Source organism: Oncorhynchus tshawytscha, linkage group LG25 (assembly GCF_018296145.1).
Source record: "Oncorhynchus tshawytscha isolate Ot180627B linkage group LG25, Otsh_v2.0, whole genome shotgun sequence".
NCBI lineage: Eukaryota > Metazoa > Chordata > Actinopteri > Salmoniformes > Salmonidae > Oncorhynchus > Oncorhynchus tshawytscha.
The window spans coordinates 17,206,897-17,330,171 of NC_056453.1; the positions used below are offsets into that span (position 1 = coordinate 17,206,897).

At 44.6% G+C, this 123,275-nt stretch overlaps 4 protein-coding genes and 1 non-coding gene across 10 annotated transcripts; 1 reads left to right on the forward strand and 4 right to left on the reverse strand.

Annotated features, from left to right (window-relative positions):
* Positions 1-10,484: 10,484 nt before the first annotated feature.
* On the reverse strand, positions 10,485-40,781 carry LOC112224772 (transmembrane protein 94). 5 transcript variants are annotated; one of them, XM_042306030.1, is made up of 30 exons: positions 40,560-40,781; positions 39,093-39,470; positions 33,352-33,474; positions 32,861-32,988; positions 30,503-30,639; positions 30,123-30,337; positions 29,188-29,339; positions 28,591-28,693; positions 28,407-28,493; positions 27,555-27,671; positions 27,404-27,460; positions 25,939-26,043; positions 21,067-21,243; positions 20,421-20,630; positions 19,991-20,300; positions 19,711-19,884; positions 19,417-19,519; positions 18,393-18,601; positions 18,038-18,219; positions 17,669-17,884; positions 17,459-17,558; positions 16,036-16,144; positions 15,647-15,836; positions 15,499-15,576; positions 15,234-15,319; positions 15,060-15,141; positions 13,011-13,269; positions 12,286-12,379; positions 11,956-12,126; positions 10,485-11,717 (listed from the first exon to the last, which is right to left on the reverse strand). In XM_042306030.1, exons 2-30 carry the CDS (start codon positions 39,114-39,116, stop codon positions 11,645-11,647), a joined length of 4,071 nt encoding a protein of 1,356 aa, XP_042161964.1. In that variant the 5' UTR covers positions 39,117-39,470; positions 40,560-40,781; the 3' UTR covers positions 10,485-11,644. The 5 variants fall into 5 exon arrangements, with proteins under 5 accessions (XP_042161964.1, XP_042161966.1, XP_042161965.1 ...); XM_042306032.1 differs by having other exon boundaries at positions 40,556-40,781; XM_042306031.1 differs by having other exon boundaries at positions 40,444-40,781.
* Positions 40,782-44,230: 3,449 nt separating this feature from the next.
* Positions 44,231-76,035, reverse strand: LOC112224773 (unconventional myosin-XV). The gene is made up of 57 exons (XM_042306302.1): positions 73,774-76,035; positions 73,388-73,564; positions 72,758-72,822; positions 72,172-72,235; positions 71,942-72,051; positions 71,668-71,742; positions 71,344-71,541; positions 71,161-71,224; positions 70,949-71,062; positions 70,613-70,792; positions 70,305-70,418; positions 68,933-68,991; positions 68,688-68,811; positions 68,387-68,482; positions 67,992-68,242; positions 67,562-67,795; positions 67,417-67,462; positions 67,198-67,322; positions 66,873-66,987; positions 64,664-64,839; positions 64,470-64,560; positions 58,732-58,803; positions 58,537-58,594; positions 58,097-58,317; positions 57,783-58,018; positions 57,399-57,568; positions 56,980-57,226; positions 56,653-56,833; positions 56,372-56,435; positions 56,235-56,267; positions 55,893-56,074; positions 55,093-55,353; positions 54,768-54,846; positions 54,400-54,688; positions 51,941-52,028; positions 51,481-51,754; positions 51,205-51,308; positions 51,035-51,094; positions 50,876-50,951; positions 50,625-50,743; positions 50,426-50,544; positions 50,120-50,261; positions 49,883-49,994; positions 49,396-49,726; positions 49,062-49,198; positions 48,716-48,792; positions 48,507-48,583; positions 48,286-48,416; positions 47,980-48,074; positions 47,814-47,891; positions 47,628-47,724; positions 47,291-47,439; positions 47,032-47,156; positions 46,694-46,827; positions 46,407-46,540; positions 46,067-46,204; positions 44,231-44,886 (listed from the first exon to the last, which is right to left on the reverse strand). The coding sequence occupies exons 1-57, from the start codon at positions 76,033-76,035 to the stop codon at positions 44,797-44,799; spliced, it is 9,720 nt and encodes a 3,239-aa protein (XP_042162236.1). The 3' UTR covers positions 44,231-44,796.
* A 3,665-nt stretch (positions 76,036-79,700) lies between these two features.
* Positions 79,701-104,712, reverse strand: LOC112224328 (LLGL scribble cell polarity complex component 2-like). 2 transcript variants are annotated; one of them, XM_024387823.2, is made up of 27 exons: positions 104,415-104,712; positions 95,059-95,168; positions 94,805-94,902; positions 94,070-94,151; positions 93,213-93,328; positions 92,775-92,933; positions 92,447-92,609; positions 92,231-92,363; positions 92,036-92,090; positions 91,742-91,896; positions 91,450-91,661; positions 89,508-89,575; positions 89,204-89,357; positions 88,887-88,991; positions 88,392-88,487; positions 88,051-88,247; positions 87,776-87,923; positions 87,479-87,626; positions 83,283-83,399; positions 83,001-83,167; positions 82,598-82,862; positions 82,338-82,488; positions 82,207-82,229; positions 81,897-81,944; positions 81,528-81,570; positions 81,385-81,443; positions 79,701-81,249 (listed from the first exon to the last, which is right to left on the reverse strand). In XM_024387823.2, the coding sequence occupies exons 2-26, from the start codon at positions 95,131-95,133 to the stop codon at positions 81,386-81,388; spliced, it is 3,036 nt and encodes a 1,011-aa protein (XP_024243591.2). In that variant the 5' UTR covers positions 95,134-95,168; positions 104,415-104,712; the 3' UTR covers positions 79,701-81,249; position 81,385. The 2 variants fall into 2 exon arrangements, with proteins under 2 accessions (XP_024243591.2, XP_042161970.1); XM_042306036.1 differs by lacking the exon at positions 81,897-81,944.
* A 99-nt stretch (positions 104,713-104,811) lies between these two features.
* Positions 104,812-108,233, reverse strand: LOC112224329 (BTB/POZ domain-containing protein KCTD21-like). The gene is made up of 2 exons (XM_024387824.2): positions 107,268-108,233; positions 104,812-107,129 (listed from the first exon to the last, which is right to left on the reverse strand). The coding sequence occupies exons 1-2, from the start codon at positions 107,673-107,675 to the stop codon at positions 106,653-106,655; spliced, it is 885 nt and encodes a 294-aa protein (XP_024243592.1). The 5' UTR covers positions 107,676-108,233; the 3' UTR covers positions 104,812-106,652.
* Positions 108,234-110,432: 2,199 nt separating this feature from the next.
* trnaa-agc lies at positions 110,433-110,505 on the forward strand. The gene has a single exon. It is a non-coding gene; the product is annotated as a tRNA-Ala (tRNA).
* Positions 110,506-123,275: the final 12,770 nt, after the last annotated feature.

Sequence of the window (123,275 nt, forward strand, 5' to 3'; positions counted from 1 at the left end):
CTCGTTAATTTTTGTGGTTCGTTTGACCTGCTGGCTGCAATGAGTCCTACAGTATGATACATGCTCCAGAGACATAGCCTGGATGACGCGACCCATGCGACTACAAAGCGAAGAGCTGGTGTGCATGGCCAAAGAGCTCTATTTTCATGTAATTTGATCATAGCACCGGGTCCAAAACAAGTGCCAACGCCTTTTAGCAAACTCCATGCGTTTACATTTGTTGGATAACAGGAAAATAAAGCTCTTTGGCCATGCAAACCAGTGGTGGGTTTTCCATCAAAAGAAAGAATTATATGCAGAAGATTCCCATACCTACTGCAAAATATGTTGGTGGATCTTTGATGTTAGGGAGCTATTTTGCTTCTGGTTGCCTCTTGCTTGACGGCTAAAACTGAATTATTCCGCTGCCTTGTAGTTGCTACATACTTAAGTCGGAGACTGCCATCGCTGAAGTCATTTGTGTTGATGTAGAAATGAGTGGTTTTGTATCAAAACAAAGTCATCAGCGATTGGATATCTCTAACCAATAAGAGTATCAAAGCCAGACACATTTTCTAAACGCTGCATACCCACGTGTGTTCTGGCTCAACCCATTGGTTTTTGGGACCAATCAGAACGGTTAGAATGTTTGCGTTCTAGAAATCATAGGAGAGGTACTCAGATAGAGACTCATTGCGGAAAAGAGACTAACGTCCGTGGGTGTAGAGTTTGGTCGGAGAAAGGAGTCTGGGTAGCCAGGCAAGGTTGCCTCTGCTAGGAGGCTAAAACTTGGCCGGAAGTGGATCTTCCAGCAGGACAATAACCCCAAGCACCCATCAAAATCCACAATTTAAGTTAATTGACCACAAAATCTACATTTTGCAATGGCCATCTCAGTCGCCAGACTTGAACCACATTGAAAACCTGTGGTTTGAATTGAAGAGGGCAGTCCTTAAGCGCAAGCTAAGGATATCATAGATCTGGAAAGATTCTATATGGAGGAATGGTCTAAGATCCCTCCCAAAAGGCTCAGTGCCATTACCCTCACAAGGTGAGGTATTGAAAACAGGTGCCAATAATTTTGACCCCTATCTTTGAGAAATACATTTTTCTGAGCAATTGTATTAGTATAATAATATCTTTTTGCATACAATATAGCTCCCTATTTGTAATTTCTTTGTCGTTTTTGCTCACCTTTATCGTGCCAACAATTTTGGACCGGACTGTAGATAATTGGACAGTGATGTTCCATCCAAGACCTTTAAAACCCATTAGGTTACTCTGTCTAATGTGTGTCCTGTATCATGGGAGAAGAGGCAAATCTGACTGTACTCTGGTGCTGTTCAGGCCACAGGTCTGATGTATAGGGTCAGTGTAGAACTTATACATTTATCTAGTTTTGTTGTGTTGAATAAAAATAGTTGCACTCCCATGTATTGTTATTCAAAGACATTTTGAATAAGTGCATTCTATCCAATCTCTAAATGTCCTTCTCTTAAGCCTCAAGCAGCCGCCTTTATCTGAACACCACAATATCCCTTTGTATCGCTACGGGCATTGTACGCTTGTAATTCATGTGGTATACAAAGCTAGGTGGAATCAATACATTCATATAGGCCTACTGTTTTATTTTAAAATACCATATTTATTGACAATTCGATTCACAAATCAACTTTTGCAACAAAAAAAACTGAAATCATTTTACATTTAGACCTTTAAAAAAAATATATACAAAATATAAATTTGTGAAGTACAACAAATAATCAATCACAGCAAGTCAATCGACACAGGGTTCAGCTTCAAGCATTTGTATGAACACAGACAGAGTTCCAGAGCCTTGGTTGCTTCACCCAAATTGGTGTATTCCCATCCCAATCAACCCATAGCCTGTACCTTCAACACCTCACGAAGTGTCTTCAGAAAATATTCACACCCCTAGACTCGTTCCACATTTTGTGTTAGACTGAATTTAATTGATTAAATTGAGATGTTTTTCATCACTGTCCTACACGCAACTTATAATGTCATAGTGAATTATGTTTTTAATTTCTTTCCCACACAAATTAATAAAATATGCCTTGGAGGTAACTATTCAACCCCTTTATGGCAAGCCAAAATAAGTTCAGGAGTAAACATTAGGTTAAGTCACATAAGTTGCATGGACTCACTCTGTGTGCAATAAGTGTTTAACATGATTTTTGAATGACTACCTCATCTCTGCACCCCACACATACCGATAATTGTAAAGGTCCCTCAGTGGAGCAGTGAATTTTAAAAAACACAGATTCAACCACAAAGACCAGGGAGATATTCCAATGCCTCGCAAAGGGCACAGATTGGTAGATGCAGAAAAAAAAAGACATTGAATATCCCTTTGAGGATGGGGAAGTTTTTAAATACACTTTGGATGGTGTAGCAATACACCCAGTCACTACAAACATACAGGCGTCCTTTCTAACTCTGTTACGGGACAGGAAGGAAACCACCTAGGTATTTTACCATGAGGCCAATGGTGACTTTAAAATTGAGTTTAAACGGCTGTAATAGGAAAAAAAAAAACTGACCATGGATCAACAACATTGTAGTTACTCCACAGTACTAACCTTATTGGCAGAGTGAAAAGGAAGTTTTTACAGAATAAAAATATTTCAAAACATGCATTATTTGCAACAAGGCACTAAAGTCATCTAAAAGAAATTGTGGCAAAGCAATTCACTTTTTGTCCTGAATACAAAGAGCTCGTTATGTGTGGGGCAAATCCAACACGTCACATTACTGAGAACCACTCTCCATATTTTCAAGCATAGTGGTGGCTGCGTCATCTTATTAGGTAGTCTTGTGATTGTTAAGGACTGGGTCGTTTTTCAGGATAAAAGAAACAGAGCTAAGTTTAGGCAAAATCCAAGAGGAAAACCTGATTCAGTCTGCTTTTCCACCAGATACTGGGAGATGAATTCACCTTTCAGCAGGACAATAACCTAAAACACAAGGCCAAATCTACATGAATTGCTTATTGAAATTTTACTAGGCAAATCGGATAAGAACAAATTCTTATCTACAATGACAGCCTACTCCGGCCAAACACAAACGACGCTGGGCCAATTGTGCGCCGCCCTATGGGACTACCAATCACGGCCGGATGTGATACAGCCTGGATTCGAACCAGGTACTATAGTGACGCCTCTTGCACTGAGATGCAGTGCCTTGGACCGCTGCACCACTCGGGAGTCCCAAGGAGACAGTGAATGTTCCTGAGTGGCAGAGTTACAGTTTTGGCTCAAATCTGCATATGGCATGACCTGAAAATGGTTTTCTAGCAATGATCAACAACCAATTTGACAGAGCTTGAAGAATTTTGAAAATAATAACATGGGCTAACGATGCACAATACAGGTGTGGAAAGCTCTTAGAGACTTACCCAGAAAGACTCACAGTCAGGGGGTTGAATCTAATCAAGATTTAATAGGGTTTCTTTTTCTTTTTTTTTAAATAATAATTTTTCTTCCACTTTGACAGAGTATTTTGTGCAGATCTGTGACAAAAAAAAACCCAACAACATTTAAATCACACTTTGGAAAAAAAGGTTGTGAACTTTCTAAAAGATTGGATAGGTGTGAGCAACATGGATTTTTATCGCCGTGTTGCTTATGCCGATCCAATCCTTTCAGATCTACACGTGCCTAGGGGTAGATCTGGAGCTGGGCCGTAGAAGAGGGTTAAGTAAGTAGGTGTCTAGGTCGGTCAGTGTGGTGAAAAAAACGCTAGCGACACCTGCAGTCCCATGCTCCACTGAGTTCACATTACATACTCAAACTGAAACAATATTATCATGACCAAGACCGGGCATCTATAAGGTCTTATTCATGCATATATTTAAAGCAATGAATATCAAATGGAAAATGAAAACAATGCATTGAAATGCATTCTACTGTAGTGTATAAAAATCAACATATTCAGTTGCTGACTTCAGACATCCGTTTTCCCTCGTAAACTAGGCTCATTCAACAACAGTAGGATAGACTGGGGGCAGTTGTAACGGGGGTCAATTGTAACACCTTGCATATCTCCAAACTTGCTGTGATGAAACTCACAGTGCATGGTCTCTCTCCCTGCTTGAAAGGTTACAGCGAAATATCTCACTCTTTGCACATTTTATGGGCAAATATTCTTTCTTTTTTTAGGGGTGAATGTAGTTCCCCCCCCACCCCAATCGGTTGTATTTTTCCTTTACGGTCCAATAATTCAAACTAGCATAATTTTCATCACTATATACTGGCTGAATATTGACAGGCACATGAGGTTTTGTCATGGTTGCTAGGGTGGTTGGCAATTGTAAAGTCGTGTTAAAAATGACCCTGAGCCAAGCAGCCAAATTATGAAAACAAGTGATTTTTACAAGCATGATACAAATACTAACTAAATAGCCTTGGGGTCCAGTAGCATACCAAAGAAGTTGTAAACAGTCGTCTGGGAACCATCAGACTATTCAGATGTTTCGAGAGGAACTGAATGGCCACCATGCTCAAACATACTGTAATCATTGGTTACGTACATAAAAATACTCATTTGTTGCAAAATCATTACATGCGTCTATGATAATTCATAAACATTCATGTTTTTTTTTTTTTAAGTTTAGTGAATTTGGTTTATTTTTTAGGTGTTACATTTGACCCCAGCTACTGTTAAAAAAACATATTTCAAAACCTCTCTCTGGCCCTGGTACTTGGAGACAAACTTTGACTTCTTACAGCTGAGATAGGCTGAGGGTTGGTAGCCTGAGTCTATAGATGGGCTAGCTGACAACGTCACGAAAATGCACACGCTTCAAATGGGGCTGAAGTCTGTGAGAGGTTGTGATTCTGGATGGCCAGATAGCTACAAACAATGACAAGAAACTGCCACGTGGGGAATCGTGACTCGTTTCAGCTAGTTTCATCTTGTTCTTGATACCATGTCTTGTTTTGAGGTGTTTTAACTGATTTCATGTCAATGCTAATATGGCTAAAATTAGCTTGGTAACTAACCAACAACTGTAACGAGTGCTCATTGTGCAACATTTATTTAGGTTTTCAATAAACAGTCGACAAAATATAGTTTACATGTTGTCAACAACCTAAGTCAATCCTGTCTGTTTGTACCCATAGTTGCGCACGCGTCGATTTTGTTGCTAAACAACCAACCCATCTATTGTCCTGCTGCAGAAGGCCACTTCACACCTATGTGCTAGGGACCAGGTTTCCAGGGAACAGAGTCAGCTGGCCTGGTCAGCCAATCAGTGGCTTAGCCTGGAAGCATCAGAACCCCACTCTGCCTCTCAACTCTTCAGTTCTTTCCAGGAGGGCAGGTTGAGAAGGGCTCTAAACTGATGTCCTCCACCTCAACTCATATCTGGACCCTTTCCACATGGACAACACTGCCTCCCAACTGGTGTTAGTGAGTCTTTGACAATGAACCACTATACATTATCACTTCCATTAGTTTTCTCCCCTTCTTGTTTGCCATGTATGTGAGCTTGTCCACGGAGCTCCCGGTTAGAAGCTTTATGCCTTCTAACCGGGGTGCTGGGAAAGTTGTACCATAATCTAAACCGGTACCTCTTTCAGAGACCACCAAATGGTGCGCTTCTTTTTCACGGTCCTTCGAGCCGGATAGGTGCAATTGTCCTGGACTATGACCAGTAGTGAAGGGATGCAGTTCATGCTGCATACCATACCCAGGACGAGGCACACACACCGGCAAGAAGAGGAGGACCGGGAACTCCGGAGACTCCAGTGTATAAGGAAGAGGCTCCAGCGTATTACAGATGCTGTCATCAAGAAACTGCGGGAGGTAGATGCGAGGGGTGGCATGGTAACATCAGGACAAACCCAAGGCACTATGTGGGCATAGAGAACCCGCAGCGCCGGTCCTGAGTCCTGCCCGTCCAGCAGCCACTAGCTCCACAACCTCCGCCTGGCTACTGGCAGCACCCAAAAGCCTGCACTCCCCAGTAGGCCGTCATTGTGAATAAGATTTTGGTCTTAACTGACTTGCCTAGTTAAATAAAGGTTACATTTTATTTTTTTAAAGCCCCTGAGCACCGATGGATCGACCAACTGCATCCTGAGCCCAGGACAGGGCAGCAGCCTCAAATGGCTTGGGTGCCATGGCCACCGGTCGGGCCACCCCCTTACTCATGTAGAGTGGCCACCGGCACGCCAGCCAGTTCTGCCACCACCTGGACTCCAACATGTCCGGTGGTCACTAGTGCACCAGGAAGTGCTCCAGCCAGTGCCCTCGCCAGTTCCTCAGCCAAGACTACCACCAGGACTCTAGCGGTCTCCAGTGTCACAAGTGCTCCAGCCAGTGCTCCCAAGCTAGTTACTCGGACAGTCAAACGGTCACCATCGGAACCTGAGCACATCCAGCAGCCAGCTCCGCACCCAACCTGCACCCCAGGAGGCGCCACCACAAGCAGCACCTGAGCCAGTGAAGCCATTGCCAGGGCTGCAGCCAGTCCAGCAAGCATCAGAGCTCCAACCTGCAGACAACCAGCCAGACCTGCAGCTACCGGTGCCTGAGCCAGCACCCTAGCCAACACTAAAGTTACTGTCACTCCTGGGACAGCCATAACCGGACTCAACTCCAGTGCTGGTCCCTACACTACCTGCTGCCCTTGCAGAACTGCTCGGCCTGGACCTGACGCCCACGACGACTCTCCAGCAAGAGTCCCAGTTGGTGTCCCATCCAGCACCAGAGCCTCCAGCGCCATGTACTCTGGACCTGCAGTCGGCTGACCCCGATCCTGTTCTGGTTCCAGCATCAACTGCAGTCCTCAAGAACTAGCCCTGACCTCGGCACAGCGTCTGGCCCTGTCCTGGACATACCGGCCGACTACGCTGCAGTCCCAGGCCCAACGCCATCGGCTGATCCAACGGCAGCCCTGGATTCCCCTTCTGGACCTGATAGGCTACAATTAGCGGCTAGCATGCTACACCATATATACAAGAGTTAACAGTTAACTGCCCTGGTATGAATGATTAAGAGTCAGATGTAAGTTTACTATTTATAAAAAATGACTGGCTTAGTTCAAGTGGTCTCTGAGCAAAAAAACAAGACAAAATCATTTACCAGACTACCCTATCTAGGATACATATTAGATCAGTGTTTTTACATTATATCTTCCTCACACACATCTCTTATCAGATTATGTAACTACTAACTACCCTATGAAATAATGTACTTAAAAAGTAAGTACCTACACTCCAGTGGAGGCTGCTGAGGCGAGGACGGCTCATAATAATGGCCAGAATGGTGTAAATGGAATCAAACACATGAAAACCATATTTGATACCATTCCACCAATTCTGCACAATCCATTACCATGAGCCCGTCCTCCCCAATTAAGGTGCCACCAACCTCCTGTGGTACACTCCAATCAAAGGGAGCCTATGAAGGGCACAAGTGTGCGAGCGCCCTGAGTCGAGGTGTTAATCCTAGGCACCATGTTTTTGTGCTCTCTTAGGCCCAGAACAGACTCCTAGTCAACTTAGCATTTGACCTTCATGTAGCCAACAATCAAAATAGAGAGAGCGGGTGTGGCGCACACATGATAAAATAAATCCATTTATATATACAGTATGACTTGGGATGCAAGGTTTTCCTGACCACGTGAGCCAACCAGGGAACAACTCTGGGTCTCACGATCAGATGACATGGTCAGAAAAAATTCCTGGCCCTGAAGAGGTAATTCACCAGAAGCAGAAAGCACGATGGAAAAGGCCGGTTTGTGCAGCATGACAGTTTGTCTGACAGCACATGATACATACATCAGCTATAACAAAAGCATCAATAAATAAATATGTATAAATACACAGGATAGAAAGAAATAAAAACTGAAAAGCTGCATGGGCAATGGCAACTCATGACAATCTGCTTCCCAAATGGCACCCTATTCTCTATAGTGCCCTACTTTTGACCAGAACATTATGGGGCCAAGGTCGAAAGTAGTACAAAGGGTGCCATTTCGGACACAGCGAAAGTCGTATATCAGGGATAAAAAAGTTCAAATGGATCTACTGATTTGATCACCCAACACAGACAGGTAGCCCGGTGGGTGAGTCTTTCTGCTTTTAGGCCGGGATTCAACACGAAACGGTGCGTGAGCGCGCTTGACTTTGGTCATTTCCAATTGAGCCGTCATCCGCAGCGTTTACCTTAAATGCGATCTCCACGAACCCAGTAAAATTGCCTTTGAAAGCAGCATTGTCTACAAGCGTGATCTGATTGAATCCCGGACGTAGTCAGCTTGTGCGTTGTTGATGTCGAACGCAGAAACATGCACCCAGGCTAGTAAAAAGGCAACTGAATGATATGAAGAACCTTCAGAATACCCTTGAACGCTCTAGAAGGTATTGTAACCGAGAACACCACAGACGAAACCTTGTTAGCTACAGTTGAAGACAGTCCCCTCTTTACTACAGTACTCTGGTGGGAAGAATAGGATGGAAGAATGTACACAGGGATCAAACCAGTCTATGATTATTATAAAATAACAAAGCCTTCCTACAGTACATGAGTTTCAAAGTGGCATGCTAGCACATTCAAATACAACTGACCTAAACAAGACTAATACAGTTGTACTTTTTCAAAGTACATTATATTAATATATATTCTTTATTGCATTACAGCAGGAGGATTGCCCTTGGCTTAGCTCGGGAGTCGGAGCATGTGTGTGAAACAAAGAAAATATTTGTTAGAAAGGAAATGGGGAAAAAGAAAGAAAAAACTAAATATATTCTCTTACATTCTGGTTTAGAAAATGCCATGTTCATTATCTGGCTAAAAGGCTGGGTTATAGAGTAGCCTTGAGATTGCTTGCTGAGAAATGCTTAGTGTGTTTCCCTAGGTTCCCCATATTGACTTGAATCCAATTTCCTCCAGACATCACCTGATGGTAGGTGTTTTTCTCGTCTGGTATTGGGATACTCTCCTCGGGCAGTGTTTCCCCTATATGCATTTTCTTTTTATTAACACTACCGTTCAAAAGTTGTGTCACTTAGAAATGTCCTTGTTTTAAAAGAAAAGCACATGTTTTTGTCCATTAAAATATCAAATTGATCAAAAAAACAGTGCAGACATTGTTAATGTTGTAAATGACTATTGTAGCTGGAAACAGTTGATTTTGTTAATGGAATATCTACATAGGCGTACAGAGGCCCATTATCAGCAACCATCACTCCTGTGTTCCAATGGCCCGTTGTGTTAGCTAATCCAAGTTCATAATTTGAAAAGGCTAATTGATCATTAGAAAACTATTTTACAATTATGTTAGCACAGCTGAAAACTGTTGTCTGATTAAAGAAGCAATAAAACGGGCCTTCTTTAGACTAGTTGAGTACCTGGAGCATCAGCATTTGTGGGTTCGATGACAGGCTCAAAATGGCCAGAAACTAACTTTCTTCTGAAACTCGTCAGTCTATTCTTGTAATGAGAAATTAAGGCTATTCCATGTGCGAAATTGCCAAGAAACTGAAGATCTGGTAGAACTCTGTGTACTACTCCCTTCACAGAACCGCGTAAACTGGTTCTAACCAGAATAGAAAGAGTGGGAGGCCCCGGTGCACAATTTAGCAAGAGGACAAGTACATTAGTGTCTAGTTTGAGAAACAGATGCCTCACAAGTCCTTAACTGGCAGCTTCATTAAATAGTACCCGCAAAACACCAGTCTCAATGTCAACAGTGAAGAGGCGATTCTGGGATGCTGGCCTTCTAGGCAGAGTTCCTTTGTCCAGTGTCTGTGTTCTTTTGCCCATCTTAATCTTTTCTTCTTATTGGCCAGTCTGAGATATGGATTTTTCTTTGCAACTCTGCCTAGAAGGCCAGCATCCCAGAGTCACCTCTTCACGTTAAGACTGGTGTTTTGCGGGTACTATTTAATGAAGCTGCCAGTTGAGGACTTGTGAGACTGTCTGTTTCTCAAACTAGACACTAATGTACTTGTCATCTTGCTCAGTTGTGCACCAGGGACTCCCACTCTTTCTATTCCGGTTAGGGCCAGTTTGCGCTGTTCTGTGAAGGGAGTAGTACACAGAGTTCTACCAGATCTTCAGTTTCTTGGCAATTTCGCGCATGGAATAGCCTTAATTTCTCATTACAAGAATAGACTGACGAGTTTCAGAAGAAAGTTAGTTTCTGGCCATTTTGAGCCTGTCATCGAACCCACAAATGCCGATGCTCCAGGTACTCAACTAGTCTAAAGAAGGCCCGTTTTATTGCTTCTTTAATCAGACAACAGTTTTCAGCTGTGCTAACATAATTGTAAAAGGGTTTTCTAATGATCAATTCGCTTTTTAAAATGATAAACTTGGATTAGCTAACACAACATCCCATTGGAACACAGGAGTGATGGTTGCTGATAATGGGCCTCTGTACGCCTATGTAGATATTCCATTTTAAAAAATGGCAGTTTCCAGCTACACTAGTCATTTACAACATTAACAATGTCTACACTGTATTTCTGATCAATTTGATGTTTTTTTTAAGTGGACAATGTTTTTTTGCTTTTCTTTCAAAAACAAGGACATTTCTAAGTGACCCCAAACTTTTGAACGGTAGTGCATCATCATTTTTGGGATGATAAAATATTTTCAGTGTAAACTTAAACGATTAAAACCATATATAATGTATGTAGAAAAGATAATGGAGCAATATTTTTTTTTACTTAGATCATCTTTGAGGATTAACAATCACCAAAATAAAACTAGAATATAAAATTCCCAAAATGTCATGGCTTTGATTTTGTTATAGTTATCGGAGTCACTCAGATAGCGTAAGAACATGGCATGAGCCATAGGAAATTATCTTTAAAACTGTAAAATGTTCTCTCCGCCCCATGGCAAAATTGCAGGAAATTTGCTTTAAAACCGCTAAATGTTGCCTCTGCGGCCAAGAGGATGGCCTCTAAATCCACACCATTGGCCACGCCAACTAGCCCCCCACGTTTACTTAGCCACCGCTGCTGAAAAAAATCCTGGGGGGGAACCCTGTCTGGTATTGGGGCAAAAGAAAGGAGGAACATGCTGAAGTGTGATAACCCCTATGTGATAGTGAGAGACAATATCATAGAACAGTGACCGTGGGAGAGCGTACCCCCCATCCCTAAGCAGGAACTACAGTAAATCATTCCCCAGGCCTTCAATAACGTTCCACAATATTATAAATACTTCTCAGTTTTTGTTTGCCTTTCTTTTAAAAGTAAAAAAAAAAAATGCTTTGGGATCTTTCTTTTATAAAAATAAAAAAAATTATACCATAATACAATTTAAACAAGGATCCCCCCCCACCCCAAGAAAAGATTGGATTATCGCAGTGATAAACCACCCAGCATGTGTAGCAGTTTGGTTGAGGTTAGCGCTACCTGCTAGGAGCCAGTGCTTTCGGGCTGAGGTGGGTTGAGTGCTCCTGGGTTTAGGTCAATGGGCACTGAGGAGGAGTGCGATTATGAGCTTGAGGTAGAAGTTCCCCTCAACCACAGATCTAGGATCATATTACCCTTTCTCCAATCCTAACAAACAAGAGGGATGAGAAACGATCTGACCCAGTGTCAGCAGTTAGAACCAACTTCAAGGGCTGATTGGTTCCCAGCATGTATTGCCACGCCCCTCTGTTCATTGTCTGAGCCAATCAGAAGGGAGAGTTCATCCCTAGTTTGGTCTCAAATTGTAGCTTCTGTCTCTTCTGGTAGCGAACCCTCACCCTGCAGACAGAAGGAATGGACCGATCAACACATAAGAACAGTTTTTCGCCCCACATGACTATTCCTTCTCTAATCCTCTTCTCTCAACCATTCGGTCATCCGCAATCTTCTGCCTTTCTCTCCCTCTCATCATACCACTCCTACTCTACTTGCATAGTTAAATAAAGGCTAAATAAAAAAATAGACTCATCCTTTCCCCTTCCTACTTCTCTCCTCCCCTCCCCCTCCTCCATCTTACCGTATCTCGTGTAGTTTGACAGCCTCATTGAGCAGCACCACCACCAGGGAGGACAGGGAGACAAGTAGCCAGGCCAGCATGGGGATGTCCTTCAGGTCAAAGGTCAAATTTGCCAACCGGTCCTGCCACAGCTGGTAGTCCACCGTGGCCTGCACCAACTGACCCAGCAGACTGGAGGTGGGGAGGAAGGGCGGAGAACACCGAAAGACTGAGTAAAGAGTATCAGTTGATGCCAAAAAAAGCTGAAACTTCTCTATTGCAGCTGCCTTTTAATACTTGTCAGAAACAGTTAGGCTACACACACAAACAGAAACACACACACACACTTACACAACGGGGACAGTGAGGCACCACCAGGTGTTGCTGAAGGGGTTCTTCTTCCACAGCGGCTGAGAGCGATGGACATAGCTCAGAGAGATGACCACTGGGAAAGGAGGGCGAGAGAAATGGAAAGAAAAGAAAACGTAAAGATAAAGGCATGAATCTTGGCCCTCTATATAGGGCCCTGGTCAAAAGTAGTTCACTATATAGGAAATAAGGTGCTATTTGGGATACAACCGGACTTGATAGATGCAGGGGTGAGAGTGACACAGAAAGCTCCTCCTGCCTCCCGGGTGGCGCAGTGGTCTAAGGCTGTGCCACCAGAGACTCTGTGTTCGAGCCCAGGCTCTGTCGCAGCCGGCCGTGACCGGGAGGTCCATGGGGCGATGCACAATTGGCCCAGCATCGTCCGGGTTAGGGAGGGTTTGGCCGGTTGGGATTTCCTTGTCTCATCGCGCACTAGCGACTCCTGTGGCGGGCCGGGCGCAGTACACGCTAACCAGGTCGCCAGGTGCACGGTGTTTCCTGCGACACATTGGTGCGGTTGGCTTCCGGGTTGGATGCACGCTGTGTTAAGAAGCAGTGCGGCTTGGTTGGGTTGTGTTTCGGAGGACGCATGGCTTTCGACCTTAGTCTCTCCCGAGCCCGTACGGGAGTTGTCGTGATGAGACAAGATAGTAACTACTAACAATTGAATACCCCCCCACCAGCCCAAAAAAGAAAGCTCCTCCTACCTGTGTGCAGGGCCAGGAACCCAGCCATGACTTTCTGAGTGAGCAGCAGGCCGTTGGACAGCTCCCTGAACCAATGGGGAGCGTCCTGAGCCGAACTGACCCTGAGGATATCACTACAGCTGATGGTGGTGTTCTCTGCCATGGTCAGGTTGTTGGCCCTCAGGCAGACCTCGTGCAGCGTGAAGCCAAAGCCCAGGAGGTAGGCACACACAGTCAGGCCAAACCTCAAAAGGAAACAACCCAGGAAGTAGTTCTGCGTCTGCAGGAAGTAGATATACACAAATCTAAACGTTAAAAGGAATGCCATGGTACACATGTCATGATTAAGATAGATAACACACATCTGATTCAGAACGAGAAGAGGTGAAGGGAGCATATTTGGAGTTGGCCAATCATGAAAATGAATATAAACTTAGCATAGTCTAAAGCAGGGCTCTCCGACCCTGTTCCTGGAGAGCTCCCCTCCAATCCTGTTCCTGGAGAGCTCCTCTCCTGTAGGTTTTCACTCCAACCCCAGTTGTAACTAACCTGATTCAGTTTATCAACCAGCTAATTATTAGAATCAGGTGTGCTAGATTAGGGTCGGATTGAAAACCTACAGGACAGTAACTCTCCAGGAACAGGGTCAGAGTGAAAACAGGGTCAGAGTGAAAACCTACAGGACGGTAACTCTCCAGGAACAGGGTTAGAGTGAAAACAGGGTCAGAGTGAAAACCTACAGGACGGTAACTCTCCAGGAACAGGGTCGGAGTGAAAACCTACAGGACAGTAACTCTCCAGGAACAGGGTCAGAGTGAAAACCTACAGGACAGTAGCTCTCCAGGAACAGGGTCAGAGTGAAAACCTACAGGACAGTAACTCTCCAGGAACAGGGTCAGAGTGAAAACCTACAGGACAGTAGCTCTCCAGGAACAGGGTCAGAGTGAAAACCTACAGGACAGTAGCTCTCCAGGAACAGGGTCGGAGTGAAAACCTACAGGACAGTAGCTCTCCAGGAACAGGGTCGGAGTGAAAACCTACAGGACAGTAGCTCTCCAGGAACAGGGTCAGAGTGAAAACCTACAGGACAGTAGCTCTCCAGGAACAGGGTCAGAGTGAAAACCTACAGGACAGTAGCTCTCCAGGAACAGGGTCGGAGTGAAAACCTACAGGACAGTAGCTCTCCAGGAACAGGGTCGGAGTGAAAACCTACAGGACAGTAGCTCTCCAGGAACAGGGTCGGAGTGAAAACCTACAGGACGGTAACTCTCCAGGAACAGGGTCGGAGTGAAAACCTACAGGACAGTAACTCTCCAGGAACAGGGTCGGAGTGAAAACCTACAGGACAGTAACTCTCCAGGAACAGGGTCGGAGTGAAAACCTACAGGACAGTAGCTCTCCAGGAACAGGGTCGGAGTGAAAACCTACAGGACGGTAGCTCTCCAGGAACAGGGTCGGAGTGAAAACCTACAGGACAGTAGCTCTCCAGGAACAGGGTCGGAGTGAAAACCTACAGGACGGTAACTCTCCAGGAACAGGGTCGGAGTGAAAACCTACAGGACAGTAACTCTCCAGGAACAGGGTCGGAGTGAAAACCTACAGGACAGTAACTCTCCAGGAACAGGGTCGGAGTGAAAACCTACAGGACAGTAACTCTCCAGGAACAGGGTCGGAGTGAAAACCTACAGGACAGTAACTCTCCAGGAACAGGGTCGGAGTGAAAACCTACAGGACAGTAACTCTCCAGGAACAGGGTCGGAGTGAAAACCTACAGGACAGTAACTCTCCAGGAACAGGGTCGGAGTGAAAACCTACAGGACGGTAACTCTCCAGGAACAGGGTCAGAGTGAAAACCTACAGGACAGTAGCTCTCCAGGAACAGGGTCGGAGTGAAAACCTACAGGACAGTAGCTCTCCAGGAACAGGGTCGGAGTGAAAACCTACAGGACGGTAGCTCTCCAGGAACAGGGTCAGAGTGAAAACCTACAGGACAGTAGCTCTCCAGGAACTGGTCTAGTGTACAGTAATACGTCTAAAACCGGGCCGGTGTGGGTAAACTACAACACGTACCTTTCTGGGGATGGCATCTTGGTTCTTCCCCGTGGCCACGTTCATCACAGAACTTTCTGGTGGCTTTCCTAAGAACGACACACTGCCAACACAACACACATAGTTATCATGTGTAATGCTGTTCGACTATATAACATTTGAGTTTGAAACCCATATGGTTAGTAGCAGTGATACCTGAGCAGTGGACAGCTGAAGCAGGACAGCCAGAGGAGATCAGTGATGTTCATGGGAGGTGGGAGCTGGGCGAGGCAGGCCAGAAACTACACAACGGCAGGGAAACAAACAATGCTTGCAGAAAATATTCAGCTCAAACTGTTGCATCCTCAGCTCTTTTATGATAGAAAAAATAAAATAGGCTGTTATGAGAAACTGGGGTGATAAAAAGAGCATTAGTATTTCAAGAATTCGAGGCTAAGGACAGTCATGTTCTCTCTCTCACCTGGATGAGGACCAGGGTCAGCTGACACTGCAATAGGAACAGGAAGCTCTTGCGGATGCCGTACGTAGTGTGACGCGCCTTGAAGGGAATCATACACGTAAAATAAATATATTGTATCTCTGTGTGCGTGCAAGTGTACGCGTCTCACCTGTTCTATGAGTTTGACCATGCTGACCGACTCCCCCTGGTGGAAGGTGACAGAACAGGCCAGGGTGTTGAGTTGACCAGAGAGACTGAGGGGAGACAGACCCTCCACCTCCCCGTTCAGGCCTGCTCCTGTCGCGTAGCCGAACGTCTCCCACGAACACCGCGACGGGTACAGGGGGTCCAGGGCGATGCTGGGGGAAGGACAGGAGGTTTTGTTGTTATTCATCTTTGTTTATGAGGAACGGTATTGTGACTTCATAATTTCATTAAGGCCTGAAGCAGTTGTGTTATAAGGTTGTAAGTGAATGTATGGACGCACATCTTAGACTATTTATAAATTAACTAGGCAATCGCTGCCGTGTTTGTGACATGCGTTTGTTCCACGTGTACCTGAGGTCGCTCTGTAGGAAGAGGCAGCTGTTGCGGAAGTTGGCAGAGCTCCCCAGGCAGCACGTCACCTCTCTGTTCTCCTGCATGATCTTTATCATCTCACACATAGCTACACACACACACAAAAAAAGATTCAGAACAATCTCACACACGTACAATGAGCAAAAATATGAATCTAACAATTTAAGATTTTACTGAGTTACAGTTCAAATACGGGAATCAGTCAACTGAAATAAATTCATTAGGCCCTGATCTATGGATTTCACATTACTGGGAATACAGAAGGTAGGGTCGTGGATCAGAAAACCAGTCAGAATTTCATTTGACCGCCATTTGCCTCATCCTTCGCATTGAGTTGATCAGGCTGTTGATTGTGGCCTGTTGAATTTACCCCACTCCTCTTCAAGGGCTGTGCCAAGTTGCTAGATATTGGCGGGAACTGGAACGCGGTCGTACACGTCAATCCAGAGTATCCCAAACATGCTCAATGGGTGACATGTCTGGTGAGCATGCAGGCTATGGAAGAATTGGGACATTTTAAGCTTCCTGGAGTTGTGTTCAGATCCTTGTGACATGGTTGTATATTATCATGCTGAAACATGAGGTGATGGTGGTGGATGAATGGCTCGACAATGGGCCTCAGGATCTCATCACGGTATCTCTGTGCATTCAAATTGCCATCAGTAAAATGCAATTGTGTTCGCCTGCCCATAACATAATCCCACCATGGGGCACTCTGTTCACAACGTTGACGTCAGCAATCTGCTCGCCCACAAGTTGTCATAAACGTGGTCTGCGGTTGTGAGGCCGGTTGGACGTATTGCCAAAGTCTCTAAAACAATGTTGAGGCGGCTTATGGTAGATAAATTAACATAAAATTCTCAGGCAACAGCTCTGGTGGACATTACTGCAGTCAGCATGCCAATAGCACACTCCCTCAAAACTTGAGACATCTGTGGCATTGTGTGACAAAGCTGCATATTTTAGAGTGACCTTTTATTGTCCCCAGCACAAGGTGCACCCGTGTAATGATCATGCCGTTTAATCAGGTTCTTGATATGCCACACCTGGCAGGTGGATGGATTACCTTGGCAAAGGAGACATGCTCACTCAGAGACGTAAACAAATGTGTGCAAAAAAATCAGAGAAATAGGCTTTTTGTGCTTACGGAAAATTTCGGGGATCTTTTATTTCAGCTCATGGAACATGGGATCAACACTTTAAATGCATATTTTTGTTCAGTGTAGCTGTAACAAGCATAGCTACATTGCAAATCTTGAGATAAAATAAACTTAAATACCATGATCAATTGATTTGTATATTAAAAACATAGTAATGTCTTTGTACCAAATACTAAGCATAGTCTAAAGCAGAAAAGGTTGATTCATGTACGTGAAGTGAACTGTAATACGTTCTGACTCACTCTCTGGGGTACAGTCGGTGAAGAGAGGCACCAACAGAGGCACGTTGTCAATGTTCTTCAGGTGAGGACGAACCTGGTGGATACCACGAGGTAGCTTCGCCTAGAGAGAGCGAGAGCGAGAAGGGTTAGCAAGAAACAGGTGTAAGTCACAGTTGAGAAGAGAAAACGAGAAGAAAAGAGAAGGAAAGACAAACAGTATTTGTCCTGTACTCTGTTGCAGTCCTCCAGGAAGCTGGGAACATCAGCAGTCTCCTCCTCTGGTAACAACGGCCCCTCTGCCTCATCTCGGGAGTCTTGGTGCAGGTCATCATGTAGGGAGTCCTGGCCTGGGCTGTTGGGGGCACCGTCACAGGGACTGTCCCTGTTTGGGGTCAAAGAGATGTGACAGTTCCACCCTGTCTCCAGGCCCATCTTCTCTGCAAACACCTTACACATACACAGGAGAAACAGACAGACAGGCAGATTGTCACCATTGTCGTCAGCTTTACCGTCACAAACATCTCAGAAAACACACCGTACTGCACCACATCGTCACCACCACATCGTCACCACCACAAACATCTCAGCAAACACACCGACCTTGCTGCGTAGTTCGTCCTCCATGGAGAAGTAGACAAAGCGTATGCAGGCGGTGACCAGAGCGTCTATGAGCCTGACGGTGTCCAGACGAGCCTGGAACTGGGAGGACACCATTCCCATGAAGATCTGACCACTCAGAGCCTGAACACAGTCATCCTTCTCCACACCTTCTCCTATACCCTCTATGGAGATGTCAGGGGAGAGAGAGAAAAAGGAGGGGGACAAAATATGAAAATAAATATAAGCAAAAGTCACACTAAGGTACAACACAAAACACATTGTAAGTGTAGCTGCATCATCCTCTCTTCCCACCCTCTCCTCTCCCCTCATCCCACCCTCTGGACTCCTCCCTTACCATCAGAGCTCCAGGAATTCCTGCGGGAGTCGTATTTGATAGGGGTGGTGGAGGGCAGTTCTACCCCAGAGAAGAGGTTGGGTCCGGGGGCTAGCTCCACACATTTCCCATTGAGCTGGTTGGACAGGGACACCTGCATGGGCTTGTAGGCAAAGGCAGAGCAGTAGCCCGACAGACAGGCACGCTGGTAGAAGTCCAAAACTTTCTTCCTGTAGGGGGGTAGCCATATAAAGAGTGAATAATGCATGAAGGCCTTTATGTTTATTGTGGTATAAGCAGAATTCTATATAATTCCAATGCAAGAACCCCCCAAAATTGTGCCCCCTCACTGATTTCAACAGCCCCCTTATCCTGGTGCCGGGTCTGCTCATTAGGTTATTATAAGGCTGCGATAAGGCTGCGATAAGACTACACAAGGCTGCGATAAGACTACACAAGGCTGCGATAAGACTACACAAGGCTGCGATAAGACTACACAAGGCTGCGATAAGACTACACAAGGCTGCGATAAGACTACACAAGGCTGCGATAAGACTACACAAGGCTGCGATAAGACTAAACAAGGCTGCGATAAGACTAAACAAGGCTGCGATAAGACTACACAAGGCTGCGATAAGACTACACAAGGCTGCGATAAGACTACACAAGGCTGCGATAAGACTACACAAGGCTGCAATAAGACTACACAAGGCTGCAATAAGACTACATAAGGCTGCAATAAGACTACATAAGGCTGCAATAAGACTACATAAGGCTGCAATAAGGCTGTGATAAGACTACATAAGGCTGCAATAAGGCTGTGATAAGACTACATAAGGCTGCAATAAGGCTGTGATAAGACTACATAAGGCTGCAATAAGGCTGTGATAAGACTACATAAGGCTGCAATAAGGTTGTCATCAGGCTGCTATAAGGTTGTCATCAGGCTGCTATAAGGTTGTCATCAGGCTGCTATAAGGTTGTCATCAGGCTGCTATAAGGTTGTCATCAGGCTGCTATATGGTTGTCATCAGGCTGCTCTGACCTGTCGGAGCCAGAGAGGGGATAGATGTCAGATCCGTCCCAGACGTCAGTGCAGGCCTCCAGGATGAGGTCAGCTGAGCCGTGAGACAACATCTGGACGTTATCTAGGGGTGAGAGGTCAGGGGTCACAGAGGTGCAACAAAACAATTCCAAGAAAGAGGTCAAGGCTAAAAAAAGAGGGTAAGAGACGGAGAGAGCGAGTGTGAAACCAGAGAGATGGAGTGAAAGTGAGCGAGAGGGAAGAAAGACAAAGAATAAAAGAGCTATAGAGGAAGAAAACGCTAGCTATTCTCACTGGAAGAGGAGTCTCTGATGAAGAGGGAGATGAGGTGGCTGATGGGAGGTTGTCTCTTGGTGAAGTTGTGTAGGCGTCGAGGGACAGACTCCTTGGCCTTCTCCCCACAGGGCAGCTGGTACAGAGCTAGGTGGTTCTCCTGTTTGAACAGCTCCCTCGCACCGGGAGTGAACCCTGAGAAACACACGAGAAGAAAAAGAGTGGAATAGAAGGGGTCAGTGTGTGTGTATGCATGCGTGTGTAGGTGTGCATCTCTTCCCTTCCTTCTCCTCATCCTCACCTATAAGCCTGGACAGCTCACACAGTCCCCAGGGCACGTGGACGGGCAGCACGGCCCCATGGCTTTCCTGCAGCGCCAGGTTACTGAGGTGGTCGGAGAAGCGGCAGAGCTGCTGGGTGACGCTGGCGTTGCACAGGTTGAGCAGGATGTTGAGGCCCAGGGGCTTGAGGCTGGGCAGGTGGCACTGCCAGCCCTGCTCGTCGAACTGGATACTCACCGGGTTCTGCTGGTCCTGAGACAGACTCAGCATCTCCAGGTGGTAGTCACACACGTAGTCCTCCGCGTCGTTGTCACAGCAACCCACCATGTCCTGAGAGAGGGGTGGCGAGAGAGAGACATGGGAAAAAGGAGGGGAATGAATGCTGTGCTGTAAGATGGTGATGACAAGAGATTGATATATTGTGTGTGTTTGTGTGAACGCGCGCCTTACCTGTTCAGGGCCCTGGTCCCCTCCCTCGGTGTTGTGGCTGAAGCTGACATTAGATCCTGAGGGGTGTTTGGTGCGTGTCTCCTGCGCCTGCCGCCGAGGCTGAACTGTGTCTTCGGAACGGCCGGTGTCATGTGAAGTCTCACTGGGCTCATGCCCGCCCCCCATCCCATCCATCACTGGCATACACAGCAGAGCCTCCCCCTCCTGGGTCTGACAGATAGGATGACCAGCCAAATCAGACTTTCAATCACTGAAAAGATTCTATCAACTGTCAAAACGTGTCTCAGTCACTACCTCAGATGCTTTAAAGGAACTAGATCATGGTCTCACGTCAGATAACGCGACGGTCGTGTCGCGTTAGAACGACTCCATCTGACGGAAGACAATGGAAACTAGATACTAAAAAAGAGAGCAATTCTATCATCATTGACGTTCTATATTCTAGTACTACAGGTTTAAAATGTCACTTACAGGAACTCGTAGACAATAAGAGCCCTTATAGGTAACCGAACGATACATCTGATTTTAGTGGGCAAGAACAGGAGAAGATTAAGAGCAATTGATGAAAAAGTAGCAATCTACAGACGTATACCCCCAACTACCCCAAATATACACCTTCTTGTCTACTCAAAACACAAAAACGCACCTCGTCACGGTCATCGTCAGTCTCCATGCGGCAGAAGGAGTTGACAGACAGGTCGTCTCGCAGGTCTTGCTGACTGTCGTTGTGAGGCGGCTCCACGCGACCACTGAAGAACAACACGGTCTCTGGACTGGGGTTAGGCCAGGATAATACACCCTGTTTGTCCACACAACACAACACCTGGTGAGAGAGAGAGAGAGTTATACCCGTGTTCATTTCGACAACGAAAATATTCATCAAACACCTTCATTGCAGTGGCAATTGACAGGACGATAACAGTCCTCAACTGGCAGCTTCATTAAATAGTACCCGCAAAACACCTGTCTCAATGTCAACAGTGAAGCGGCGACTCCGGGATGCTGGCCTTCTAGTCAGGGTTCCTCTGTCCAGTGTCTGTGCTCTTTTGCACATATTAATCTTTTCTTCTTATTGGCCAGTCTGAGATATGGCTTTTTCTTTGCAACTCTGCCTAGAAGGCCAGCATCCCAGAGTCGCCTCTTCACTGTTGACGTTGAGACTGGTGTTTTGCGGGTACTATTTAATGAAGCTGCCAGGTGAGAACTTTTGAGACTGTCTGTTTCTCAAACTAGACACTAATGTACTTGGCATCTTGCTCAGTTGTGCACCAGGGCCTCCCACTCTTTCTATTCTGGTTAGGGCCAGTTTGCGCTGTTCTGTGAAGGGAGTAGTACACAGCGTTGTACCAGATGTTCAGTTTCTTGGCAATTTCTCGCATGGTATAGCCTTCATTTCTCAGAACAAGAACAGGCTGACGAGTTTTGTTATTACTATTGCTGCCAAGGGAATGCCTGACAGCTTGAAAGACATTTTGGACACTACAGTGAAAATGGTTAACTTTGTTAAAGCAAGGCCTGTGAACTCATGTATTTTCTACAGTATGCAATGATATGTGCAGCGACCATGTAACACTTTTACAACATACAGAAAGAAGTGCGCTGGTTATCAAGGGGCAAAGTATCGACTTCTTTTTTTTTACATTGAGAGACGAGCTTCAAGTTCTTATTGACCATCATTTTCACTTGTCTGACCGCTTGCATGATGATGAGTTTCTCACACGACTGGCCTATCTGGGTGATGTTTCTTCTCACCTGAATGATCTGAATCTAGGATTACAGGGACTCTCCACCACTATATTCAATGTGCGGGACAAAATTGAGGCTATGATTAAGAAGTTGGAGCTCTTCTCTGTCTGCATTAACAAGGACAACACACAGGTCTTTCCATCATTGTATGTTTTTTTTTGTGTGCAAATGAACTCAAGCTTACGGACAATGTCAAATGTGATAGGTGCTTCGCTGAGTGAGTTATCCCTTTCATGCCCTGCCTCCAGTCCACTTACCGATATCTGAACAAGAGAGCCTCATCGAAATTGCAACAAGCCGTTCTGTAAAAATGTAATTTAATCAGAAGCCACTGCCAGATTTCTGGATTGGGCTGCGCTCAGAGTATCCTGCCTTGGCATATCGTAAAATGCTAATTAATTACTTAAAAATCTTACAATGTGATTTTCTGGATTTTTAGATTCCGCCTCTCACAGTTTGAAGTGTACCTATGATAAAAATTACAGACCTCTACATGCTTTGTAAGTGGGAAAACCTGCAAAATCGGCAGTGTATCAAATACTTCTTCTCCGAGCCGATGACCTCATTTCAAGATGGCTGCTACCTACATTCCAGTTAATGTTGAGAAGCATAAACAAAATACGTTGATGCACACCAAAAGCCGGTACTCCACAGATCATGAGGATATCTTAAATTGTCTGCCTGTGACCAACCATTAGTGATCACCAGCCCCTAGAGTCAAAATGTTTATTTTACAAAACGTTTAGGCTACTAATTTGGAGAAGCTTAGTTGCCGTGACTAGACAGTCACAAGGAATTTGACTACTTACGACAAAACTTTGATTATAATATAGCTACAGCATGTCAAGGGGCAGGGCTCCAGACTATGACCCTTTAGTAGCATTTTGTGACCTTTTGACTTGGCTGTACGAGTAAAACTATTTATTTAGTCTCATCAGTGCGATCTGAACATTCATTATAAAATGGTCACCTCACTCAAATGTTTCAAAACTTGATTTGGTCAAACAGAAAAGTGCATCATCTTCATGACTCCTGTAATGAAAGTGTCTGCCCAGCCCATGGGCCTGTTCCGCTGGGACCTGCTGCTGCGATGAGCGAGCCACTCTTCCAGAGATAAAAAAAGGCTTGTGATTATATAACATTTCAAAATCCATTTGTGACAAATACATAGCTCTGGAAGCAACAGTTGTTCTCAGCTTTCTGTGGGTATAATTTTAAATTTGTCATATCTTAATCTTGAGCTCAATAGCAACTATTTTACAACTAATATATTTGATATGGCTTTAAGATCATAGCGTCAAGATCATTGCCTTTGATATTAGTGCACATAAAGATCAGGGTTTCCTTAGCCCGAAATAGCCGGCTTTTGGCCAATATTTATTTTGTTGAGAAGACAATACATAAAATCGCAGCCAGCCAATTGTCGGGGAGAAGGAAAAATCCCATCGCAAAATAATGCTTTTTTAGCCTATTCATTGATGGAAATACCGGTCTTTGTAAATACATTTGACTGGTCAAACTTATCGGTCTATAAGTTAATTTGCATAATTTAGTAGAAGTAAATTGGCACGTGTACAGTATATTCGTTATCTTATTTGTGCGCATACAGCATTCAGATGGGGCTTCCGAGTGGTGCAACAGTCTAAGGCACTGAATCTCTGTGCTAGAGGCATCACTACAGACCCTGGTTCGATTCAAGGCTGTATCACAACCTGCCGTGATTGGGAGTCCCATAGGGCGGCGCACAATTGGCCCAGTGTCGTCCGGGTTAGGATTAGGCCGTCATTGTAAATAAGAATTTGTTCTTAACGGACTTGCCTAGTTAAATAAAGGTTCAATATATAGATATATAGATATATTTTTTCAGATAAGAGCATTTGAATGGAAAATCTGTCAAACAAGGCGAGAGCTGTCTGAAACCTGAACGTTTTAATACACATTATGAGGCATGTCTTACCATGCTTCAAAGTTGCCTATCAGATCTCCTCTTTCTACATTTCTAACAGATATCTCTGTCACATGAAAACGCTGTCATGTGCCTTCTGACAATGTTGTTTCCCACTAATTCTATTAAGGAATGAACATTCACGAGTAGCCTAATGCCTTGTGCGCATTGCTGTGCATAGAATGCCAAGAGATAATACTTCCAACACTTTAAGCTAAATGTTCTGATCTGTTGCACTTACCTTTTTTAAAATGTAGCTTAGGCCTACTGGTTGAATTTGGGATCTGTCCTCCCACAACTGTCCCAGAGTCTGTTTGGAATAGGCTATTTCTTTCTCGACATGCTGACCAATAGAATAGGTCAACTTTTCTACTATGGGTGAACAGTAGATTGACAGGCTAGGTATTTTGCTGTTTGTTACTTGTCTTGTTGGCTGAGGGAAAGTAAATGTGGACAGTTAATATAACATCTTCAAAGTGCACATCAGAATTCGGTAATGTTCTGTCATTCTGAGCACCATGGGTAGAGGGCTATGGGTAGAGGTTACACACCCAATGTCTATCGGCCCGGGTAAGTTCAAATGTTCCTGGTCAAATGTCCCGCGCCACATTTTCCTAATGCAAACCCTGATAAAGCTGGAAGCAAATTAATCTCCATTGAACAAAATTCATAAAATTCTGGAACCCTATTTTAAAATTCTAATATAACAATACCTTTTCAACCAACAATTCATGACAATCACTGGATTAGGTTGTACATCAAAACATACTGGGTTATGCTGTTTGGACATGTCAGATGAAAATATATTTTTTGAAAAGCATACCATCTCAGTAGTCTATTACATAGTCAAAAGCACTATGAATGACTTTATTGAGGTGATTAAAAAATATATATATAGTGTGACACCACAGAAAATAATTGGTGGGACCAAATCATGGGCTGGTGACAACCAACTGAAAAAGTCAGTGGCAACAGTGTCACCAAGAGAACATGTTAGTTTGGAGCCCTGTCACAGGGTGTGATTTTTTATCAGCTGCAGAGTAATGTGTTCTTCTGCCAATTTGGCTGTTGTGAAGAGAATCCGATACGATATTTCTCTCCCCAATTTCGTCACATTCAATTGGTTGTCTTGTCCCATTGATGCAACTCCCGTACGGACTAGGGAGAGGCGAAGGTCCTGCATCCTCTGAAACACAACCCCGCCAAGCAACACTGCTTCTTGACACACTGCACGCTTAACCCGGAAGCCAGGTGCACCAATGTGTCGGAGGAAACACTGTACACCTGGTGACCGTTGTCAGCGTGCATGCACCCGGCGTGCCACAGGAGTTGCTAGAGCGCGATGGGACAAGGGCATCCCGGCCGGACCAAACACTCCCCTAACCCGGACGACTCTGGGCCAATTGTGCTTCGCCTCATGGGTCTCCCAGACGCGACCTGCTGCGACACAGCCCTGTATCGAACCAGGATCTGTAGTAACGCAGATAGCACTGCGATGCAGTGCCTTAGATCGCTGAAGCACTCGCAATAGGATGTTACGGAGAAAAATATGTCGGCAGGGTGGGAAACATTTATTTGATTGTTTTCGTACCTATAACCCCCTCTGAATTTTTTTTTTTACTAAACTAAATAGACAAAATAATTATAAAAAGAGTGCCAAAATGAACACTGTTATACACACACACTGAAGAACAACACTGTCTCCGGACTGTGGTTAGGCAGGATAATATACCATGAATTGTCAATACAACACCGTGTGAGTGTGTGAGTGAGTGTGTGTGTGTGTGTGTGTGTGAGTGAGTGAGTCACACACAAACTAGTACTTACAGTGACAGAGCCGAGTGTGTGTAGCAGGCTGGAGGTGTAGCAGAGAGTCTGGGATTCTCCCCTCAGCACGCCCACCAGGTGTCTCCACACACACCGCAGCATCTCCTGCACACACACAGTTACGCCTCATCACATTTACACCCACTACTGGAAAAAAAAAGATAAACAAGTCATAGTTGACCAAATTTTACGTTTGTCAGACATTATAAGAACGCAAAACTGGTCTGATGTTGAAAGGAGTGCCCAACCCTCAACAGTGCTTGTGTAGATCGCAATCCGAAATGAATGGTGAAGATTAAACGCAGGAAGACTGTCATTACACTCCTCAATCAAAAAACCTGCTGAAATTCCAAAGACTGAACACTATTGACATATTGAAATCCATAATGTCTTCGAAAAGTCAAGACTTGCTGCTAAGGCGATTGAGTCGAGCTGCTACCATAGTATGGGAGGACAGACTGCAGAATTACAGGCTGCAAGGTTACAGACTGCAGAATTACAGGCTGCAGGGTTACAGGCTGCAGAATTACAGGCTGCAGGGTTACAGGCTGCAGAATTACAGGCTGCAGGCAGAATTACAGGCTGCAGGGTTAGATGAAGCACATGAAATAGCCTTTATGCTCGGTTGCAGTCAGTAGCATCTATTCTACAGCATATATTCTACTAGCTATATACTAGTGGCAAAGTGGGAAAATAAATCATCTCAAGAACACCTCAAACATTGAGGTTTTGGAACCTCAATGCGAGTAAAACACAGCATTGGTAGACGTCCTTTAGATGTCTTGAGTCTGACCTTACACTCTCAGATGCTTCCTTTCCTTAACTCCTTTCCTTATGAAATCATATTGCGCCCACCAATTAGGTCCTTTTCAGATTAGTGTTCATCAAGTAAGGCACTTGAGGAAAGGAGGGTGTTTTGAGAGTAAAAGGAGACAGCTAGTGGGGCTGATTTTCCCATCATGCATTACAAGCAGGCGGGCAAAGTCGGCAGTGACAGGCTCAGGGTAGGGGCCAATCCAGAACCAAGCTCAAGCCCTTCCCCTTCTAGGAGGGAGGGGGCTGGGGGTTAGTCCATGACTGGGCCAATATGTCAGTAGTGCAGCAGGGGTTGGTGGGGACTGGGGTTGGTGGGTGTCGAAGCGTTACGTGATCAGGTGAAGAAATGGTATGAGGACAAATTACCAAAACAAGATTAGTCAAATTTGCCCTCCAATCGGGGAAGATCTGATTGGCTGACAAATAGAACTGATAAAAAGATATCGTCATGCCAGATGAAGAAAATCAACAAAATAAGAGAAACAATGCAAAACTAAATATGTGATTGTAGTACTAAACTCGAACAACTAAAGAAAATACGTGAGGGCGTGAGCTGCGTACAGGGTTTCATGGTGGGCGGTGCAGTGGCGAGAGCGGGCAGCGTGAGGACAGGGGGAGGGCGAGGGAGCTGAGAGTTGAGAGTTTATACCTGGGAGGACACCACTTCAGTGTAGCTGCTTAGAGTGTCCTCAGAGAACTTAGCAAGCTGGGGTGAGAGAAGAGGCTAGTTAAACCACACAGGAGCCTCTCTGTCTCTCACATGGCACGCGAGTGTGTGTGTGTGTGTGTGTGTGTCTCACCAGGCCAGTAGGAGAAGCTCTGCTGGACTCAGCCAGGACACTAGCCTCTCCATAGGCATTGACCAGCACCCACATGACAGGAAACAGCAGGGGAAGGATGGGCAGCACTCCCATCAGCTGGAACACACACAACACTTACTACAATAAGGAGAATCTGCTATATCTTATTGCACATTGTAGTGGAAATTTCCTGTATTACCAAATCACAAGAGAGCAAACCACACACAAGACAGAGTTATCATAAAGTCCATCTTTAATTATATGAGCTCCATCACAACCCTGTGACTCTCAGATCAACTCAGTGTCTATAAATGAATTCTCTGAGAGTCCTTACACATCGCAACTGAGATCCTTTATAGCAAAGACACACATATAGCCAGACAGCATTATCGTTCAGCTTTGGTCTCCTAAACTATATTCTTATCTCACTCTTGGTACCACTCAGAAACAAAAACACTTCCTCTTCCAATGGCATATATCAAATACACCCCCTCCTGGACAAGATCACAGAGAGACAGTGACTGGCACACAGACATCGTGGAGCCAAGAGATAATTGCTTCCCCCTCAATCATCCCTTCACATGGTTTGAAAGATACGTTTACACATGACACATTCACGGATAAGACTAACCAGACCTCTCCCCTCTCTGGGCCCACGTAACTTTGCCCACCTAAGCATGCTATAAAATGAATAAAACATCTTATTTATAAATGTTACCTAAAGAATTCTGATTCTGCCAGGACAACATCATCTCTGGATGAGATTCTGTCCCCACAGGTTAAGCCTACCCTGACTTATCATGTATGAAAAATAAGGAGAAGAGGAACGACCAAGAAAATGAGTCTCCATACCTGCAGCTGGACGAAGTTGAAGCGCCCAGGAGTGAGGCTGGGGGCGTCGCAGAAATACCGCACCGTATTCACGACCAAGAACGCCACCTATAGGAGGAGAGGCGTGACATATGAGGGAGCGCATCAAGTAGATATAAAGAATTAACTGTGCATCCGTGCGCGTGTGTGTACGCTTGTGTCTCACCAGTACTATAGGGCAGGCGAACTTGGCCATGATCGACTGCACGGTGAACCTCTCATTATCCAGGGCTGTGATTGGTCGAGACAGAGCCAGGTCAAGACTGTTCCTGTACAGTACAGAGTGGAATTCAGCCAGGGGTGTCAGTCATTTTAGATAACTTTATGGGACAGTTTACTGGACCCATGCAGATCAAGCCTAATCCTGGAGAGAAAAGCATGTTTAGTTCAAGCGTAGGCTTAATCTGGGTATGGGAGACACCTTAAAAAGTGACAATTGCAGGCTTCCCTCGACTCTAGTTCCATGATTTGCGCAAACGTTATACTTGAGTTCAATTTTTGGACCTTCTCCAATAAGAATAAACTTCATTTGTATAGCACTTCTCAATATAAATAACAAAATGCTTCACATCATAAAATAACCAAATAAAAGCACTAACAAAGAAACAAAGACGGGAGAAAGGAGAAAGGAAGAAAGATGGCTCCTCCTCCTCCGCAAAACTAGCTAGTGGTGAACTGTTACCTCAAACTCGTTCACCTCACCAGTCAAAGTGTGTTAGACGATCCAGCCTCACAGGTGGACTTGAGTGGAAGCATTACCAACCTGACGCTGTCGAGGATGGGGGTGCGGACCACCCTGAAGAGGCGGTGCTGCTGGGGGCTCTGGGGAACCCTCTTCTGGTCCCCCCGGGGGGAGGGAGGAGGGGAGAGAGGTGGGAAAAGGTCACCTGGCTCCAGAACTATATGCTCATCCTCCTAGAGAAGGGAGATGTTGAGGACACAGGGAGAGAATACAGGTGAGAGACATACAAAATCAAGGATGAGATGTGTATTTATTATGGATCCCCATTTCCTGGGATCCAGCTAAATTAAGGCAGTGCTACAATTTTTTTAAACATTACAATACATTTCACAACACATTAAGTGTGTGCCCTCAGGCCACTACTCTACTACCACATATCTACAATACAAAATCCATGTGTACGTGTGTGTATAGTGCGTATGTTATCATGTGTAGGCAGTCATTGTAAATAAGAATTTGATCTGATCTCACTTGCCTAGTTAAATAAAGGTTATATTAAAATTAAAATGTGTGTGTATGCACGTGTCTGTGCGTCAGAGTCCCCACAGGTGTATTTTGATTAGTTTTTTAACAATCAAATTTTACTGCTTGCATGAGTTACCTGACGTGGGATAGAGTTCCATGTAGTCATGGCTCTATGTAGTACTGTGCTGGACTTAGGGACTGTGAAGAGACCTCTGGTGGCATGTCTTGTGTGGTATGCATGGGAGTCCGAGCTGTGTGTTAGTTTAAAACAGACAGCTCGGTGCATTCAGCTTGTCAATACCTCTCACAAGTGATGTAGTGATGAAGTCAATCTCTCTTCCACTCCCAAGCCAGGAGAAGAAAACAAATGACTGATGTCCGAGGAAAGCAAAGCCCTCCTGTCCCGGTCTAAGTGCTATGATGTCTCTCTCTACCCATCCTCTTCTCCCTCCATCCCTCTTTTTCCACCCTCTTCACCCCTCTCGTCGTACCTTGATGCCTCTGAGGGAAGCGAAGGCCTCCTTTCCTGGCCGTAGTGCTATGACGTCTCCCTCCACCAGTAGGGACACAGGCAGGTTGACCAGTTTGGAGTCGCGGTAGGCCCAGTGGAGCGACCAGGAGGGGGAGGAGGGGGTGTACAGGTCAGGGTAGAGGGAGGGAGACCACCTCACACCATTACCCAAATCTGCCCATCCCGACAGGTAGTCTGGAGGAGGGAGAGAGTGCGGAGGGTAAAAGATCGGATCACAAAACAAAAACGGTGGAAACTTGCCAACCTCAAGTAAAGTAGTGTTTATTTCACGATGTTTTCCCTCTAACTGTCCTAATGTCAACTAATCTCCTCCATCCCAATCTCTGCTCTTCCGTTCACCGTTGAGCTGATTGATGATGCTGTTGAGCCGGTGCACCATCTCAGTCCTCCTCAGCCTCTGCTGTCGACCAATCAGCATGAAGCTCAGCGTGAAGAGCAGGAGGAGGGCTGCAGCGTTCACCAACTCGATCCCAGAACTAGAGAGAGGAGAGGAGGAGCGAGGTGTCAAAATGTACATATTTCACTGACTGTTTTGTCTTCCTGGGTTTCACAACCTTAGTTCACCTTGAAGTATCTCTGACAGAAATATTTGGGTAGCAGTGACAGAGGAGCCGTCTAACTAATAAACACTAAGGCCGGCAGAATTGCCCTATAATCGTGTAACCGGCGGTTATGGATGAAGTACAATCCTGAAAATAAAATAACCGTTAAAAAATAAATAAAATAAAAATGAAACGAACAGCTGACTGAAGACCAGACCGCCAGGAACTCGTGAGGTTGAGGTCTGTTTCTGCAGTAACCTGGACTCTTAACGCGATGAAACTTTGTTGCTCCTTGCTGAACTTTGTTTTACTCCGTGTTGTAGCCTTGTAGTCTTCGGTTGCCTAGGCCAGCGTTTCCCCCAACTCTGGTCCTCGGGGACCCCAAATAGTACATTTTTATGTTGTGGACAAGCACACCGGATTCTACTTGTCAACTAATCATCAAACCCTTGACAAGTTGAATCGGGTGTTTTTGTCCGGGGCTTACAGTGTGTGTGTACTTACGGGTACTCGAGGAACGGAGTTGGGAAACACTGTCCTAGGCAATGCCCCTCTCCCTTTAGCAGCAGCACACATAGAAAAGAATGAATAAAACAGGCATGGAAGCTCTAACCCTGGCAATTTGACTGGTAAACTCACAATGGCTGCCTGGTATTATGATGCAATAACTTCCATGGTAATGTAGAATGTTCATTCAAGTGATAACCGAAGTAATGTAATGGAATGTACTTTTTGCATATACAGTTGAATCAACAAATCACAGCACATATTAAGGTGCATCGCATTAGCACACATCTTGCTTTTACTTCCTGCTTCGCTCTCATGGGCACACTCGGCAATGGCCACCAGTCCACCCATTATGCCTCAACGGACTTGAATGGGGACGCAGGTTCTATTCCTATGGCAACACAAGCAATCAGGGGCGGAGGAGGAGAAAATGTGTCTTAAAAAAACACCTTCCTTGACACCCAGCGTCATAATGGTCATTCAGCTGACATAACCTGTAATATGGTCATAACACTTGTGGCATATATTGTGTTATTTTATGGCTGGTTATGACACCTACATAAGAGTGTCAAAACCCACAAAGCAAGGCAAAACACTCCATTACACCATAAACATACTGTTGACAGGTATGCCATGTTAAATATATACATTTACCATATTACATTTTCATTGTAATTGCACACACATTGATGTCAGACATGCACCTACCCCAATGCTCTGTTGCAGATGACTGGGATGAATGCAGGAGCAGATATCAGGAGCGGGACAAAGACACCCTCTTTTTGACTGACGGCTGACATAAGGGCATGTACGTGATAGTAATCTAAGCCAGATTGGCCTATGACGGTTATAATGCTTCTTAACAGGGTCATAAAGTGTATTTTCTACAAGTTATTTCAAAATATGATTTTTTTTTAAAACATGACTAAAGAATTCATTTACAACAAAGGATGTAAGAAAAAAAAAAACATTCAAATGAAAGGAAACTGCTTGGCAGGGAAAAATCTCATTTGAATAAATGCGGGTTTTTGACAATTGTGTGTGTGTCATAACCAGACATAAAATAACACAATATGCCGCAACAGATGTAAATACAGTGCCTTCGAAAAGTATTCAGACCCCTTCACCTTTTCCACATTTTGTTACGTTACAGCCTTATTCTAAAATGGATTAAATCAATAATTTCCCTCAATATATAAAATCAAATCAAATTTATTTGTCACATACACATGGTTAGCAGATGTTAATGCGAGTGTAGCGAAATGCAAAGTGTATATGACAAAGTGAAATCAGGTTTCAAATGTTTTTTTCAAATGTATTAAAAATAAACAGAAATATCTTGACCAGGCACCGCTAATCACCTGACCAATACCATCACTACGGTGAAGCATGGTGGTGGCAGCATCATGCTGTGGGGATATTTTTCAGTGGCAGGGACAGGGAGACTAGTCAGGATCGAGGGAAAGATGAACGGAGCAAAGTACAGAGAGATCATTGATGAAAAGCTGTTATGACATTACGACATGGTCATGACCGTGTTACGACACTGGGTGTCATGTAAAGTGTTATTACGGTGACCGCAGCCATTTGGATGGCCAATAACTATCATCCACAATAATATAACTCACACAAGCACACAGTTACACACCTGCCGTGTGGCTGGTCGCCGTAACAACAGAGAAGTCCCAACACCACCAGCAGTGTAAGGGCAGCTCCTGGCCAATGGAGACAGGAGTGTCGGTTGCCATGGTGAAGGAAGCTCTTCACCCACTGCTCCTATAACAACATCAACAAACAAAACACGTGTTTGACACATCTCAATACCCGTGTGTCTGTTTTTGGTTATACTATCCTTGTGGGGACCAGAAGTCCTCACGAGGATAATAAAACAAGGAAAATTCAGACAAGTGGGGACATTTCGCCGGTCCCCACAAGGAAAAAGGCTACTTCAGTTTCAGGGTTTAGGTTTACAATTAGGGTTAGGTTTAGGGGTTTGTGGTTAAGGAAAATATGATATTGAATGGGAATCAATTGTTTGATCCCCTCAAGGACAGAAAAACAAACGTGTGTGTGTGTGTGTGTGTGTGTGGTGCGCATGCATCTGTCCGTGTGTCCGTGTGTGTGTGAGGTGGTACCTACCTGTGCAGTCGGTTGTTTCCCACGGCCTGTGGTCTGGTGCTGGTCAAGCAGGGTGGTGAGCTGGTCCCTCAGTGTCCCCAGAGCCTGACCAGTGGACAAGCCAAGGGTCCCCACCCCCTCCTCCTGAAAACCCACAGGAACAGACGCGCACACACAGACAACAACAAAAAATACCTACTTTGAAATCACATTACAGTCAACAAAGACTGAAACATTTCAAAAGGCCACAGATTCATGGACACTGGAGACACAAAGCACCTTCTCCATATAGCCAGGCGGCCCATGACAGCTGACACAGCAGTACCCTGCTAGCTGCATTGCCTTGGTCTTACGCACAGGCGCACAGACACGCACAACCACAACAATCAATATAAACAGATAGGATAATGGTTGATTATGCACAAGTTCACATTTGTTGCCCCGAGGTTCTGCGCTTCTGTTATATGGTTCTAATAAGCAAAACTCATTCTTGTTTGTTAAACCTGAATTCGACTATCACCAAGGAGCTAAACTCACTGCTGCCAATAGGATTGTATGGCTTTATGATTTTAATCAGCGTAATACAGCAGAGACGATGTGATGTACGGTTCATGATTCATCTTTGCACAACGGAAGTGACGCAAACTGCAGAGAAACAACCATATCCAAAATGTCAGTGGGAACTCAATCTTTTCCCACACTTCACACACACACACACACAACTTCATCTCAGCGCTGGTTTTAAGCTCTACATCCCACACAGCTATAAATAACTCACAATTTTCCAGAGTAAAGGAAGCCTGCAGAAAATCCTCCAGACATGGATAAACACACAAACGCACCCTGCGCATAACCCTGTATTAAGCAGAACACCGACAACAACACGCCCGCCAGCAAATTGACCTGGATTAACCAAACACAGACACTTTTCCCCTCATTTCTCTTCCCCACCCATCAGCTCTACAGACCTTTCACCCCCATTCGGACTTCTTACTTACTGTCCCCCTCTTCCGGAACCAAGTTCTCAGCTCCAGGTCCAGGACCATGATACAGTTGTTCCTTTTCTTTCTCACTTTCTCTTACTGTTGTCTGCTCTGTGAACCTGTCATCAATCGACTAAAAAGAGTAATATGTATCCAGGTGTGGAGAGAGTGTGTGAGAGGAGAGGACAGAAAAGACCTGCAGGGAAGGAGAGCGTCTGATGACCGGAGAGAAAGGGCACCCTGGGGACTAGTCAGTCTGACGTTAGAGCCTGGGTGACACTGCTTCAGCATCCTAATGCCTCCCTAGCCTGTCTCATCTGGCTCTCTTCTCTGTCTTGCCCAACCCTAGCCCATCCCAACACAGAGTGCCGGCTGGACTGTTCTGGCTGAATGTCCCTCTTTCTGTGCAGTGGCTGGCTCCATGATACTGCTGATACAGGAGAGTGACCAAGCCGGGTCTGCCAACAGAGAGAATAAGAGAGAGAGAGAGAATAAGAGAGAGAGAGAATAAGAGAGAGAGAGAATAAGAGAGAGAGAGAGAGAGAGAATAAGAGAGAGAGAGAGAGAGAATGAGAGAGAATAAGAGAGAATGAGAGAGAATAAGAGAGAGAGAGAGAGAAGGGGAGGGCGAGAGAAACTGGCCTCACTAAACCCTGGCCCCAGGTCCAGAGGAAAAGACAGATGAATAGAGAGAGAGAGGGGAGGCAGATGAAAGCTGAAAGAACAGAAGACATAAAGAGTGCACGGGCGGCAAGAGGAAAAAGGAGATGCAAAAGAGAGAGAGGAGAGAGAGAAACTGGCCCATCCAGGGTTGTGCTTTGTTCCCTTCCAGCCAACACAGCACATAATTCAACACTGCAGCAGTGGAGGGATGGAGGGAGAGAAACGAGACAGACAGAGAGACGTCAGTGAACCTTGGTTCTGGTCCAGAGAGGTGAAGAGAGTAGAACACTGAATACACCCACAGAAACACTAGAGTCAAACACAGTCAGAGTACATAGAACATACAGTTGTGGCCAAATATATTGGCACCCTTGCACTTTTGACGAACGTATAGAAATTGTGAGAACAATAATAGGACCAAAGCATAGTATACATTGTTTAAGGAATATATCAGTGAATACCACCTCTTCCAGGGTTATATAGGAGACACTATATCTCTCTCTGTACTCAGCCAGGGGGCAGAAGAACCATGCCTAAACCAATTTAGGATGGGATGAAACGCTAGTGCCAAGAAATACAATTTAAAGTTTAGTACGGCTAGTCCTACATCTTTTCCGCTTTGCAAGTTTGTTCATTTTATATAGCTCGATTACCTTGCCATATGTACTGAACAAAAATATAAAAAGCAAACCCGCTACAGTTTGAACGTTTTTACTTAGTTACAGTTCATATGGGGAAATCAGTCAATTCATTAGGCCCTAATCTATTGATTTCACACGACTGGGAATACAGATATGCATCTGTTGGTCACAGATATCTTTTAAAAAAATGGGCCACTGGATCTCGTCACAGTATTTCGGTGCATTCAAATTGCCATCGATAAAATGCAATTGTGTTCGTTGCTTATGCCTTCCCATACCATAACCCCACCATGTGGCACTCGGTTCACAATGTTGACATCAGCAAACCACTCGCCCACATGACGCCATTTCATGGTCTGCTGTTGGGAGGCCAGTTGGAAGTACTGACAAATTCTCTAAAACGACATTGGAGGCGGTTTTTATAAGTTAGAGAAATTAACAAATTCTCTGACAACAGCTCTGGTAGACATTCCTGCAGTCAGCATGCAAATGGCACGCTCCCTCAAAACTTGAGACATCTGTGGCATTTGTGTGTCACAAAACTGCACATTTTAGAGTGGCCCTTAATTGCACCTGTGTAATGATCATGCTGTTTATTCAGCTTCTTGATATGCCACACCTGTCAGGTGGATGGATTATATTGTCAAAGGAGAAATGCTCACAAACAGGGATGTAAACAAATTTGTGCACAAAAATGAGAGAAATAAGCAGTTTGTGCGTATGCAACATTTCAGGGATCTTTTATATCAGCTCGTGAAAACATGTGACCAGCACTTTACATGTTGCGTTTATATTTTTGTTCAGTGTACATTTTGAAATCGCACTATTTTATTCCAATAGCCAGAAGGTGAAAACAAAAAAAAAAATTATTTGCCGTGGCAATAAAGACCCGGAGAATAAACCCTCCTCCTCACAGCTGCCAGTGTCCCTTAATGTTGATTATGTGGTGGCTACTGACAACGAGCACATGGCTGAGCTCTTTAAAATCACCACTTCATTAAGTCAGGATTCCTATTTGACTCAGCCATGCCTCCTTGCCCGTCCAACATTTCCTCATCTCCCAGCCCTTCTAATGCAACTAGCCCTGATGCTCCTACCTCTTTTTACCACTTCCCTGCTACAAAGTTACCCCCTGCAGGTAGTCACCGAGTCAGAGGTGATAAAGGAGCTCCTTAAACTTTACCCCAAAAAACATCTGGGTCAGATGGTTTAGACCCTTATTTAAGGTTGCTGCCCCTATCATCGCCAAGCCTATCTCTGACCTTTTTAACCTGTCTCTCCTCTCTTGGGAGGTTTCCATTGCTTGGAAGGCAGCCACTGTGCATCCTTTATTGAAAGGGGAGATCAAGCTGATCCAAACTGTTGTAGGCCAATTTCTATTTTGCCATGTTAATCAAAAGTGTTGGAAAAACATGTCAAGAATCAACTGACTGGCTTTCTTGATATCTATAGTATTCTCTCTGGTATGTAATCTGGTTCCCGCTCAGGTTATGGATGTGTAACTGTAACCTTAAAAGGTCCTAAATGATGCCACCATGGCCCTTGGTTCTAAGCAATGTTGTGCAGCTATTTTTATTGACTTGGCCAAAGCTTTTGATACGGTAGACCATTCCATTCTTGTGGGCCGGCTAAGGAGTATTGGTGTCTCTCAGGGGTCTTTGGTCTGGTTTTCTAATTACCTCTCTCAAAGAGTGCAGTGTATAAAGTCAGAACATCTGCTGTCTCAGCCACTGCCTGTCACCAAGGGAGTACCCCAAGGCCCGATCCTAGGTCCCATGCAATTCTCAATTTACATCAACAACATAGCTCAAGCAGTAGGAAGCTCTCTGGTCCATTTATATGCAGATGATACAGGCTTATACTCAGCTGTTGTATATGGCGCATGTGACAAATAAGTATGATTTGATAGGCTCATATGTCACATTAGATCATAAGAAACTGATTTGGGAGAATGTTTTGTGCCTATTTGAATGTAAAGTGTACTCTTTTGCTTTAGGTTATAAGCTAGGCATTAATGAGGTTGTAATCAGAAAGTATAATGTTGGAGAGCTTTGATTGTCTGTGTATAGTACTTGGCCTTATTAGATTTGTCCAGAATGACATTTATTTATTTCCCAATAACCAGATGGAATTCAGTTAATTCTAACAATATGCTGTTCAGACAATCAAAAAACATAGGAGCATATGAATTTGGAGAGTACACATTAACAAAGGCAATTTTCTTTCCATTCAAGATACATTTAAGGAAAGTGATTCTCCCTTCTTGGTCTTCGCCTTTACCAAGAATGGTGATTTAGTTACTTCTCTATCATTATGATTACACCTTTAGTTTTGTTAGGGGCTGTTAAAAGCAGCCAGTTTGTAAAAATGGTTCACTATTCTGTGTGTGTCCTTTTGGTTTCTTACTAGAATATCAAGCCAGCTGGAACACTTGATAGGAATATTAAGCCCTTTCAAATTCCATGAGAGAAGAACTAGTGTAGCAACTGTTTTTCTCAAATGTAACAGTTATATTTATTGCTGATAAGCCCATGGATGTAAAATAAGAGTATGAACCACAGGAAAACCCACCCATTGGTCACTCCCCGCTCAGAAGATCCTTTTCATACACACCACCACCCCATTTCAAACTACAATACATGACATCACCAATGTCCCATTCATTTCAGCATACTGTCAAAAGGCATAGGCCTAAAGGAAAACAGTAAGAGATTCTAATCTAACTACGACAGTCTCTAGAACATCCATGGGTGTCTCCTCTCCTTGAGCAGTCAAGAAAAGTAGGCTTTGTTTCTGGCTGGACTGTTAAGAGCTAATAATTACATAATCCACAGCACATACTGTATGTGGGCCAGAGAGATAAAAGTGGAGAGGTGTTCTTCTTTGAACCTGTTGAATCAGAGCACTGGCTGTCAGTTTTCCAATCCCTACCCTATCCTACGCCTGGCTGCTGTTGACCCAGTCGCTCACTGTGAAATGCCTCTCCTCCTAGACTTGTATGTTTAACGAGCATTACTGACCCTGACAATAACTGATAGCACACGCCGGAAATAGAGAGGGAGGAGGGTGAGAATGGAAAAAGGTGAAAATAAGTGGATGGTGTGGTTTCTGACCATTGTCAACTTATAAACATTCAGCTCAGGTCTTTTAAAGTACCAGCTCATGACAATGACTTGACAGTAGTTTTTTGTAACACCTGACCAAAAACATCAGTTTCAATGTGTGTCTTGAATAGCACACATTTATTGACCAACATCAAAAACCTAAGAGGAGCCCTCGGAGCAGCTAGAAGGCAATTTGCAGGGATCAGTCAGCACACACACACACACACACACAGAGAGACACACACACAGAGAGACACACACACAGAGAGACACACACACAGAGAGACACACACACACACGTCCCAAGGAGCCTCTCCGTTTAGCACCACTCCAGGGAGCCAGCTGACGTCATTTGGCGCTAGGCAACTCACCTGCTTCTTATCCTGTAGCTCCATGGCAACCAGCGCAGACTCTCACCATGCTCCGAGCCACACACACACCTGACGAGGCTAGGCAGAGACTTCACCCTCTCGATCTCTCCTCGATACTCTCGATGTCGTCTTGATACCCCTCTTTGTCTTCTCGACACTCTTTCTCGATGCCCCTTCCAACCACAACTTAGGCTGGAGGAAAACTTCACCCACTGGCCCCCTGCCGGTGCCGCTATGCCAGCCTGCTCTGCCAGTCTGAGGGGAGGACCACGCACGCCCACTGGGACTCACAGCAGGGCACACTGGGAGCTGTAGCTAGATGCTCAGTCAAAGTTGTGTTGAGGAAATTGTCCTCATTACAAGAATGGCTGGGTAGATCTTGGTAGGAAAGAGATAAATAAAAGGGAAGGGTAAATAATTATGCCGTTGGCATGACATATGGCATTCAGTCTGCAGTGATATTATACATTGGCTGTTGGTCAGTAGGTTAGTGGGCTACATGCGGTGAATACAATAGTGCTGTTGAAAACATTGTTAGTCCGAAGCCCTAAAGCTACTGACAACGCGCCACCACTATAAGCATATTTCTTCCTCTTTTATACAAAAACAACTGAGTCAGCAGGCTCTATTGGCTCACACTACACAACATCGTGCCTAAAGTTACCAGCAGAGAGAGAAAAAGAGAGCCAGCCAGCCAGACACCCAGAGACAGAGAGCTAGAGAGGACAGACAGGGAAATAGACAGAGACATGCATATAGAGGGAGAGAGACATACAAGAGTGAAACTTTCACTCTTAACAGGTAGTACAGGAACCACACCCCAGAAAGCAACTGGGGCAAGCTAAAGTACATATACGGTAACATTTCATTGGAACTAATATAGCCCAGTCACAACATCCTATGTCAGAAACAGAACTAAACTTGTCCGACGCCCGTCTATCGCTAAATCCACCTGGCTGGACGACGTACAACATATTTAATGTCATCACTTTCTGCGTATGCTTATCCTTGGATTAATTTACCGATTTTACCTGTACTATTAGACTGTCTGATCTACAGGAGAGATGCGAGGAGCCAAATCCCACACGGTGTTATTATAGTGACTTTCTTGTGTGCATATCGCGAGTCTCGTTTCACATGCTAGCAAGTTAGCTTACTAGCTAACTGGAAATCTATCGTGGCGAGCTCATATTTTCTGCAATGGAAAAGCATGCAATGCACTAAACTAAACTTCGCACAATCAACATTGTGACAAAACAAGTGTCAATGTCGCCTTACCTAAGCACTGTTTCTCACTCATTGCTAGCTCGCGAATAGTACGCGCTAACTTAGCTAGCTGACGTTTCCATACCTGCAACCCAACGTCTAGGTTCGTCTTCTTCGCGATGTCAAGAACAGCCTGCGATAACATGCACACTAAGCACTATTAATGTACCATATATCCGCATATCTATCATACTCACGTACAGGTTGCAACACGGTCTGTATCTCGTCACCCCGTTTAAAGCTAAATCGTCTCTCAAATATCAAGTGTACAGAGAGGAAGCAAGAGAATCAACTCGGCAGAAAATCTTTCTCCCTCCAGCTGGTGGCGTTTTTTCGTTGTTTCGCCCACCAAGCAAGGTCAACGAGAGTGTCACATTTGGTCAACAAAATTGTGTATGGCTTATTTGCTACATGAGGTTTATTTGATTGGATAGCAGTTACACAATGCTTAAGTTGTTATGAGCGCACTGACATAAGTAGAACACGTGAACTTTGAGAAAAAAACCTTTATATTGGAGTTATTTCAAGATGCTTATACATATTCATGTCATGAGGCGAGTAACATAGCATATCCACTGAAAACAGGCGGTTCAAGTCAACAACCCTAAGCGAATATTCAAAGCAGATGAGGGAGTGGCGTTTTTGGTTGGAGGCGATGAAGCACGGTTGTGATAGGTTGGGATTCCTGGAGGGCTTACCATAGGTGGAGCTCTGCTCTTTTGATTTGCGTGTGTGGGGCGATGGCCCAAGTCAACCGTTCTATTTTGAAATAGGATAGCTACTTCTTCTTCGTTGAGGCCTTATGGCGGACCACATCCTTTAGTGGCGAGTTGCCGCCACCAACTGGACGAGGGTAAACATTTCTCCAAAGAGTAATTCCATTACGGGGAGGGAAAAATAACATGAATCTACACAAACGAACAAAAAATAAATTGCCCATTCCTTCAGTCATTCGAGAACCCAACTACCCTGCTCAGGCTTTAGGGCTTGAGAGGGTGGGACCGCATGACACAGTACTCCATGTAGCTCTTCAGATGTGAAATCTTTTAATCCCAGAAATATTTCAGCCGCAGAAACAATGATGTCATGTCTATCTTTCTTGACTTATTTTCCGCGTGCGCAGTGCCATTTACCACCATCGCTATAAAAGACAGAGTCCACTTTCTTCACATGAACAATTGCTGGGTCCACTGGTGATTCACCGGACTTTCAAAGATACTCCTTCTTTCTATCCTGTTGACAGCCTCTGCATTGGAGACTCACCACTGCCCTGATTTTAGCAACCTCATTCTCTTATACCCTACTCGGGCATTCCAAGAATGTCATCTCATGTTCTTCACCACAGTTACAACCCTTTGCTTCTTGGCCATTATTTTGTGCTACACAGTCGGGATCTCCTTCAAAGTGATCTTTCCTACACGTCCCACATCCACATCGTGGCTTCTTTCTTCTGCAGACACATACTACATGTCAGCGCTGACACTGCAAAAGACTGGATACAAAAGCTCAGACAAGGTAGTACACATATCCCATCTGCACTCGGGTCAGGAGGGACACCATATCAAACAGCAAAAGGTACAGACAAACTGTTCTCTTTCCTGTCGTCAACAAAACCATTCATCCTACAAGCATCAGCCACTCCAGGAGTATTCTTCAGTATATCAATGTCAAGTTCTTCTGAGACTCCAGAAACGACTCCCTTGACAGGTGACCTTCTCCGTAACCCAAAGCACGGCACGGCATAATCTTCAAATCGAGTGAGACCCACCGTACTCTTTTTCTGAGCAGCAGAAACATAAAGCAATTCAAATAAGTCCACTCCTCGTGATCTTCATCAACTTCACTCTATCTAAACCTTTCCCCACCGTCTTGAATATTTCCAACGGATTCAACAAGTCGGGCCCCAACGTTCCCAGAAAATGTACTCCTACCAGATATGAAGGGCTATTATCAACACAAGACATTTCCTTTCCCATCTTTCGGACAAAAAGTCCATTCATCTTCATTTCCACCACCATCCGATTCAAGTTCCTCTTCTGCTTCCAGCTTCCTCTACCTTGATTGCGTCGCCGTGCTCATAGCTCTTCATTTGATCAATACGACACCTACCCTCCACTATCTCTCTGTATGTAATCTTTTTTTTTTACAGGTGAGTAATACTGGGTAGTGGGTTGACAGATGAAAAGCCTTAAAACAATAAATCCAGATGTATGTACAGAGCCTTCAGAAAGTATTCATACCCCTTGACTTATTCCACATTCTATTACAGCCAGAAGTCATAAAGGATTATGATTTTTACACAATACCCTATAACGACAAAGTGAGGACATGTTTTTTTTTAGAAATTTCAGCAAATTTATTGAAAATGCAATACAGAAATGTCTAATTTACATAAGTATTCTACACCCGAGTCAATACTTTGTAGGCACACCTTTGGCAGCAATAACAGCTGTGATTCGTTCTGGGTAAGTCTCTAAGAGCTTTCCACACCTGGATTGTGCAACATTTGCCCATTATTCATTTCAAAATTCTTCAAGCTCTGTCATATTGGTTGTTGATCATTGCTCGACAAACATTTTCAGATCTTGCCATAAATGTTCAGGTAGACTGAAGTAAAAAATGACTTGGCCATTCAGGAACACGTGGTTGAATCTGTGTTTGAAATTCTCTGCTTGACTGAGAGACCTTACAGATAATTATTTGTGTGGAGTACTGAGATAAGTCGTTCCAAAATCATGTAAAACACTGTTATTGCACACCGAGTGAGTCCATGCGATGTATTTGACTAAAACACATTTTTACTCCTGAACTTATTTAGGCTTGACATAAAAGGACTCAAGACGTTTCAGTTTCTCATTTCTATAAATTTGTACACTATAAAAAATATAAATATATATAATTCCACTTTGACATTATGGGGTATTGGGTGTAGGCCAGTGACACAAAATGTGCATTTAATCCATTTTTAATTCTGTGTGTAACACAACAAAATGTGGAAAAGTCAAGCCTAACTATTGTGTACAAAGTAAAACTTCCTAACGTGAAAGAAACGTCTGCTAGAAAAACACTAATGAGCTTCTTTTTTTTTAAAGAGTGAGGACGGAAAACAACGGCACATCTAACAAATATGTATGCCCTCGTCATCCAGGGCCTCAATCAACTCATCCAGGGCCTCAATCAACTCATCCAGGGCCTCAATCAACTCATCCAGGCTGATGGCTGAATAGAATACAGTAGAATTAAATTATCAAAATTACGTTTACAGCCTTGTATTGGCGACACACTCACAAGACTAAACATCACAAGTCTCAGAACAAAGTTCAAGTCAGGGCTGGATGATCACAGTACAAGGCAGAGTAACTGCAACACTAGGTAACCAACTGACAAGGAAACTATAGGTTTCGTAACTTTAAATTAGGGCAATGCATGTTTTGTAATGGTTTCTCTGCAGTCCTCACAATTCTTACAAATATCCTGTTGGACTCCTCAGCTGTATCAGTCAAGTCAGAACGAGAAAGGACAGTCCGTGGTTTTCTAAAGTTAAGTAAGTAGCCTTGCAAAGTTAAGTAAGTAGCCCTGCTCCTATGAGCTTGATGTACAAGTACACCCCCTGGACAGGAAGCTAGTCTATTGTAGAGCCTTAACTCCAATCTATTTCATTAATTCTGAGTGCCAAGCAGAAGTGCACCGGGTCCGTTTTTTACAGTGTTTGGTATGACAGCTGGCGAACAAACTCCTAACTTTCCAATCTCAAGGCATACAATCAAACCACAAGGCAACTGAGTGGTTTTGTAGGCCTATCAGATTAAACACAGCTGGAAACCAGTACCTCTTTATGACAGTTTTTCCATTAGCAATAAACCAACCACATATAATTGAAACTGCCTTATTCAGCAATACTTTTTAATAGTTATACACAAAGTAAACAAGAACAGTTTCATCCATCTACAAAATAATTTGATTTAAATTACAAAAATATTTACTACAAAGAAACACATTGATAAATCGGTTATATAAAGATATATTGCACGGAAACCTAACACGTACAAAGCAATGTTCAAATTTGGACATTCATTGGTATTCAAAGGCTGTGATGTTTTTTTTAAATAATGAAATGTTTTAGATAAAAATCTGAAGGCATTGATTTGTTTTGATATTTATCAGTGCAGGTCCACTTATCAATAGGCTCCCTCTCTGAGTGCGTGTTTGTTGGGAAATTCAGAAAATGAAACCTGTAGTGGATAGAATTCATTTCTCAACCATTTTCATCAATCAATCACCAACTGGAGTATCACTGACACAGGAGAAGGAATGGTAGATGTGGAAAGTGATTCGCTTTCATTGCGTATATGAATCAATGATTGACAGTTGTAGAACTTGTTTCCTATCCAACTGCAGGTGTGTGTGTGTGCGTGCGTGTGTGTGTGTGTGTGTGTGTCTAGGGGTTGCGGCTGGAGACAGAGCTATTGATGGGTGGTCTCACCAGCTCCTCCATGATGACAGCAATGATGTGGCACAGCTTCTTGGCCTGTAGGGCAGAGCACACACACATTAATGGAATCCACACTTTATCAAGGAAGGTACTGTACTAAATGATCTGTACTGTACTAAATGATCTGTACTGTACTAAATGATCTGTGCTGTACTAAATGATCTGTGCTGTACTAAATGATCTGTACTGTACTAAATGATCTGTACTGTACTAAATGAAGGTATTGTACTAAATGATCTGTACTGTACTAAATGATCTGTACTGTACTAAATGAATGTACTGTACTGTAGTGTTGTCCTTTGAACAATTCACTTCATTTGAATACAATTTGAATAGAATATTTCCATTTCCATCAGTTGACTATTGAGGAAGTTGCTTTGGCTAAAGGTATCAAGCGTAGCCAGGGGCATCATGCACCTCAGAATCTGAGGGGGCACAAAGTGTGTGAGGGTGGCTAGGGGGTGGTCCGGGGGGGGCTAGGCCCCCTGTCTGTAAATTGGATAAATTAGCATTTTTCAAACACCTGAATCTAGAGCCATAATCATTATGCTTAAGTCTACGTGAAAAATCAGTTTATTTTTCTGCTTATCTAAGCATTCCTATTGAGCTGTCTGTATCCACCTGACTGGTGGTTATCCTTTTTCAGAAACTGAATATGCTTCTCTGCATCTCTGCTAAAATCTGCGTAAAATATTGAAAGGATTGTCTTATTCAGTACATCTAGTAATTGCTTGCTAAGATAATTAGACAAAGCTACATACTCTCATTTGATTGATAGCCTAAAATGGCTTTTTGGTAGCTAGTTAATGAGGTTGGGAACCTATTTAGGCTAGCTAAAGCCAACTCAATAAAACCGTTACTAGTATTACAGAGAAACAATATATTTTGTATTTTATTTTTTGAAACAGGACAAATCTGAGGGAGCATGTGCTCCCTTATGGGCATGATGCCACAGAGTAGCCAAGCACGGTTTAAGTGTCTCCGTAAAATCTTATCTACCAGGTAGCATGTGTGTGTAATGTGTATTGCCCTTAGTGACCATGTCCCTTTCAAGGTGTAACCATACACTTTACGGACACTAAAGAACAAACCCTTCCACCAGTGGTCACCAACCTTTGTTCCTGGAAAGCTACGGTGTGTTCAGCAAATTGTTCTAGTTCTACACAAAACCGAGGGTTGGTGGCCCCGTCGTTCACTGCTGTGTATTGTACTTCACCTGTTTGAGGTGGATGGTGATGGTTTTTAGTCCTGGGTTGCCGTACTTGATCTCCACTCCAGGCACCTTCTTGTCTTTCTTGGGTTTAACTGAGCGCAGTGACTGCACTTCCACCAATGGGATCATGAATGCCCGCTCCTGAACAACACAGGAAAATTATAATAAAGAATTAACAATAGCAGACTATTGTTAATTGTTACTATCTATAAAAGCCATAGATCCATATAGTCAGTCAAGATCGATCATTTCACCAATATTTTGGGAAACACGGTGCCTGCATTTCCTATGTTTGGGGTGTCCCTCCCTACATAAATGGTGTTGTTGGGTGTAAATGCGGTACCTGCATATTGGGATGGCAGAACAGCACTCCTTCTTGGTTGACAGCCACCAGGCAGGGCGAGGGGCAGCTGCGATGGCTGACCTTCTGAGCCAGGAAGATATTAGAACCGAACAGAGGCAGGGAGCTCAGGCTCTCTGAGGGTAGAGAGAGCAAATCAATCAATACAATTCTATTCATACAGCAGTATAGATACGGTATCTATAATGCATTATCTAGCTACAAACACATTTATCACAAAATTCTTCCCAGCAAGCAAGGCAAAAAATGTAATTGTGTGCGTGCCTCACCGAGGAAGCGTGCCTTGGCGTCGCGGGGGCTGAGGGAGCGCATGGAGGTTATCTCTCTGAGGGAGATGGTGTGGATCTGCTCCAGGTTGGTGCTGCCCCCTTCCTGTTGGGGGAGGTACCCCTTCAGTTCTAGCCTGACGGCGACAAAAGAGAGAGACAACTATCAGAAACTATATCACACTTAACATAGGACAGAGAGAATAATCGCTTTTGTCCGGTCTGAAAACAACAGTGTGGCTCACAGTGAGAGCTGCTGAGTGAGACACTGGGGCAGGTGCTGCAGAGTGCGGGGGCTAAAGGCTAGGGGTTAGGGTATAGGGGTTAAGGGTAGTACTCACACAGAAGGCTCTTGAGTGAGGCCCTGTGCCAGGTGCTGCAGGACAGCCAGCTCTGCCGTCTGCTGGACGACAGCGGCACCACTGCCTGGCAGGATCAGTTTGCCATCCAGGTAGTCACCCAGGACCTGCACGCAACAGACAGAGAGGGCCAGATGAGATTCATTCATTACAGGGACAGAAGGGCTGTCACCAGGGCCTGACGTAATGCAAAGTGGTTTCAGTGGTTATAACAGAACTCTAGGGGTCATTACTATGGTACCTGTTGGAAGTGGAACTCCAGGTAGAGGTCGTTGTCGAAGTGAAGTGGGTGTGTCCATATGACGCGGTGGAAGGACAAGACGATGGAGCCGTCGTCCAATAGGAAGTCAAACAGGTACTCATCTGAGTGGAGAGGCCGCACCATCCCATCTGATGTAGGAGAGGAAGAAGAGAGGTTGTGATAAGGAAGGGATGAAAAGAGATGAGAGCCATAGAAAACTAGGATTTCCTTAGTTTTGCTGTCACACAATTAATATAAACTTTTTGTGCATTGTAGGTAAAGTGTTTTGGGGAGTCATTTGGGTTAATAGATAGAGCATGTCTGTATGTCCACCTACCCTTGTCCCGAATGGCATGGATAGAAAACTCCTTGACTTCTGACGGGTCCTGGATGCCCATCTCTGTACACAGCTCTTCCACCACCTCTAGAGCCACCTGGGCACACAGAGTCAATCTTTATCATAATGGTAATTAAAGGGAGGAGGGGAAGAGGAGAGAAGTAAAGGGAAGGAGACTTGACTTACGCTGAAGCTGCGTATCTTACAGATGAACTCCACTCCGCCTGGCAGCTTGATGGGGAACCGACGAGATTGTCTGCCGGCCTGCAGAGAACAGACACACAGCGACAGCTGTACCGCTTATCTTACATAATAACACAATTTCCACACTTATGTGGAATCCCTGCCTTACCAGTATGGCTTCCATCTCTGCGTGAGAGGGGACGTGTCTGCGACCACCGTGGATCAGAGTCCCGAACATGCTCTCCTTACAGTTTTGAGACAGCTCTGAGATAGAGGATAGACACATACATCATTGCATTAGATACAGAAAAGCTCTGGGGTAACAGACACAGACACATGTTTGAAGGGATCTCCTCTGGGGCATCGCCAATGTGTGAGGGGTGCAGGGCTGTACCTTAGTAGGGGTGTGTTGGTCTTGGCTGATGTCTCGTAGGTGGCGTGTGACAGTAGGTGTTCAGAGTGCGCGTGTGCGTACCTTGGTAGAGGTGTGTGGGGTCTTGGCTGATGTTTTGTAGATGACATGTGATGTAGGGGTTCAGAGTGCCAGAGCAGGGGAAGAACCCTGCTACCAGGTTCAACAGAAGCCAACCCCGGGTACATCTCTCTCTGTATAACGCATGCGCACACAAGTTAGGAATTGACCCTCTGTACACTACTCGCAGGTAAAGGTTCGTACACAATCTGCCAGCTACTCACTTGTGCGTGTTGTTTGTGATCTGTTTGATCACCTGGCAGTAAATCTCATCTCTCAGAAACTCTTTCTCCTTCCCTAACTGAACACACAAACACAATGGGACAGACATGACTCCATGTTTCCATTCAAGCAGCTGGTATCCTCATTGAGAGTGTAAGGTGAGCGACGGTGTTTGCGTGTGAGCTGTGGGTGTGCAACGGGAGAGGCTCACCATCAAGATATGGCTGACACAGTCTCCCTCAGACGTGTGCCTCCCAAGAGGCTGGTCTCCCATGAACTGCATCACACCTTCAGAGAGCGAAAGAGAAGTGGGAAAGGGGAATAATGAGATGAAAGAGGTGCAATGCACACTTCAATAGTGTGCGTCACAGGAGGTTGATGGCACCTTAATCGGGGAGGATAAGTGGAATGGGATCAAGTACATAAAACAGATAGTTTCCATGTGTTTGATACCGTTCCATTCACTCCGTTCCAGCCATTATTATGAGCCGTCCTCCCCTCAGCAGCCTCCACTGGTGTGCGTGTGTGTGTGTGTGTGTGTGTGTGTTTGGACTCACTCAGGAAGGCCTGGACAGCCAGGCCATTGAGCTCAGGATCATTGTACAGGATGAGGGATTCCTGAATAGGAACCTCTGTGTACTGAAGCACCTCTGAGAAGTTTATACCTCCATTAAGCAGACCTTTACCCTCCATTCTGTGATAGAGAGACAAAGGGAGAAAGACGAAGGAGGGGGGATTATGAAAGAGGGCGCGAGATGGAGCAAGGAAGAGAGAGTCCGAGAGAAAGTACATAAGGAGAAAGAGAGGTAAGTATATGTCGTTATGGAAGAGTTATTACACTCAAGAAAATATAGGATTGCATACATCATATAACCTTGTTACCCCTCTCACCTGGTGGCAGTGTCTCTGAAGTATTTCATGGCAAACGCTGTCATCCGGAATGTCTGGGCGTCACTCATCTCACTGCCCTGGACAGATACTTGGATGGAACGAGCTGACCCCAGCATGGAGCTCCCTTGGCTGGGCTGTGCTGAGCCAGTGTGGGGAGTGGACCTGGGAGCTGGGGGTCTAGTGGCAGCGGGCGGCTTGGGGGCTCTCATGCTCTTCCTCCTCTCGTCGAGGCGGTCAAGGTGGACGTGGTGGTAGTCAGGAGGGGCAGACGGCTGAGTGACGTCGATGGGGAAGAGGCCGGAGCGCCCCCCGATGGAACCGAAACACCAACCTGAGAAATAAGGAGAGAGCAGGATTAGGACTGTCACACACACACACACACACAAACACACACACACACACACACAGCGAGAGAGAGAGAGAGAGCGGGGAAAGAGAGACAGAGACAAAGAGAAGGAGAGGTCTAAGGTCAGTGTGATGACCTCACCTGGCTGGAGGCCGTCAATGGGCAGCAGTTTGATGACGTCACCCTTGCGGAAGCTGAGCAGGCTCTTGTCGTCGGTCACAAAGCTCTTCAGGGCAATCACATGATCTGAGCCCTGAGAAGGTTTGACAGGATGTTACACACAACAAAGATACTATCTACACAGTAAGATTTAGTGTACCAAAAATCACGTGTACAATCATTTGTACGATATAAGATGAGGAAGAGGCGGGTGGTTACATTGATGAGTTCTTGGTGGAACAGGCTGACCATGGCAGTGATCTGTGGAGCCCTGTTGCTCTGCAGCTGTAGCTGCTCTCCCTTTAGACTGAATTCCACGATGTCGGCAGACCGCAGTTCCACCGACAGCAGCTCTGCATAGCTACACAGAGAAAGACACAGCACACACCGGGAGAACATATACGGACACGCACGCACGCACACACACACACGCACACACACACACTATATGTGTATTCCCACTCAATAATTCAAAAAGGCTAAAGGTCCTCTAATTCCGGTGTTGTGGATGAAGAATAGGCACACCTGTAGCTCCGTAGCAGGCGCAGGTGTTTGGGGTTTATGCCTGATGCTCTGGCCACCTTCATCAGTCGAATCCCACGATGAGACACGCCCAACAGCTGGGTGTCTCCGCTGGTACCACCCTACCTCACACACAGGGGAGATGAGTGTGTGTCTGTCAGCCTTGCTGTCTGTCAGAGAGAGAGAGAGAAAGCTAACTCACTTTGACAGGGAAGAGTCGTGTGAAGTAGTTTTCCCAGTTGTCCCTGGCAGCCATCACTATCCTCTTCTTCATAGTGTCGTCCTGAAGCGAGCTGATACTGGTGCCCACGTGGAAACTGGCTGGAGAAAGAGGGGGGAGAGAGGGGAAGAACATGAGGAAAGAGCGGGATGGAGGACGGGAACACTCATTTTTTAACCTGGACTCGCCAACTGACTCACCTGGTTAAAAAAAAAAAAGACAAATAAACTCACCTAGTAGGTCTTTCATTTTTCTCCGGTCCTCTCTGGTGATCCTCACACAGGTGTCAGAGTACGTGTCTCTCATGATCTGAAAGGATTTAGAGTAATAGACTGTGTGACATGTGTAAGCCAGTGAAGAAAAATGGCCACGGGGAAATAACCAGAACTGACCTGCTCACAAAGGAGGTTGAGGATGTAGGGGTGGTTGAACCCCTCTCTGGGGTAAAACACCTGAACACAGAGGGAATTATAAGGACTGACTTATAATGCTGAACACACAACACGTGTAGAACAATACAAGACGATTCCAACGTTCTCTTCGACCTGCCGCTCCAGCTCACCTCCTTGCGTAGGAACAGTTTGCCAGGCATGGCAGAGTTGGAGAAGTAGACGCTGGCAGAGAACCTGTGGAGCTGGGAGCGAACACTCTCCTCCCCAGACAGATCTATGGAGGACAAACAAACAACAATGAGTTACTTTACTTCTCTGTGGAGGTATTACTGTAGTGTATGAGTTATGATCGTGTATCTGAGGCTACGGCTGGACAGGCAGTGTGTACACAGACATGTGTACCTTTACTGTATATTTCCACCTGCATTTCAGGTAGTTGGACTTACTGAGTGTGGGGGCAGCCTTGGCGGGAGGGTCTGGCAAGCTTTCAAAGATGGCTGGGGGATAAGGAGGGGTGGACTTGGGTGGAGCAGGCGGAAGGTTCTTGGAACGACCCTGCGTGCCAAAGAGGTCGGCCAGGGAGCGCTGTTTCTGCTTCATGCTGTTGGAGATTGAGCGAGGCCCTCTGGTGGAGGGAGGAGAGGATTGCCACGCTGGATTGCCAGGCTGTCTCTGACGGGGGGGCTCCCTCTGGATGGGGGGAGGAGGGGCCCACTTTCTCTGGAGGGGATGAGAGGAGAGAGGAAGCGAGAGAAGTGTAGGACTAGAGCCTTTAGTTATGAATGAACCCATCAGTAAGTGATTGCCAAGACTATTCTTCTGCGTACAATATTCCTAGTCTGTCCGCCAAATCAATATTTCTAGTTTGCGTTCCTGGCCCTTTGTTAACCCCAGCCAAACTCTAACCTGCTGTTGTACAGGTCCTTTATTCATGAGGATCGCCAAGGCCTCCTCTTTAGGATCATTCTTCTTTACAAACGACCGGGCTGGAACCCTGGAGAGGAGCAAGACAGAGGAAGTTGATGGTATATGGTACATAGAGGAAGTTGATGGTATATGGCACCTAGAGGAAGTTGATGGTATGTGGTACCTAGAGGAAGTTAATGGTACAGTGCCTTGCGAAAGTATTCGGCCCCCTTGAACTTTGCGACCTTTTGCCACATTTCAGGCTTCAAACATAAAGATATAAAACTGTATTTTTTGTGAAGAATCAACAACAAGTGGGACACAATCATGAAGTGGAACGACATTTATTGGATATTTCAAACTTTTTTAACAAATCAAAAACTGAAAAATTGGGCGTGCAAAATTATTCAGCCCCCTTAAGTTAATACTTTGTAGCGCCACCTTTTGCTGTGATTACAGCTGTAAGTCGCTTGGGTATGTCTCTATCAGTTTTGCACATCGAGAGACTGACATTTTTTCCCATTCCTCCTTGCAAAACAGCTCGAGCTCAGTGAGGTTGGATGGAGAGCATTTGTGAACAGCAGTTTTCAGTTCTTTCCACAGATTCTCGATTGGATTCAGGTCTGGACTTTGACTTGGCCATTCTAACACCTGGATATGTTTATTTTTGAACCATTCCATTGTAGATTTTGCTTTATGTTTTGGATCATTGTCTTGTTGGAAGACAAATCTCCGTCCCAGTCTCAGGTCTTTTGCAGACTCCATCAGGTTTTCTTCCAGAATGGTCCTGTATTTGGCTCCATCCATCTTCCCATCAATTTTAACCATCTTCCCTGTCCCTGCTGAAGAAAAGCAGGCCCAAACCATGATGCTGCCACCACCATGTTTGACAGTGGGGATGGTGTGTTCAGGGTGATGGCTGTGTTGCTTTTACGCCAAACATAACGTTTTGCATTGTTGCCAAAAAGTTCAATTTTGGTTTCATCTGACCAGAGCACCTTCTTCCACATGTTTGGTGTGTCTCCCAGGTGGCTTGTGGCAAACTTTAAACAGCACTTTTTATGGATATCTTTAAGAAATGGCTTTCTTCTTGCCACTCTTCCATAAAGGCCAGATTTGTGCAATATACGACTGATTGTTGTCCTATGGACAGAGTCTCCCACCTCAGCTGTAGATCTCTGCAGTTCATCCTGAGTGATCATGGGCCTCTTGGCTGCATCTCTGATCAGTCTTCTCCTTGTATGAGCTGAAAGTTTAGAGGGACGGCCAGGTCTTGGTAGATTTGCAGTGGTCTGATACTCCTTCCATTTCATTATTATCGCTTGCACAGTGCTCCTTGGGATGTTTAAAGCTTGGGAAATCTTTTTGTATCCAAATCCGGCTTTAAACTTCTTCACAACAGTATCTCGGACCTGCCTGGTGTGTTCCTTGTTCTTCATGATGCTCTCTGCGCTTTTCAACCTCTGAGACTTCACAGTGCAGGTGCATTTATACAGAGACTTGATTACACACAGGTGGATTGTATTTATCATCATTAGTCATTTAGGTCAACATTGGATCATTCAGAGATCCTCACTGAACTTCTGGAGAGAGTTTGCTGCACTGAAAGTAAAGAGGCTGAATAATTTTGCACGCCCAATTTTTCAGTTTTTGATTTGTTCAAAAAGTTTGAAATATCCAATAAATGTCGTTCCACTTCATGATTGTGTCCCACTTGTTGTTGATTCTTCACAAAAAAATACAGTTTTATATCTTTATGTTTGAAGCCTGAAATGTGGCAAAAGGTCGCAAAGTTCAAGGGGGCCGAATACTTTCGCAAGGCACTGTATGTGGTACATAGAGGAAGTTGATGGTATATGGCACCTAGAGGAAGTTGATGGCATGTGGCACATAGAGGAAGTTGATGGTATATGGTATCTAGAGGAAGTTGATGGTATGTGGTACATAGAGGAAGTTGATGGTATATGGCACCTAGAGGAAGTTGATGGTATGTAGTACATAGAGGAAGTTGATGGTATGTGGTACATAGAGGAAGTTGATGGTATATGGCACCTAGAGGAAGTTGATGGTATGTGGTACATAGAGGAAGCTGATGGTATGTGGTACATAGAGGAAGTTGATGGTATATGGCACCTAGAGGAAGTTGATGGTATGTGGTACATAGAGGAAGTTGATGGTATATGGTACATAGAGGAAGTTGATGGTATGTGGTACATAGAGGAAGTTGATGGTATGTGGTACATATAGGGAGTTGATGGTGTGTGGTACATAAAGGAAGTTGATGGTATGTGGTACATAGAGGAAGTTGATGGTATGTGGTACATAGAGGAAGTTGATGGTATGTGGTACATAGAGGAAGTTGATGGTATGTGGTACATAGAGGAAGTTGATGGTATATGGTACATAGATGGTACAAGACCCAATAGAGAGAAATTAGATGGATCCACTGTCCCACTGACCTGACGGGCTCGAAGGGTCTGGGGTCACTGGCGGGGCGGTTCTGGTATTGTTTGATGATGTCACGGATGCTGGTGGTGGGCGGGGGCGGGGAGGCAGGGGGCTGGGGGTATGGGTCTCTGGCAGGAGGAGAGGGGGAGGTTGCAAAGTCCTGGGGGCTGGGGGTGGAGAGGGGGTGCGGGGCCGGGTCTGTTTGGGGGGGCTGCTGGGAGCAGGGCGAGGCTTTAACGGTTTGGCTGCTGGCTTGGGCTGAGAACCTGACAGAGTGAATGACAGCACAGGCAGATGGGTCTTAAACAAGACAATACTCTCAACATCAGCTTCTCAGATGCTGATTAGGTATCTGGAAGGTTTATTCAGCTCTACTCACCAATCTTCTGGAAAAACTCTCTCTTCACCTTGAAAGACTCACGCTGGTCTGGACTGGCAAAGTCCACATCCCTCTCCGGCTGGAAAATCAGATGTACACATAAAACATGATACAGGTAAGTTAGCGTTTCACTGTTAGTCTACACCTGTTGTTTACGAAGCATGTGACAAATACACATTTGAGTCTGTTTGCAAGTTAATGTTGTTTAATGGGTTTCTTTTGTAATTAAGTGACACATTTTTGGCTAAGTACATAAAGGACATTAATCAAGCAGAGCAGCAAATAAACAATTCTGTCACACCCCTCCCTCCCTCACACCTCAGGTATATGGTGCTGTGGCTGTGTTTTCATCTGGCTGGGTGTGCATAGCGGTGGTGGGGTGGGGGGATTTGTGTGGAGTGGGGGTGGGGGGGGGTGATGGGGCGCGGGGGGGTGTGGCGGTTCGGTTAGCCTGGCGTCTCTGCTCCTGTCTCTGCTGCTGCTGCTCCTGTCTCTGCTGCTGCTGTCTTTGCTGCTGCTGTCTCTGCTGCTGCTCCTGAGCCTGCTGCTGGGACATGGTCATGGCTTGCATTGTCATCTGCTGGGCCTAGAAGGGGAGAGTGAGAGGAGAGAGAGAGAGAGAGAGAGAGAGAGAGAGAAGAGAGAGAAGAGAGAGAAGAGAGAGAGAGAGAGAGAGAGAGAGAGAGAGAGAGAGAGAGAGAGAGAGAGAGAGAGAGAGAAGAGAGAGAGAGAGAGAGAGAGAGAGAGAGAGAAGAGAGAGAGAGAGAGAGAGAGAGAGAGAGAAGAGAGAGAAGAGAGAGAGAGAGAGAGAGAGAGAGAGAGAGAGAGAGAGAGAGAGAGAGAGAGAGAAGAGAGAGAAGAGAGAGAGAGAGAGAGAGAGAGAGAGAGAGAGAGAGAGAGAGAGAGAGAGAGAGAGAGAGAAGAGAGAAGAGAGAGAGAGAGAAAGAGTGAAAGAGAGAGAGAGAAAGAGGGATGGAGAGAGAGGATGGGCAGTCACTAGGTGGTCATGTTAGAACAGAAGCGGCAATATCATAAGAACTGTTGAACAAGGAAAGGGTTACGGTGGGTTTGTTTTCCCTGGCATGTGGGTTCCCAGTTTTCCCCCCAGTGTCTCCCAGTCCTTACCATGAGCAGGGCCTGTTGGTTGATGAAAGCCTGCTGCTGTGCTGCCATCTGCTGGGAGTCCACGGCAGGTGCAGCTGGCTGGGGCATCATCATGGTTGGCATCATAGGCATGGGGGCAGATGGCATCATACTTGGCATCATCTGAGCCCCGTAGCCTTGCATGGCAGGGTTCATCGGCATTCCTGAGAGACCAAAAAAATATGGGACATTTTGGAATTGTAGGAAGAAAAGTGGGAAAATAGTGCACGATAGAGAAAAATAAATGACTTGATCATAGTTGAGGAAAAATATTTAAAAGCATGATTAGAATGTTTGTGTTATTACATTGTTCCCCTCACTCACCCATAGAATAACCTGGCATTGTCATTGGGACACCTGCAACACAGGTATTGTATTTAACATTAAAATGAAAACCCATTGCCCCAATAACGAGAGAAACGGAGAGATGAGGGAGACAGAGCAAGCGAGAGATACAGTACCTGCTCCATACATCCCTCCTCCTCCTCTCATCCTCCTGTTCAAAATGGCCATACGCTCCCTGTCCTAAACACACACACACAACAGCAGAACGTTTTGTTACGCAATCTACACGTCACATACAGTAATACGATCCACAAAACTGTAGTTACCTAATCCCCAGCCTTGCCTTGTAACCAAGACAAAGGAACAGAAGACACAATCCAACCAGTAACAGATAATCACAGGTAAATATACAGTTACAGAGCACATCCTATTAGATATAACATTGAATGGTGCTGACCCCTGGTCCCTGGTCCAGCACTGGGTCAAAGAGGTCATCCAGATAAGCATCCATCTGACGACCACGAGAACCCTCTGACGGCTGGTAGTCTCCGCCGTCCCAGTGGGCCTCCTGCTGGGGGAGACCAGGGGCCTGCATGGAGGGGGCCGGGGGGATGAACCCATCTAGATCTGTTATCATCCTAATGGCGAGAGAGAGGGAGGGTGAAGTTGGGGTCCTGTGTGTGTGTGTACAGTGTGTACAGTGTGTGTGGGTACAGTGTGTGTGTGTACAGTGTGTGTGTGCAATGTGTACGTGCATCTCTGTGTGTGTGCCCGCCGGCCTCACCGGTTTCCCTCGTTGTTGAACAGGTAGTCAGTGGGTGTGTGTGCGGTCCCCAGTGTAGTATCAGTCTCTCCTCCAGCCAACAGGTCCATGACAAAGTCACATCCAGGCAGGTCAGACCAGCCCTCATCAGCCAGCAGAGACACAGACCAGCCCCGAGGAGCCTCACCTAACCCTCTGAAGTGGAGCAGCCACGAGGCCAGCTGCTCTCCTGTGGTCCAGGACTCTACCTCAGCTGTAATCTTCTCCTCTGGAAGAGAGAGAAAGCGAGGGAATAAAACGGACATCCCTGGTGCTGCAAACAGCAACCACTCCGGCCAGGTGAAATATCATGATAACACCGAGCAAATGGAACCACAACGTCAGAAAGGCAACGTGACAAGCATGACACAGAGATGACTTTATACACCCCTTTCTCTCACCGTTGAAGGTGTGTACGTCCAGAACCATCTTTCCTCTCCTCTGATTGGCTGTCCACTCAAGCTGGGAGGGCGGGTGGAGGCGGGAGGTGGGGGAGGGTAGGTGGTGGGAGGTGAGGAGTTTGTGCTGGCACAGAGAACGATATTCACCTGGACCCTTGTCAGACACATACCTGTCCACAAGTGAGACAGAGAAACACAGACTTACATACCTGCACATGTCAGACAAAACCAACTAACCAAATATGGTCGACAAAGAGAGGACATATTTTTATGGTAGCTAAAACTAAAAAGTTTAATAAATATAATAATTTCAATTCCTACACAATTTGCTAATGTGATTGCTGGGTGGTACACAAAACTGATTTTGCCCACTAAGCTACGTACTTGAGCAAGGATTTGTCAAGGGCTGGGGAAGGGGTGAAGGCACTGAGGCAGCAGGCTAGTAACAACCAGCCCCGTAGGGACCCCTCCTCTGACTCCCTGCCCCAGGTGGTGTAAGCTATCTGGGCTAGGATCTCATCCCTCAGGGGGGGTCTGGTAAGGCCCTGCTCCACAATGTAGTTCCCCAACATCTGCTCCTGCCAGCCACTCAGATCACTGTCCCCTGCAAAGCGCAGGATCTGGAGAGAGAGACACAAGGGTTAAAGAGATGAGATATTGTGTGTGTGTGTGTTTGTGTGTGTGTGTGTGGAACTGACCAGTTTGTAGATCTCCAGAGCGATGCAAGCGTCTTCAGGCTCCAGATAGGTCAGAGGTCGCAGGAGGGAGTAGCCCTGCGGCTGACACCAGCCATCCTTCAGCGTAGTGTTGGCGTATCGTGAGAAGGGGTAGCTGTCTATATCGAGGGGCAGGGTGAGGGCGTGTCCTGCTTTCACCTGTGGAGGCGCCACCTCTGTTACCCCAGAGCCATGCTGCCGCCCTGGTGCAAGGACACATAACTACAGTCACACACAGAGAAAAGACCCCAGAGAACAATGGCAGTCCTGGGTCCAATCCAGCAACAGCCCACCCTTTACCTGCAACTGCTGTGTTTACACATCAAAATATGAGCATTATTATCGACATCATTTTTGTTGTTGTTGCCAATACCAGATGCCCTCAACCCATCTCCACCAATCCCAGCGCTGCTCACACTCACCTGCTGCGCTGCGTAGTCTGGCCGACAGCTCAGCTGGGATCTCCAACATTCCCACATCCTGGAAAAGGCAGGGAATTATCAGGAAGAAATACTTTATTGGACCAGAGGCTCCTTTTAAACATATGGCTTTGATTTCTATATCTACTAATACCTTTTAATTGGAATAGATTTCGTACAGGTGTAGTGACCTCTTACCATTCCTGTGGAGGTGTGATCTTCAGTCTCAGTGTTGGGTTTCACCGTGCTCCTCTCGTTCCTCTCTTGTTCCTGAGAGCAAACACACAGGTTCGACTGAGTTCAGCCCTGAGCTATCTGCATCTCATCTTATCTGAACTCGTTTTCATACAATCAGGACATGCAGAGCACTGACGTGGAGTGAGGACCCCTCCTTTCAATAACACAAGAAACAAAGAGACTACACATGATCACAGACCTGTTAAACCTTTACACAAAGGAATCTGAAGTTCATTTAATCCCATTCAATTAAATCTTTAAGCCTTTCTCAAGTATTGAATAGACCTTCCACTGTTTCTCTAAAAGTGTTTCTCCTGTACCTGTGCTCAGGTGTTGTCGTCCTACCTGCTCAGGCCAGGTATGTCAAGGTCTGTCAGGTTAACAGCCCGAGAGAGAGAAAGTCCAGTCCTATTCTTAGAAACACAGCCTGTTATATATCCCAGCTGCCTTCGCTCCGCCCATAACACAGGCCACATGGATACCAGAGTCCAGAATGCACACCGTAATCTAATGGTTTACAGCCTGAGCTTCATACAGCTAAAGGTGCTTCCTCATGTCACTGCACTGTAAGTGTATCATAGTGTATTCTTGCAATATGAATGTATGTATGTGCAGTTGAAGTCGGAAGTTTACATACACCGTAGCCAAATACATTTAAACTCAGTTTTTCACAATTCCTGACATTAAATCCTAGAAAAAAAATCTCCGTCTAGGCCCGTTAGGATCACCACTTTATTTTAAGAATGTGAAATGTCAGAATAATAGCAGAGACTGATTTATTTCAGCTTCTATTTCTTTCATCACATTCCCAGTGGGTCAGAAGTTTACAGACTCTCAATTAGTATTTGGTAGCGTTGCCTTTAAAATTGTTTAACTTGGGTCAAACATTTCAGGTAGCCTTCCACAAGCTTCCCTCAATATAAATTTTGGCCCATTTCTCCTGACAGAGCTGGTGTAACTGAGTCAGGTTTGTAGGCCTCCTTGCTGGCACACGCTTTTTCATTTCTGCTCACAAATTTCTATAGTATTGAGTTCAGGGCTTAGTGATGGCCACTCCAAAACCTTGACTTGTATGTCCTACTTTGGAAGTATGCTTGAGGTCATTGTCCATTTGGAAGACCCATTTACGACCAAGCTTTAACTTCCTGACTGATGTCTTGAGATGTTGCTTCAATATATCCACATAATTTACCTCCTCATTATGCCATTTATTTTGTGAAGTCCCTCCTGCAGCAAAGCACCCCCACAGCATGATGCTGCCACCCCCATGCTTCACGGTTGGGATGGTCTTCTTAGGCTTGTAAGCCTCCCCCTTTTTCCTCCAAACATAACGATGGTCATTATGGCCAAACGGTTCTATTTTTGTTTTATCAGACCAGAGGATATTTCTCCAAAAAGTACAATCTTTGTCCCCATGTGCAGTTGCAAACCGTAGTCTGGCCTTTTTATGGCAGTTTTGAAGCAGTGGCTTCTTCCTTGCTGAGCGGCCTATCAGGTTATGTTGATATAGGACTCGTTTTACTGTGGATATAGATACTTTTGTACCTGTTTCCTCCAGCATCTTCACAAGGTCCTTTGCTGTTTATTCGCACCAAAGTATGTTCATCTCTAGACAGAACTCATCTCCTTCCTGAGCGGTATGACGGCTGTGTGTCCCATGGTGTTTATACTTGCGTAATATTGTTTGTACAGATGAACGTGGTAACTTCAGGAGTTTGGAAATTGCTCCCAAGGATGAACCAGACTTGTGGAGGTCTACAATTTTTTTCTGATGTCTTGGCTGATTTCTTTTGATTTCCCCATGATGTCAAGCAAAGAGGCACTGAGTTTGAAGGTAGGCCTTGAAATACATCCACAGGTACACCTCCAATTGATTCAAATGCTGTCAATTAGCCTATCAGAAGCTTCTAAAGGCATGACCTTTCCTGGAATTTTCCAAGCTGTTCAAAGGCCCAGTCAACTTAGTTTATGTAAAGTTCTGACCCACTGGAATTGTGGTACACTGAATTATGAGTGAAATAATCTGTCTGTAAACAATTGTTTGAAAAATGACTTGTGTCATGCACAAAGTAGATGACCGACTAACCGACTTGCCAAAACTATAGTTTGTTAACAAGAAATTTGTGGAGTGGTTGAAAAATGAGTTTTAATGACTCCAACCTAAGTGTATGTAGACTTCCGACTTCAACTGTAGATTTACTGAAGTGTATTGATGGGTGTGGGTGGGTTAGACAGCATACACCCACACAGAATGTAATTGCCTGGTTAAGAGATTTGCTAATGTGATTGCTGGGTGGTAGATTACGAAACATGTCAGCTATGTCTGTGTTGATGACTGATTTAAAGCGATAGTGTACTACAATAGCTGTATCTTAATCCTTGATTACTTTGCTGCAATCCACTATTTTTGGTAATACTAGAAATGTCTATTCATCCATTCGACAAAGTTCAAACGGCACATAGTTTATGAGCTGATACACAAAACAACACCGGATTCAAAACTTAAAAGTTTTCAGAAATGGCTGAAGAATTGAAAGATTTACCTAGAGCCAACTCTGCAAATAGCACTGCTGGGTGATTTGAAAAGTCATCATCAATCAATAATATAATAATACTTTTAGCAGAAATATTTATCTTTAATTTACAATCTGGAGAAACTATGAGAATAGAAAGGTTCAGAACTTTTGGTGAAACATCACAGCACAGTTGAAAAATACAGTGCCTTGCGAAAGTATTCGGCCCCCTTGAACTTAGCGACCTTTTGCCACATTTCAGGCTTCAAACATAAAGATATAAAACTGTATTTTTTTGTGAAGAATCAACAACAAGTGGGACACAATCATGAAGTGGAACGACATTTATTGGATATTTCAAACTTTTTGAACAAATCAAAAACTGAAAAATTGGGCGTGCAAAATTATTCAATTAGAACGCATTTCCACTGCTCCAATGGTGGCGAGCTTTACACCACTCCAGCTGACGCTTGGCATTGGGCATGGTGTCTTAGGCTTGTGTGCGGCCGCTCGGCCATGGAAACTCATTTATGAAGCTCCTGACAAACAGTTCTTGTGCTGACGTTGCTTCTAGAGGTAGTTTGGAACTCAGTAGTGAGTGTTGCAACCGAGGACAGACGATTTTTACGCGCTACACGCTTCAGCACTCGGCGTGCTGCTACTTCGCGGCTGTGCTGTTGTTACTCCTGGATGTTTCCACTTCACAATAACAGCACTTATAGTTGACCGGGGCAGCTCTAGCAGGGCAGAAATGTGACTGACTTGTTGGAAAGGTGGCATTCTACGACAGTGCCACATTGAAAGTCACTGAGCTCTTCAAAAAAACAAACAAAAAAAAGGCCTTTCTACTGCCAATGTTTGTCTATGGAGACTGCATGGCGGTGTGCTCAATTTTTTTTTTTACAACTGTCAGCAACGGGTGTGGCTGAAATAGCTAAATTCACTCATTTGAAGGGGTGTCCACATACTTTTGTATATGTAGTGTACAAAGAGAGGAAGAATAGAAATTCCCAATAAAGCATCCATGGTAACATAGCAAAACCTATAAACCTATTATCAACAGTATACCCTTCCATCTCGCCTTCACCCTCTCTCTCTCTCCTTTTCCCTAACAAATCCCCCCTTCTCATTCAGTCTTCATTCGACAAAATAATAAATAAAGCCTAGGGCTGAAGAAAACTAATATTAAAGTATTAAAAAAACGACATGATAATGAATTATAAATAGTAGAGCCTACCTGTCAACAATCCTGAGGTGTAAGAGTTACTCCAGAGTGAGACAGACCGACAGGCAGAAGGAGAGATGCTACAGCCTGTTATTGCAGTAATAGGGGTTGAAGTCCGAAAACAATAGGAGTATATGGCTAGAGGTGTGTGTGTGTCTATGTGTAACAGGAAACAGAGAGAGAATGGGCGTGGTAAGGGTAGGTCAATTGGAGGAGGAGGAGAGGGCTGAAATATTTACATGGGTGACCACACCCTACTTCCATCCCATTACCTGGCAGTGACGCATTGAGGGCACAGCAGGCTACCTGGTGACACATTCACTTCAATTCACTTACGCCTTTCATCCCAAAGATCAGTTCTAGGATCAAAAGTACACAATTCCTGTAACTACATGGGCAAAGTCACCCGTTTTTGCCATGTAAGTTACTGGGTGGACAACTTAGTCAAGTAATGTTCTTTTAAAACAGAAGGGATCCACACCCATATATTTATTAACAAGTAGATATAAAATCAGTCCCAACTTCTTAACATCCTAGTTTAGTCGCCGTGGAAACTAGAACACTCCTTGTAGAATTTATAAGGGTCTCTCCTCACAGGAAGTGACTGTTTCGTAACCTACGGATCGGAACTATGGACGCCTCGGCTCTCCCCAAACACAAAGATATGGATTTCCAAACAGTTACTATGTCAACACAATGAGAAACACTTGAACTTATTCCAAAACTAACGTTCTCACACAGTCAACTCCTCAGAGTCCAAAGTCTACTGAATCTGAAAAGGAACCAGGGCTATTTCTTTAACCATGGAATATAAACATGAGTAACAAACACCAACAGATAGTACCAAAGCAACAGTCATACTGTTTGCAAAACTTTACCAAGGCAACAATATAGCACAGTTAAACGTAAAAACACCCACGCTGGTCCAAGGCCATAGGATTAAACTACAGTAGTAGACTACGTAAGGTTTTATATTTTGGTACAACAACAGTATCAAGATGCATTCAATGAGGATTCAGGCAAAACATGGAAGGTAATGACTTCAGGGTGGGAGAGAGAGAAGGGGGAAATGACTTCAGGGCGGGAGAGAGGGAAGGGGGAAATGACTTCAGGGCGGGAGAGAGGGAAGGGGGAAATGACTTCAGGGTGGGAGAGAGAGAAGGGGGAAACGGGAGAGAGGGGGGGAAGGGCGGGAAAGGGAAGGGGGAAACGACTTCAGGGCGGGAGAGAGAAGGGGGAAACGACTTCAGGGGGGAGAGGGGAAGGGGGACGACTTCAGGGCGGGAGAGAGGGAAGGGGGAAACGACTTCAGGGCGGGAGAGAGGGAAGGGGAAAACAACTTCAGGGTGGGAGAGAGGGGGAAGGGGGGGAAAGGGAAGGGGGAAACGACTTCAGGGCGGGAGAGAGGGAAGGGGGAAAAGGGGGAAACTTCAGGGCGGGAGAGAGGGAAGGGGGAAATGACTTCAGGGCGGGAGGAGGGGGGAGACTTCAGGGGCGGGAGAAGGGGGGAAACGACTTCAGGGCGGGAGAGGGAAGGGGGAAGGGGGAAAGGGAAGGGGGAAACGACTTCAGGGCGGGAGAGAGGGGGGAAGGGGGTGGGAAAGGGAAGGGGGAAACGACTTCAGGGCGGGAGAGAGAAGGGGACTTCAAAGAGGGGAAGGGGAAACGACTTCAGGGCGGGAGAGAGGGAAGGGGGAAACGACTTCAGGGTGGGAGAGAGAGAAGGGGGAAAAACATTCCTCCTTTACACCTGTGATAGGGTTCTTTTACCATTGGTGTTGTGCAACAAAATGGACTGAGGCAGGAATTTATAGCACTATCTATAAAGGCTGTAAACATAATATGGTTGCCAAGTAACATGTTAATTGTCTCAGTTATAGATAGGCTGATTATTTTCTCTGTGTGTGTGTGTGTGTGTGTGTGTGTGTGCGTGCGTGCGTGTGTGTGCACATGTATCTTACCCTCCACTGTCGTCTCTTGATTGTGTTCCTGGTGATCATCATTGCAGCCCAGAACTGAGTGAAGGACAGTCTCAGACGCTTGTAATACTGCCTGTACACAGACGGGGAACCAGTACTGCAATCTCAATCTCAAGACTTTTCGTTTTTCTTCTGTCTCCTTCCTTGTTACACATCTCTCTCTCATCTCCCCATACCTGGCCTGATGTCCTCGTATGTGGCTCTGGATGACAATGGCCTTCTGTTTGAAGAACCTAAAGTTGCGCCTGCAGATGAACCCTCTGATGTTCCTCTGGATGGTAACCGCAGCCCAGGTCTGAGTGCTGTTCCACTTGTCCTCCACACGCTGATACAGCACCTCCTTCAGAAACACCTGCACGCACACCACACATTAAATACTTTATTTGAATCCAATCCAATTTACATTCAAAAAGGATCCAAACTTTTCAAACGGCACTCAAGTGTACAGAAAGCACCTCCTTCTCCAAATAGCTAGGCTGCCCACGACAGCTGAAACAGAGCAGTATCTAGCCAATTGCTTTGCCCTAGTTTTTGGCAGGCCCACAATCTGGATGCCACGCACTGCAGCAAAGGCCTGCTCCATGTAGTCGTCAAATGAGCAGCCAACTTCCAAAATGAGCGCCTCCCCTCACAACAACATCTGCCGTATTTGGCACACAGAACACATCAGCATTAAACCAGGTTCCTCTTACACAATCAATCAATCTATCAAATGTATTTATAAAGTCCCAAAAATTTTTTTTTTACATCAGATGATGTCACAAAGCGCTGTACAGAAACCAAGCCTAAAACCCCAAACAGCAAGCAATGCAGAAGCACAGTGGCCAGGAAAAACTCCCTAGAAAGGCCAGAACCTAGGAAGAAACTTAAAGAGGAACCAGGCTCTGAGGGGTGGCCAGTCCTCTTCTGGCTGTGCCAAGTGGAGATTATAACAGAACATGGCCAAGATGTTCAAATGTTCATAGATGACCAGCAGGGTCAACAATGTTTATGGATATGTGCTATTGGTGAGACAACCTGTCACACCACGCTGGCTATCAGGTCGAGAAATCGGTCACGACTATCAACGAACAGCAACCATACACAACATTGGCAACAGACTTCATTACATTTGATTCAAAAGGCACTCGCACATCTGAGCAAACTTTGCATGGCAACAGTTGAACAAGATGAAGGAAAAAGGAAACCACACACTGCTCTTGGTCTCATGGCCTTCATCAGAGCTTTTGTGAATTTTATGTATGTAGAATACCATAGAGTACCAGAGCACTAGATTATATTTTGTTGGTAGAACGCGCAGCTTTAACAGTAAAAGTATTGTGCTATACATGGAATGGGAGACCGAGTGGTCAGCACAGTCCAGATTGGGTCCAGATTGGGGACGCAGGCCGGTCCAGTGCTGTCGTAGCTGCATCCATCTGAAACCAAGGAGTGTTGTCCTCGATGTAGGATGAGATGTTCCATCAGGGAGACAGAAGCTTCCGCAACAACACAGGGGTCCTACACAACAACACAGTCACTGGCTCCGTGTCCATCTGAGCTCCACTCCAGTCCTGTTACACAGGTCGTTGAGATCCGGCCAGTCTGACCAGACTCCAAAGCCCACAGCACAAGTGTCCAATTTTCCATTGGCCTTCCTCCAATGGAAAATTAAGTTGTCCTCAGTGTCCGTGGCTTCCTCCGTAGGTGTAGTAATTTTCCAGCTGTGGAGTCGTCAGTGTTGAGCACAGGCGAGTCAGTCTGGCAGCAGTGTAAATCCACTCAAAATCCGGGACACCCAAACCCCCCTCTCTTTGGCTCAGGAAGGTTTTATATATTTTATTTGACCTTTATTTAACTAGGCAAGTCAGTTAAGAACAAATTCTTATTTTCAATGACGGCCTAGGAACAGTGGGTTAACTGCCTTGTTCCGGGGGCAGAATCGACAGATTTGTACCTTGGCAGCCTGGGGATTCGAACCTGCATCATTTCGTTTACCAGCCCAACACTCTAACCACTAGGCTACCCTGCCGCCCCATAACGTCACGTGTGTGTTTAAGCATATCCACTTTCTCACCACTTGAACAGTTGTGTTATTAATTTCCTTCAGAACCTGTGAGATATGCACATTTGCAAGCAGATGTTGAATCTTTGCTAGACACACACACACACACACACACACACACACACACACACACACACACACACACACACACACACACACACACACACACACACACACACACACACACACACACACACACACACACACACACACACACACACACACACGATCAAGTTTACTCTTTAGACCCCAGTCTAAGATACTAGATTTGGCTTGCTTGGATAGAGCTTCTTTTTCTTCTATGAAACAACTGTACAACGTTACAGTGCCTTCTTAGGTACCTTAGTGAGTCCTAGCTGGTACTGTCCCTCATCAGCCCCTACAAAGTTCAGCAACGCCACGGTCTGCTCCTTATCAGACATGGTGGCTGGTCGCTCCACCAGGAGGATTCCATACCTGGTTAAGAGGGAGATGGGACGGGAGGGATGATAATAATTTGAGGAGAAGCTCAACGAGATCTATGAAGCAGCAAGTGGTGGTTGGCTCCGAGTTTGACTTTCTCCCAGTGAGATGCTGGTATACTGTACGGTTGGTACTGTATGTGTGTGGATGGTGGTTAAACCGTCTGAATGAATATTAGTTTGCATTGGTTGGTTTGGCCAGTACCTCTCCATAAAGAAGGAGAAGGGGATGCGGATGGGGAATCCCTCCTTCCTGATGGTGATGGTCTCAAGTATCCCAGCATGCCTCAGCTGGGTTGACACATAGTCCACATCAAAGATACCGGGAAGCTGAGGGCAGACGGACAGGATATGAGATCATGTAGGTTTGTAACTTTTGGCCTAGAAAGGGCGCAGTTGGCTACATTTAATGTTGCATACCCACCTTGACATAATTTGGCTTGAAACATCGAATAAAGGTGGTTTTACACCTGGATGGAAGGGGAAAAAAACAGATCATCCACCACTGCCTTGCTTCTCTCAGCAAACAAAATTAAAATATATTTTGCCTTTTTGTAAAAAAACCTGACCTCTCTAGTCGTGTGGTGAGCTCAGTCAGGGACTGTTGGAAGTGTGCTGCCACCGTGGAGGGCTGTTGCCTGTGACCTTTACCCCTCCAGCCCAACTCTCTCTGCTGCAGGTAATTATCCTGCACCTTACGGAACAGCCCTGACACCATCTGAGATACAGAGACCGATTGATTGATTGAATGGGTGATTGAGTGAGTGATGGGTTGATTCCCCTTAAGACTACAGGAATGACAAGTTCACCTTCAGTCTACTCCTAGCAAACAGCTCAACCACCTCTGTACGGAACTGATCATGGTTCTTATTCAGAAAGTTATGGACCTACGGAGAGAGAGGAACATAAAGAGAAAAGAAAAATCACTCTGTCCATCCATATCAACATGTCCTAACTCAGTGGTTCCTAAACACTTAAGAAGCTAGAACCACCTGGTACGTGACAGCTCCGGCGTAGTGATACACAGTGAAGACAGGCAGAGGGATCTTGGGCTTAGTGTAGTGTGGGCTGTTCCCATGGTGATAGTGGCACTTTTGGAGGAAGGTGTGGTCGGTGGCCTGGGGTAGGCAGGTCTGGTCATCCAGTATACGGAGGATACCATGTGGTCTGGAGGAGATGAGGTCCAGACAGGAGTGGAAGTCCTGCAGTGGGACGGGGTACCACTGGATCTGCTCTGTACTGTACTCTTCCTGGAGAACACACACACGAATGCACTCACAAAGTGCCACCGTTTTTAATCAGTATTCATGAATGTCAACCCCATTAACTATTAGAGACGCACAATGACTTTACTGATTGTTTGACTTGTGAACTCTGACCCCGGGCCCACTGACCTGTTCCTGGGTCACCACAGCCTTGTTGACAAAGTGCTGCAGCTGCTCATTGGCAAAGTTAATACACAGCTGTTCAAAGCTGTTCACTCCCAGGTCCTACAACACACAGGTAAATATATGTTTAATAAATGCATATAATATGCAATAGAACAGGGTGGCCCAACCCTGTTTCTAGATAGCTGCAGTCCTGTAGGTTTTCGCTCCAACCCTAATCTAGCTCACAATCTAGCATATTATCAATCGATTAAATCGCACATTCTCCATTAAAATTCCATTTACTGTGGTCCTCATTGCCCCTCACCTCGAAGCCGTAGATGTCCACTATTCCCACGGTGCTGTCCATTTCTGTAGGGCTCAGCCAATCATTGATCTGCTCCAACAGCCAATCGAACAACACAGAGTACAGGGCCTTGGCTATGGCATCTCTAGGAGAAAGGGAAAGATAATAGATCATTATTTTTCTATGCTGCTCTAGATAGTATTGATTAACTCCAAATATAAGGTGGAGGAGCTCACTCACACGGCAGTGCATGACTCGGTCAGTACCTGGATTCTATGGCACTTTCCACAGACAGGGGGCAGTAGATCCTGTCATAGGTTGTCTCCTGAGGAGGGACAGGAACAGTGCCTTCAGAAAAAAATGTGTGCCCCTTGACCTTTTCCACATTTTGTTGTGTTACAGCCTGAATTTAAATTGGATTCAATTGAGATGGTTTTTTTTTCCCCACTGGCCTACACACAATACCCCATAATGTCAAAGTAGAATTATGTTTTTCCCATTTTTTTTTATTTTTTACAAATCAATTCAAAATGAAAAGCTGAAATGTCTCGAGTCAATAATTTCAGACACAGATTCAACAACAAAGACCAAGGAGGTTTTCCAATGCCTCACAAAGGGGTACCTATTGGTAGTTGGGTCAAAATTAAAACAAATGGTGACTTTAAAACAGTCACAGAGTTTAATGGCTGTGATAGGAGAAAACTTAGCATGGATCAACGACATTGTAGTTACTCCACAATACTAACCTAATTGACAGAGAGAAAGGGAAGCCAAAAGCTAAAAATCTTCCAAAACATGATTCATGTTTGCAACAAGGCACTAAAGTAACACTGCAAAAAATGTGGCAATGCAATTAACTTTTTTGTCCTGTATACAAAGAGTTTTGTTTGGGGCAAATCCAATACAACACTTTACTGAGTACCAGCCTCCATATTTTCAAGCATAGTGGTGGCTGCATCATGTTATGGTTATGCTTGTAATCGTTAAGGACTGGGGTGTTTTTCAAGGATAAAAATAATTAACTGAATGGAGCTAAGCACAAAATCCTAGAGGAAAACCTGGTTAAGTCTGCTTTTCACCAGATACTGGGAGATTAAATCACCTTTCAGCAGGACAATAACCTAAAACACAAGGCCAAATCTACACCGGAGTTGCTTACGAGTGGCCAAGTTACAATTTTGACTTGAATCTACGGGACGACCTAAAAATTGTTGCCAAGCAATGATGAACAACCAATTTGACAGAGCTTGAAAAAAATGTAGAACATAATGGGCAAATGTTGCACAATCCAGGTGTGGAAAGCGCAGAGACTGACCCAGAAACACTCAGAGCTGTAATCACTGCCAAAGGTGCTTCTACAAATGATTGTCTCGGGGGTGTGAATACTTCTGGAAATTAGATAGATATTTCTATATTTCCTTTTACGATAAATGGAAATGTTTTCACTTTGTCCTTATGGGGTATTGTGTGTAGATAGGTGAGAAGAAAACCCATTAAATCCATTTTGAATTCAGACTAACTAAATGTGTAATGAGTCAAAGGGTATGAATACTTTCTGAAGGCACTGTAGATCAGCTAATGTATGAATAGTTCAAGAGAGAATGAAGGGTGAGGGCACAGCGAAGGGTTTGTTCTGACCGTGACTTTGTGTGTGATGACAGTCTGTAGGGCCTCTGAAGACACCTGCAAGAGAGAACCTACTCTCCTGGCCTCTGCCTCACTGAAGATACGGGCCACCTCAAACGACTCACTCTAGATACACACACGCGTACAGTATTAGATATTTCTCTACGGTCTGTTTCTCACATACACTGTGTATCAGACATACAAATGAATGAAAAACATCCAAACATGCATACTACTCTGAACAACTCACATCCTCTTTGAGCACAGACAGACACCTCCTCACCTAAGAATACACCCACCATACACTCACCCTCCCTTACCCACTCTCTCACACACACCTCGTAGGAACTGAAGCAGATATTCCCCAGCTGTAGTATGGAGGAGAGGATGGCCCAGACTGTGGAGATCTGGTCGGCATGTAGACCAATCGTCTCAAAGCACTGGGCCAACAACAGGAAGTCCTGTTTGTCCAGCTTCCCCTTCAGCTCACAGGACCCGCCCTGACACAGAGAGAGGGAGGCCGAAGTCATCTATTCAGCTCGACTGATTGTTCCCTCAATCCTGGTCCAGGGAACACCTGGGATGTGCAGGGTTTTTTGATTCTACTAACGGATTCTATTCATTTGATCCTACTGATCCTACTAATTGGGGCTTACTTGGTTGAGGTAGTAGTATGTCTCTGCTCCCTGCAGATAGAGCTCCTGTTTGTCCCAGTCGTTCATCCCCGCCAGCAGCTCATAGAACACATGGTAGTTCCTCTCCTCATTGGCCTGACGCAGAGACAGTACAAGTTTGGTAACCCATGAGTAACGTGTCAGACTGAGGCTATGAGGAATATGCACCCAGTTGTCTCACACAAAGACCTCACCTGGAAGACAACGCGTGACTTCTCAAGAAGGTACTTTGACAGCGAAGTCCCCACCACCACACCCCTGTCGACCATTTAAAAAGATTGAAATACATTTTTCACCCCCTCCGGTTCCATGCCAATTGAACACAACTTTGTTTCTGTACAGAGTGAAAGAGATGAGGTTCCTAGAGGAGGACATACTGGAGAACGTGGACGTGAAGGTATTTGCCAAAGCGACTAGAGTTGTTGTTGAGGATGGTCTTGGCATTACCAAAACTCTCTAGAATCGGCAGCACCTCCATGGGCTGTCTGAGGTTGTTGTTCCTGCCTTGGTACATGGAGCTGAGGTAGTGGACTATAAGCTTGGTGGCCTCGGTCTTACCTGATCCACTCTGACCACTGTAGAAAGAGAGAATACACTTCAAAATAGCTGGAGACAAGATGACAGGTCAATACAGGCCTCCAAAGAGAGAAGGAGAATAGGAAAGAGAGAAAGAAAGAAAGAGACTGGTGCCTCTGACATACCTTATGACGATGCACTGCTCTTGTGGTGAGCTCTGAGATTGGCTGAAGGCTGCATCGGCGAAGGCATAGACATGGCTGCACAAGTAGAGACACAGACCCACAGACTTACATTAGCAACAGGCGGATTTCCCTTGGCGTTACACTGTGCATGTTACTCTGCTGTCACTCAGATTGGCAGCATAGTTATAATTGTGTTATTCTGGCATTACAGTGGGTTTGGTTCATTCTAGGGTTCACTCTCGATTTACTCCTGGGTTACTCTGCTGTTACTCACGGAGGGTTGCGTTTCTGCTCCTTGCCCTGGTACTGCTGTCGGAGGTCCTCTGTGTAGAGGTCAAGGGGCTTGAAGGGGTTAAGTGACAGCAGCATGTTACCTATGTACGTCTGGGACACACAGGGGAAAGATGGTGGTTATCTGATATGGCTGAGAGGTAGAGCTGAGATACACATGTTGATATGGAGAGAGAGAGAGATTTCCTCATGTTCAGTTGTAAGGTTACATACGTAGATGGAGTCCCGGTGAAACCTCTTCTTCAGATTCAGCAGCACAGAGCTCTCACACACCTCCCTGGAGACATACACCAGTTAAAAGAGAGGTGTTTGTCGGTTACATTCTCAATGTAATCCGTCACAGTTACAAGTTGCCTGTCCATAACTGTAATCAGTAACGTCATTTTTTGATTACCCCCAAATCGGTAACGTGATTACTTTTTTTTGGATTACTTTTCCCTTAAGAAGCATTAGAAGAAGACAAAGGATCCATCAAACACATTTGGTGTGTCTCTGACTGGTTGTCAGATTCGCTCAGGTGGAACAAACTTAAACTTGCACCTTTCAATGCTGAATTGAATGTCTCTAAGAAAACAGAAAGGTGCCCTAATATATTTTCTTTTGTCCCGCAAACATCCTCTCTGAATTAGAAGTTATCCTAGGAGTACTCACCTAGTTTTTCAAAAGTATCTAGTCTGATTACAATATTTTTTGCAGGTAAAGTCCACAGTTCAAAAAATAAAATGCAAATCAGATTACATGTCATCAGTTACTCCCACACCCTGACTGTGTGCACGCCCTCTCTCTCTCTCGCACTCACTCAAGCTGGGATAGATCCTCCACCTCGTCCACCTCCACAGCCTGGTCAGACCCTGGCATCGCGACCTGAAGGTGAACCCAGAGCAGGCACGTGTCAGCCACGCGTCGCCCTCCAGAACTATGTACAATGGATCCTTCTCCTGACCCACATACTGTGCCTTCTTTCCGTAGCTATATTTCTTGTCAAGCAGTAACTGTTTTTTTTCTCCTTCACTTTTCATTGTACTCTAACCATATCCCTCAGTGCCATAACCCCGCCCAGAGCCCCTCTACCACAGGTAACCAATACATCTGTATTCATGGGAAAGGCTGAGTCACTGTGATAGTTGATACACTGTATGCTTGTGCTATGCTCTATTGTATTGGTACTGACTAGAAAATAAATAAACTAGTAGAGGTCTGCTTTACAGGCTTTAGTCAATACACACACAGACTGACTGCGGTGAATAAGCAGTGTGATGCTTAGTGAACAAGGATAAGTAGTTATATTGCCTGTTTTGCTCTCATAGATGCTTACCCTGAAGCTACAGCATTGTCCAAATGACGTTATCCATGCTGTGAAGTTGTTGGTCCAGCGCATCGCGGGTACATACCGTAAGTTCAACAAATAAAGCCAGAACAATCGCAGTACCGTTGTGTTATTGAGGCGACTCTCCAGCATGTCCTGAGCAGGGTCCTCAGACTCCCAGGGTCCTCTCCCGTTGTGGGTCGGTACAGTCCTGGTCTGGTTCCCATCCTCGTACACCGTCCACTTGGTCAGCTTCTCCACTGTCTGGTGGGGCAGGAGGGTATCCGCTCGCAGCCAGTCCTGTTGAGGGAGGGGATGATAGTGGAGTTTTGTGTAACAATTGTAATTGTGATGCTATCGCGACATCTGTCCTATTGTGACACCCGAGAGGCTTACGTAAATTGGTTAACTGAAACGCTATCCTCCTATCCACATATTTAAAATGTTTTCTGTTAGATATTATTATAATACAAAGAAAACAATTCATTACCAAAAGGTCATCCACATACCTGGGGGTCTCCGCTCATACGAGTCGTCCCAGCCCAGTGCACCTCCAGAGGGCCGACAGGGTACAGCCCCCCCCCTCCCATCAGCTGGGCCACCTCTCGATCAGCCTCTTCTTCATAGTACGACCCCACCCTAGACCCAACTCTGGATGGTTCTCCAGTCAGTCTGACAGGTTCTCCAGACTCAGGACCATCAGTGGGGGGTCCGGCAAACCCAGCCCCTGTCTCCCTGTCTGGGACTATAGCTCCACGGCTGGGTCCTACTTCTATTGCAGTAGTAGTAAGAGGCTTGGATAGCTTGGTCAATTTGAATTGATCGTTGCCCAGTTTGCCCCTGGCTGCCTGGAGGATGCTGAAACCCTCATTGCCTTTAAGTGCCGCCTCCCTTTTCCTGTCCTCGTTGCTGCTGTCCGGTGTGGGTCTCTGTGCTCCTGTGCTCCCATTTGTACTTTCAGTCCTCTTTGGCTCTGGTGCTGCTCCAGGAACAGGCTTCTTTATGGACTTGAGGAGGGTGAGGTCCGGTTTGACTGGGAGTACCAGTCTGGCTCCTGGTTTGGGGGGCTTGGGTGCTTCGAGGGTGGCTCCCACAGCAGTGCTGGAGCCTGGGGTGGTGGAGGAGGCTGGCTGAGCAGTCTGGGATGGTAGAATTCCTATGGCCTTTCCCATGCCCAGCTTGTTCATCCTGGGAAGCACGATGGCTGCTGGAGGGGAGGTGGAGTGGGGGTCGTCACCAGACTCCCCAGCTTGCCTCTTCTGGGTGACAGTAGACTTATCTTCGGCTCCGTTTCCAGAGGTTCGGTTCTTCTTGCTGGCCAGGCTGGTCTTACTAGCCACACGCATGGCCATCCGATGTTTAAGCAGGCTGTGTTTGGAGCTAGTGGCTCCCTCCCTCTGTTTGATGGCTTGGAGAGGGAGCCAACGGGAGAAGCCAATGGCCTGGGTCACTACTTTCAGTTTACTCCTCAGGTTGAACCCTTTGGGCATCTTCCCCCTGATCCAACCCGAGACGTGGCGTAGAGTCGTCACACCTTTCCTACGAGTGACGAGACTGTCCGTGGGTTTGGCTGAGACTGGATCTGTCGACCCGGCTGTAGTTGCTTCCTCTCCAGGCCTGACCAGCATTTTATTGCTCCTTTGTCGAACAGATGCCATCTTGACTCTGCCCAGGACCAGGCCAATGTTTTTCCTGCTCCCCTGTTTGGCTTCTCCTTCACCATCTTGTTGCTCCTCTTTCACTTGTTCATGTTCTCCTTCACCCAGACAGGCTTGGCGGTCATTTCCTTTTGATTTCAATAGCATCACCCGTGATAGGCCTTTAGAGGCTTTGGATGAAGTTGAGGCAGCCTCATCCTCCTGCAACTCCAATGGGGAAGACGAAGCATTCTTGTCTTTGATGGAGGTTTTTGTTTGTTTGGCTAGCTTCAGGATCTGGGCCTTGTGTTTTGCAGCGTCAGCCTTGCTGAGGGAGACGTCTTTCAGAGGCTGGGCTTCTTCCTCTGCTGGAGTGGCTTTCTGTTTCCCTTTCCCTTTCTTTTTCTCAGCTTTTTCTGCTTTCTTTTTCTCAGCTTTCTTTGCTTTCTCAGCTTTCTTCTTCTCTGCTTTCGTGGGTTTCTGGGCCTTCTTAGGTTTGTCAACCTTCTCTTCAGCCTGGCCCTTTTTCTTCATGAACATCTTGGATTTCAGACACCCTGCCGGTGCAGTGACGCTGGTCGTCAAACTGAGTGGTGGTACAGCGGTGGCTTTCTTGGGCGACCCTCTTTTTCTTGAAGTTACCTTCTCAGATTCACCCCCATCGCTGGTCACTGCCACTGATTCTTCCTCTTCCTCCTCTTCCTCACTGGTACTGACTGGCTCCTCTTCAAGTTCCCCTCGTTTCCTGATTTGCACTGGAAGTTCTTTTTCTGATTCCTCCTCTACTGGAGGTTCCTTTTCTGATTCTTCCTTAACCTGCCCCTCTGTGCTTCTCTCCGTGTCTGACACCTCAACCTCCTCTTCGCTGCTATCCTGTGTCGCCTCTGTCTCGAGCCCTTCTGTCTCAGTTGTCTCCTCAATACAAACTTGCTCCTCCTCTTCGCTCTCCTCCACTGAACTCTCTCCTTCGCTCTCAGATTCCTCAGTCTCCTCTGTTTCACTCCCTATGACACCTCTTTTCTTTACAGGCTTTGTTATAGGTGTAGGTGTGTCTGCCCTCCCTCCTTTGGTTGGGGGTATTTTTGATACAGGTTTAGATTTGATAGCTTTATTCGTACCGCCATCAACTGTCATGCTTTTCTCCTTCTGAGGGGATGATCTACCATTCGGACTTTTCCCATTCACTGTTTTCTTACCTTTCTCCTCTTTCGGCTGTTGTTTAGTCTGCTCTTTACCTCTCTTTCCATTCTCCTCTTGCTTTTTTTAGTCTTCCCTTTGCCATTGACCTCTTCTTTCTGGTCTACAGTTTCTTTTCCATTTGTCACTGCAGGTGGTGGTTTGGAACAATTATTTTCTACTTTTTCCTTCGGTTTCTTTCCTCTGTTGGTTCTCTCATTTTCTCTACGGGTCCTACCTTTGGTTTTTACAAGTGACATGTCTGAAGGATGTCCTCTATCAGCTTGTATTCATCTTTGGTTTGAATAAAATGGTTACCTGCAGAATAGGAACATACCTACTAAGAATATGGTAGATAAGTTCAAGTTACACAGTACAGGAATGAATAACAACGTATGAGACATACATTTCTTTTAATAAGAAATAGCCTGAAATGACTGTTTGGATTTCAATGACATTTAAATATTTCTTATCATGTCTCTTACTTTCAGTTAAACCTTCAACTTGCCTGTTAGCACCATAATTACTCTGGTGCTAACACATGAAGGTTTAGATCGATCAATGAATAAATAAATGCAAGGGCACCAGGTCAAGTAATGAGTCTGTCAAGCATAGTCAGTCAGCATTAGGACAGGGTTTCAGGCGTTTTACACCTGGATGGCCACTTGACACACAAGTCTTAGGTTAGAGAGCCAGATTAGCTGCTAACCCCATTAGCTACAGTATCACAACAGTAGTATCATACTTGCAGTATAGTGGATAGTATATTATAATACACAACATAGTACTTGCTATGGCTAACTACCACAACACAATTTAAGGTTATTGTTAAGCATTATCATATAGAAAAACAAAACCCAAATGAAACATCCTAAGTGGCTATAAATGTTTGATCTCAGATGGGATAAAGTTACACTGCAGAGATCTAAACCATGTTTTATCTGTAGGTCAATCTAAATGGTTTTACCCTGCCGGGGTAGCGCAGTGAGAGAATGTATCAGGGTGATATAGCTTACCTGGCCTCTCGGGTGATCCTCAGGCATGGCTGGGGGTCCAGAGTGTTTCTGCTTGTCCTCAAGTACTGGTGTCACCTACACACACATTGACCCACCAATAACGACAACAAACGCACACACACACATAACCCCAAACAAAGACAACATACACACACACAGTATTTGAATAATTGAACTGTCTTTGGCAGTCCGTTCAGATATACAGCTATTCATATGGGCAGCTGGTGAATGAGGGAGAGGAAATGTGAGAGCAGGTGTGTGGAGACACTCACAATAGGTGGTGACAGACAAGGGAGAGCGAGAGATGGAGAGAAAGAAAGAGCAGTGGCTTCTCAGAAGAGAGAGATTCCATCAGTGCTCTGGAATTAAAGGGCTATGCTCTCCTTCCATTTTTCCCCTCTTCTCTATTTCACCTCAAATTCATCATCTTTCCAGTTGAATAGCATTACATAACTTATCTATAATAACCTATGCAAGCAATTTTTTATTACAATTATGGACAAGGTATGTATCAACAATGTGAAGGCTCTATATTGGCTACAAGAAGGTGTACAATATTACAATAAACTCTGAACAGAGCATTCTGGCATAGATCATCATAGTCCCTATTGGCTAAGGGGCTTTCTGGCTCATTAGAACAGACTAATTAAATACAGTTGGGGGAAAAAGTATTTAGTCAGCCACCAATTGTGCAAGTTCTCCCACTTAAAAAGATGAGAGGCCTGTAATTTTAATCATAGGTACACTTCAACTATGACAGACAAAATGAGAAGAAAGAAATCCAGAAAATCACATTGTAGGATTTTTATGAATTTATTTGCAAATTATGGTGGAAAATAAGTATTTGATCAATAACAAAAGTTTATCTCAATACTTATATACCCTTTGTTGGCAATGACAGATGTCAAACATTTTCTGTAAGTCTTCACAAGGTTTTCACACACTGTTGCTGGTATTTTGGCCCATTCCTCCACGCAGATCTCCTCTAGAGCAGTGATGTTTTGGGCTGTTGCTGGGCAACGCGGACTTTCAACTCCCTCCAAAGATTTTCTATGGGGTTGAGATCTGGAGACTGGCTAGGCCACTCCAGGACCTTAAATTCTTCTTACGAAGCCACTCCTTCGTTGCGCGGGCAATGTGTTTGGGATCATTGTCATGCGGAAAGAGCCAGCCACGTTTCATCTTCAATGCCCTTGCTGATGGAAGGAGGTTTTCACTCAAAATCTCACGATACATGGCCCCATTCATTCTTTCCTTTACACGGATCAGTCGCCCTGGTCACTTTGCAGAAAAACAGCCCCAAAGCATAATGTTTCCACCCCCATGCTTCACAGTAGGTATGGTGTTCTTTGGATGCAACTCAGCATTCTTTGTCCTCCAAACACAACAAGTTGAGTTTTTACCAAAAAGTTATATTTTGGTTTCATCTGACCATATGACATTCTCCCAATCTTCTTCTGCATCATCCAACTGCTCTCTAGCAAACTTCAGACGGGCATGGACATGTACTGGCTTAAGCAGGGGGACACGTCTGGCACTGCAGGATTTGAGTCCCTGGCAGCGTAGTGTGTTACTGATGGTAGGCTTTGGTACTTTGGTCCCAGCTCTCTGCAGGTCATTCACTAGGTCCCCCCGTGTGGTTCTGAGATTTTTGACCACCGTTCTTGTGATCATTTTGACCCCACGGGGTGAGATCTTGCTGGAGCCCCAGATTGAGGGAGATTATCAGTGGTCTTGTATGTCTTCCATTTCCTAATAATTGCTCCCACAGTTGATTTCTTCAAACCAAGCTGCTTACCTATTGCAGATTCTTCCCAGCCTGGTGCAGGTCTACAATTTTGTTTCTGGTGTCCTTTGACAGCTATTTGGTCTTGGCCATAGTGGAGTTTGGAGTGTGACAGGTTGTGGACAGGTGTCTTTTATACTGATAACAAGTTCAAACAGGTGCCATTAATACAGGTAACGAGGACAGAGGTCTTAAAGAAGAAGTTACAGGTCTGTGAGAGCCAGAAATCTTGCTTGTTTGTAGGTGACCAAATACTTATTTTCCACCATAATTTGCAAATAAAATCATAAAATATCCTACAATGTGATTTTCTGGGAAAAAAAAAAATCTCATTTTGTCTGTCATAGTTGAAGTGTACCTATGATGAAAATTACAGACCTCATCTTTTTAAGTGAGAGAACTTGCACAATTGGTGGCTGACAATACTTTTTTGCCCGACTGTACATTTCCCTTTTTCCACCAACATAGATTGTGTCGAGCTGCCTGGTGTTGGAGGGCGGTCCAATAGGAGAGTAAAAGTTCCAGCAAAGCGATTGTGACCCAGGCAATAAGTGAACTAAGTAAGCCCTGCTCCATAATGGTGATTAAAACTCTTGGCTGTGCTTGTATGACAACTGATCCCTAATTTATCCACTTGACCTGCCAGCACCAAACTCACAAGGCTCAGGATATAACCAAAGCTCATAGCCATCAGATGTACTTTATTTTGCCTGTTGCGGTTGAGTGGGGAACAGTCAGAGCGAGGCTTGAAGCAGCAACCCTGTAGTTCAATCAAGCAGTGCATGAAGTCAAACTTCATAGAAAGACACAGACACGTGAACTCTTGTGAAAAACATATATTCATTTTCCAGCAGGACATTATGTAGTGTGAAAGTTATCAATCAAAAAAGTCGGGTTCTCATACTCCATTCACTACAAAAATATATTCTAGAGACCACAGAAATGCTAAAATACCCAGCATTTCAAGAAACAGTACCAAAATATTTTGTTGCAAGATCCGACTATAGCAGCCAACCCCCATTAAAAACACACCCAACCGTTAACAGGCAGAGAATCATATAGTACATATATATTAAACATTTGACTACAATATCTTAAAATTACATTCCTAAATAACATGACTCATTGCTGTGTTCAAAAAAGGGTTTACATTATAACATTTAAAAAACCAAGCCACCATAGAAAGTTGTAGCGTCATGTGCTACACAGGACAAATACCTACGTCAGGTTATAACTGGTTATTACACATTAATGCGCGGACGGTAGGAGAGGTAAGGAGGGAGGTCAGTTGGCAACAAAAGCTTGGGGAGACATTTTACGGCACAGTGGTCTTATACTGCTAGTCTGGTAGTCAGATGTGTTTCTGAGTTGGCTAAAGCAACAATAGGTCTGGCTACCAGGCTGGTGGTCTACCACCTTGTGTGGTTCAAAATTAACAGTACTGATTACACAGATACTCCATGTTGCTCTCGCACTCAAAACAATGCCTTGTTTGGAGTGCCAGAATAAATTTGATGATTTGTCAGCATAAAAAATAAAAAAATTATTGGCTCCCTTGTACAGTTTTTCCCATCCATCTAGGTTTTACGTCTCCAATAATTACACAGAATCAAAACAAAAGGTTATAAAATCACAGGTAAAATTACATTACAAATAAAAGAATCATAGGAATAAAAAAATAAAAAAAGTCCATCCCCCCTCCTCTCTATATCTTCCCCCTCCCCCATATGCGTCTCTCTCTAGGAGACTAAGGCAAGCGAGGATGTGCAGAGCAAGGCTGTTACTGGACAAATCAGAGTTTCACAGGTCAGCTTGAGTTCAAGGGTGAAAGGCTGAATGCCCTGACTGGTGTCGGGATGAGGAGGGAACGTGAGGAAGGGTTGGGTGAGTGACTAGGGTGTGTTTAATGCAAGTATGGCTTGTGTGTGAGAACTGTAAGTGGCTTTGGATAAGCGCGTCAGCGGAATGACCATACAATCATTACTAATGTGTGGCAGGTGTATTACAGTACAGTGGTTGGTCCCTAGGCACAGACGGTGGTCCCTCCATCTCTCTATAGCAGTGGGCCTCAAATGACACCCTGTTCCTCATATACTACACCAACCCCCCTTTATGGGCTTTGGTTAAAAGCAGTGCCCTACTTGGGGAATAGAGTGCCATTTGTGACAAAGCCAGTGAGTCAGTCTTTGGGGTTAGGGGCCAGGGTTCAGCCTCTCATGCTAGGGGTCAGGGGTGAGTCTCTCCGGGGGCTAGGGGCCCAAGTGGTCAGTAGTGGTAGTAATAGTAGTGTTTGTGTAGACTGCGAGGCAGGAGTCAGGAGGCACTAGGCAGACTCCACGATGTCTCAGGCACAGGGATGACCAGCTCAGGCTGAAGAACAGGGAAAGAGAGAAAGACAAAACAAGAGATGACCGAACCAACAATGAGCAACCTGAATTCCATCACCATAGTGATATGTATCATATTCCAGAAGATTAATGTTGATGATACTGATCATAAACTCACCTCAATTGCTCAGCACATTCCCTCCAGCGAGAGCACTCGTCCCATTCTCCAGGAACGTCCTGTAGCAAACACACACAAATGAGTCCCTGCATAACACACTGAAAAACAGAGCTTGTAGTTGCGTTTCAGAGGGGAATACTCACGTCTGATCTACCTCTAGAGACTTCTGGATCTCCTGAAGCACAGCTGTAAGAAAACACACGTCAGACCACAGATGCACAATGATGATTGACATGAGTTGGGATGGTCATCATGAAAAACATGCAATGGGGTGGTTGTGGTTCACTGTGTAGCAGACAATCACTCAAGACTGCTGCTTGGGTTTACACGTCCGGATGCCAAACAGGACAGTCAAAGCAGACACATATCGATATGGCTCAGTTGGTAAGAGCACGGCGCTAGCAACGTCAAGGTTGTGGGTTCAATCCCCGCAGGGATCACTCGCACAAATGTTGGGAGTTGGTTAAGGTTAAGTTCTGTTAAGGTTGTCTGGTGGTTCCTGAGGTACTCACTCTCGTCATTCAGCAAAGCATGCTCCATCACACGTCTAGCAGAGCTCTCTGTAAACGAACAGCATCGCAGCACGCAATCAGGGCACAGAAGCACATGGCATGACAACACAGTGAGTGTAGATCGTGTGTTCGCAGGCCGATCAGCACAAGCAAAAAAATTAAAAAAGGCCTGACAGCCTAACAGAGCATTTCATACTGTGTGCTTGCTGAAGAACACTGTTAGGCATAGACGCGTGCATGTTTTAGTATTATTTGCATAGCTATAGATAACTATATTAGCTCTTTAAAGCAGTAACAAACAGCATCTTACCCGCGCCATCCCTCGTGGAATTTCTGGAATGACAGACACAGCTGTTCAGTAAAACATGAAAAGGTAATTGTGCCAAAAAGCAGTACTTCCAAAGTCGATGGTGAATACAGCTATAAAAACAGTGTGTCTACCTGCGTTCCACAGAGGCCCCGTCCGGCAGCGCCCGTGGCAGAGTGGTGCTGGGTGTCTCGGAGGACACCTCCACAAGAGACCGGGGCTCCACCACACAGCGAGCAGACAGAGAGAAACGCTCAAACTCTGACGGAGAGATCAGGTAGAAACCTGAGGGAGAAAGAGCGCAAGTAAGAAAAATTGATGGCATGAAAGAGCTGAATATATGAAATGCCAAATGCTTGTGAGATGTAAACTGTGTGTGTCTCTCTCGTCCTACCCTGTCCATGCTTGGTGAAGACGCAGGATGCAATGCCGCTGACGTCCTCCCTACGTATACAGGGGTACTGGACCTGCAATTTCACCCCCGGCAACGACACCACGTGGAGGTCTCCCTGATTGGTCAGGACGGTGAGGCCGCTCTCGCCGTAGTCGTCCGTGCGGGTGCTGCCGAACCAGGCCACGCCCACCCGGCGCACGCGTGAGCCGTCAATGGCAGTCAGCTTCAACTTCATTTTGGCGCTCACCTTAGGCAGGGTGAACACCTGGAGAAAAAGAAATGATAGTCTTGGAGGATAAACACATTTTGTGTTTCTTTATGAACCCTTGGGGGGGGGGTGTCCCATCATCAGATGAGTGTGGGTAAGATGTGTGTGCGTGCGTGCGTGCGTGTGTCTTCTCACCTTGAACTGTTCCTCTGATATGACCAGTAGGCTGTGTGAACCCTGCATGTCAGGTGAGCGGGCCAGGTCGTGTGCCACCTCCAGGGGCTCAGGCAGAGGGGAACCATGGCCGTCCAACACCAAGATGCCCACTACTGGAGCACGGTGCATCAACTGGATCTCCTTAGCTGGAGAGAATATTGGAGAATGCATTTGTACTTCATTGTCTGTTAAAACAGAGTTGTGGAAGTGTGGACGAGGGAGGCAAGAGAGAGCGATGTGTAAGAACATGCATGTTCTCACCAGGGTGTGCTGTGACAGGGTCCTCTCCTCTGCGTTCCACAGGCGGTAGGCGGAGCTGGTAGGCGAATACTGATCCCCCATTGGTCCCTGCCCACAGAGAGGGTGTGTTGTGGGAGCCTGTATGAGGGGAATGAGCAGTATGAGATGTCATAAAATGTCTGTTGTGACAGCTCCGAATTTAAGTCTGAACCACATCAGTGAGTCTCCTCCCGATGCTGCGCTTCCCCTTTAACTCCCAATTAAATAGCCAGCATCAGCTGTGGAAAAGGAGCGATGCGAGAGAGGAAGGTTTCAAACCCTCAGCTCTGAAGCTTGTTCATACAGTGCTTTCAGAAAGTATTCACACCCATTCACTTTTTCAACATGTGAAAGTGGGATTAAAATGGATGTAATTATAAATCTACACAAAATATTCTGTCATAGTGGAATAATATATATTTTTTAAACTAACGTTGGCTTTTCTGAAAGATAAAAGCTATCTTAATGAGGTAAGTATTCAACCCTGAGTCAATCACCCTGAGGCAATTACAGCGGTGAGTCTTTCTAGGTAAGTCTCTAAGAGCTTTCCACACCTGGATTGTTAAACATTTGCCCATTATTCTTTTCAAAATTCTTCAAGATCTGTCAAATTGGTTGGTGATCATTGCTAGACAATTTCCAGGTCTTGCCATAGATTTTCAAGCAGTCAAAGCTAACTTGGCCTCTCAGGAACATTCACTGTCCTCTTGGTAAGCAACTCCAGTGTAGATCTTGCCTTGGTTTTAGGTTAATGTCCTGCAGAAAGGTGAATTCATCCCCCAGTATCTAGTGGAAAGCAGACAACCAGGTATTCCTCTAGGATTTTGCATGTGCTTAGCTCTATTCAGTTTATTTTTGATCATGAAAAACTCCTCAGTTCTAAACGATTACAAGAATACCCATAACATGAAGCAGCCACAACTATGCTTTAAAATATGGTGAGTGGTATGCAGCAATAGGGATTCATATTTTATAAGTTTCAATACAGGAAATAATTCATATTTATCCAGAGTCCCAGGAAATACAGAGGAAATTGGAAGTGCCCACTTAAGCGTTTAAACCCAAGATATGGTTACTGTGCCAGGGTTCTCCCAAAATAAGATTGGTGTTGCACCAAAACGTTGGCTTGGCTGCGACCCTTTGTAAAGATTTCACAGTAAATTAAACTGATACTTCGTAATGAATAACTTTGATAGCCTATGACATTCTTGTGAATTGAGAAACAGGCTGATAATAAATTCAGAGCGTTATGTTCCTCAATGAATTCAGAGCATTTTTCAATTTAGTCATTTAGCAGACGGTCTTATCCAGAGCGAATTTGCTGAAGGATTTCTCATCTAGCCAGCTTGGGATTTCGAGCCAGCGACCTTTCAGTTACTGGCCCAATGCTCTTAACCACTAGGCTACCTGCCGCCACAGAGCGCCACAGAGCACACCCAGAGTAGGCGATAGCGTTCATACAAACTTTGTAACGGCAGTCTAACAGTACAAATGACCAAAGTTGCCTAGCTTGTTAGATAACCTCCAAAGAATGACAATATCTCCTACTTGGCTTAAATCAAGTTGATGATTATACATATATCAGATCAACTCATGAATAATGGGGAGAAGAGAGGAAATTGCTGAAATATCAAGGTAACAGTTTAAAAATAAAAAATCCATATCTACTCTTATACCGTTTGTTGATCACACATTCTCTACAGAAGCTCTCACATGGGCAGCAATACGAGACAGCGCAGAAGTGGGGGAAAAGTTATAGCATTATTTTGACATGCATAGGTGAGATGTGCTTTGATAATGCAACCTATGGAATACAGAATAAAGTTAGGTATTTTAATGCAAAACTAGAGTCAGGATTTTAGGTTTCTGTGGGATTGGGACTATAGGTAAATAGCTAAATAACACTTGATTTAGGCTACAGTATCACATGCTAAATGTTTATGATCGGTGATAGATGAGCTACCACTTCTACTTGTCTGCCGGAGATCAATTAACTAAATACACTAAATGACCAAAAGTATGTGGACCCCAGCTCCAATATTTTCACCATTCAGTTGATCATAACTAAGGTGAGTTTTTCTCCCTCCTTACTCCGCTGCCACCCGCCTACACCACGTTGTTCTCAACACCAGTTTCAGTCAATATAGTCTACTGTTTTATAGAAATCTACTAGGCCTAGTGGTTAGAGCGTTGGACTAGTAACCGGAAGGTTGCAAGTTCAAACCCCCGAGCTGACAAGGTCGTTCTGTCGTTCTGCCCCTGAACAGGCAGTTAACCCACTGTTCCTAGGCAGTCATTGAAAATAAGAATTTGTTCTTAACTGACTTGCCTGGTTAAATAAAGGTAAAAAAAAAAAAAATCTGCCCTTCCCATTACTAAGTCATTTATTGTATTGGTTTCGCCCCAAACATAACACTTTGTATTAAGGACAAACATGTAATTGCTTTGCCACATATTTTTGCAGTAGTACTTCAGTGCCTTGTTGCAAACAGGATGAATGAGGTTAGTATTGTAGAGTAACTACAATGTTATTGATCCATCCTCTGTTTTCTTCTTTCAACCATTCAACCTTTGGCCTCATGGTAAAAGATCCCTGAGCAGTTTCCTTCCTGTCCCGGAACGGAGTTAGGAAGGACGCCTGTATGTTTGTAGTGACTGGGTGTTATTATTTTTACTCATATACCAATAGGTGCCCTTCTTTGCAAGGCATTGGAAATCCTCCCTGGTCTATGTGGTTGAAATTCAGTGCTCGAATGAGGGACCTTACAGATAGATAGTACAGAGATGAGATAGTGATTTAGAAATAATGTTAACCACTGAGTCCATGCAAGGGGTTGAATACTTGACTCAAGACATTCCAGCTTTTAATTTTTTATTAATTTGGAAACATTTCTAAAAACATAACTCCACTGACATTATGGGGTAGTGTGTGTAAATTCAGGCTGTAAGACAATGTGGAAAAATACCAGGGGTGTAAATACTTAAAAGCACTGTACCTTTGTTTTGAACTCAAAAGTGCACTACAGCCGTGTCTGAACAAAAGCTAAAACGCCACCAACATTCCTAAACAGATTGGAATGACAGGAAAATCTCAGTTGGATCTGTTGCTCTCCACTTGAGTTCTACTGTTGGATCAGATTGACTCAGACTCAACTGTCAACTTAAGTGAAATAGTGTATGTTGTTTGGTTACTAAGAGTTGTTGGGGAATAATATATTGTGAATCCTAATCATTTGTAATGTTGTGGGGAACAAGTGTTTATGGGTTTTCTGAATGAGACTGGTTTTACGCATAGCTTGTTGATGAACATTGAGAGAGGTCAAATAGGTTCACTTGAAATATTTTTAAGCCAGAGGTACAGAACGTTTCCTGAGGAACCTAAGTTATAATTATTTTGTGACTGATAGTTTGTGTGATCATTTATTTTGGGATAATACAAAAATGCAAAATAACCTTTTGTTTTGGAGTTATTTCTTTCACCGTTTATGGGTTTATGAAAAGTTTATATTCCACGACTGACTTTTTCATGAGTCCTTTGTATTGGTCTATACTTGACAGAGATGAGACTGAATCACAAACAGAAAGGAGAAATCAAACATTTCTCTGCTGGAACGATCTACCTGGCACCCCCTAAATAAAACCAGTGGTGTAAAGTAAGTAAAAATACTTTGAGGTACTACTTAAGTAGTTTTGGGGGGTCTGTGTACTTTACTATTTAAATTTGACAACTTTTACTCCACTACATTCCAAAAGAAAATACATTTTTACTCCATAGATTTTCCTTGACACCCAAAAGTACTCATTACATTTTGAATGCTTAGCAGGACAAGAAAACAGTCCAATTCAAGCACTTACCAAGTCAACATCCTTGGCCATCTACTGCCTCCGATCTGGCGTTTGTAAATAATGTCTGAGTGTTTGAATATCCCTGGCTACCCGTAAAATAAAATAAATAAAATGATGCTGTCTGGTTTGCTAAATAAAGAATTTAAACTTATTTTGATACTTAGGTATATTTTAGCAATTACATTTACTTTGGATACTTAAGTAGATTTAAAACCAAAAAAAGTCTGACTTTTCCTCAAGTAGCATTTTACTGGGTGACTTTCAAGTGAAAGAGGGTACCACTGACTAAAACTAACCTCAGAAGTCAAGTCAAAACCGTTAGTGTGACTTACTGTCTGAAATGAAGGTATCAGCGAAGTATAGCGTGCGCACGAGGCCGGTGAAGGAGTCATCAGGGGATCGAGGCTCTATCTTTCTCTGGACGGGCGCCAACTCCATCTCAGCTAGCTCCGCCTCTAGACGAGCATTGGCCTGCTGCAACTAGAGAGAGAAGCCCGTTTTAGATACACTGGGTTGGATATGAATGCAAAAGCAGACCGCACAAAAAAATGGTGATCTTTAGGAACTTTCTATTAAGAATTATGCAGTCAATTTGTGTGGCCCAAGAAGACACTTTTGTAGTCATTTACCTTAGCTGCGTTGTTGACATGGTGTTTGCGTAGGGACACTCGGCTGCGCCTGATCCTTCTGAAGGACTGGCGGAGAGACTTCTTAATGCTCTTCACTCTGGACAGAGGACCTTCCATAGCCAGCTGGTCACTGGGGTTCAGAGTACACCTACAGGAGTGACAAGAAAGGGTTAACACACACACACACACGTCTATATACGATCTCCATTACCGTCCTTTATTTTGAAGTCATACAGACAGAAACACTCAACACGCCCCCCCACACACACACTTACCTGACGAGAACGTTGTTTTTCTGCTGGTAGTCGTAGAGTCCGAAGCCGTGGCTGGTCCCGAATGTTACTAGTTTCCACTCAGAGTGCAGGGTGAGGGCAGTGACCACGGCCGGAGGCTGGCACTGGACCAGGGCAAAGGGCTGGAACCCTGGGGGGAACGTCACCGGCTCCTCCCTCACCTCCAGACGCGTGTGGCCCTGACATGGAGAGACGGTAACAGAAAAGTATTGATCACCCTTTTAATGCTAACCGAAACCCAATTCAATCAAAATTGCACTGCAGTTTTTAAACACACACTCCTAAAGTCATTTTCTTGTTTGTTGTCATTTGTCGTCGTTTACCTTCCAGCGGAAACCCTCCTGTCCCTGTAGCAGGTCTGCTACGGTGGCCTCCACAGTCTGTTCTGCTGCCTCATCATTCAGCTCTAACACCAGGATCTATGGAGGGGAGAGGTGAGAGACAGACAGACCGTAACATCACATGTATTGTTTTGGACCAACAGGCAGTCTTATTGTACACTTATATGAACCACTCAGACATTCACATCTCTTAGTGCGTGTGTGGTGGTTACCTCTGTAGCTCAGTTGGTAGAGCATGGTGCTTGCAATGCCAGAATAGTGGGTTTGATTCTTGTGTGTGATATATATATATGCCAGCCAACTAAATCAGATCACCCTCATTAATAATTAATGACAGATGATAATATAAACGTAAAATTAAGACAATAACAGACTGGATTTATACCAGTAATGTCCAAACATGTCAGACACGGCAGTTAGGCTAACTGGCCACCAGATTGGGGGGGGTAGTGGTTGGTTTTCCCCTGGTAAACTCACCTGTCCAGCAGTGCCAGCTACAGTCAGGTAGCCGCTGTATTTACACAGGTGGATCTTCTGAATGCCGAGACGAGGGTCGTCACTGTACGGGTCAAAACAACCCACCTGGAGGGAAGAAGATGATGTGGACAGGTTTCATACACTGTCTCAGTGTGTGAATCGGCTATCTATTCTGATTCACGAGACACATTCTCTCCCACAAAACACACCTTGTCTAAAAGGACTCCACTTTACATTTGTGCTCCCTGTATGTGATTATACACACAACCGAATAGTGGAAAACTCTTTACACGTTACTTATACAGACACACACACACCTTTCTGAAAGGTGGCCACTCTCCCTCTGTGCCCTGGTTCAGGTTGTCATTGGGGTCTGAGTCAGTGAGGAACACCCCTGCCGTGCTCAGCTTGTACATGGGGTACAGACACACCCCCGACGCGTCCCAGAAACGCACCGTACCGTCCTCGTGCCTGTGAGAGGAGATTACATTTGTGAGGATCAACAAATCAGAGGAACAAAAACATGACTGACTCTTTGAAACCCTGTTTGCAGTCTACATACAGCAACATTAAAATGTAGATCATAACTTGTATTGAAATGAGGACTGAATGTCTGCCGACCCTGTGAGCAGTAAGTCTCTCTGAGGGGGGTCTGGGGCCAGGTTCTGTCCTCCTGTCATAGGCCACGGCTGGACGGAGGGAGAGAGAATGGAGGGGGTGCAAAAAAATATAATTAGGATGAAAGCAAGAGAAAGAATTTAGGTCAATTCAATGTGCTCCATCAATTCAAGTTTCCAATTAACAGAATGTATTTTCACATGCAGTGAAATGTTTTTCTTACAAGCACTTTCCCAACAATGCAGTAATCAATATCAGTAGTACTAGAAAAGGTTTAAAATATATATATATATAAAAAAAGGAAGCTAGCTATATGCAGGGTCAGTGCCAATACCATATTTACCATGTGCAGAGATACTGGAGTGGTTTTATACAGTATCAGTCAAAAGGTTTGGAAACCTACTCATTCCATAATAGTGAAGTCATCAAAACTATGAAATAACACATATGGAATCATGTAATAACCAGCTTCATGAGGTAGTCATCTGGAAAACATTTAAAATTAACAGGTGTGCTGTGTTAAAAGTTAAGGAAAGAAATTCCAAAAATTAACTCTACGGGATCAGTGTTTGGGTTGAGTTGGACCGCAGAGTGAAGGAAAAGCAGCCAACAAATGCTCAGCATGTGGGAACTCCTTCAAGACCACTGGAAAAGCATTTCAGGTGGAACTGGTTGCGAGAATGCCAATGGCTAATTTGAAGAATGTAAAATGCTTTTTTGATTCTAAATGATTCGATGTGTTCTTTCATTGTGTTGATGTCTTCACTATTATTCTACAATGTAGAAAACAGTAGGACCACACAGCAAAATGAGTAGGTGTGTCTAAACTTTTAAATGGTACTGTATGTATAGGGGTTAGGTGACTAGGCATCAGGATATACAATATCATTAACAGTGTGGTGGCAGCGTATGATGATGATTGTATGCATGCGAGTGTGTGTAGAGTCAGTATGAATGTGTGTGTGTGTGTATAGAGTCAGGGCAAAAACTCTAATAAAATAGAAGGGACAATACAGACTGTCCATGCAGCCATTTTGTTAGTTATTTAGCAGTCTTATGGCTTGGGGCCTGTTGGTGTCAGATTTCTTGCTCTGGTACAGCTGGCTGTGCAGAAACAGACAGAACAGTCTATGGATTGAGTGGCTGGAATCTTGAACAATTTTCCGGTCCTTCCCGCCACTTGATAGAGGTATTGGACGGCAGGGAACTTGGTCCCAGTGATGTACTGGTCTGTTTTGCCGCTGTGGGGGGATTTGCATTGTAAGACTGTAAAAACACCAGGAAATCAGCTCCAGGTGACTTCAATTTAAGAAATCTGTTCCCAAGTATTCCCACGCATAATAGAGAGACGTGATCATATACAAATGTAAGAACAGTTTTAAATTATTATGATTCAGGGAAACATCTCTGTTTGGGCTTCTTGTGGTTAATTTGCAGTCCACAAATAATTTGTGATCGCGTTCCGGCCCCACCCGACCAAACGCTCAAGAAGAAATTGGCCCGCGGATGATAATATAGATCCCCGCTGTAGGCTGTCTCGTCGCCGTCGGTGATCAGGCCTACCACCGCCGTGTCGTCAGCAAACGTATTTGTATTGGCGTCTTGCGTGGCCACAGTCGTGGGTGAACAGGGATTACAGAAGGGGAATAAGCACACACCCCTGACTTGCCCCCGTGTTGAGGGTCAGCGTGGCAGAGGTGATGTTGCCTAACCTCACCACCTGGGGGCGGCCCATCAGGAAGTCCAGGATACAGTTGCAGAGGAAGGTGTTCAGTCCCAGAGTTCTAAGCTTGGTGACGAGCTTGGAGGGAACAATGGTGTTGAACGCTGAGCTGCAGTCAATGAACAGCATTCTTACATAGGTATTCCTGGGTGAAGGCAGTGTGGAGTGAAATGTTTATTGTATGTGGTGCAGGACCATGCTTGGGCAGTGTGTGTCACCTACCTTCTTAGAGTAGTGTGTGTTCTGCAATGCTCCGGCAGACAGGACCCTCTCCCACAGCTTCAGGGGTATAGCAGAGACATGGTGGGAGCAGGTGATGGCCGAGCAGTGGAGAGGCACCAGGTACGGAGTCTGGATGACCGGCCACCCTTCAGTCTGGAGATCAATCACTACCAACTCCTCTTCTACTAAGACCACTAATGCACTGGGTTCGCCTGGACAGAGGGAGAGGGGTTAGCCTGTGTGTATGTGTTTCTGAATCTGTGTGTGCACGCGTATCCCCCTGCCTTTCTACCTGTATGGTATGGTCCGTCTCTGATGACGAAGAAGTCAATGATTCTGGAGGTGAAGTCCAGAGCCACGTGTGTTTTACTGTGGATCACACTGATACAGTGTCTGTCGCCGTAGCTGGCCCGGGGCATGCCGCCACTGAGGAACAGGAACGGAGGCCTGGATATAGACATACAGGAGAACCAGGTTAGAAAACATTTAGATAGATTCATGTGTAAGAATGGAGGATGTGAAAAAGGAATTGACAGAGCAGGCAGAACGAGAGTGAGGGAGGAGAAAAAAAGAGAGACTCACTCACCCCTGTTCTGTCGGCAGCTGGATGATTTTAGAGATGGCCTTACAGGGGAAGTGACCTACAGAGGAGAGAGACAAATCAATTTATCAAATCATCAATTAACCTATTCACCATTCAATCAATAACATTATCCCCTTTGCTGTGTTTTGTCAGCTTCCACAGAGAGAAACATGGTGTTGACTTTTTGGGGGTCCTCACCGTACGGTACTTCGGACTTCTCCTGCTCGCTCTGTGGGTCATCCCCAGCCACCTTCCAGCGGCAGTAGCTGCCGTCGCTATGGGAACTGAGAACATGGCCACCGTCCTCCGTCCACCACACGCTCTCCAGTTGCTACAGAAGCAAAACCAAACAGGGAGTCAAGATCACAGCTCTCGACATCCAGACACCAACACACAGACACAAACATTGTATACCTGTGTAGCGGGGATGTGTGTGACGGCTGATTGGCTGTCCAGGTCCCAGATGACCATGAGGCCTCGTCCGTATCCAATCAGAACCTGACGTGGGTTGACGGGATTCTCCTGTAAGGACTCGACATGCTCCAGGCTCCTACGACCTCCGTAATCCTCTGGTACACTACGGAATGAGGGGGTTCCATTTTAGCACAATTATCGATCAAATACATTTGTGGCAGTGTGTGAGAGAAGCATTTAAACATCAATCAAGTTTAACGTCTGTTTAGGATACCAATATTTCCAATTTAGACTCAATGAAAAGAAAGTGCGTGTGGTGTGTTAGTACCCGTTGGTGACTTTCTCCAGGCTGATGTTCCTCTCCTCTAGTTCTCTGAAGCCTGGTACCTTCACTATGAACACGTGTCCTCCCTCTGTTCCTAGCAACAGCAGGTCCCCAGAAGAGTGGGCTAGCACCGCTGTTACACGAGTTACACTGGGGGGAGCACTGATGGAGGGAATGAGAAAGAGGGAAAGAGAGAAAGATGGGATGAAGTTAAACAGGTTGAATGTGGCAGACATCCAATAAAAAAATCATATTCAAGGTGCATATGTGTTCGCCACTGAAGTGTGCATGTCACCATAGAAATAGAACCTCATTCTAGTTCTGTGCATGTCTCACAGTGGGTCCTCTTACCGGGGCAATCCAATGAGTGCGAGTGTGTGAGGAAAATAAAAAAGCTTGAGAAGGGATAGGAGAGATGTTGTGGGGTGGTGTGTCTCTCACCCCGGGGGTCCAGTGAGTGTGAAGCGTCCTATCTCCAGCAGCTCAGAGACACCATGGTGAGCTCTGAGGGTCCACATGTGGAGACTGTTGTCATCCAACAGAGTCACCAGCTCCACCTGTTCAACACAGAGCAACTAGAGATGTTAAAAAAGACCGTAGGACATTATGAGGATGTTAGGAACACGTTATGACTGTCAGGACGTTTTGGGGCTGTTAAACACAGCTTTACTACTAACGTTTCCAGCAATGATTAGATCCACATATTGGATTCTAGGGCTGGGCGGTATACTGTATTTTACGATGTCGCGGTATTGACGCACAGACCGGTTTGGGTTTTTAATGTTACTTTCTATGACATTATTTGAATGTTCGGTTTGTTAAATGTGATACACCGTGTGTAACGTCCATTTCATCGTTTAAGTTGCTACTTGAGTCATCGCTCTCCACGCCACTTTCCACACAGAACTAGGCCCGTCCCGTCACTCAAGGAGCACATTTGGTTTTTTTTTGACTGCAAGACACTTGTATTCAGCCTGCATGGTTAATACAGAACACGGAACAACGTTGATAACAATGCTGTGTTCCCTTTGCTTTTTAATATGAATCCACTAACATTCCAGAATTACACCATTAGCTTGTGTTTCTTAAATCACCTTACAGCACCTCCACACAAACTATTTTTCTGGGTGTGTGCCAGCTCATCTTTGTTAATTATTCAAAAACATAAAATAGCAATTATTTGTATTTTTTTTGTAATATGATAGTTTGGCCATATCGCCAAAGAAGATAATTTCAGTAGCAAGTGTGAATGGAGAATGTGATAAGGTGCTGCCAACGTGTGTTGAGCAGCCACTCACCTGGTGTGGCAGGAAGTGGACCTGTGTGACGGCAGCGTTCTCATCGTGTAGACCCATGAACTCTACACCTGGGCCACCGTAACTGACCACAGGTTAAAGAACACATGCACACAGCATGTCACACCAACACACAGTGTACACACATGCGCAGCAAACACAGACACACACAAAGCATGATGTGTACACACACAGCCCCTCCCCCCATTCATAGACACTGGTTCTTATTTTTCTACTGTACTGAAACGGTCCACATGCATCTATAGAAAGAAGAGATTTTCTGTTGTCTTTCTTTGTGTCTTATCTGGCTGCCCTGCCCTTGGCTAATAATACTTTCATTCATAGAATTAATTGTGTTATCAAAAGAACAATTTCCCCTATTGTGTGAATTAATTATAATGACAGAGAGAGACAAGGGTTATCATAGTGACTGGGAGTGAATGGTGGGAGTGTACTGACTGGTTCCACACTGGCAATGAGTACGATTGTGTAAGATGAATCAACCACACACACACACACTACGACAGAGATAGACACACAACAACTGTGCCTGTCTGGTAGTCAGAGTTGAGCAACAACCTGGGAATATAAAAATGACTCCACATGTACCCACACACTAACCACAGACAGCTAAAGCAGAGGGGAGACTGCGACAAACTGGTTCAAACGTGTGAACACTTAAATCTTGCACTCCTACACAACCAGACAGACCTCTCCCGTGTCTATTGAAGAGGATACAGTTTGATGGCTCCGGAGCGTGTGCCGATGGCCAGGAGCTGTAGACTGGGGCTGAAGCCCAGGGCACTGGGCTGGTGAGGAAAACCATGCTCCACTGTCTGGGTGGGTGAGTGAGAGTGTGAGAGAGAGAGAGAGAATTATAGAAACTGGCAAGACAAATTCCCTGATAATTGTCTGGAATTGGGATCATAGCCTTCCTGTTGAGACTAGAGATCAAAGCCTTGTCAGATCAGACTGACTGTCACTGGTCTTACCTTGTTGAACCCATAGAGCTCCTGTTTGATCCGCTCTCTTTGGGACTCCTGGCCATGTCTCCTAAACCTCTTCATCCTCTCAGGAGCACACAGGCCCAACTGCTTCACCTCTACAGAGAGACAGTGGGAGAGAGGAGATTCATTTAATAGGACGACAGGCATTCACAAGTCTCCACTCTCTTCCTCTCAGTCACTCGACTATCTGAAGAAAGTGGGCGTGGAGAGATGGAGAAAACTTTCTGGAGCAAAACAAAAAGGAGGAAAAGCGAGTGAAGAGACACAGCAAACTAAACCAGGGCTCCAGGAAAAACCCAGCTCAGATGGTGTGTGTTGGCCACTGACAGAGACAGGCAGATGAGAGAAAGGAATTCCATGGGAGGAGCATGGCCTACTCTTCGCTTTCTTGTCCGTGGTCAACACACACACTGCCCGAGGGGGTGGGGCTCGTCTCAGACAAGAGCTAGGGGCCGGAGGTCACTGGAGGCTCAAGTAAAGAGACCATTGTTCTACCACTACACACTGATGGAAACACCTGTCACACCTGCTGTTTCCAAATAGGCCCTTCAGAGAGAAAGAGGAAAAGTGAGAGAAAGAATGAGTCTGCTTTTCATTCTTTCCTTTATCAATAACGTTTGCGCGACGCTTAGGGCATAACGAACCATGACCCGATCACAACCTTTTAAAAACAACTCTCCTCTCTTTTCCAGACAATTTAAAACCCCTGGACTCTGACTTTCATTTCACTAAGAGGAAGGAAGAGTACTGGACAGCTTTCTCTTCATCTCTACACATACTAACACATTCCCTAAGCCCATCCCATGAAGGAGAGGTTAAAGCCACACGTTGGTTAGACCAAAAAATGTCAGTGGTCTAACATGCTGACCAGACCGTTCACGCGCGTTGGTTTTTGTCCACCCACACCAGACGCGATCAGGACACGCAGGTTGAAATATCAAAACTAACTCTGAAACAACTATGTTAATTTGGAGATATGTCGAAAAGCTTTAAACATTTATGGCAATTTAGCTAGCTAGCTTGCTCTTGCTAGCTAATTTGTCCTGGGATATAGACATTGGGTTGTTATTTAATCTTAAATGCACAAGGTCCTCTACTCCGACAATTATTCCACAGATAAAAGTTGTAAACAGAGTTAGTTTCTAGCTCTCCTCCTCCAGGCTTCTTCTTCAGACTTAATATGGCGGATGGCAACCAACTTTAAGGTGCATTACCACCACCAACTGGAGTGTGGACAGCAGTTTATCTTTGGGTACATGCTCCTAAAAACCAATGAGGAGATGGGAGAGGAGGGACTTGCAGTGCATCAAGCGTCACAAATAGAACCGTGTTCTATTTTAGAGCCTGACTACACAGCCACGCGCGAGCAGTGTCGGTGCAATGACTGAATTATATGTAAATGTATTTTGCGACGCAGGCGTTGAGGTCAGCATATAAACCTGTCTACTCTGACTGAACTCAACCTCAAAGCTGTGTCTCCCTAGGTGATGACAAAAATTAAATGTTCCCCCTCAAAAGCCCTACAAAAAAAAACAGGCCAGTGTTTCAGGCCTCGCCGATTTTAAAGTAAAACAAAAAATGTCAACAATGATTTCATAAAAACTACAAATGATAATACTGCAAGCCGGGATAAGCTGTGAGACCGTATTTTCGGTCTAGGCCTACTCAGTCTTCGAGACAAGAGTGAGACATACTTTTGTTATTATTACCCTGATATCAGCGGCAAGATGCCGTTAGTCATTAGGCGTGTGAGGGATTATGGGATAGTGGAGGACTGACTCACACCCTCACCAAGTAAACTTCCTCGTTTGGATCCTGGAGACTAAGGGAGTGGGATGAAGTTGCATGCTTAAGGAATTGGGGAGGGTAGGCTTACCCTAGATCTGTGATAAATAAATGTAATATACTTAGTTTTTTTAATAGAAGAGAGTTCCATGTTAAATGTGTGTCATACACATTTGTCTAGTACCCATTCGGTTCCTCTGAGTCCACCAATGTAGACCCAAGGGGCCAGCAGAGCAGAAAGAAGCAGCTCAGTGCTCTAAGCCTGCTAACAAAGGCTGGGTGGGAGGTCCTCTTTAGGGCTTCACACAAAGAATGGCTTCCTAGGCAAGGACAAGAATCTGCTCTGCTGATGAAAACTGAGGGTAGCTGTAGGAGGAACACACATGCAGGCACACCGCAGTATGGAAAAACCTGGCAGTCTTAAGGCAGTGTTCAATGTAAACACAGACCCAAGGAAGCTAGTCTACATTACTGAAACAGACAACATGGTGATTAATTGTAGGATTTCAACCAGTGTGACAGTTAGGCAAGGCCTACCCAGTGATTATGCATCCCATACGCTTCCATTAGAACATCACTAGCAGAACAGTAGTGTTTAGAACTGTCAATTCAAACAGCAAGTTCCACCTCTTCCCGTGGCTTCCTTGTGACTCTTCTCTTCAGAGTACAAAAGGCTTGGAAAATGGAGCAAACTGAAAATGAGTGACTTATTCAAGGCTACAGTACAGTTAGACAGGTTTGGAGCCGGGGAATCATGTGCAGTATGTCACATGACATAGACTACATTTCCATTCATAACACCCTGTGGACAGTATTCTGGCAATAAGGCTTAGGGGAAGTCCCCAAAGGGAAGGGATTTGTTCATTACTTGGAAAAACAATGCTATGCTGAAGCCAGTGACACAGAAACTAAGTGGCAAACATCCACAGTGTCAGTGAGTGGACAGTACAGCCATTCTATTCCACTGAGAGAAATCCGCCATGGATTTTCCCAGGAATTCCATTTGGACAGAGCAGGGCAATGACCTTGTGTTGAGAAATAGGTACACAGACAGACACCCACCTCACACAGCAATTATCCGAACCAGCAAGGGCCGTTAACAGTGTTTAGAAACTTGGTCAAAGATTTACAAGACAATGAAGCTGACCTGGCCTTGCTCTTATACAACACGGATGTCATTCTTGATGACACAGATCAAACAAGCTGAATGAGAGCAGCGTTGTTTTAAGTGGGGGCGATATGGCTGCATGGCTTCAACAAAATTCATATTCAATTCTTTGGAAATGCTTGGATAGGGAGGAAATCACACTCCCGGTTCGTTAACAACGCTCACCTGGGACATCAAACTCCCAGCATTCTACCAACTCAAACCATCAGAGATGAGAGGGGATGTACAGAGAGAAGAAAACACACACAAACGTGCCTGGACAGGGCATCAGATGTAAACTAGACTTAGTAACTTACTGCTACAGTGAAAATCTCACTTTTAAAAGTTCATATTCTGTTAGGCTTACCCATCCTGAAATAAAGTTGCTGACTCATTCTACACCCATATTTGTGGTCAAACCATAAATTGTAGGGCTGGGAATTGCCAGAGAGCTCACAAGACAATATTATCATGATACTTAGGCTAGCTGCCGATATGAGCTGTATTATGATTCTCACGATTCTATATGTATTGCGATTCGATGTTCCGAACATATCGCTCACCATATATCTGCTGCAGAGGGACAAGAGAGCCACGAGAAAACAAGTTTTGATCAATCACGGAAATAAAAAGGGCTGAAAATAATTTGGCTCCATATTTAAAAGGAGAACAAGCTATGATGAAAAAAAATACTGGAGTTCTGGTGCAGGTACAGCCAACAAGCACAAAAATATTACCATAGTCGATACACCGTAAAAAAATTTTTTTTTTAAAGAAAATCCAGATATGTAACTATCAATCCACCCCCCCCCCCGCCAAAAAAAAAATCAAATAAATTGGAGAGAAAACACTTCAAAAACTCAACCTCAACCTCAAAACGTTAAAAAAAGATTCCTCATTGGGGGATGACCAATCAGCAGTCTACTCTCATTTATATTTGTCTATGACCGGTATACATGTACACCATTCTGTTGTTGGCGTATACTCACAAAAGTCCAACACAGAAAAGCTGCTTTAACAGATTTAATTACCTTTTTTTTTGAAAAACATTGTAATTAATTATAGGTCATATTTCATAGAATTCTGGAAACACTGGACAGTTACATTAAGCCCTGTCTTTAAACAACATAGCTGACATTGTAATTCAGACCGAATGGCCAGGAAAAATGCCTGGCATCTGAAATATTCTACTTATGTTCTTATGCAATCACCAGCTATGTCAGAGCTTGTAGAAAAAAAGCAACTAATAAGTCACTCCCATGAAACCGGACGATAAGCAAAAACAAGTAGTTAATTAACCGAGAATGGGGAGTTCATGTTTGGTGTTAAAAGTGTGTCTATAAAACTAAACACACAAAACAATAAGAAAACCTGTCTGACGAGTGCAGGAGACAATACAGCCAAGGAGAATTAGCTGTGTTGGCAAACGTGGTGTGATCATGAAAACATTAAGATGAGACTACACCTCTCTCCAGTACTCCTCCCACTCTCTTCCCTCGCTCATGGCATACAGAGGCTCAGCTACCTCCTCTCCTGCACTCTCTCACTATGGAAGAGTGGGACATTTGAGTTTCACTGACCCCAAATTATTTAGTCACGCTTCTCGGTGAATTTGCAAACAGACTCTTAACCTTTGTCCTAAGACGCAAGAGCATAGGACTGAACGTCTAGAAATCCTTCATACGGAGTCAGCCTGCATGACAATGCAGCACACAAACTCAATTTAGGCCTCAACGTCTAAAAAGGAGAATAAGCGAGAAAAGGGAAGGGTGGCTGTGTAGGCTGTCACGCTGGTACAGGCTGATCCGTAACCACTCATTGCAGGGCTAGGCCTATTCTTAGTGATGAGTTCTCTCACTCAGCATCAACGGATGGGACCAGACTCCTCAAATACTTTAGAAATAGATCTCATCCCTGATCTGCCAGTAAGGTTGGATTTGTGAAACCAATAACATCATAACCTTGATATTCACGTCTTCAATCAGTGACAAGGATAATTGATTACAGGGATTCAAGGAAGAATATATTCACGGGAATCAGAGCAGAGATGTTTTTCACGTAACTGTCTGGACAGAAATAAAATATTTTCGGGGGTCTGGTGGACAGGATGTCATACCCCTCTCTCCTGTAATCACACAGACAGGACAACAGTTAACAATGGCCTCACGGCTGTTTAGTTACAATGCTACTGGTTGTATTATTGCTCATAACCTACTGTGTGGCGTAGAGTGCACTTTCTGTTGTTATCATCCCCTTGAGGATTTTTGTTTTTTCTTGTGGTTTCATGTATCAAGCAGCTCCTGAAGCTGTGCAACCTTTAGAACAAAAGCTATACAATGTGCACCGACTTGAATAGAAAAATAAAGTCTATGCAACAACACATTGTTGTCACATTCTTTCCTAGTTGTTCAATATTGACTGTTGGGATACATTTTGATGCATTACTTAGGACTAGGAATTGCCAGGGGCCTCAAGGTCCGATATTGTCACAACGCTTAGGTGACGATATGATATGTATTGCGATTCTCACGATTCTGTCGTGATTCAATACTGTAATTCTATTGCGATTTGACGCGCCAAACATACTGCTCACTATATCTCTGCTGCAGAGAGACAGAGAGCCTGAGAAAACGAGTTTCAGTCCGGGAAATAAACATGCTTAAAACATGCAGCCTCACCATTTAAAGAGAAGATAGAGAAGAATCTTTAGGGTGACAAATACTGGAGTTTTAGTGCAGGTACAGCTGAATACCCCTACCCAGAGTAGCAAAAAATTTTTTTTACAATACCAGACAAAAGTTGACACATTGTAGAATAGTGAAAAGATCAAAACTATGAAATAACACATATGGAATCATGTAGTAACCAAAAAATTGTAACAAAATCTAAATACATTTTAGATTTGAGATTCTTCAAAATAGCCACCCTTTGCCCTGACAGCTTTGCACTCTTGGCATTCTCTCAACCAGCTTCATGAGGTCACCTGCAATACAATTAACAGGTGTGCCTGTTAATTTAGTTAATTTCTTTCCTTCTTAATGCATTTGAACCAATCAGTTGAAACAAGGTAGGGGTGGGATACAGAAGATAGCCCTATTTGGTAAAGAACTAAGTTCATATCATTATTATTTCAAGAACTTTGAAAGTCTCTTCAAAACGCAGTAGCAAAAACCATCAAGCGCTATGATGAAACTGGCTCTCATGAGGAGCGCCACAGGAAAGGAAGACCCAGAGTTCTCTGCTACAGAGGATAAGATCATTAGAGCCTCAGAAATCAGCCTCAGAAATTGCAGCCCAAATAAATGCTTCACAGAGATCAAGTAACAGACATCACAAGATCAACTATTCAGAGGAGACTGCGTGAATCAGAACAGCATGGTCGAATTGCTGCAAAGAAATCACTGCTAAAGGACACCAATAATAATAAGAAGACTTTCTTGGGACAAAAACACAAGCAACGGAAACAGTCCTTTGGTCTGATGAGTCCAAATGTGAGATGGTTTCAACCGCCGTGTCTTTGTGAGACACAGAGTAGGTGAAGGGTGAAGGGATGATCTCCGCATGTGTGGTTCCCACTATGAAGCATGGACGTTGTGGTGTGATTGTGCTTTGCGGGCGACACCGAATTATTTAGTATTCAAGGCACACTTAACCAGCATTGCTACCACAGCATTCTGCTGTGATAAGCCATCCCATCTTGTTTCTACTAAGTACGACAATCATTTGTTTTTCAACAGGACAATGACCCAACACACCTCCAGGCTGTGTAAGGGCTATTTGACCAAGAAGGAGAGTGATGGAGTGCTGCATCAGATGACCTGGCCTCCACAATCACCCGACCTCAACCCAATTGAGATGGTTTGGGATGAGTTGGACCGCAGAGTGAAGGAACAGCAGCCAACAAGTGCTCAGCATATGCGGGAACTCCTTCAAGACTGTTGAAAAAGCATTCCAGGTGAAAGCTGGTTGAGAGAATACCAAGTGTGTGCAAAACTGTCAAGGCAAAGGGTAGCTACTTTGAACAAAAATATAATATATATATATATATTTAGATTGGTTTATTACCTTTTTGGTTACTACATGATTCCATGTGTAATTTCATAGTTTATGTCTTCACTGTTATTCTACCCTGTAGAAAATAGTAAAAATAAAAACACTGGAATGAGTAGGTGCGTCCAAACTTTTGACTAGTACTGTATGCATGTACACAGGAGTCAAATCTTAATAAAATATTGTCACAACTGTATTGACCCCCCTATTACTTAGCTACTTAAAACATGACCTAGAGGCCTTGGTAAAACAAGCGAGAGAAGTTAATGTTACTGTTGAAGATTAAGTTAAATGTTAGCTACTCTACTTCCTCACCTGTCTCATTAGCTAACCAGTCTATTTCTCCTGCGAGGTAAACTGTTCCACATTGGTAGAGGTAAAACAGGAATTAGGCCAAGATAGGAGACTGTAGAGTGTGTAGGTTAACGAGCCACTGACATGACACGTTCAGTGAGGAATTGCATCTAGCCAACTCGAAGCAGACTTTAGGTTGTTTAGAGAATGAATCATGTGGTCACTGGTCAGTCAGTGTCTTGTAAAAATGCTGCATCCATCCCTTCATAACTTTATGCTTTTCCATCATTCTGTGCTTGGCTAAGCAGTAAGCACCCTTATCATGGCCTACTCTAATGAAAACAACTTAGCCAGAGCGATTTGATCTCAATGCTTCTTTAGCTTTCCTTATCAAGACTGATCTACAGATAACTGGCAAAATAAAGGAAACACCAACCTTGTCTTAAGGTGTTGGGCCACCACAAACCTCCAGAACAGCTCCAATACAACTAGGCATAGATTAATTATAGTGTCTGGGACACCATTGTTCACCAAATTATGGAATTTCTCATTGGTTTGTTGACGGTGGTGGAAAACACCATCTCGGGCACCGCTCCGGAATCTCCTATAAGTGTTCAATCGGGTTGAGATCTGGCGACTGAGACACACACAGCCTAATCCCCCTATGCTCCTTCTAGTCATGGCAACCAAAATACTGGGATTTTTATTTTATTTTACACATGACCCTAAGCATTATGGGACTTTATTTGTTTAACTCATGAACGACACCTGCCTGGCAGCACCTGCTTTTAATATACTTTGTATCACTCGTGTTTTTTTATTTTGGCAGTTACCTGTACATCTTGGGACAGGTGCTTGTTTTGCTTAGAAACTGGGGCGTAGTTTCAGGTGGAAGTTTATCATGTCCCAATGGCAGGGGTCTGCTTGGAACAAAGGGGTGTTGTTTGGCTAGCACAGCTGCAGGTGGGAATGATGGACTGGGCAGTGTCAGTGGAATGTCTGTCCTTCAGTAGTAGCCAGTCTGTCCCAGTCTTTTTTCCTGGATAGAAACTAACACCGCCCAAAGGTACAGTAAGCCTCATACTCTTGACTGAGTAAATACTTAACCCTTGTAAAAGCCATATAAAAAAGGTAGCAAAGTGTGCAAATTCATTACTGCATATTTGCATAGGTTTCACCGAACAGATGACAAACATGAATACAATCTTAAGTATCCTCCATGTTGCAGAAGCCAAGAATGAAGTGAACGTCATGTACAACCCAAAACAGTCTTGTTGACATTTCTAATGAAAACAATATTGTCTTATTTTGGTCGTGAATTTCCCCCGAAACCGGTCAAACCGGTCTAACAGATGACTTCTTACCACAAACCCATACGCCCCCTCCCCAAACATAATTACTCATTGATGAAACCCTACTCTACCGTTGCCTCAAACTACCTGCGAGACGAGGAAGACACCTTGCTCCCACCTACTCCTTCCCGTTGCCAAAGTTTTACCTTTCCATCATTATGCATCAGTTAGCTAGCTCAGCTGACTTAAAAACGGGGTGAATGGTTCGTGATGTTGATGGCCCTGAACGGGGAATATTTTCAGTTAGCTAATAGACACAGCGGCCGCTAGCGAGTTTGTTACAGTAGCGTTCTGAGTTAGCTAACGTTAGGTAGCTAGCTAACGTGAGCTATTTCACACACTTGTGCAGCAAGCAAGTTAACAGGGTACTTGTATTTCAGTCCGGTGCATCCAAAAGTAGATGCTTATTTAATCTATGTCTAAAGTGTACAGACCCTTTAATTCCTGGTCGAATGGAAATGAATCTGAATGGCTTGGCAGCGGCTCACCAACACTGCCAAGCTAACTAGCTAACGTTAGTCAAATTAACACACAGCAACTAATCTCTCGAGGTTAACGTTGCCCTGTTGACGTGCTAACTAGCGAGTGTTATCCAGTTAAATTACACTTCAGCAGTAAGGTTAAGTAGTAGCATTTTAGCTGGCTAACTAACGTCATGCTACAACACCTGTAGGCGCGACACTCCTCTCTCACTCGGGCCCTTCGAAACTCACCTGACTCCCAACGGCCGTCGCCCCAGCTGTGTCCAAAACGCTTTCGCCCGCTAATTCACTAAGCTTGGTCGGCGTCCAGTTTGCCACGTTTCAACTTCCCAAACCAATTTCAAATCAGAATCCAAAGGACATCGCCTGCTTGCATTGAGGTGTGTAAATGCAGACCCTGTGTTGGTTTGTTTGGAGGCTCGCTCGTCCACCTATCTTTCGCTTGCCCTGTCTCCGCAGCCTCGAGGTGATGAAGCCCCAGACCCGCAAAGCGCAACTTGACTGGCTAGCCTCCGCTGAGACTCCTCCCTTCACATCCCCTTCCGCAATACGAATCAGCAAGGGAGTAATGCATGACCATACAAATAGGTTTGGCTCCGAATGTAAAGAGTCAGATGTTTATTAATATAAAGTCAACTTTGGAATTTCCCCTAGTAGATTTTCCGAAAGCAATGTTATATTGTGAACAGATGTTGCATGAAGTATAAGGTCTCAAACTCATGATGTTTATTTTGCAGAATTACTTATAGTGTAAACAATGATCTCACATTGATGGCACTTTTCGGAGTAATTGTATGATACAACATAACAGTCTTTGAGACGCAACCACAAGAGATTATACTTCACTTGATTTAGTGCTTGGCAATTATTAACTGTATTAGAATCATGATAGTTTAAGGCACTCTGAAGAAAAGTCATACAAAAGATTGCTTTTCCTGCTAATTTCAACCCCATCTGCTTGATTAAACATTGCTACACCAGCAAACAAAAGACCCTGCAAATCAATAGGAATGTGCTTTTTTTTTGTGGTCAAGTTGTACATAATGGAAAAATGTACAGTGTTCGCTCATTATTAGCTCAGGACCTCAGCTCCTTGTGAGGGAGTTGTGATGTAGAAAGTTGGGGATCCACTGTATCGCCCCTGTAGAGATACATATACAGCCAGTGAATTCATTCATTTGCTTTTGAGTTCATTCAAAACACTGAAAACATTATTGGAAGGATAATAGCAAAGCCATGACCATAATCCTACCACATACTTTATATGTTTCCTTTGGATCTGCAAGTTACAGATGCATTGCGAGCTGAGTAGATGGGGGTAGGAGGAAGTGGCTAGAGGTTGTTTTCCAACCAGGCATCTTTCCTCTCCATATGCTTAGATAGACATCACATTATTGTATCTGACCCATTATGGCAATTGTTTGAGCATGGGCAGCGCCATTGAGGCCATCTCCATTTTGAAGTAGTCCATTTTCTTGTTCTTCTACTTCTATGAGTTGGCATGCATACTGCCACCTAGAGCATGTTGTTTGAAAAGCCAAGGTTGACGAATATAATTAATTGGCTGATCCCTCCTGATGACCCGTATGGAATCATGTGATCCTTCCTTAACACATAAGAAGTACCACCCAGTTGACTACTTAAAAATAATGAAAGTCCCCAATGGTGCTGCCCATGCAAAAACAGGTTTTTGGGCACTACAGTCCTCCATGTTGCTCTCCCATACTCATCTTTTCCTCTCACATATTTCTTCCTTCCTTCCTCCAATCAAAAATTACACATCTTATCCCGCTTCCGTCTACCAGACAGGAGCTTGCATCAGTCTGATTGATAGGGGTTCAGTGAGTAATAACTTTCATTTCGTAGTGTTTATTAAAGTGTACTTGATGTGCTGTAAACAACTCTACAGACTGGTCAGTTTGCTACACAGTTCTCTAACACTTTTTTTTACAAAACATTACCAGCAGAAGTACTGATACCCACTCTTTGGAATGTTCGGATCCCCCCTCCTACATTCTCACAGTTACTCACCAAACACTCCGTCTAATCACACACCCGGTCTATGTCTCTCTCTGCCTCTTTAAGAATTGCACTGATCATCCAACAGGATGAACGGACAACCATTCCTTATCGTTGGGGACAGGGTATATTCTGTAAAACCAGATGTAGGCCGACCCTACAGTTTAGAACAGACTAGAACACGTCAAGAACAGTCTGTTCCACTGCAGGTTAGAATTCGTTAGAGGGTTCAGATGGCAGGATCACTCTCAGCTTCACACCAAAGAGAGGATTGTAAACATCATAGAGCGACCTTTGAACTTTACAGTATTAGTAAAGTATGTTAATTATTGACCATCCATAAGCAGTCATGTGCAGTAGGTTGTAAACATTATTGGGTGACCTTTGTTATTTTAGTCTGATTAAGTCCATAACTGGTGGTTCAGTGGTGAGCTGGAATGAGCTACATCACTACCGTACAAGCTGCAGAGTATGGCAGTTCAAAACGTCCATGGAGTCAGGAGTCACCGAGTCAACCCTAAAACCCTCTGCCAAAGACACCGTGAGCAGCTCCTCCAAAAACCTGTGCATGTCTTTGACCTCACATGGGCTGCGGCTAGGGGTGATGGCATCACAGAGGTCACCAAAGTGGGTCTGTGTGGCCCAAGAGTCCGAGATGACGAGTCCTCTGTACCGCTGTTTCTCATACTGGTCCTGGGGAAGTTCGTCTGGCCGGGGAACCCACTCCAGTTTGAGACGGTTGTAGCGCCGGTCACTGGGGAGGGGGGAAGTAAGACCCTGGGTTGTGCGGTAAGAGAAACGCTCACAGAGGAGAACCAGAAAGGTACGCCAGGTGCAGAAGATTTCGGCGGTGAGGATGCGCACTGAGCATGTGCGGAGTTCGTAGTTCTCGGGAGCACGCCGAAGGTTGAAGTGTAGCACGCGCACCTGGAATGAGAACGACAGGCTGATACTGCAGTGCTAAGGGTGCATGTGTGAAAGAACATCTGCATTCCACAACAGACCCACATGCACACACACACATGCTTACACTATAATACTAACACACAAACAATGCACACACACCTGGCAGTCCACGTCCACCACCAGCAAGGCTCTTCTGGGTGCATCTCTCAGGCTGAGCGCTCCAGCCTCAACGTGCCGCTGTATCTCGTCCAGTAGGGGTCGTATCTGGAAGAAATCTGCTTCCCTCCTCAGCAGCCTCATCTCAGAGAACCCGTCCGGCAGGTCCAGGGAGCTGGAACGTAGGAAGTTCAGGATATAGCGGAAAATCTTCCCGTCGCGGTCAATGAAAACGTTTCCGCGTTTGTCCCTAAGCGTAGAGATCTGTCCGGTGAACATGGCGCCCAGCATGGAGTCTCGGTAGCGAGTCAGAGTGTCCAGGGTCGTAGTGTAGATCTCACCGCCAACGTTGAGGGAGACGGGGTCCGACAAGGAGTTACTGTTGCTGTCCGAGGAGTTTAGGTTCAGCATCCTCAGGCACTGAAACGACCTCTGCTCAGGCTAGAACACTAGATGAGAACACACAAGATTGGAAATGGTAGAACTGTTGTCATATCACTTCTCTGTCTCTTTCTATGGAATTCAGCAGACTGTTCAAAGGAAGTTATACGTCTCAAGTGTCTTTTGTAGCCTGAAGAGACTTTCCTTTCAGAAGCGGCAGGGCAAAGTCGTAACCGGGATACTAGCAAGTCACAAAAAGACCCCAAAAGGATGAAATAACAAAAAGATCCGAAAAGATTGGAAGCTGGATCTGTAAAAAGCCGGTGCTCTGTGCAGGTGGATTTATCTATCTGTAGTTTTGTTTCTCCCCATTATGGTCCCATACTGTGTAGGATTCCTGTTGGTGAGCTGAGGCCTGGTTAGTTGCATAAGACTGTTTGTGTCTGAGCAGCTGGCAGTGAGAGAGACGGGAGAGAAGGACAGCGAGGCGGGAGAGAAGGACCGGAATGCTAATAAAGGGGCGCTGCTAGCTTTTATTCTTCTGCCGTAACCCCTACTGTCACACACACACACATACCCACACACACACACACACACACAGACAGGGGCGCGTACACAAACACATACACATACTCTCTGGAGACTGTTCGGGCAAGACACAGTTTGTCTTAAAGTGACAGTAGAGATTCTAAAAGCTCTTTTACCCACAGTGACCAGTTTGTGCAATCTTGTCCCCAAGTCCCCTTCACACAGCGTGTGTGTGTGTGTGTGTATTCCTCCTCACCTGTATGCGCTGCATGGTCCTGTCTATGGCTCCAGGCTGCAGTAGTGTGACAGTACAACCTCCAAAACCTCCGCCTGTCATCCTGCTGCCGAACACACCTTCCACATCTACGGCTGCAGACACCAGCTCATCCAGTTCCTTACAGCTCATCTCACACAGGTTCCTGACAGTAGGGAACACATTATGGATGGATACTTTATATTTCTATCATATTTTATATGTGGATGAATAAAACAGGAATCAGCCCTCAGTGCATTGAGGATTTCTTTGAGGGTGTTCTCTATTCACTTGAGTGAGTTGTGGCTTTCCACCATGAGTTTGACAAATTCTTTGTATGTCCCTTTCTTCAGGGCCTCTTCTGCCTGGGCCGTAAGCTCTATCTCCTCAATCACTTGACGAGCCCTCGATAGGTGTCATCGTCCAATCGGCTCTTAGCATCTGGAACAATTAAAAAAATAACACAATGCTTGAATGTATAAGAATAGAATAGAACAGATTCTAATATCCTCTCGTTCTCACCCTCCTCGTCCATCAGTGTGGCATCTCTCAAGCTGGCCTTTTCCAAGATGGCGACTGCCTCCTCACACTGTCTTCATCTGCCATGGTACTCGCTGCCCATCAGAGAATGTTTGACGTTCTAATTAAGGATGAGGATGACCAGGCCTGAGGCAGACAGAGGATCAGGAGTTGCCTCCAGAGATGTGAGGAAACAACAAGAGTATATAATACAGTCATAACACAGTAATAAACAACACTTTCAGTTAAGCTTTAGCTTTACTTTAGCATTAGCCATGATCCTTTAGCATATGCCTATAGCAATGGTTCCCAACCTTTTCACTCAGGCCCCCCTTCCAGCATTGGGGTACATCCCGTGCCCCCCACAGTTTGGGAACCACTGGCCTATAGGACGATTCCACACCTGCGTAGGCAGAAGATATTTTGGGTATCTCAGATTGTTCTGGCAATCCTCACATAATTTTAGCCACTTTTTAGACCTATACATGCCTCCTGTAAGACCCTATGATCCGTGAACCATACATGATACAGATGTCTTAGTGTCAGTATACTCCTTGTAGTGTGTTCTCAAATATGGAGTATGTCTAGATGAAATACACATTTTCACATTCATTTATTCAACATAAAAAGATATCTCAAAAAAGATATATTTTTTAATTTAGCTTATTTTCAGACATATTGTTTGGAATGTCAAAGTGTGCTTGCTCTCTGGTACTTTTAATGGCATGGCCCATTTTTATACATAAATGCATGTTATATTTCATTAACCAACCACAGCCCTCCTTTAGGATTGCACATTCAGCAAATCCCCAGCAGAGGGAGTTCCCTTTGAATTAATTTCCCATTCACTGTGGCAGTGCTCATAAAATGCCTCAGAACAAAATTAGCAGAAAGCCTATTCTGGAATTTGTTTACATCCTTGTTAGTGAGCATATGTTCTTTGCTAAGATAATTCATCCACCTGCAATTGGCATACTGACTGCAGGAATGTCCACCAGAGATGTTGCCAGATAATTGAATGTTCATTTCTCTACCATAAGCTGCCTGCAGCGTTGTTTTAGAGAATTTGTCAGTACATAAAATCAGCCTGGCTCCCCAGTGGTTGGGCCTGGGTCCCCAGTTGGTGGGCCTCTGTCCAGTCATGTGAAATCCATAAATTAGAGCCTAATGAATTTATTTCAATTTACTGATTTCCTTCTATGAACTGTAATTCAGTAAAATCGTTGAAACGGATGCATGTTGCGTTTATATTGTTGTTCAGTATAGATATGATGGTTATTTTATCAATATTTTTGCACAAAGGCTTTTCCTCTGGCGTTACCGACACAAAAAGATTCCACCATCTCGAACGAACTAATATCTGTTAATCGAAATGTCCTGTTTCCATCACAGTTTTTTGTATATGAATGACTGTTTTCGCATGTATCAGTTTTGTAAGCATTTGCATGTGAGTTTAAGTACTCTAAACTTCCTCAAGGTTACAATCCGGGGGATTAGCTCAAATGGTAGAGCGCTCGCTTAGCATGCGAGAGGTAGCGGGATCGATGCCCGCATCCTCCAATAATTATTTTCGCATTTACTAAGGAGATTTCTGTGGTTTATTCAATCACAGTGTGTGTACATATCTAGTATTTGTGTAGTGGATATTTCTGTTCAATACAATAAGTACGGAATATCCTAAAGTTATTACTTGGAATATAGTTGCATTGCCTTCAATGTTCTACAGCATGAATGTCCAACTCCTTTCATTGCTTTCGCTCTCGACTCTCTATTCCAGTAGAGGGCGGTATGTTCTCATCCAACTACATTAAATCTAAAATAACGATAGAACCTGTGCAATTTCGACCAATGATCATTGTTCAGGCCTATATCAAGGCCTATATCAAGTGTATTTTCATAAACAGTTAGTTCATGATTAACCCATAAAAAATGTATGAAAATGTTAAAAAATGTTTTAAAAATGTATGAAAACAAATTCAAGTAGAAGGAGAAAGGGAAGGAAAGAGGAGAAGTGCCACAAATTGGTCCCATTGCCATGGGTATGTCTCTCACCATTGCTATGCTGTCTGGAATGTTAAATACACACATGAACACACGCACACACACACTCCCCCAGCTAAATTACACATTTGGTACAAATACAAACCAATTTAAGTTCTCGGAAAGGTCCTCTCTAAAATTAATCTCGGACCTGTTTAAATCAGGATGTAGGGATGTGGCCTAGTGGATTCAGTAGCCTAGGAAGAAGAGTTATAGGTTCCCACTGAAATTAGGGTAAAACTTCAATTTAAATACAATGACTTAACCTGACTAACAGGTTGTTACATTAATCTAATTTCAAATTGCATTGAAAATTCCACATAGAATAGTTAAAAATCTCACATAGAATCTACATGGAAACTGCAACACAATTCATGTCATGTGGTGTAAATACCTTGATCCTGCAACATCAGATCCATGTCACGGTTTCATCATATTTTAGATGTTATTTTGTGTGTTTTTTTGGCTTATTCTCACAATTAGATCACGGTCTGTTTTCATCCTATATTCAATAGTGTACAAAACATTAGGAACACCTGCTCTTTCCATGACATAGACAACCAGGTGAATCCAGGTGAAAGTTATGATCCCTTATTTATGTCACTTGTTAAATTCACTTCAATCATTGTAGATGAAGGGGAGGTCTTCAGCAGGATATTGCCCCATGGCACAAAGGCTAGGATAGTCCAGGAATGGTTCCACACACATGACAGTGAATTCAGCTTAGTGCAGTGGCCTACCCATTCACCAGATCTCAAGCCAACTGAGCATCTGTGGGCTGAGAAGGAACGAGCTAGACATCCACTAGCAGCCAACTTGACACAACAGTGGGAAGCATTGGCTTCAACATAGGCCAGCATCCCTGTGGAACACTTTCAACACTTTGTAGAGTCCATGCTCCAACGAATTTAAGCTGTTCAGAATTCAAAAGGGGGTGCAACTCAATATTAAATCAAATCAAATTTTATTAGTCACATGCGCCGAATACAACAGTGAAATGCTTACTTACGAGCCCCTAACCAACAATGCATTTAAAATGTTAAAAAATAGGGATAAGAATAAGAAATTAAAGTAACAAGTAATTAAAGAGCAGCTGTCGTGAAGAGGGCAGTCGTGAAGAAGGCACGACAAAAACTATTCCCCCTCAGGAGACTGAAAAGATTTGGCATGGGTCCTCAGATCCTAAAAAGGTTCTACAGGTGCACCATCGATAGCATCCTGACTGGTTGCATCATTGCCTGGTATGGCAACTGCTCGGCCTCCGACCGCAAGACACTACAGAGGGTAGTGCGAAGGGGCCAAGTACATCACTGGGGCCAAGCTTCCTGGTACAATGGTCATTTACAACATTAACAGTGTCTACACTGTATTTCTGATAAATTTGATGTTATTTTAATGGGTAAAAAAATGTGCTTTTCTTTCAAATACAAGGACATTTCTAAGTGACCCCAAACTTTTGAACGGTAGTGTAAATAAAGAAAAACCTACACCGAACAAAAATATAAATGCAACATGCAACAATTTCAAAGATTTTACTGAGGTGCAGTTCATTTAGGAAATCAGTCAATTGAAATAAATGATTTAGGCCCTAATCTATGGATTTCACATGACTAGGAATACAGATATGCATCTGTTGGTCACAGATACCTTTAAAAAAAGGTAGGGGCGTGGATCAGAAAACCAGTCAGTATCTGGTGTGACCACCATTTTCCTCATGCAGAGATGATCAGACTGTTGATTGTGGCCTCTGGAATGTTGTCCAACTCCTCTTCAATGGCTGTGCGAAGTTGCTGGATATTGGTGGGAACTGGAACACGCTGTCTTACACATTGATCCAGAGCATCCCAAACATGCTCAATGGGTGACATGTCTGGTGAGTATACAGGCAATGGAAGAACTGGGACATTTTCAGCTTCCAGGAATTGTGTACAGATCCTTGTGACATAAGGCCATTTTTATTATTATTTGATTTATTTCACCTTGATTTAACCAGGTAGGCTAGTTGAGAACAAGTTCTCATTTACAACTGCGACTTGGCCAAGATAAAGCAAAGCAGTGTGACACAAACAACAACACAGAGTTACACATGGAGTAAACAATAAACAAGCCAATAACACAATAAACAAGTCAATGACACAGTAGAAAAAATAAAGTCTATATACAATGTGTGCAAAAGGCATGAGGAGGTAGGCAATAAATAGGCCGTAGGAGTGAATAATTACAATTTAGCTGATTAACACTGGAGTGATAAATGAGCAGATGATGATGTGCAAGTAGAGATACTGGTGTGCAAAAGAGCAGAAAAGTAAATAAAATTAAAACTGTATGAGGATGAGGTAGGTAGATTGGGTGGGCTATTTACAGATGGACTATGTACAGCTGCAGCGATCAGTTAGCTGCTCAGATAGTTGATGTTTAAAGTTGGTGAGGGAAATAAAAGTCTCCAACTTCAGGCGGCCAAATTAGGTGTTGGCTTTGGGGATGATCAGTGAGATATACTGTACCTGCTGGAACGTGTGCTACGGGTGGATGTTGTTATCGTGACCAGTGAACTGAGATAAGGCGGCGCTTTACCTAGCATAGACTTATAGATGGCCTGGAGCCAGTGGGTCTGGCGACAAATATGTAGCGAGGGCCAGCCGACTAGAGCATACAGGTCGCAGTGGTGGGTGGTATAAGGTGATTTGGTAACAAAACGGATGGCACTGTGATAGACTGCATCCAGTTTGCTGAGTAGAGTATTAGAAGCTATTTTGTAGATGCTTTATCATGGTGAAACATGAGGTGATGGTTGGGGATGAATGGCACGACAACGGGCCTCAGGATCTCGTCACTGTATCTCTGTGCATTAAAATTGCCATCAATAAAATGCAATTGTCTTCCTTGTCCATAGCTTATGCCTGCCCATACCATAACCACACCTCCACCATGGGGCACACTGTTCACAACATTGACATCAGCAAACCACTCGCCCACACAACGCCATAACACAGTCTGCCTTCTGCTCAGTACAGTTGAAGAGCACACGACCGTAAGGCGCTACAGAGGGTGGTGCGTACGGCCCAGTACATCCCTGGGGCCAAGCTTCCTGCCATCCAAAACCTATATACTAGGCGGTGCCAGAGGATGGCCCAAAAAATAGTAAAAGACTCCAGTCCCCCAAGTCAAAGACGGTTCTCTCTGCTATCGCACAGGGAAGCGGTACCGGAGCGCCAAGTCTAGGTCCAAAGGGCTCCCTAAATCCCAGACGGCCAAACCCTCCCCTGTTACGGTCCCGCTCCCTCTCCCTGGCGCTTGAAGGAGCCAGGCTCCCCAGCCAGGCTCCTGCCACCATCATTACGCACACCTGCCTTCCCCCCGACACGCGCTTCAGCGATTATTGGACTAACCTGGACTCAATCACCTCTGTCATTACCTCCCCTATATCTGCCTGGTTCCCCACTCTGTTCCCTGCCTCAGCATTGATTGTCATATGTCCTTGTGTGCTGACGCTGTTCATGTCTCGTTTCATGCCTGTTCCTGATTAAATGTTTGACTCTCCATACCTGCTTCTCATCTCCGGCATCGGTCCTTACATCCCCTTGTTGAATTTGCGATTTACAACTTGTTGTGTAATGTTTATGTCCAATGGCTAATGAGCACCGTTACGTTTAATTTATAATTTCTCTTCATATGTCGAGGATTGAGAAAGGATTTGCCAGTAGATTGTCAACATGATTCATGGTCATGACTGCTTTTCTAGCTTGCTAGCTAAGATTTTGAAAGTATGATGTTGACATGATTGGTAGATATAATGTGATTTGATGTCATTTCATCTGTGGCCAATGACCTTGAGTCTTCTTGGATGAGCACTTCTCGTGTAAGTCTATGGCAGAACACTGAGCCAATCACGGCACAACTAGAGAACATTACCAACCCCTACGCTCTGTATTTTCTGCTGGCTGCCCCACCACCACCACAAAAAGCACTGAGCTAGGCTGAAACACCTGCATTTTGGAGCTGCCTTACTCAAGAAAGCAAAAAAGATACCATGTTTGTATGCGGCCCTATTAACTTTTTTTTACATAGTTTGCAAACTTATATGTGACACGTATTAATGCCAAAACAACATGCAAAGCATGCAAAAAATAAATAGATTTTAAAAATATTTAATAAAAATGTTAAGCTAAACAAGGTTGGGCTCTGCCACTGTAAACAGCCATCCTTGGCTGTCAGAGCTGGAGAGGTGACTCTGTAAACATTCCCCACTTGACCTCTTCCAGGTATTTCTGCAGCTCACATGGGGCACTTCATGCCCTGTGAGGTTGACCCTTCTGGCTGGACAGTGACCTCAGACACAGTCTTCGATGCGAGGACGCTATATTTCTGTAGCACTGTGGTCAAGATGCTTGCTGGATTAATCACGCTGGCATCTTCCTGGCATCCTGCTGCTCCACAGCTCTACTCTGATTTGCAAATGACTCTACTTCCCTCATCAGTGGCTCCATCTCTGTTGAGTGAAGTGCCATAGACACACTTGGATCCATCAGGCAACCTGCTGCAGGGGTTGGATGGAAGTTTGCTTCCAGAGGATACAGTATGCATGCTAAGTGCTCTCGCAGTGACTTCAGGAGGACCTGTGCCAACTGTTTTGGAACAGTAGTTGACAGCAAGTGTGCCTCAAGGTTGAGACGGCATGGCAACACATCAGACAGCGACTGTCTGCTTGAGGTTCATCATGCTGTCAGTTTAGGGCGGCAGGTAGCCTAGCGGTTAAGAGCATTGGGTAACCGAAAGCTCACTGGTTTAAATCCCCAAGTCAACTAGGTGAAAAAATCTGTTGATGTGCCCGTGAGCAAGGTACTTAACTCTAATTGCTCTTGTAAGTCACTCTGGCTAAACGTGTCTGCTAAATGACAAAAATGTAATTCTGAGTTAGTTGGTGTGGATTGTGAATGGCTTCAGCAACTTCACAAGCTGTTCTAGTATGGCCCAATCACGCTCTGTGTTCACCCATGGATTTCTTCCCTGGTAGCTAGTAATAGTGATGCACAAGCTAAGCCTATTTGAAACATTGGCATCTACTGTCAGTATTAAACTGCCAGATTCAGAAGCTTAAAAACTCAATTTAAAAAATAGCTGTTTGCTTCACAGTTTGACATGGACAAAAGTTTATACAATGAAGTTCCAAGTTACTGCTCTAATTGTGTTACACAGAATGACAATAGCCAACAGTAGTATTAGACCCTAAGTCTGGAAGATACATTTTGCACCATGAGTAGAATTGTATTATACATATCAGGGTGCTTTTCAGGTGTGCAGCAACAGAAAGTCCTGGTTGATACAGTTTGTTTTCATATTCTTACCTCAGGCTCGTAAAGAAGCTTACATCACAAAATGGCAACTACTTCCAAACATCTAATCAACACACTTCACGATTGGCGATAATCCCTGTTGAATTCATGGTGTGTTTTGGTCAAATCAGGTCACAGTGTGTTCTGAACTTCACTCCAACTTTTAAACGTAGTTGATTATTAGTTGATTATAGTCCAAACTCGATAGTATCGAAATAAAACAATAACTGTTGGCTGTCTTTTTGAGTGGGTGAATCAAAGGTTTAAATCTTATTGATCAAAGTCTCAACCAAATATGACCAACATTTCCACGTTGAAAAGACGTGTGCACAGTGGGCCGTGCTCACTCAAGATAAGTATAGTGGGACAATTGGGAGGTTGAAGTCAATTGAACTTGTTTATTGTGTCTCTGCACTAACAGTGCATGTGCACATCAAAATAAAGACTCTTATGCAGTTGTTCGCTTGATTTAGAGAAAAAGTTGCAATTTAGAAGGTGCTCCAAACTGTAGCATTTGATATTGCTCTCAGCTGTCTGTTAACTAAAATGAGCTACATTTGATCTCATTCTATCCTCCCACCAAAGCTGTGTTTGGGTGTGAGAAAGAGAGATCATGTTGCCATGGAAATGTCTCCTGTCCAGAAGGTTAATGATGAGTCTCGGCCACGGCTCGATCTGTTGGGTTGCCAGGCAACGCCAATGGCGTCCCTCGTTGAAAAGCCTTTATTTTTGCAGGGCTGCATGCGCGTCACAACGTTTCAGCAAAGCTTTGTAAAGGACTAGATGATTGGACTAGACTTTTCTTGTGAGTGAAAGTGCCCTCTAAGAGTCTGCTGAAAAAATGACTGTATTGTCAAATTTAACTTTTTAAGAATGCTCACAAAAACCTTTTAGAGAGGGCACTTTCACTCACAAAAAAAGTCCTTTGTCTTGGCTGACTTCTTCACCCAAACTCTTTAAAGTTCAAAAGATAAGCCAGGGCTACCATAGTTCACACAACACTGACAACCCAAATCCTTTGTGCTCTGATTTAAGACTGGGAGCAGGGAGCCCAGGGTATGGGGAGGCCCTTGTAGCGGTAACCTGCCTGAGTAGTTTTAACTGTCTCAGTCTCTATTGAGTGAGGAGGGGGTTTACAGCATGTAAATAGCTTCACAGGCCTCCTCTGTCCACTGCTCCTCTGCCTGTTGCTGAGAGACGAGCTAGAAGTCACCAGGCTCTCTGAGAGGATAACACAGGCCTTTAAAACAACATGTCCTCCCCCTCCTCTTTCTTCTCCGCCAACCCCCCTAGAGATAGGGAAAAGGGCAAAGGGAATGAAACAATTGTGTTAAATGTGGGGAGAGCTCCTGTTTCTGAGAGAGAGAGCGCGAGAGAGAGAGAGAGAGAGAGAGAGAGAGAGAGAGAGAGAGAGAGAGAGAGAGAGTGAGTGAGATACGAAGTGAGAGACAAAGTGAGAGAATGAGGGACAAACCCCACTACACAACATTAAACTAGTGGAAAGGAGGGCGGAAGTGGAGTATGACAAAAGGGTCAGAGAGAAAAACAAGACATGATGAGAGGAGGAGGGCCATGTAGCCGATAGTAGAGGGAGCTACAGAGGTAGATGAACATATAGAGAGGCATACTATATGTGGGGGCCAGGCCGTGAAATGGAACCCTTTTGAGCTGTGATCAGCTCCAGCGTTCTGCTAGCCTAGCTTCCATTCCTCTCCATTCACCTGGGAGTATGACTCACTACAGAAGGTGACAGAGATGACAGCCATTGAAAAACTAGCCCTGATCTGGAGCCTGTGGACGGCAGTGATCTTCGCAGCTGGAGTTGGTGAGGAACTTAATTTGATATCACCCTCAATTACAGGGGGGTGAGCCATAGACATCTTTATGTATTTCTATGGGGTAAGCTTCACTTGCTTTTGAACTTCTCTTCTAATCAGATGTTTGATGCTGAACATTAATCTGGTTTGATACGGATTAGAATGTATGTGTTTTTCCCCCAATACTAAACATAAAGGGATATAGGATATCATATAAAACAATAATCTGTTTGTGAGATAACATGTGTGCTTGACTCACAAATACCTCTTCCAAATTGTACAGAATTTATTAATGGGCAATTGTATGATTAATCATGTTCATATTAATTGAATTGGTAATCAAGTGGCAATGGTCAATGTTGTTCCCCCAGATGAGCACCTTTGCCCCAAAGGAGCCCAGGTCCATCTTGCCAGTCTGCAATGCTATTGGCTGTCAGAGTCAGCGACATCATGGCTGGAGGCGAAGGGTATCTGTCGTCAGATGAAGGGTGGGGACCTAGCCACAGTCCGAAGCACTGAAACTCAGACATTCATCCACAACTCCTTCAAATCGTGAGTAAACAGTTTCTGATCTTTCTAACAGATTTATACATTATATTCTGTCACCTGACTACACTAATTCACTTAATTCCCCACCACCCTCTTTTAAATTGTTGGGTACCAGTCAAAAGTTTGAACAGACCTACTCATTCAAGGGCTTTTTGTTATTTTTACTATTGTCTACGTTGTAGAATAATAGTGAAGACATCAAAACTATGAAATAATACATTGAATCATGTAGTAACCAAAAAAGTCTTAAACAAATCAAAAAATATTTTATATCTTATATTCTTCAAAGTAGCAACCCTTTGCCTTGATGACAGCTTTGCACACACTTGGCATTCTCTCAAACAGCTTCATGAGGAATGCTTTTCCAACAGTCTTGAAGGAGTTCCCACATATGCTGAGCACATGTTGGCAGATTTTCCTTCACTCTGCGGTCCAACCCATCCCAAACTATCTCAATTGGATTGAGGTCAGGTGATTGTGGAGGCCAGGTCATCTGATGCAGCACTCCGTTACTCTCCTTGGTCAAATAACCCTTACATAGCCTGTTGAAAAACAAATGACAGTTCCACTAAGCGCAAACCACATGGGATGCCGTATCCCTGCAGAATGCTTTGGTAGACATGCTGGTTAAGTGTGCCTTGAATTCTAAATAAATCACTGACAGTGTCACCATCAAAGCACTCCCACACAGTCACACCTCCTCCTCCATTCTTCACGGTGGGAACCACACATGTGGAGATCATCTCACTCAACGGTTGAAACCAAAAATCTCAAATATACTCATCAGACCAAACTACAGATTTCCACCAGTCTGATGTCCAATGCTCGTGTTTCTTGGCCCAAGCAAGTCTCTTCTTCTTATTAGTGTCCTTCAGTAGTGGTTTATTTGCAGCAATTCGACCATGAAGGTCTGATTCACGCAGTCTCCTCTGAACAGTTGATGTTGAGATGTGTCTGTTACATGAACTCTGTGAAGCATTTATTTGGGCTGCAATCAGAGGTGCAGTTAATTCTAATGAACTTATCCTCTGCAGCAGAGGTAACTCTGTGTCTTCCTTTCCTGTGGTGGTCCTCATGAGAAACAGTTTCATCATGGCGCTTGATGGTTTTTGCAACTACACTTGAAACTTTCAAAGTTCTTGAATTTTCCGGATTGACTGATCTTCATGTCTTAAAGTAATGGTGGCCTGTCATTTATCTTTGCTTACTTGAGCTGTTCTTGCCATAATATGGACTTGGTCTTTTACGATAGGGCTATCTTCTGTATACCCACCCCTACCTTGTCACAACACAACTGATTGGCTCAAACGCATTAAGAAGGAAAAACATTTGAAAGAGTAGATGTGTCTGAACATTTGACTGGTACTGTATGCCTCTTTTTGTATAGAAAATCCACTGAGTGGGTCTGGCTGAGGGACGGCAGGGGAGAAGGGCCGGATAGAAGCGAGGGTTTGGGAACAGGAAGCCACCCTGGGCGGGACAGGGGCAGGGAGAGCCTGGGGGTCTGTACCCAGATGGACCTGGGTTCACCAGGACAGAGGAGGAACACAGTGTGTGAAGGACAGTACCGCTTCCTCTGTGTTAAGGTGGTTACAGGTGAGACTGCATGGAGAGTGTACTGCATTAATATGTCATCGCAAACTATAATTCAGAATGAAATGTGTTTGTTGTCTTCATAGGGAGACCTAAGGGGTGTAACATTGTCACAAATTAACACATATTGCAGTGTGCTAATGGATGTGTGTATGTTATCTCTGTCTCCTGTAGTTTCCCTGCCTTCGTTAGACAGCTACATCACAGGTGTTCCTCTCATGTCGGGTGTGTACGCCAGGTCACAGCTACAAGTCCTCCCTACAGTCCCAGACCCTGCCCAAAAGAGAGTGGAGGTGAGTGACATAATATTTCACACTGATGGAAATGATTATGATACTTGTTGTTGTTGATTGACCCCCTGGACTGCATTCATATTAGGAGGTCGTCAGATTTCAGGCAAAACTCTTGATATGGATGTCATTCTCATGGCATCACCTTGTGTCCCCCCCCCCCTTGTGTCTGATTACTTTATTATCCTCCCCTCAGATGCTGCTGTTTCCTGGGCTGTGGTTCAGCCATGCTGGCCAGGTGGTATCAGTGGAGCTGGTCAGCCAGCCCAGAGAAGTGTCCACCTGGGTCAGAGTTCAGATCCTCCGGCCCTACTGCAGCCCCCACCATCACCTGGTGCCCCCAGGTAAAACATTTTTTTTAAACACAACCTTACAGAGCAGGAAGTTTTTGAGGTAATTAAATATTTTCAGTCTGGAAAAACACCAGAGCTTGAGAGTATACCAGTAGAGGTATATCAGACCTTTGTTGGTGTACTCATAGATACATTATTTGCATGTTTTAATTACTCCTATAAAAATAGTAGACTTTCAGGTACTCAATAAGATGACTTGATTTCATTACTGCTGAAACAGGATCCAGGTGGTAAATATAAAGATCCAGTCCATTTAAAAACTGGAGGCCTCTTACACTTCAGTGTTGTGATGGGAAAATCCTGGTGAAATGCATAGCACATAGAACAAACAAGATTTTACCAGATATTGTTCATCCTGATCATGCACGTTTTTTATATGGACGATATATTGGAGACAGCATACGACAATTACTTGAAACAATTGAACATTGTGAAACATCAAAGATACCAGGCCTGGTCTTCATAGCAGATTTTGAAAAGGCGTTTGATAAAGTACGACTAGAATATATATATACAGTGCCTTTGGAAATTATTCAGACCCCGTTACTTTATCCAAATTTTGTTACGTTACAGCCTTAACCTAAAATTGATTTTTTTTTAATCCTCAGAAAATCTACACACAATACCCCATAATGACAAAGCCAAAATAGGTTTTTAGAATCTTTTAACAAATGTATTAAAAATAAAAAAAACAGAAATACCTTATTTACATAACTATTCAGACCCTTTGCTATGAGACTCAAAATTGAGCTCAGGTGCATCCTGTTTCCAATGAACATCCTTGACTTGTTTCTACAAGTTGATTGGAGCCCACCTGTGGTAAGTTCAGTTGATTGGACATGATTTGGAAAGGCACACACCTGCCTACATAAGGCCCCACAGTTGACAGTGCATGTCAGAGCAAAAACCAAGCCATGAGATCGAAGAAATTGTCTGTACAGTCGTGGCCAAAACTTTTGAGAATGACACAAATATGAATTTTCACAAAGTCTGCTGCCTCAGTTTGTATGATGGCAATTTGCATATACTCCAGAATGTTATGACGAGTGATCAGATGAATTGCAACTAATTGCCATGCAAATGAACTGAATCCCCCAAAAACATTTCCACTGCATTTCAGCCCTGCCACAAAAGGACCAGCTAACATCATGTCAGTGATTATCTCGTTAACACAGGTGTGAGTGTTGACGAGGACAAGGCTGGCGATCACTCTGTCATGCTGATGAGTTTGAATAACAGACTGGAAGCTTAAAAAGGAGGGTGGTGCTTGGAATCATTGTTCTTCCTCTGTCACCCATGGTTACCTGCAAGGAAACACGTGCCGTCATCATTGTTTTGCACAAAAAAGGGCTTCACATGCAAGGATATTACTGCCAGTAAGATTGCACCTAAATCAACCATTTATTGGATCATCAAGAACTTCAAGGAGAGCGGTTCAATTGTTGTGAAGAAGGCTTCAGGGCGTCCAAGAAAGTCCAGCAAGCGCCAGGACCATCTCCTAAAGTTGATTCAGCTGCGGGATCTGGGCACCACCAGTACAGAGCTTGCTCAGGAATGGCAGCAGGCAGGTGTGAGTGCATCTGCACGCACAGTTAGGCCAATACTTTTGGAGGATGGCCTGGTGTCAAGAAGGGCAGCCAAGAAGCCACTTCTCTCCAGGAAAAACATCAGGGACAGACTGATATCCTGCAAAAGGTACAGGGATTGGACTGCTGAGGACTGGGGTAAAGTCATTTTCTCTGATGAATCCCCATTCCGATTGTTTGGGGCATCCAGAAAAAAGCTTGTCCGGAGAAGACAATGTGAGCGCTACCGTCAGTCCTGTGTCATGCCAACAGTAAAGCATCCTGAGACCATTCATGTGTGGGGTTGCTTCTCAGCCAAGGGAGTGGGCTCACTCACAATTTTTCCCAAGAACACAGCCATGAATAAAGAATGGTACCAACATATCCTCCGAGAGCAACTTCCCCCAACCATCCAGGAACAGTTTGGTGACGAACAATGCCTTTTCCAGCATGATTAGCACCTTGCCATAAGGCAAAAGGGATAACTAAGTGGCTCTGGGAACAAAACATCGATATTTTGGGTCCATGGCCAGGAAACTTCCCAGACCTTAATCCCATTGAGAACTTGTGGTCAATCCTCAAGAGGCGGGTGCACAAACAAAAACCCACAAATTCTGACAAACTCCAAGCATTGATTATGCAAGAATGGGCTGCCATCAGTCAGGATATGCCCCAGTTAATTGACAGCATGCCAGGGCGGATTGCAGGGGTCTTGAAAAAGAAGGGTAAACACTGCATATATTGACTCTTTGCATCAACTTAATGTAATTGTCAATAAAAGCCTTTGACA

Bases quoted from the DNA above. Each gene is read 5' to 3' on its own strand.
- LOC112224772 (XM_042306030.1), bottom strand. From the start codon at position 39,116: ATGGAGCTACAGGATAAGAAGCAG. The intron at 29,340-30,122 runs GTACGACGAGAG...TCCCTTCTCTAG, and splicing joins CTTCCCTCAGAGGCATCAAG to GAGGATGAGCATATAGTTCT. The intron at 19,885-19,990 runs GTGAGGATGAGG...TGTGTTTCTCAG, and splicing joins TGAGCTGTCCAGGCTTATAG to GGTTCACTCCCGGTGCGAGG.
- LOC112224329 (XM_024387824.2), bottom strand. From the start codon at position 107,675: ATGCTGAACCTAAACTCCTCGGACAGCAACAGTAACTCCTTGTCGGAC. The intron at 107,130-107,267 runs GTGTGTGTGCAT...TTCTCATTCCAG, and splicing joins TGGTGGACGTGGACTGCCAG to GTGCGCGTGCTACACTTCAA.
- LOC112224328 (XM_024387823.2), bottom strand. From the start codon at position 95,133: ATGAAGAGGTTTAGGAGACATGGCCAGGAGTCCCAAAGAGAGCGGATC. The intron at 91,662-91,741 runs GTAGAAAGGCAG...CCCTCTGTCCAG, and splicing joins AGACGGACCATACCATACAG to GCGAACCCAGTGCATTAGTG. The intron at 88,248-88,391 runs GTAAACGACGAC...TCTCCATGTCAG, and splicing joins AGGAGGGTTTCCGCTGGAAG to GGCCACACGCGTCTGGAGGT.
- LOC112224773 (XM_042306302.1), bottom strand. From the start codon at position 76,035: ATGACAGTTGATGGCGGTACGAATAAAGCTATCAAATCTAAACCTGTA. The intron at 73,565-73,773 runs GTATGTGGATGA...CTCCCTCAACAG, and splicing joins GTATGAGCGGAGACCCCCAG to GACTGGCTGCGAGCGGATAC. The intron at 44,887-46,066 runs GTGAAGTACAAT...TCTGCCCTACAG, and splicing joins TCACCATCCACCTCAAACAG to GCCAAGAAGCTGTGCCACAT.